Source organism: Phasianus colchicus, chromosome 1 (genome assembly GCF_987193195.1).
Source record: "Phasianus colchicus chromosome 1, bPhaCol1.hap1.1, whole genome shotgun sequence".
In the NCBI taxonomy this organism is placed as follows: Eukaryota; Metazoa; Chordata; class Aves; order Galliformes; family Phasianidae; genus Phasianus; species Phasianus colchicus.
In genome coordinates, this window is record NC_143436.1 from 143,235,026 (window position 1) to 143,379,204 (window position 144,179).

Consider the following 144,179-nt stretch of genomic DNA (forward strand, 5'->3'; position numbering starts at 1 on the left):
GCACATTTATGCAAACATTTTTGTTAAATAATCTTATACTTACAGTATAATCTTATACCCTAAAGTAAGAAGAAAAAAGCACTGATCTTATTCTTCATCTTCTTATACTATAAGCCATTAACTATTATATAGTTCAACATATGAAGAAATGTTACTATCAACAAGACTATTTAGATGTTTAATTGCATTGTAATCTTTTTTGATAACTTGCAAAGATAGCAGCTTTCAAAAGAAAATCTAGCAAAAAGTAATCAGTATTAATATTATTTATAAATTATTTGCAAAGATTATAGGAAAATCTTGCTTATACTGTTTTTTTTTGTTTTTTTTTTTTCTAAATTGCAAGTGTAAGTATAGTTTGCTTGTGAATTTACACCCACAGATCAACTGAGATTGCTTGTTATATTACCCAATATAACATTATGATATTAGCTCACTTATAACAATGACCATCTGTGCAGCAGTGATATGTAGAACGGCACAAGGAAGCCACTAAACTTGTTACTGCTCCTAGCTGTTTTACAGAGCAAACTTCCGTTACTATTATCATGAGTTTTTCTTATAAATCCTCTTCATCATTTGGAAAGCAGAACAAAAAGCCTGTGTTATTCAAAACAGAAATAATCTAAATAATGCATAGGGATGGGGTGGTAGGTATCTTCCAAAGAACTGTAGAATTGTTTGAATTGGAAGGGACCAATAAAGTGTCACTTTGGATGCTTTGTGGGTCTAAGGCCCCTGCAATTAACAAAAATCCGTCTCAGTAAGTTTGGTAGAGCCTGGGCCAGCATGACCTTCAGTATCTCCATGGACAAGACATCAACAACAATGCAATTAATTGTAATGTCTATGTCCCTAAAAATTAAGTTGAATACTAATTTGGTGGCAAAATCTGGAAATAGGCCAGTAGATAGAGTATGTTTTTTTCTACCAAAATTCTAAAGCTACAAGAGTGGGGAAAAAAAAAAAAAAAAGAAAAAAAAAAGAAAAGAAAAATTTTCTGCTGCTTATGGCTGTCATTTGCATAGAATAAGATCCTAGATACATACATAGATCTGGGAATTACAGAAGATCCTAGAAATATGCATGCATATTTAAGTTAAAGAAGAGTAATTTTTGTCTTTATAATTACATGTAATATGTAAACCAGGATTGTATGCAGTTTTAAAAATATAACGGTTCATGAGGAAATGCTTCATATACACAGAATATCTATGACTGTTAGGACTTTCCTTGGAATGAAAAGAGCAAAAGTCTGTATTGCTAATTAATTGATTTATTGAAGACATAATTATTGAGAGCTCAGCTGTCATATGACCAGTGATTGTCACAACGTTGATGTAAATGTTGTGATGACAATCTGATGTCATTAATATGCATCAATGTGAATTATCACTTATTTTTAGTTGATAGTAAGGCTTATGTGACAATGTGAGAACAATGCTAAAATAACCTAACAACCTATTGTATTTAATCTCCGATCACATTAGGAGAAAATGTCAATGACTAACTGAAATATGTATTCCACATAGGTGGTAAGGTGCTCAGGTACTTTTGGACACAGTTTACTTTGTATGTGGGTGCCTAGTATATTTGTAAGTAAACTAACAAACTGAAGATTTTCAGAGCAGGAAAAAAAAATCAAAACGCTAAACCAGTCAACCTGCCTTTCCTCGGAGATCTGTACAAAGACAATAGTTGTTAAGGGAATTGAATAAATTAAAAAAATCAAAATAAAAACCTACCAAACAAAGAAATAAAAGGAAAAAAAAGGAAAAAAAAAAAAAAAAAGTATTCTTGTAGAAACAGCAGTCTGCATACCCATCAACCCACTTGTGCATGCCATGCCAGTTCCATTTGCTATAGGTCTCCTGTATGGAAATGATTTCAGGCCAAACTTAACAGAGGGTTTGGATGATGTGCTACTACAAATACCCCAGTCAAAACCCTCTTCTCAGGCCTACCTAGGATCACTGAGTATTCCTTCTGCATGACAGATTTGTCTGTATCATTTACCTGTCGTGTCTACTGCTGGAAGGTGAAAAATGCAAAATTTACTCTACTCCACTCATTTCATAAAGTAAAACAGGGGGATGGCTGTTTTCTCAGCTTAGTATGAGAAATCCCAAAATCTCCTTCATTCCCGTGAAAATCTCTTAGATGTTTGTTTGTCACCAGAGGACCAAAAGAACCCAATATGAAATAAAAACAAACAAAACCTTTCATAAAATGGTGTACTGAAAACAGAGTTGTGAGTTTTCTTTTTTGTTGTTTTTTTTGTTGTTGTTTTTCTGAAACTTGCTCTTTGCCATGTTCTTTAGAAAAAGTGTAGTAGAAGAAGAAAGGGGACTGTTTTGCATAGGTGCAAGGCTGTGGGACAATAGAGGAGGAGAATATTATAATGGCCAAATTTGTCCTACATATATTCCCTAGGATTAAACTCACATAGGATGAAAAAAAAATGCACAACAAAGTAATCACTCTCCTCTTCAGTAACATATCACAGATGTGGCTTTCTACAAGAAGTCATACATAAAATACATAAAATGAAAGCTATTGCTGGTAAATGGACTGTTTGTTCAATAGAAAGTACTTTCCCTCTTCCCTTTGGCTCTCCATTCACACTATAAAGTGGTACTGTCAAGTTCTGTTGTGCTTCTTTCTGAAAATGTCAAGCTTAATGTGCCACACATGGTTACCACAAAAGCTACTTGAATGAAATTAAACAGGAAATAACAGGAAATATATATATATATATATATATTTATATTTCCACATTATATCAGAGATTTAAGTTTGGGTATGCAGCAACATACTGTTCACTGTTTCTCTTAGAATATTACTGCAGGAATTGCTTAAAACAATCAGGTGGGAAATATTTTTAAGGAACTGATAACATCGTTTGAAGGTCTCTAGCAGATAATATGCTTATTTTGGTTGTGGTTTAACCTGACAGATTGCTAAGTACCACACAGTCATTCACCAGCTCCCGCCCCCACTTCCCAATGGGATGGAGGAGAGAATCAAAAGGGAAAAAAAAAAAAGAAGAAAAAAAAAAAAAGAAAAAAAAAAAGAACAATGTGGAACTCATGGATTGAGATAAAACTATTTACTAATATTGTGAAAAGGATAATTATTACTATATATATATATATATATACACTATATATTTATATATATATATGAAAATGCATGCACAAATGTGATATACAAGCATTTGCTTACCATCCACAAACTGATGCCCAGCTAGTCCCCTGAGCAGCAAAAGAGAGAGAGAAACTCCCGCTCCCGTCATCTTGATGTCATATAGTGTGGAATATACCATTGACCAGTTTAAGTCAACTGTCCTAATTCTGTTACCTCCCAGCTTCTTAGGCCCTTCTCTTTGAGAGGCCTTGGCTCTGTACAACACTGCTTAACAGGCAACAATAAACATTGGTGTATTATTAACATTGTTTTTCTCTTAAAATAAAAATACAGCATCATTCCAGACACGTTGAAGAAAAAAATTCCATCTGAGCTGAAGGTATGATAATTTTTAATATGTAATTACAAATATTGCTCTCTTTTCCAGCCAAAAGCCTGTCCTGCCCCCTTTCTTTTTGTCCGGCACTTACTGCTAATATACTTTTTGTTCTCTGGCCTTTTCTGCTACAATTACTGGTAATTCAAGGAATGCCTGCATGTAGCAACTGCTTGTTTTAAGACTCTGCTTACTTTGAGAATAGAAAGACTATTCACTTATAAGTCACTTTTGCACCTTCTACAAAAGACACTCCTTTGAATGTGCAGTGTATAGAAGTCAGTTGATAAAAAGACAGCTATTTGAATGGGTCAGGTCTTCAAATCCCTCTTGACTTAACAGTACAGTAGCCTGCGTGTACTCACAAACACAACAGACTTATACTGAGAATAACTTTCCATGATAGATCTGGTTTGTGCTGAATTTTCAGCATCTAAGATATTTTAAACTTATTCAAGTTGTCCTTCTGAAAGAACTAACTCTATTTATCTCCTGCGATGAATATACTCTCATTCTACATGCTGCACTTTGAGATCTGATTTTCTACAGAACAGGGAGACTTATGCATTTCTTTTTTTTTTTTTTTTTTTTTTCCCTTTGTTTATTTACTACCTAAACATAGGTAACTATGAAAACCTTTGGAATCACAACACATACAGCAAAAATATTAAACAGAAACACAAGTTCAGATTTTAAAGTTCTAGCTTTCAAATTTACTCTACTACAGAAGTGATAGGAGCTTCTAAATTTATCTGTGTATTTGTTGACTTATTTAAAAGAAGGACCTCTAGATAAAATTATCTCACCTCCATGAGTCTATTGTAAAAGAGAACATTTTTTTGAAACCCCCCACAAGTCCTCTTCAAGGAAACGAAAAGTAGCCTCAGGCCCTTCACTGTACTTGGCATCATTCTTCAGACTCCTGAACTGAGCTGGGACTCCAGTACTGTATCCTCTTTATCTCCAGGTATGAAATCCAAGATTTAGGAGCTTTAAATAGTATAAAAACTTGACATACGTTGTTCGTCAGAAAATTATGTAAATCAGTATTTCTAGCTATTACTTCCTAAAACCCTTTGATCAAGAATTAGATAATTACATCACTGCTAATCTTGTATATTGTTGAACAAATATTTATCTTTTTTATTGCCCAATTAAAGCAATGTTCCTTTTGCATTAGAAAAAAATATTTCTTACTCATTAAAATTCAGTACTTTCAAAAATTTTTGCTACAAAATTCATATTCTAAAAGTTAATTTCAAACAAGCTGGGTTTTTTTTGTTTTTTTTTGTTTTTTTCAATTTAATGAAGTTTTATCATACACATTTGTTCTATAATTGGGTTTTGAACCTCCATGTAGCAGCAGTGACTCTGAAAGTCCAATCTGGATATAACTGAGAATACTGATTTTCCTAGGTGATTAGATATAAAGGATTATTAGATTTCTTTTAATTAAAAAAAAAAAAAAAATCAATAAGCTACTAATTTTTTCGTTATACACATATTCTTTTCATGATAATTAAAAATACTACTTACACACAATGACACACGTTGCATACACACTGTTGCATATTTTGACAGTCAGGCATACTATGGTTTGATTATGAATGAAAATTACAATGAATAATGCATTTACTTTTATCTTCTAAATACAGTCTTACTTCATTTTACCATTTGAGAGACCAGAGTTATTTTAAAATGTCTACTAAAAATGGTAAGGGTTGACAGCTGACTGAACATGAACCAACAATGTTCCAGGTGGCTGGGAATGCTAATGCCATCCTGGCTTGCAACAGAAACTGTGTGGCCAGCAGGACTAAGGAAGTGGTAGTCTCTCTGTACTTAGCAAACTTGGGTATTATGTTCACTTTTGGGGCATATACCTTCACCATTTGAAAGAATTACTTGAGTGTGTCCAGGCAAGATAAACGAAGATGGTGAACGGACAAGAAAAGAAGACATATATAGCATGGCTGAAGGAACTGGAGTTGATTAAAAAAAAAAAAAAAAAAAAAAAAAGGAGGTTAGTAGAAGGGTTTATTCTCTGTAATTGCCCAAAAGGAGGTTTCAACCAGCACAACAGTGATCTCTTTTCACAGGTGACAAGTGACAGAATGTGAAGAAATGTCTCCAAGTTGTGAAAGTGAAGGTTTAGATTGGATATCAGAAAGAATTTCTTACTGAAGAAGGTGGATAGGCTTTGGAACAGGCTGCCTGGTGGAATGGACAATCCTTGAGATATTAAAGAAACATGCAGATATGACAGTTCAGAATATGGTTTAACAGTGGATTTCTGATGTTGATAGTTGGATTCAATGACCATAAGGATCCTTTCCAAACTCAAACTATTCCACAATTCTATGATTCTACATTCTTTTTTTTGGAGGTATAGTTACATGAATACATGACCACAAATTAAATCAAAGCTTTGACACGTTTGTTGTGGTTGCTGTTTTCTTTGCAGTGAAAGAAAGAGTTGAGCAAAAGGAAAGTTGGTATTATGCAGATGAGTTATTTTTGGATTTTTAACAAATGCACCATGGAGCAAGCTAATCAATCTTTATTGACAGTAAAAAAAAACACCAAAAGACCCATCTCCTTCAATACAAAATATGAATACTTGTTACTGTACTGGAATTCAGTGGCTCCAGGAGCTAGAATATCAATGAAAAACAAAAGCAGTTTACACAGTGATACATGATACTGAAATACATAGCATTTTGTGTAATTACAAAATAGTTTCAAACTTTAGACTTTAAGTAATAGAGAGCTCATCTTCTGTAGTCAGATGAAAGGCCTTAATTTGGCAGTCCACATATAGTGCCTATTGGTGTTAATTGCCCCAAATCCTTAAACTGAATAAACTTTGAAAAAGGAGAGGAGAGGAAGGGAGAGGAGAGGAAGGGAGAGGGGGGGAGGGGGAAGCGAGGTGAGGGGAGGGGAAGGGAGGGGAGGGGAGGGGAGGGGAGGGGAGGGGAGGGGAGGGGAGGGGAGGGGAAGGGTAGTATCAGACTGCTACTGCTGGTTCATATTGTTCTTGCTGTTTCTTACTTTCTTTCTTTCCCAGAAGAACCAAATATTATTTGGCAAATGTAGTTACATGATTAACTGATTTTTTTCTTAATTATTTCAAATCTTTTTATTTTAGCATTGTGCTTGTAAATTGGACAAGGGGATGACTGTAAGAGAATGAGAAAAATTTCAGTCTCAGTTTATGAGGCAATAAAACAATACTGTTCATGGGAAGAAGGTCTGAAATTGCCTTTTAATAGTCAGTTCTTCCACTTTTTTACTCCTTCATATTCATAGAGTAAATAAACTAATGGAAGTGTTTTACAGAGTGCATGACAAATGAACATTCTTCAAATTCACAAGTCGAAATGCATGTCTAGGTTTCAGACATTCTGAAAATAGACATTTATTTGGCAAAAAAGAATATTATAAATCTGCAGCAGAACAGATAAGGTCAGTTACCAATCTAAAAAAAAAGTAACGTGAATAAATATGAGTCCACAAACTGTAGGAAGAGATTCTATAACAATTCTACGAAAGCAATAAAATATTGATAAAATCCTTGCTTGCAAATTTATTTGTAAGTCTTTAGTGATTGAGAACATTTGTAAAATTGTCTCTGCCTTCTGGACCTCCCACTTTGACATAATTAACTTGAATTAGCTTCTCTTCATCATGAAGACAAAGGTGGGAAGAATGATGTAAATGCTATCCATCTTATGCAGTTTGTACAACTTCTTTGTGACTGGCTTCACACACTGACTAATAGACACTTTCCACTTCAGACTTTAATTAAAAGCTATAAAAGCAGTCAGCTGTAGGCCATGAATTTGTTGGCAACAACAAAAAAAGTGACATTATATAGTGGGAAGATCAAGAACTGTACAAATTTAATGTGAAACCATGTTAAGTAGATCCATATGCCTTGTGTTTAATGTAATTCTAAGATCTAAGTGGTAGCAGTGGGAATACTAAAATAAAGTAACAATTAAAACATGGACAGAGTTTAAGTATAATCTATATGTTAATTCAGAGAAGTAGGAAACATACTTATTTCCATATGTGTAAAAAAAAATACATTTTTTTTTTCTCCTTAGTGCAACTATAAGTGTTCATGTTGTTCCATAAAATGAAACATTAAATCTATCCTGAAGAAAATAAAATATGCCAATATAGCATAGATCAGAACTGTAGAACTAATAGAGAGCAAAAAATATATTTGGTCATATATTATCAATAAATCATAGAATCATAGAATGATTTGGGTTGGAAGGGAACTTTTAGATCATCTAGTTCCAACCACTGTGCCATAGGCAGGGACACCTCCCACTAGACCAGGTTTCTCAAAGCCCCATCCAGCCTGGCCTTGAACACCTCCAAGGAGGGGGCATTCACAACCTCACTGGGCAGCCTGTTCCAGTGTCTCACCATGTTCACTTTAAGAAATTTATTTCTAATATCTAGTCTAAATCTACCCTCTTCAAATTTAAAGCCATTTTCTCTCATCCTGGTGTTACCTGCCCTTCTATAAATTTCCTCCCCATCTTTCTTATAGGTCCCTTCAGGTACTGGAAGGCCACTATAAGGTTCCCCCAAGCCTTCTCTTCTCTAGGCTGAATAGCCCCAACTCTCTCAGCTTGTCCTCATAGTGGAGGTCAGGTCTGATTATCTTCGAGGCCCTCCTCTCGACCCACTTCAACAGCTCGATTTCTTTCTTGTGCTGGGATCCCCAGAACTGCATGCAGTACTCCAGGTGGGGTATCACAAGCACAGAGTAGAGAGGCAGAATCACCCTTACGGCCACGCTTTTTTTGTTGCAGCCCAGGATACAGTTGGCCTGGGCTGCAAGTGCACATGTCCGATTCATGTTGAATCCTTCATCAACTGGCACCAAATCCTTCTCCTCAGGGCTGTTCTCAAGCCATTCTCCACCTGATAGAATTTTTTGTTCCTTTACTTTTTCTATTACTATCAAATTTAATAAAACAATTATATTATAATAATTATGTAGCTTCTGTGATTTCATAATAAACATTTTAAATTTGTAATTCACTCTATTTTGATTAGAGAAATAAATCACCCTGTATAATTTGGCTATTGGTTAAAATCTAGGCGACTTCCCAGAACAATATATATATATTCATACCACATTTAATTTAACAAGTTATTCCAGTCATCAGAAATATTTTTCTTATTATTATAAAGGAATAATAGACAACCACAAACACAATGAAAACAATTTCAATTAATAAGTATCACAAATACTTGAAAATATTCATTTTTATTCTCTTCTGTAAGTAAAAAGAGAACATTTAGTCATTACAAATCATAACAAAAATTCTTAAGAAATGTTTAAACTGCATCGATTATGGAAAACAATTATGTTTAGCTTATTAATTATCTATTTCATTCCATGAATAATCCAATTTGTTGTTCATCATGCTACAAGTAATATTCAGAATACATTTTTTAGTATCACAATGGAGTATGACATCAGTGGCACATGCTTGCATAATGAAAAATTATTTCTTGTATTTCCAAATGTACTAATTATTTATTGAATACTGCAGTAGTTTCAAAAGATGTAAAATTCGCATAGAATTACAAGTTCAAATCTATGAACACAAGCTTTAAATGACACCTGGATCTCCAGCACAACTGCTATTGACTGATAAGAAGAGCATCTCATTATTAAAACAAGGACTCAGTAGATTAGGCCATACACTGCTGTTCCATTGCAGATTACTCGCAACTTCATTATTGAATGATTACTGAAGTCTTTTCCGTCTACTTGATACCTCTGTTCAAAAACACAGTCATTTTGGACTGCGTGTATATTGTACATAAAAGCAAACTTAATGAAATACTGTATTTCTTCATCCTTTCATTTCCGTCCAAAAAGGAAACAACACACTGACCTCTCAGAAGCCAAGACAAATATCTCTGATCTTTCAAGTTTGATTTCTATACAGCAGAAAACATTTTAACATGCTGAAATTGAAATGCAGAGTAGAAACAGGTTTGACTTTGACAAATAAGGTAAGATAAAATCTATGTACAGGCTTAACCCCTATGTTTCAGAACCCCAGTAAATACTTAGAAGTTTTTCTGAGGATATCAATGAAGAACTGCACTGGTGGTACAAACAGCTTTAGAGATGAGCATATTCGTCCACAAGCAAATTGTAAGTGTAATTCTGTACTGTTCAACTTAGACTAAAGGATCATTTTATACTAGACAGTCTTTCTACTTCAAAAAATTAACCCCAAAATGAAATTGATGCAAAAATCCAATGTCATTTTACCTGGGTGTCCTGGTGGATGACAGGTTGGCCATGAGACAGCAGTGTGCCCTTGTGGCCAAAAAGGCCAATGGCATTAAAAAGAGCGTGGCCAGGAGGCTGAGGGAGGTGAACCTCCCCTTTTACTCTGCCCAGGTGAGGCCTAATCTGGAGTACTGTGTCCAGTTCTGGGCTCCCCAGTACAAAAAAGACAGGCATCTCTTGGAAAGAGTCCAGCGTAGGGCCACAAAGATGGTGAAGGGCCTGGAGCATCTCCCCTATGAAGAAAGGCTAAGTGAACTGCCTTGAGAAAAGAAGACTGAGAGGGGACCTGATCCAGGTCTATAAATATCTAAGGTGTGTGGGGCAGAGTGGTGAGGCCAAACTCTTTTCAGCAGTGTGTGGAGACAGGACAAGGGGAAACGGACATAAACTGGAGCATAGGAAGTTCCGCACAAATGTGTGCAAGAACTTTTTTGCAGTGAGGGTGACGGAGCACTGGAACAGGCTGCCCAGGGAGGTTGTGGAGTCTCCTTCTCTGGAGATATTCAAGACCCGCCTGGACGCCTACCTGTGCAACCTGGTGTAGGGAACCTGCTTTGGCAGGGGGGTTGGTCTCAGTAATCTCTGGTCCCTTCCAACCCCTACGATTCTGTGATTCTGTGATAAAAGTCCCTTACTGAAACTGCGAAAACTGTTGAAGTGCTACTAGGTGCAGCTCGTGATTTTCAAGAAATGCATACTATTTAGGTGTATTTCTATTACTGATTAAAAATTAGCCAATAGAAAAAGCATAGAGATTAGTTCATGGTCAAGGAAACACTACAGTAGATCATACAATAACAAATTATTCAATTGTTTTCAGAAAATGTTTTGCTAAAATCCTTCTCACTGGTTACTTAGGTAGTGTGCCCCTCGTGTAAGGTCAGAAAAATTCACCTTATTGAAATAGAATTTTCATAAGATTCATAAATTTAAGTTTTTACAATAAACTAGGTTAGAGCCCAAACCACAAATTTGGGTCAATAATATGCATAAAAATATTACATTATATGTAAATCTGAAGACATAAGGTATGGTCTGGAGACATAGAATGTGGATAACCTCACTTCAGATTTTGAATGTCATGTGTTACATTCTATGTTTTTGTAGTAATAACTACTTTTATTAGCTGATTTAGGGATCAAGGTAAAGTATTTATTTACTGGTTGTTCTTTCATGGTAATCTCTGAAGGGCCATAGCTTCTGACCTTATTGAAATACAAAGCTTAAATGAACAGAAAATCTATATGACTAAGGTGCAAACATGTGGTTGCCTCTGGGTAATAATTTAAGACACGGATGTCCAATCTTTTGACTTGCCTGGGCCACACTGACTGAAGAGCAATTGTCCTGGGTCATACATACTTAGGCTGCACCAAATCTAATGCTTCCCATTTACATCCCTGGAAACTACAACAGATACAAAGAGCACAATAATACTATTTGGTAGATCAAATTCTCAGCTACAAAGCACTCCTTTTCCATATAGTCACTCCCATTAGCTAAGACCTTTTGCTAGCAGTTAACAAGAGCTTGCATGCCGCACTCATGAAAATCTGCACCAGCAGAACTGACCCATTGTTGTTGTCAACATTGCTGAAATGTACCAGCTACTGCCTTACTGTACTCACATCCACTATTTGGGCTCTATAAATGTTCATCAATTGCAGATAAGTGTCAGTGGGTGTCATTTTTTCCACATGGAGGAATTCAATTATACATCTTTGCTTCATACGCACTCCCATGTAAGAAACCATTTAATCAGACTGCCTCTCTGCTACTACCTGTTGCATAGCAACATAATATAATGAAATACTGGTGGGAAGGTTCAGTCTCTTCTGCCATACTACCAATATCTGTGTCTGACAATATAGGCCAAGATAATAAAAGAGGAGGCATTATTTTTTGAGCAGTTATCATAAAGTATATATTATAGCATATATATGTAAGTATCAAAATTTATTTTATTCTTTAATATTTTTTATTAAAAAAAAATGAAAAACAAACAAACACGAGAGAGAGAGAGAGCAACCAAAAAAAAAAAAAAAAAACAACAATATAAAACTAGTGGGATATTTGATCTTGTTTTTGTGAAAATCCATCTGGTTCACTGGAATTGATTGCAATTCTTCTTGAGTTCTTAAGGTATTCATCAGATATTTTTTTATGAAATTTTACTCTTTTGGTACTTCATCATTGAAAATAGTTTTTCACAAATGTTCATACTGCCAAAATCGATGACAAGAATAAGGTGTGATTGAGAGACATTTTTCTGTGGTACGACCAGTATTATAAAAGTCTAGTAATGATCAGATTTTACTTTGAGTTGAATATCCAATCACAACACTATACATTCTATTTGAAAATGTCCTGGTGATTTTTTTAATGTAAACTGAAATTTTGCAAATATACCTAAAAATTGGTGGTTTTGTTTTGTTTTGTTTTGTTTTGTTTTGTTTTGTTTTGTTTTTTTAATAGAATCATAGAATCCTTAGAGTTGGAACAGATCTTTAAAGATCATCTCGTTCAATTCCCCTGCAGTGAATATGGACATCCGCAGCTAGATCAGGTTGCTCAGAGCCTGGTCCATCCTGGCCTTAAATGCCTCCAGGGCAACCTGTTACAGTGCCTCACCACCCTAACCATAAAAGACTTTTTCCTTATATCCAGCCTAATTCTCTTTAAGTTTGAAACCATTTCTCCTTGTCCTGACACAACAGAGCCTGCTAAAGAGTCTGTCCCTTCTTTCTTGTAGCTCCTCTTTACATACTGAAAGGATTGTTTTCAACAATCTTAAAATGCATTTTCAAATACCTTTATCAAAATGAAAAGCATGGCTGCCTACCTTTTGTTATTCACAGAACTGTGTTTAACCAAAATGTATAAAATATATGCCTCAATACCTCAATATATTGAGGTAGCACTGCACTCTGCCATCCCCATGTCCTAATTTTGATCTAGATAGTACCAGTCACATACTGATGTTTCAGTTGTTGCTTAGCAATGAGTGCATGCCTAGGACTAGGCTGGGCCGCTTGGCTGTGCAGATGACATGAAGCAGGAAGCAGGCCACAGTATGAGCTATGTCAGGCTGCTTGTGGCCCATGAGCCACAGCTTGAAATTGACTATACTGTGGGATAGACAAATGAGATGAATGTCGCTATGGGTGTACTGTAGTTCACTCAGTCAGAATGGCGGCGCTAATGAAACATTCTTTAAGGAACTGAGTGAAATCTCTAGATCAACTGCCCTTGTCCTTGTGGAGAATCTCAACTTGCCAGACCTTAACTGAGAACACCATATAATTAATACAAACAGGTTCATGAGATTCTTAATATCTCTTGATGGCAACTTTCTAGTGCAAGTACTAAGGGAGTTGATGAGGAAAGGTGCACTCCTAGGCTTGTGACTTGTTACTTGTGAGTGAAGCAGCACTAGATGGCTGTCTTGGACATAGTGATCATGAAATAGTTGAATTTAAAATGTTTGGTGACAGAAGGAAAACTGACACCAAAGCCTTAACGCCAAGTACAGAGAGAGCAGATTTCAGGCTGCTCAGGAAACTAGTTATGTTCATTTATTATACAGTCAGGGGGAGTTATCTTAATAAGCTGTAAGATTAATAGTGATAGATGCAGTAAAGACAAAGAACAATGTCTTTTGTCTATCTACAGTGTGCTAGGATGTTAAATATTTATATTACATTTTTCCCTATGAATGCAAACATTTCTTCTATGAATGGGCACAGATACATTCCTATCAAGACAGTAAGAACTGTCATAATCACGTATAAAAATGTATGCTTTCTGTTTTACTACAGAGTGTCTGATAAAGAAATACAAAAATATTTCTTAAAATATAAATCTGCATGACTTCAAATTCATTTCCTTCAGCTGATGTAGTATTGGAAAAATTATTAGGGAAAAAAATATATATATATATTTGAAAACTGTTGTCATGGTAACTACCAATTGCTACTCTTCTAGTTACATTGCTACTCTTCTAATTCCATCAGTGATATAGTTTCATAAAGAATATGTAACAGCTAAAATGCAACAAAGGAAAATAATTCTTTGATTACACTGTGCTAGATATTTTTGTAGTCTTTCAAAATTTCTTACCTTTTAGAAACACAATATAGTAAATATAATATGCTTTAAAATAATCTGTCTTTAAAAAGATAAAAATCATAGAATCATAGAATCACCAAGGTTGGAAAAGACCCACAGGATCATCCAGTGCAACCATTCACATATCACCAATAGTTCTCACTAAACCATGTCCCTCAACACAAAATCCAAACCTTGAACACATCCAGGGTTGGTGACTCCACCACCTCCCTGGGCAGCCCATTCCAGAGCCTGACTACTCTTTCCGAGAAGTAGTATTTCCTAACGTCCAGCCTGAATCTCCCCCCTGGTGCAGCTTGAAGCCATTCCCTCTAGTCCTGTCACTATTTACACAAGAGAAGAGGCCAACCCCCAGCTCACTAGAACCGCCCTTCAGGTAGTTGTAGAGAGCAGTAAGGTCTCCCTGAGCCTCTTCTTCTCCAGAATGAACATTCCCAGCTCCTTCAGCCACTCCTCATAAGGCCTGTGCTCCAGACCCCTCACCAGCTTTGTTGCCCTTCTTTGAACCCGCTCCAGGGCATCAATGTCTTTCTTGCAATGAGGGACCCAAAACTGGACACAGCACTCAAGGTGCGGCCTTATCAGTGCTTAATACAGGGGGGACAATCACTTCCCTGTTCCTGCTGGCAACACTGTTTCTGATGCAAGCCAGGATGCCTTTGGCCTTCTTGGCCACCTGGGCACACTGCTGGCTCATTTTCAGTCTAGCATCAATCAATACCCCCAGGTCCATTTCCTCTACACAGTCTTCCAGTCACTCTGCCCCAGATCTGTAGTGTTGCCTGGGGTTGTTGTGGCCAAAGTGCAGGACCTAGCATTTGGCTTGCTGAACCTCATCTTTTTGGCTTCAGCCCATCTGTCCAGCCTGTCCAGATCCCTCTGTAGGGCCTCGCTACCCCCAGGCAGATCGACACTTTCAGACAACTGGATGCCATCCACCAACTTACTGAGGGTGCACTCACTGCCCTCATCCAGGTCATCAATAAAGATATTGAAGAGGACAGGCCCCAGCACCAACCCCTGGGGAACACCATTTGTAACCAGTCACTAGCTGGATTTAACTCCATTCACCGCTGCTCTATGGGACCCGTCCTTCAGCTAGTTCCTTACCCAGCCAAGAGTGTACTTGTCCAAGCCACAGGCTGCCATTTCTGCAGGAGAATACTGTGAGAGACAGTGTCAAAGGCTTTGCTCAATTTATTTTTATTTTATTTTATTTTATTTTAATCTATTTATTATTTATTAATAATAACATAAAAATGAAGATCACAATATTTTAGCATCATTGGCTTTAATAAAGGATTTTAACATAACAAGAAAGGCAACAGTGTGCAATCTGGTTGAAAAATATGCACCAAATGACAAATTAATATGTGCTGGGCCTCACCTGTAATGATGAAAAATGTTCTAATGTTTTGAACATTAGTTTTCTCTGTCTGGAGAAAGTTTGATTTAAATGGTGAATAGGTCATCTATGTGAAGACAGTGTGCGCTATACACATTTAAGTTTGTTTAAAAAAAAAAAAAAAAAAAAAAGAGGCTCTTGCACATGGATTTTGTTAAGCTGCCAAAGCCATTAAACTGTTTAAGTATAGGAAGGAGTGTGTTATTGGAATCCCACTTGGACTTCTGTTTAGATGGACTGAGAATTATTTCTTCAGTGGATAGTGTGCACTTCCATATGTTAAGTTTCCTTATTGCTTTCCTTCTTGTTTTAGAGAGGAAATTGAAGATCCATAAGATTTTTTTATCATGAAATATTGGTTTTGTAAATCTATAATGTTAACAATGTATATGATGACAGTGATGACAAAACCTAAAATATGGTCTGGCATTTTATTATGTTAAGTTCTTAAGTTGAGCAAGTAATTAAACAAGCAATGAAGCTGTCTTAACATAAAACATACTAAAAGAATTGTATTTAGCTAAATGGAAATTTTTTGCACACTTTAATCTGATAACTGTTTTTTGCTGTTGTTTTTAGTGTAAAGATCCGTACATGTTAAGCTGTGAACATGTCATTGTAGCATCTCTATTTTTTTTTACAAAATCAGGAAAAAAAGTTCAGTGTGAAAACAACTAATGCTTTATACGAGCTGTCAGCAAATTTTGAAGTTTTCAGTTGTCTTCTGGTTCTGGTATTTTTCTATTAAGTCTAATAATTTCTTACTTGGTCAAATTATGAACCAGATTTCCTGTGCTTCAAAATAACCTGCCCTTTGTTGAATTGTTACTGCATACAATGATAAATATATTCTGATAACTATAGTGTAGAAAGGATCTCCAGCTTGACTTTTCAGAAGTTGTATTAAGAGCAGCTTTGATTTATGTCTTTCAGTCAACTGTTAATTAGTTATAATATAGTTAGTTCAATGGTAAAGGCAAAGTTTTTGCTTATGAAAGTGAATTTGTATTAAATTGTAAAAAACTAACAAAACATGCACAGCAGAAAAGTCAAGACCAGAAATGTTATAGAAATTATCTGAAATCTAAACTGTTATTGCATATATTACTATTTGAAATAGCATATAAAGTGATTGTTACAATAAGGAAGCAGAAAAAAAAAATATTAAAAAGAGGAAAAAGAAATGCAGTAGTGTAAAAACCATGCATTTTTTCACCAGGCTGTTAGAAACACATTTGATTCAAGAAATCAATGGTAAATTAAAATATATATATATATGGTAAATAATTTTGCAGGAAGCCTTTCCTGTCTAACTGAGATGCAGAGGCCTTATAACACCAATGATTTCTTCACATCTAATTAATTTTGTGGTTGCTGTAGGTTTATATCATTGGCTGATTGGTGGTGTTTGTTGTTGTTGTTGCTGTTCTATTTCAGTTTTAGGGTTGTTTCTTTTTTCTTAATTCTAGATATTTACAGTATTCTGCACAGTCAGCTTTTCCAAGCAGTAAACTTATGGACTGCGTGTATTTTAAAGAAAAAAAAGGACTCCAAGATTAAAAATATAAAAGACAGTATAAATGAATTTTAACCTCCTTTCTACTCAGTTATTTTACAGTATTTTCTTCTGAAACTTATGGACTTTGATATACATTGCCTGCATAGTAAAATGTAGAGTAAAATCCCCATAGTGCGGTTATCTACTTATCTGCTGGAAGAAATTTCTATCCTTTACATTAGTCAAAAGATTAATAAAATACAATGAAAATATTAAAAATTTAGAAAATAATCTAAAAATGGATCAGAATTTCTTGATTGTCCTGCTTCTCTTTTAATAGATGTTCAGATGCAGTCTTACAACATGGAGAATCCTGCTTGTAAGTTATATCAGCTTTTAAGGATTTACTGAGATGCTTGTGGAAGAACACTCCGAAAGACAGCTAAGAACCTTTATTTTAAACCACGTGTATTTATCTGTTTTAGTTGGTGAATGACAGATTTACATCCCACACACTATTTGTAGCATTTCCTATAGCCTCTGTTGTAGATTCTAAATCTACAGGAAGGTGGATTTCACTAGCCTGAGTGCCAAAGCAAATTTAGAGAGTAAGTTAAATGCTGCTTTTACTGCCAATAGCAATTCAGCCAAGAAGTCCCTTCAGCTGAATGGTGAGAATGGAAAATAAACACTTTGATTCTTCATCATATTTGTCCACTCCTTACAGAAATATAAGCCCTTGAAATCATGACAGACTCATTCTAATCAGCATAGCTGATCTCATCACTAGTGGACATCTCATTTGTAACTTCAGCCTAGGAGTAGAATGATATTGCTATAGATGGACAATTATTAATAGATAAACAGTTGAAGGATAGGGAGCATATTCAAATACTGGATGGCCTCTGGCTGTTAGATTGATTCATCTCCCTCACTTTCTCTTAGAAAAATATACATTCTGAATACAGAACATTCTACGACACTGATCCAGAATTAGTTCTTGAACATCTTATTTAACACTATGAACTCATGTAGTCAAAAGGTCCTAATGGATGTTTTGGAAATGGATGTTTAAGGAAAGAATATAAAGTCTGAGACCATACTCATGTATGGTTATCCTGTATTTCTGAAATTAAAGAGAGAGGTCTGACTGACCTCTATTCCTCTATGGAGATACTGTTCACAATTTTGCTTTAATAAATATCAACAAATTATTTTTTTTTTTTCCAGATATTTGAAGAATAAGTTCTGAGCTGAAATACAATCATGTTGTTCTATGCTTCATGTAAAAAGTATGTGAAATTTGTAGCTGACATTTCTTATGTTAAAATAGTTAATGAATAATTTACCTTTTCTGATTCATATGTAATTTTTATGTCATAACCACCTTTCAGTCCTTCTACGCTATTAAATCTGCCCTTCTCTAAAAGACATTATACACCTCTGATAATTGAAAATGCACTTTTCCATGTATTTTCTAGGCCCAAGTAACATATTAGAGATGAAGGGACCAAATCTGTATGCAGTGTTATTTTAGATTTATTTATTGAGTTTTACAGTTTTGTTTTCTACTGCAGCCAAAGTAAATTCTAAAGTGTTATTTTGTTTCTTGAATATATTTCTTTCCTAAGCAGTAATGATTAATTTAGAAAACATCATTCTGTGTGAAAGATGCAGGTGTTCACTTGCATAGTTTACTTAGATTTTATCAACTTGAAATTTCATCCAGAATTTTTACTTGTTCATTTAGTGTGGTGAGACATTTCTGTGACTAGTCTTGCTATGTCAACTTTATTAGAACCATCTTTAGTAATTTGTAACAACGCCAACCTTCTTCTCACATTATTATTCACATCACTTCTATGAACATTCAAATAAGAAAGCTCAGGAGCATAATTTTATTAATTATAGAAAAACTTATTTTTAAATGAAGTATTTTTATAGAGATTTTAGCAGATCATAATGTCATATACCGCTTGTCTACACCTGCTTTAAGTTCTAACATATAATTAATGAGAAAGTACAGCAAAACAAGGCTTAATTTGAGTGAGATTTCTCAAATATTTTATTTTAAAACAGGACTTAAACAGATTGCTGAGCAAGGATGTTACCTGAGAATAATAAATAAATAAATAAATAAATCTCTCAATAAAACAATTTCTTAACTATTTTGAATCTTTGATGGTTTTGTGTATTATATTAAACTACACTACTGTTGTTTTTAATATTAAATTAAAAATATTTATCAACACTAAAATTCAAATATCTCAGATTTGAACATTCCAGAAGTTGTCTGTTTTTTTCTTTTTTTTTTTCTTTTCTAGTTGTTATTAATTCTGCGACTCAAGGAAAAAGCTTCAGAAGCCAGTAAGAATAGACATCAGAGCATAGATAAGAGTAATAGCACAGGGTGGTCAGGAATGTTTCATTTTCGGCACTCAAGGCAATGTATTTTGTATTAATTGTACAATGTCGCTTTTGTGATTTAAAGTGCTTAATAATGAAGGAAGTTCTCTCTTTGTAGGGATTTTAAATGTCCTGTACTATATGATGCCAAGATTGTCACTGACAGTTAATAATTCTAGTCTCTTTGAGCAGCACTGACAATGTAAGATCATTCTTTCATAAAAACATCATAGATTAAGAAAAAAAGGGTAAAATATACTGTGAAAGTTTTTCTCCAGAGCTATTATCCTCCCTTCATAAGCAGGATTAGGTAAATGCAACTAATAGAAACTGAACTAACTATACATTAAAATTAGAAATGATATGTATAACCTTTCTTTTTCTAAATTGCCATTAGTTTATGCATAATTCAAAAAGAAAATAAAGGCAAAATTATAAAGCACCAGATAAACCAACATGATAATTCAGTGTTCCTTGCTTATGTGTATGCAAATTCTTCACAATTTACATGGACAAAATAAATAGTTAATTCTTTAGACTTCTGTAGTCATGACTATGCTTGATCCTCGAAATGTTTAAACTGCAAATTAGGCCATTGTATAGATTTTTATTTTTGAATTGTCTGACTGTGTTCCAAAAAGGCAAACATTTACTCTTTATTTTGAGGAAATATGGAAATGGGGGTTCAGCGTTAAACTGTTCATCATGAGATACCCTTCAATTCAATGTTAAATATGGAATGGAATAGAATTTGTGTAATACATCTGGGGAAGAAAAAAATTGCTATGTTTTTCCTTTTTCAGGTGTATAGATACCTGCACTGTATGCATCATAATCAATCTTAGGAGACTTTTTCTTTTACAAATATATATATATAATGAACTGTATATGGCCTAGCTTTAAATTTAATGAACACTCAAGACATTAACTATCTGTCTGCCTTCATGGGAAGTTCAGCAGTGCATGAGATGTAGAAAAACAGAATAACAGGCATTAGAAGAGCTGCCTGAAATGTTAACATAAATTCTTCCTTCACTCTGAATTTGCATTAGATCAATTTTCACTAAGATAGCTCAGCATTTCATTGATAGCTTTTGTTAAATTTATGCATTTTATTTAAAGCTTTAATAATCCAAATGGATTGTTTCACTGGAGACTCTACAGTTTCTGTACTGGATAGGAGCACATAAAATGTGTTTATCAGGCTTCTCATCACCAGTAAATTTTACTTTTTTCAGTAGGCATTCAAAGAAAATTGTTCTTGATTTTGCAGAACTAAACTAGGATTTCAAAGAAACAATTTTTAAGGGACAGAAACCACTAGATATTTTGAAAACTTACTGATTAATTGGTATCTTGGTTTTGTTTGTTGCATTAAGATTTAAAAACAAACTGAAGCTTCAACACTATAAATATTGCAAAGAAGCTCTTAAGTCAGTATTAATCATGATTGGCTTCAGTTCTGAAGACTGTGTTTTGGTAACCAAAATAGCAGCAGCAAAAGAGGCCAAAAACCCTGATGTTTTCATTTACAACGTACAGCTTGGATCTCTTCAACTTTGTAAATTATCCCATTATAAATCAAAAACTTCGCTCAAAGACTTATCTTTCCAGAACTCATTCCCAATTTTGAAGGTTCAGTCAACATTTCCTTCTTTCTCTCTATATATATCATTAAATTACATTTCTGTTTTCATCCAAATTACTGTAGATGTAGTACAGTATTCCACCATGACCATGAATCTGAAATTGACAGAAATAAGCAGATTATGGTGACTAGTAATTTCTCCTGTTCCCTTTTGGTAAAGGACAAAGGCATGAGGAGGAGCAGAATGATTCTCAGGTCAAAGAATGTTCCACATCAGACAGACAGATTGAGAAAAACACATTAGTAATGTCAGTTGTGGCATACTAGTTGGCTGCCTTTGACTCCTCTTGATATTGAAGATCTAGCATGTCCAGTACAGTAACACTTAGTGGTGCTGTGCATTCATTCTACTATTAGCCTTCACTCTCCATTAGATTTTCACACTGGTCAAACAAGACCATGAAATTGTGAGTGAGTCTTGCTGGTTACTGCTTGTCTCTACAATTGATGGATCAGCTTATGAATGGGAATCAGTTATTCTCAGTTGGTGTGATATTGCTTCTGGTGTGCTATTGTGGTAGCAAATGGCACCTGCTATTCTTCTACTCTTAGCAACCTTACAACAGACGAGTGATCTGAGAGGCTGACAAGGTAGATAGCTGCTTTATGTCATCTGTCTCCAGGGCAGCTATGTTGAAAGCCCACCAGTATCCTTTTGGATCCTTGAAGTTCTCTTTCTTGAAGTAGTTTATACCAGTTATGCACTGAGCCTCTAGGCAATCACAATGATGTGCTTTGCCCACTCATATCTGATTAGGCTTTTTTGAGTCTCCAATGCAATTAGTGCTTGAGATCCTTGACACTCCAGAAACACAGATGGCTTCTGCCCCTTTATAACTTGACGCATTAGAGTACACTGTGCACCAGAGAGCACTATAGCCTTGTTCTCCTGTCGTTGTAATATGCCAAGTCATCAAATCCACAAAGTCCCACAAACCTAGTTATCCCTGTCCTCCAGCTAGCTGGAGGCAACGCCCCTTTAATTCTGGTTATTGTATTCATCACTCACTTCCCTTGAATACAAACCAAAAGGCTCTTTATCAACCTCAGGAGTAGAGTCAGACCATCTTGTCTGTCTGGGAACCTGCCCACTGCAGATGTTCAGGGGTAAAGTTTGAAAACACTGATGATACCCACTGTACCAGGCATCTATCCCTACCGAACAATCACTCTGAACTACTCAGCTCAGAGGCAGATCTCTGGTGGTATTCTTTCAACAGTTGTTTAACCTAAAACAAAATCTGAAACACATTCAGTAGACGTAATAATAGGAAGATGATGGTGTGAACATTCTTCCTTGTCTCCTCCATACCATGGCTTTCTGAGGAAACAAAATACAGAATGCAGTTATTAATAGTTTTCCAAATATAGTTCCCAAAGTACAAAGATGACTGCAGTATCAAATACAAATACCAGATTAGTTTTCTGGTGTTACATTGTACAGAAAAACGATAACTTCAACCCTCAGAAATAGCAAACAGCACATAAAGGATCATAGATAGCAAGTAAGGTATTAAATACTATTGTTCCATGAAAAAAAAATCTGAAAGATCTCTGAAAATATAATAACAATAATAATAATAATAGTAGTAATAATAATGATAATAAAATTGGGTCCAGCAACTATTAAACTACTATAATACTTTTAATTTTTTTTTCAAAACCACTCTGAACAGATAGCTATTTTCTCAACCCTCTGAGCCCCACATTAGGCTCCAAGAAAACTATTGTGGTTTAACTTGGCAAGTAGCTATGCACCATACAACCATTCACTCATGTCTCCTCAACAAAGGGATGAAGGAGACAATTTGAAACAAAATAGAACTTGTGGATTCAGATAAAATCTATTTTACCAAGAAAGAAAAGTAAAAAAGAAAAAAAATAAAAAAATAAAGAAAAGAAAAGAAAAAAAAAAAAAAAGAGGAAGTAATAGTAAGTATATATATATATATCTACAACACAACTGCTTGCCACTGATCACTATCTATCTACTGACTGATGTGCAGCTAATGTCCAAGCAGCAGCTCCCCATGGCCAACTCCCCACAGCTTTAAAGCCTTCTACGTGATGTCACATGGTATGGAATAACTCCTTGCCTAATTCAGGCCATCTGTCTATCTGTCCTGGCTTTGTCCCACTCCCTGCCACTGCTCCCCAGTGACAGTGGCTCTTCCCCATCACATGAACCAGACCAGCTCTGTGCATGCACCCATCAATCACTGAAATATCAGTGTGCTATCAAGCAGGACAGACATATTTAAACAATACTGAAAAACCAATCCAGGAAGATTACCTACATTTGTACAAAGCATTTGACTCTGATTTATATGAGACCTTTGTCTCTAAGTTAGAAAAATATGAATTTGACAGATGAACCACTCAGTAGACAAAGAATTGTCTGCATCTTCGCACTCAAAGAGTTGTGGTCAACAGCTCCATGTCCAGGGGGAGGAAATTAGTGATGAGTAGCATTCCTCAGGAGTCATTACTAGGACCAGAATTTTTAACAGCTTTGTCAGTGACATGGACAATGGTCTTGAGTGTATACTCTGCAAATTTGCTGTCAGCACCAAGATGTGTTATGTAGTTAACACACTGGAAGGTAGGCATGGATATTGTCCAGTATGTGAAGAAGAAGATTGTCTGTATGAAGCTCTTCTACAGAATAGATGACATTCTCATCATAAGCCTATAAATTACTATCACAGAGTCCAGTTCAAATGATATAATAACTAACATGAGTCTTACAGAACATCTACGAAGAATAAAAAAGCAGGTTAAATTTTCTTTAATGTGCTGGATAAATATGTAGATCACAGACTTCTCTTGAGAGACTGCAGCATCTCTGGCATCTGTTGACAGATAAATGAAGAGGAATGCAAGCAGTTCAAGTGGTACCAGGACACTGTCAATAATAAGTACCCTGCTTTAACCAGGGGTCATACACAGCTGAGTCTGTTTGTTTGTGGTTTTTTTTTTAATAAACAAGAACGAAATATCTGGGAATGTGATAATCAGTGTCAGTCTTGTCAATAGAAGGGTATGCTTCTTTGTCTTTTTTTCAGGATACTGTTAGGTGGGTTCCAATGAAAGGCAACTCTGAAGCAAAGAAGCTCAAGAAAGCTTATGAGTACTTGTGCATGTATTGGATTAGCATCATAAGGTTTCAGTAGTTGCAGGAGTACTGCAAGGGTGGTCTCTGTGAACAACAGCTGAGAAGCTGACATATATTAAATAAAAGTCAGCTGTAGCTACCTCTAGAAGGGATCCACCACTGTCAGAGCTGAGCCATAAATGACAATAGTTGTGTGTCTGAGAGAGCGGATTTAAGAAATGGAAAACTACTGTGCAACAACAACGGAGAGAGAGAAGTAAGAAATGTGAGAGCAGCAGCCCTTCGGGTACAAAACTCAGCACAGAAGGAGAGAAAGAGGTGCTCCACACATGAAGCAGAAGCTCCTTGCAGCCCAGAAAAAAGGCCCTTAGTGGAGCATGCTGTCTTCCTGCAGCTCATGGGACTACATCTCCATATGTACTCAAGGAGGAGCCCGAAAGAGAGCAGTCATTGAGGCCTGAAGGCCCATAGAGGTAGCCCTGAAATGTGGGCTCCATGGTATGCAGACACATTGGAGCAGTGCTTGGAGGGCTGCAGCCTGTGGGAAGTCCACACATAATCAGTTTAAGAAGGATAGCATCCATGAGAGGGACCTCACATGAAGGGGCAAGAGTAACCAAGAAGAAGCAGCAGAGACAGAGTGTTAAGGGCTGACTCCTTTGAAACAAAGGAGTCCAATCCCCATTCCTATTCCTCTCTGTCACTTAGGGTAGGAGGTAGAGGAGGATGGATCATGGGAAGTTGTTTTTAGTTTGCTTTTAGCTTCTTACTGCTCTCATCTATTAACAGAAGGCAATAAATTACATGAAGCTCCCTTATGTTCAGTCTGTTTAGGCTGACGTAAGGACTATAAGCATGAACAAGGAAAACATGGACCCATTATTCTATTGGGCAGCTAATTGTAGTGGCAGCCAACACGGATAAAGATAAGATATTCAATACCTTCTTTACCTTTGGCTTCACACAGATCTCTGCAATGAGTGGATAAGTCCAAGGAACAAAATGATAAAGAATGGCTTGAGAATGTGAGAGTGGTATCCATAAAAATTCATGGCATCTGAATAGCTGATGCACTTAAAATGCTGCTTTCTTTAGATATGGATAGAAAGGTATGGGACAGAACAGTTTGGACAGCATAACAAGAAGTTTTGTCACCATGATATCAGAGATGATGCTGTTTGTATATAAAGTTGGAATTAAGTCTTTCCAAAGGTACTCTCCCATCAGAATGATCCTTTGATTCCATTCTCATGTCGAATGCCAAATTTCACTATTTGATTACTAGTGGTTTCCCATCCAATACATGTTCCTACTCAACAACAATTAATTTTTGTAACCACAAAATATATTTGAGATATTAAATGTAGGTTCACCTACTAATTCTAGGTCATGAGATGAAACTTTATTAATTTATGGTTTAAAAAATATCAGGTATTTTCATACAATTTGACCAAAGTGATAATCATATATTTTAGATTTGTTCCCATCTTGTGAACAAGAACTGCACTGAAAAGTCATAGAAGATGCAGACAGTTATCAGGACTTGGAAAAAAAAAAAACAAAAGAAAAGAAAACAACAACAACAAAATACATTATCTCTGCTTGTTTCAGAAAATGTATATCGTTTCATTCTTCCCATTTTCACGGATCAAGTACATTTTACATTAATTTGGAATTCTAAAATATATTACATTGAATCAGAAAGACATGAATTCAGGAATATAAAAGCATTCTAATGCAAATGTAATTCAATACACAAAGGAAAACAAAGATGTTCATAAATAATATTGTCCGAATGAGATACTGATTCATTGTTATTGGAAACAATTAGTTCAAATTATATACACACTTTAGCAAGAGTTTAGCTTTATCATTTATTTCCATTTTCAGTGCATCCCTAATCACAGCTGTGGCCCTAATTACTCTCTATATTTAAAATAAATAAATAAATGATTAAAAAATTAAAAGCAGAAAACAAATTTCCTCTCATTTCTCTGTCCTTTCCTCTAAAATTTACAAAAATTATGACTTTTAAAATAATGAAAATGTTGAGATGAAACATCAATTAGACCACAGGTTGTCCTTGTTTGTACAGACATTAATGGAGTTTTTTCTTAATCATAAGATGGTTTGTTTCAAACTTACAGCAAAATAAACATCTACTTCTTTTTGCATTTCTACATTTTAATAAAAAATGAAGTTACATTTGAAGAAAATTAACTCCAAGCGTAAAGTTTACTAATTTGGGGTTAATAAATAACATTCTTCATGTTATCATTGCTCACTCATGGAGTCTGTTTAGGAACAGAAGCATCATTTTTGTAACTAGTTTTTCAGACATCTGTTCTAGTTAGAATAATAGTATTCAGATAGAAGACCCTTATGGTCATTAAGTCCAACTATCATCTAACACTACCAAGTTCTTCACTAAATGATAACCCTAAGTACACATCTATATCTCTCTTAAATACTTTCAGGGCTGATGACTCCATGACATCCACACACAGGATGTTCCAGTGTCTAACTAAGAATCAGCAATTCTTCCTGACATGCTATCTAATTCTTCAACTTGTGGCTGTTTTGTCATGTTCTGACCTTGATAACAATTAATTTTAAATTTTCCAAGGATTGCTTTGCTTAGCTTATTCTTAACACAATTGATCAGAATCTCAGAATCACAGAATAATAGGGGTTGGAAAAGACCTCTAAACACCATCAAGTCCAACCCCACTGCTAAAGCAGATTCCCTATAGTAGGTTGCACAGGAACATGTCCAGACTGGTCTTGAATATCATCAGAGAAGGAGAATTCCACAATTCCCATGGGTAGCCTGTTCCAGTACACCATCATTCTGACAGTTAATTTCTTCTTTGTGTTATTATGGAATCTCCTGTGTTCCAGTTTCTGCCAGTTATCCCTAAGTCCATTGCTGCACTCCAGCCCCATCAACTTGAATCCTGCACTTTAGATATTTATAAATGGTGATGAAATCTCCTCTCAGTCTTCTCTTCTTCAGGCTGAAGTGTCCCAGGTATCTCAGCTTTTTCTTGTACAAGAGATGAGCAGGACTTCTAATCACCTTTGTGGCCCCCTCCTAGTCCCTTTTTAGGAGATCCCTGTCTTTTTTTGAACCGAGAAGCCCAGAAAAGGATAAAGTACTTCATTGGTCTTCATGACCACAAGGGTATACTTGTCCTCTGTACTGGCACATTTGATTATTCCTTTCTAGGTGAAAACTCTACACTTGCTCTTGCTGAACCTCATCAGGTTCCTCCCTACACAACTCTCCAGTCTGTCCAGGTTTTGCTGAATGGCAGCACAGCCTTCTGGTGTGTCATCCAGTCCTCCCAGCATTTTATCTTCTGCAAAGTTGCTGAGGGTGGACTTTATCCCTTCGTTCAGGTCTTGGGGGAGATGCTGAACCAGATGACCAGACCCAGTACTGACACCTGGGAAATGCCACTAGTTACAAGCCTCCAACTAAACTCTGCACTGATGATGACAACTGTCTGAGCTCTGGCAGTAGTCAGTTCTGAAGCCACCTCATTGTCCACTCATCTATCCCACAATTTCTAAGTCTGTTATAAGGACTTTGTGGGACAAGGTGTCAAAAGCCTCACTGAAGTTGAGATACACAACATCCACTGCACTCCTCCTGTTCTTAAAATTTGAGCAATGCTTTGTTTCCAAATTCATTTGCATTAGGCAACAATAAACATAAATTAATGGATATTTGATGAAGAAATGATCTCCCTTAGGAATGGTGTAACCCGAAGTAGAAAAAAGTACCCTTGTTCTTGTGTTTTTAGAAAATTAAGCACCTCTATTTCAATAGGAGAAACTTTGTTACTGTAGAATTAGAGTACATACAACAAAATTCAGTATGCAGTGTTATCAATATGGAACTCAAAAAAAAAAAAAAAAAAAAAAAGAAAGAAAAAAAAAGAAAAAAATCCCTTCCAAAAGCCCTAAGAATCTCAGAAACTACTTGGCCATAGTGATGCTGTAGCAGCTGTAAACTCTGATCTAACTGTTCTACTTTAGATATTAATGGTACCATATCTGTGTTCTGCACATTACAGTAATTTCTTTACTGGAAGAGTAATGTCAGAATGACTTTGTAGAAGTTTGAATCCATGTGGGATTCTGAGCTAGGCTATTGCTGAAATATTCCGTGATTGAATATATATAAAAAAAAATAAAGTAAAACATGTCACATTTAATCATTCAACAATGAAAAGACTCAAACTGACATCCCACATAACAGAAAAACATGAGTCTTTTCCCTTTACTGTATTTTTTTTTTTTTAATTATCATACTTTGAAGTATACTGTAGAAAACTATAAATCCAAGGTCAGATGTGAGCTACTACTGAATGGAGTGTGGCTGTATGTGTTTTTATGATGAGGCATTCTTGAAGGCTAAGAAAGAATAATATAAATCCTTGGAAACAAAACTGTGAAATGAAATTATTGTATAAACATCCTCCAAGAAAATCAAAAAGGACTTGAAGATTGGTATTTCAGTGAAATCTTCATTAATAGAAAAGGTCTGAGTGGCATATGTGTTCTTACTTAAAATAATTCCTCAGACAAACATTGTTTTATGAAACATAAAGTAAACCGTAAATGAAGTAGTTAACTTCATTTTCATATGAAGATATATTGGTGAGACAGCTGACCAAATTTCTAGCAGTGTTCAGTATGAACTACACCCCCACAGCAACACAGGTTTATCAGGATACATTAGCTACACTATTTGTTCTTCTTGGCACTGAAGTAGTTACTGAATAGGAGAGTCTGTCATGGTTAATTGCTATAAATGCCATTATTACAACAACTGAATCACTGTTAAACACTGTGTTGCTAAGCTTCTTGGTATTCATTCTTTCATTATCTTCAGTAGGCTCACTGTACTTTATAAAACATGATTTTTTCAAACTTAAATATGAAAAAATGATTTGGCTAAAATTATTTAATATGATTTATGTTAAGAACTTGAAATATACCTTAAAGAAGCCTCTGTTCTGTGACAATCTGATGAGAAATGACTGCAAGGATTTTTTTTTTTTTTAAATACTTCTTTAAATTAGTAAAAACAAAGAAACCATATAATTTAATTTTTTCAAACCTAAGAAGAAATTCAAATATTTGATACAACTTAGGGTCTAATATTTAAAAAAAAAAAAAAGAAAAGAAAAAAAAAGAAAAAAAAAGAAAAAGAAAAAATATATTTTTTCTACATTATATGAAATATTGCAAATAATTTACTACTAACACATTCCATCATTTAATGATGATAATTGGAATTACTTCAAATAATTAAAAAAGATAGAAACAAAGAGAAAAAAAAAAAAGTACAAATAAAGGAGAGAGAGAAATAGGGAATGAGATTGCAGTGAGATATACCTTATTTGACATATTCTCCCTATGGAACAATTAATTTGGGGAATTTAATGGAGTTTTTTACAAACTGATAGAGCTGTGCAATGTTTCTCTATTCTTCTATTAAAATATTCTAATTAAATCAGTCATCCTAGTCCCATCTGTTATATACTGCTCTCATGTGGGGTGCCTGCTGGATTCTCTCCCGGGTAGCCACTGTATTTAGCACCCTTCATGGCTGGTTGGATGTCAGACACAGTATAATCTTTTTCTCAGTTAGAGTTTACTCCTAAAATCCATTTTGCTGTTACAAAATCCAGGACAATCTGCGATCATGTAGAATGCAAAGGTGAATTGAATCATATATTTCTGTTTTTTTTTTGTTTTTTTTTTTGTTTGTTTGTTTTAATTTTTGTTTTGGTTTTGTTTTGTTTGTTTGTTTGTTTGTTTTCCTGTGGTGCTGAATTGCTTTTTAATTTTTCTGAGACAGTGAAAGAGAGATACATGCTAGTGGGAAAACAAACAAACAAACAAACAAAAACAAACAAAAAAAAACAAAAAAAAAACATTGCTAATTAGCTATTTGTTGCCGCTCTCTCTGCAACATTCGTTTTCCACCCCATAAGATGCTGCTTTGCCAGCGAAACCGACCCCTAACCAGGTCGGGGCCAAATGCTCACACAGACCCCAAGTATAGGTGAAGCAAAATGGCGTTTATTAAAATGTAGCAGGCACTTAAATATTCTCGTCCCGCTTTGTCTACACCCCTTACATACACGCTGTCCTATCGTGGGACAGCACCTGGCAAGCCCTGAGCATAGGGAACCTGACCCCGTCACACACCGTCTCCTCGCCACGCCTACTACAGCTATTGGAGTATATGTTGAATATGGTTCTTCTGTAGACATTGTTCAACAAAGGAGCATTAACACAATGAAGGTTATTTCTGGTGTTACAGAGGTAACTCAAATGAAATATACTTTTGTTTTCACATAAATTCATCAGAAAACTGGTTCTCACCATCTCACCATCACCATGATTCATATGATTTGGACAAAAACTTGGTTCCGCTATAGTCACTGAATTTTACACTGACTTAAGCACACACAGGATTTCTTTCTACTAAGATAATCAGCAATGGCTGCTCCAAAAGTAACACGTCCTTTGTATTATGTTGACCCACAATGTCAGAGGCAGACGTTGGCAGTATGGCAGGAGAGGCTCAATCTTCCTGCCAATATTCCATTCAACTTTGTTGCTGTGCAACAGATGGCAGCAGAGAGGCAGTCTGACGTAGTGGCTTCTGACATGAAAATGCATATAAAGCAAAGGTGTGTCACTGAGTTCCTCCATTCCTCTGAAGTTATTTATTACAAACATAGAATTGTGTAATTTAGATAGTTTGACAAATAATTATAATAACTAAATAAAAAGATCTTAAAAAAAAAAAAAAAACAGCAAAGCAGCACAAATATATGTAAATAAAATAGAAAGTAAGGAAAATGCATATGCATAAGTTTTCTGTTTACAAACTCATTTTACCAGAATATATTTATATGCAATTATTTATTTATATTTATAAATATTTACATTATTTATTATAAATTCCTCATTTTTAATCCCAAGGGAAACGAGAGAACTGGTGTAATTCTAAAATGATTCTCCATTAAATTTGGGAAAATTTAGAAAGAAGGAAATGTGGAATTTAAAATCTGAATTCAAATCATGTTACCTAAGCAAGTTTACAAAAAAGGTAGAATCTGAAACATCTTGAATGAATTATATGAGTGACTCCATAACATATATGGTGTTACTCTGGGAAGTAACAGGAATCCTGTTCAATATGTATATACATTTCAATTGCAGAAACACCAATACTACAGAAATATAACTGCAACATTTTTCTGATAAGGAGAAAAACAACATTGTTTAACAGACAGATCAAACAAAATCAGTAGGTGTTTGTTTTTGTTTTTGTTTTTTTTTTCTCCAATTTTCTTATTCATTGTATGGGAAAAATTTGGCTGTGGATTTTGTAGAAATATTGCATAGACATTTGTAGATGCAACCAATCATTGGGGCCTGATGGATACCAGAATTCATGGAAATTTAACGTAGTAAAAGGTATTATCTTCCCTGGCACAAGAAGCAAAAGATGAGAAAGTCTAGTAAAAGATGAAAGTGAAGTAAAATATTTCTGTTGTCCACAAACTCCTTCATGGCTACTTTGCTTGTATCGTTCATTCTCTCTTTTCAGAAGTGACATGAGATTTAAAGAATGGTTTTAAGATTAAGATTCCTTCTGTGGTAATCCTTTAAGCTTTTCCCTTTAGATTACGAGCTTCAAAGAGAGACTGTTCATTCAGTGACCAAACTCTTTCAAGAACAAGGAATAAACACAAGGTTGCTAAACTCTCATTTCACTGCATAAGCATTGGTTTACTTTTCTAAGGAACAGATCCATCTGCAAGATAAAACCATAAGCGTTACTTAATAGAAAGATGAGGGAGAGAGAGAGAAAAAAAAAAAAAAAAAAAAAAAAGAGAGATGACCCTTAGCAGTTACATGACTGTGACAAGCTATTCAGAATGTTCTCACTATGTCTAATGATCTGTAGTAGACCACATGGTAAAACTAACAAATACATCCAGGATTTTCTACTACTTTGTGAAACACTTTAAAGCTAACCTGCTTTTACCCAGTGTGCTAGATGATGTTTGACGTCCCTTCTGACAAGACAGTTAATTGTTCATGTGTGTTTCTGCTCCCTGATATCAATAAAAGCTACCTCTTACCCCCTTGTGATTCCAAGTAGGATTCCTTTAGGGACTGTTGGGTTTGGTCAGCCTCTCGCCTTTTCTGTCCAGCTTACTGCAACCTTCTTCTGCAAGGTGAGACTTTATAAGTACAGATTTTCTAAATACAGTGTGTTCAGTGACATGATGTAGAATGCAAGGCACACAGAAAATAAGCAGTGCCAACTGTTTGTTGATCATTCATTTACCAGGAAGGTCTTATGGGCTTTCTTTTTATTCACACATACTTTGAAAGGAAGAGGAAATTAAATTTTTGAAGAACAAGACAACATCATACAAATTATAACACACTTGTAACTACTTTTCATGAGTAGCTTTTTTACAATGTTATTTCAATAAATTATTATGATTAATTCCACAAGATGTTTTAAATTATAAGTTATGGACAAGATTTTGCAAATTTCTGTGGAAAAAGAAATTCACATGGCGTATTCAGTTCTTTGTTTTTCCATTAAATTTATTTTTCATGGAAATGAAAAAACAAAAATCCTCAAATCATCTAAAATCTTGAAAGAAATTGAGTGCTACTGAGTACTATTTCAACATTTTCTATCTGTGGATCTTGTATTATTTTGAAATGTATAAAGTTAGAATAGTATGGTTATATTACAACTATGAAGCAGTATTTCCTTTCCAGATGATATTGAATCCAAAATGATTGCAGAACAAATCCGAAATAAGATTTGTAAGTAAACTTCACATAATAGTAGTATTCCATATACTACTGTGAATACTATGAAATAATACTGTGCATATACTATATTCACACATAGTAGTGAATTTACATTAAGATTTGTTTTCTTTTTTCTTTCTAAGAATTTCTGGTACCAATATATCAGCTTTATCATTTTAAAAATAGCTAGAGTGCATGTATGAAGTTTAACTGTTAGATTAGAACTCTACAGATGGTGAAAAAATCTCTGTTACATGAGTTTTCAAAATTAATTTAAATTTTATTCTAGGTCAAGGTGTATCCTGACAATTTTGGAATTGTAAAACAAATTCTCTTTCTTTCTCCTCTCCCTGCAGGTACACATGCAAAAGGAAGGAAAAAAATGCCTGATCTGCTTTTTGCAATGCCTCATTGCAAATTGTGTTCTTCAAAACCTTATTTCTTGGTGTTCTTTTCCATTTCTTTGAAAAAATAATACTGATTTTGTTCTCCCTTTTCTCTTGTACAAGATATTAAAAAGTTATAAAGATGCCACATCCTAAGGTTATATAACCTCATATATTATATAACCAAAAGGTTATATACTTTAATGCCATGAATAAGTATACATTTATAAATGCACACAATAGTTGTTATTTGAAGTACCTGGATTTCAGTAACTGGTTTAAATCAACTTTTCATGATGCATAAAGTTTTGAGTTTCTTGCTTTTACTTTTTATTATTGCACACATGAAAAACAAGAGATCAAAGACAACATATCCAGTTTTATATGGAAGACTTTTTACTTATAATTCTTATTAAACGTATAATACTCTTTCTGTGATCTGTTAATAATGTGTGGAAATTGAAAGATATCATCATCTGGGAAAAAATATATATATATATTTCCCTTTTGTCATCCTAGATTAATTTCACTGAACTAATGAAAATTTTGGAATAATCCCTATTAAGTAAAGCTGATCTTCTGAGCACTGTTCATAAATATTTAGGAACCAAAACCACCATAATAAACCTTGGAAAGTGACTCTACACAAATATTCCCTGACAGTGACCTAATTAGAGTCATTTGCATACTAATTAGACTTTGAAAAAGATAAGCTATAGCATGCTTGTATTAGATAATTAATTTATGTTTCAAAATAATAAGCTGTGCTCATTTGTCCACAATTCATATGACACAATGAATTAGAAGAGTCGAGTAAGTTATTTTATAACAATAAACCACTGTTGCTGTTATTTTAGCTTTTTATTTTTATTTAAACTTTTGTTCAATAACTGTCCTTTATGTTGAAAAGGTAAGCCCATTCATTAAGCTTTTGATTTTTTTTTTTTTTTTTTTTTTGGGGGGGGGGGAGGAGGAGAGATTGCTAAGTATTTCTGCAGATCATAAAAATAGCAAAACCTTTGCCATATGTTGTCCCTCATTTAATATGTATATATCAATACATCAGCTACTACAGCTGGTGCATGGCTTCTTTTCCTCCTAATCATTTTCCTTCAGTCACATATTGTTTTATTTATGAAATACTTGACCATGATTCACAACATGCCTACTATTGTCCAATTGCCTTCTGAACTTTTACCATAAGAAAAGAAAAACTTAGCGATTAAGGTTCTGTTATAAGTTTAGAAAAGACATTGAGTTGTGACTTGTAATATCCTTAACAATGTCTTACCATCTTCAAAATACTAAATTTTCTTTAAATTTTCTTAAAAATGTTCTAAATTTTCTAGTACTAAATTTTCTTAAAAAATAGTGGTGGAGCTCTACAATTTATATGATTGCAATACAAAACTTTAGACCAGAAAAACTGTATTTAACTCAAAGTGAATAAGAACTGTTTCAGGTTTCAAAATGACATTTCTCAAAGTTATGATATATAATGATGAAAATGCATCCTTATGAATGCTATTAAAATGTTTTTACTGATATATAAACCACATGTTTAAGACTTAGGTTTCCCTCTTTGTATATTACCCTTCTGTCAATAAGTGACTGTCTATCTGTACAGAATATATGGATGGAGATGAAGAGAAAAAGGGAAAAATACATAATCTGTAGAATATTTTTTAAAAATTGCCATATGGATATGGGTATGTGCTGTTGTATATATTACAACTAATAGTGGAATTTACATTTCCTTCAGTGCTATTCATAACAGATATATTTGCTTCCTGTGGATAAATCTTGCCTTTTTTTATTTTTTTTTTTATTTTTTTAAAGAAAAAGCTTAGAAAGGAACACAATTATTAGCTGTAACCATAGTTCTTAACTTAGATTTCATGTTATGGCTTTTCTTCATTCATCAGTGAGTGATATATTATGTTTATTTTGGTGGCAAAGCTAGTTTAACATACTCCAGTCCTCCCCACACAGATAACTCTTTCTGACCTTGAGATATAAGATAAGTGAAATGCCCCTGAACTTTTCTGTTTTAGTGTGAGGAATGTTTAAGAAGCTACATTTGGCATGGGTTGTAAGAGACTCCAAGGATCACCAAAAGATTCATGAAAATGTTGTTTAAAATAATCTTAACATTCAGTAATCTGTGTATCAGGCATAATATAAAAAAAAAAAAAAAAAAAAAAAAATGTTGTTTACAGTGCCCCATTACAGAATTTTGTCAGAGAAACTGAGAGGATGCCAAATCATACTCCAGAAATGAGTGTCATCATAAGCCATCTTTACACACAAAGACAGTGTATAGGGTAAATGTGTTCACATTTCCCCACTTAAAGAAACTGCACAGCATTTCCCTTAATTCCTACCTAGATATGTCAATGTTCTCACTATATTTAACAATACTACCCTGATACTTACAAAGCATATTTTTATAGGCAAGTTCTTTTCTTCATCTTCCAGGATAAGGAAAATCTTTTAAAATATAAAAATGAAAAATTGTGGAATTGAGTTTAATATTCACCATCTTACGTGCTCTATTAGTTTAGAAAAAAAATCAACAATTAATATTAAAAACATAGACATGACAGAAAGCAGCTCACTACTATGAGAGGCAGGAGGCAGAGTAAGTCATTTCTGGAAGTATTCTACTACAAGCTGAAAGTGAAACCTTGGTTGGTAAGGAATAAGATCCTTGGCTTGAAGGAACTTCTGAAGTAGATGTGTTATCTCTTACAGTGCATATGATCTTTCTTATAAACAAAAGGAAAAAGAAGCATTCTTTGTCTACGGCTATGAGTAAGTCAAATAAAAAGTTCTCTGCAAAAAGAAATTAGAAAAAGAAGCAAAGATGCAAAGAAAAAGCAGATTAGATAGGAAAGAGAACTGTTACGTTCCACTGTTTATAAGGCTAGTGTGGCCTGTTCCTTGGATAGGAACAGTAGACAAGAATGTTCTAAATAGTAAGGAATATTTTACAACATGACATTTACCTAATTGCATATCTTACTGACTCTTAACTGAAAAGTAATTGTCTTCCTCACCTGTAATATACGTGTAACTTGATCTTGGTAAAAAATTTAATCCTCACATTACTCTTGTGAAGTACAGAATGGGAGATTTTTCTTTAGCTTGAGAAACTAAAATAGTGTCAGTGATCTGATGAGGACTGCATCACTGAAGAGCTACTCCATTTAACTTCTCACTCACATGCTGTAGCAATAAGTCACAACCTTTAATAACTGATACATCTATTAATAGGTATTACAAGACATTGGCATATAATTACAAAAGAAACAAACAAACAAACAAACAAAAAGAGCTACATTAAGAAAAGCTTTTCTCCTTAAACCTCTTATCTTGTTACTCACCTGTCATTTCTTTCAAGTATTTGTACTGTGGGAAGCATTATTTGTAATATAAAAGTTAAGTGCTATTTCTTTTCTTAGGCTATGTGTTCCAAATAAGTTTTCAAAGTGAATATCAAAAAATTATCGACACTTCTAAGTACAAAAATTGGAAAAACTGCAGACATCTGGATAATAAAGACAATACCAGTCAGGTAGATATGAAAGCAGGCACAGTAGGAAATAGCAGATGCCTGAGGACAGCAAAACAGACATAGCACTTACAATTTTTAAATGTTGTTTTTTTTTTTTTAATTTTGTATCAGAGGTCTGTAAGGCCACTTGCCATCAAAAAAAGAAGTTTTGGCCAAGGATATATTAACAAACAGCAGTTTCCTTTTATCTCCAGCTCAACAAAATTGTTTATCCACTCTCTTTCACATTCAGTCTCTCACATTCTGAGGTAAAGGCAAAGACTAATTTCAGTTCTCATATGAAAAACATAACAGACAGTAGTAGCTGGGGACCTTCTGTTTTCATGGCTAATATGCTACACATACTCACACTACATAGCTTATATTAATCTTGGATAACTTGTCCTTTTTTAAATATATTTTTTCTTCTTCCACTTATTCTGAAGGATGACAGTCATGCATGTACAGTGGGACAGCTTTGCACACACAAATATCTACTTGAAGGAACTGACAAAATGTCTGGGCACTGGCATGGCTTGTCCAGAAGAGATAGACAGACAGTAGCTTTAGAATAAGGACTATAAAATTTTAGACTATATCATAGAAGAAAAATTAATACTTTTTGTATCTTCTCCTGAAGGAAAAAAAAATATAACATTGCAAAATATTTGATCTATTCCAGAAGGAAATATTTTTTGTTTGATATTTTATTATTATTATTTATTATTATTATTGCATGCTAAAAATCTTTTAAGAATAACCTAAGAGCAGTGTTTATGCTGGTTTTCTAATTCACAAGAGAAGTTAAACTAAATGAAGGACCTTTCAATGTTGCTATATATTAGAGGATTTCTTTGTCCTTGGTATAGTTGCAAAACTTTAGTACTTTACAGACATTGATGAGAAAACAATCAATTGGTATTCTTTGTAGATAATTGTGCCACAATATTTTGCCCTCTATACTAACTTCTGCTTGCTTGATAATGATAAAGCTTTTAAGTAATGATTCAAGTAGTAGTCAAACATAAATTTTGTAGAATTAAAAAAAATTATATACAAGATTAAATTTAATGCATGCTACAAAGAAAATAAGATAAATCATATTAACATACTGTCTCTTTTATGGTAAATGATGCTTTTCACATTCCAGATACATCCTCTCACTTTTTCTTCTATAAGATTCTAATAGTTCATTATTATTGTCATAATCATTATAAATACACTTCTACTTTCTCTCCATGTAATGTAAATTTTACTTCTCTGCTTACTTTCCTGAAACCTGCTATCTCTGCATGGGAAATATAGTTACAGTACTAAGCTAGATCACTGCTACACAATTTATGAGAGTTCACTACAAACATCTGAGCTCATAGTTTTCTCTCAGTAATGTGTCAATAAATAATTTCCTAGTGGTACCTCTTCATACATCCACATTTTCTCTTGATAACTCCAAAAAATCGGAGTCTAAGGTTGTAGAGAAGTGTGAAATGGTAGCAGTGGAAAAAATGATTAAGGATTCTAGTTAAATGAGAAATTTGTTTACTTAAGATCACAGAATCTATGCTTCCCATTTACTTGCTCTATCAAAATCTTCTCTTCCTACTAACTGTTTAACTGCATCTTCTCAGCTCACATGACGTGATGATAGAATCATAGAATCATTTAAGCAAGAAAATACTGTTAGTGTCAAGTCCAACCACTCATCTAAAACTATAAAGTCCATTATTAATCCATATTCCTATGTGCCCCAACCACATGCCTATTAAACACTGCTATGGATGGTGACTCCACCACTACTATGGGCAGCCTGTTCCAATACCTAATTGCCCCTTCCATGAAGAAATTTATTCTGATATCTGAAATTCTCCTAGTGCTGCCTGAGGCCATTGTGTCACGTTCTACTCCTAGTAACCAGAGAGAAGAGATCAGCACCCTTCTTGTTTCAGCCTTCTTCCAGGTAGCTGTGGAAAGTGTTGAATTCTCCCCTCAGTCTACTTTTCTCCAAACAAAACAAAATCTCACCCACTTCTGAAAGGATTAATTTCCTAGTCTGTTCACCAGTTTCCTTGCTCTTCTCTGCAAACATGATAAATTCAATACTCTTCTTGTAGCAGGGAGTCCAAAATAGTACCTGATATGGATTCTTATCAGTGCCACATACAATGGGACAATCAGTTCCCTAGTTCTGCTATTTCTGATGCAGGCTAAGATGCCACTGACCTTCTTGCCTGGACACACAGCCACACTGCTGGCCCTCAGCAAGTTTGCAGAGGACACCAAGCTGAGTGGTGCAGTCAATACTTTGGAGGAAAGGGAAGCCATTCAGATGAACCTGGATAGACTGGAGGAGTGGGCCCATGAGAACCTAATGAAGTTCAACGAGGCCAAGTGCGTAGTGCTGCACTTGGGCTGGAGCAATCCTGTCTGTTTATACAGACTGGTAGAAGAACCCCTTGAGAGCAGCTCTGTGAAGAAGGACTTGGGGGTCTTGGTAGATGAGAAGCTGGACATGAGTCAGGAGTGTGTGCTTTCAGCCCAGAAGACCAGCTATGTTCCAGGCTGTATTAAAAGAGGAGTGGCCAGCAAGGAGAGGGAGGTGATTGTTCCTCTCTACTTGGCTCTTGTGAGACCCCATCTGGAGTACTGTGTCCAAACCTGGCACCCCCAGCACAAGAAGGATGTGGAGCTCTTGAAATGGGTCCAGAGGAGGGCCACTAAGATGATCAGATAGATGGAGCACGACTGCTATGAAGAAAGGTTGAGGGAACTGGGCTTGTTTAGCTTGGAGAAGAAAAGGCTTCAGAGATACCTCATCGTGGTCTTCCAATATTTGAAAGGAACATATAAACAGGAGAGAGAGATGACTGTTTATGAGGGTGGATAGTGATAGGACAAGGGGGAATGGTTTTAAACTAAGACAGGAGGAGTTTACATTAGATGTTAGGAGAAAGTTTTTTCACTCAGCGGGTGGATATGAACTGGAACAGGTTGCCCAAGGAGGTTGTGGATGCCCCATTACAAGAGGCATTCAATGCCAGGCTGGATGTGGCTCTCAGCAGCCTGGTCTAGTGGTTGGTGACCCTGCACATAGCAGAGGGGTTGAATCTGGATGATTATTGTGGTCCTTTTCAACCCAGGCCATTCTGTGATTCTATGATTCTATGAACTTTTGATCAGCACCTCCAAGTCCTTTTCTGCTATAGTCCTTCTAGCCACTCTTCTCAAAGCCTATACAACTACACGGCATTATTATGATCCAAGTGTATTATACACTGCTTGTGAAATGCCCTACATTTAGATGTGATCCATTGATTTACCCTTTCAAGTTCTCTCTGCAAAGCCTTCCGGCCTCTAAGCAGATCAACACTCCCACACAATGTGGTGTCATCTGCAGTTACTGAGTGTACACTCAATTCCTTCATCAATATATCATTTATGATATTAAACAAAACTGGCCAAATACTGAGCCCTGAGGAAGATCACTTGTGATCTACTGCCAATTGGATTTAATAGAACTCATATTGGCATACTACTATGAAAATGCTTCACAGGATTAGAAAATAAATACAAAACGCTTAATACTAGCAGAAAATAAGGGAATAGGAAAACATAAGTGATCCAACTTAAATAGCACATTATTATTTACTGTACAATTTTTTTTTCTTTTTCTTTTTTTAGTGAAATGCATACATTTTGGGTGTATAATTTATTTTTCTAGTCTTATACACAACCGCAACATAACAAAAAGTAGAAACACAGATATTACCTAGGGGCATTTGCTATTATTATTATTATCAAATCAAGACATAAACCTGGCTACAATCATATCTGAATCAAAAGTTCAGAATTTGCTGAACTGTGTAACTTTGAGGTGATGAACTCTTATTCCTGACCTCAATCAGATCTCAGAATTCTCAGTTCAGCTACCACAAATTTTTATTAGCTTGCATTTCACTTTTTATCCTGAGTGTAAAAATAAGAGAGAAAAGTGTTTCTGCTAAAGGGATTCAAATGTGCCATGAGTTCTGTTGCAGAAGATCTCTCATTTTATGGCTGAAGGTTAAAAATGATGGTATATATCAACTCTTGCCCCACCTCCCATCCCCCCCGGGCAAATACTGCCCTGATCATTAAGCATCTTGTTACTCCTTCAAGCTCGTAACCATAACCTGTGAGGTATCACATTAAAAATCACCTTGAAGATGTGTGATAGCAGGTAGCAGCACATCACAGAACAGACATTCTCTTAAAAGCAAAGGTCATATGTTCTATTCACTGCAGGTAAAAATAGATGAAGCATCCAGCACTGTTCTTCTGCAGTATTTTCATGACTGCATGGTGCAGAGAAGCCAACTGTAGAATTGAAGAGATCCCATTCCCCTGAAATGGTTCCGTTTTATTTTCCAATAGGCCTTTGGTTACTTTGAAATCTGTGGTTATCCCTGTTAATATTTCCCCTGTGTAATACACAGCAGTAGATTTTCCAGGCTGCTGAACAACTGTTCCATGTGACCTCTAATGGAAGAACAAGGATTGAAAACACGAGTCTTGGTTATCTATCATAAATGTAAGTAAACAATGTCTACAAAGGAAAAAAAAAATCCTTTCTGCTGCATAAAACAACACTTCAAAGGAAATTTGATGTGTTTCAAAGGAAACACATCTCTACTTTATACCCTGCACACTGGACAAAAAAAAAAAAAAAAACAAACACAAAAAAAACTATATATTTTTTTCTGGGAGGCTCTAAGAAGTGGCATAATTAACCACCATTACATTCACTTAGGCTTCATCAGCTGAAAACTCTCCTTGACATCCTTACCAACATATGAATATAGTTGATACTATATAGATCATGTACACAATAGTATTTAGGAAAGAAGTACAATTTAAATAAGTCACTTTTCCATTCAAACATTAACACCGACTTTTAATTATTTTAATGGTTTTGCTTCTCTTTTCTGACTTCTCAGCTTATAAATTACACTGCTTCAGACTTGTAGAGGCAATTTTATGATTACTGATAAGAGTGTAAACAGATTTTAAAGAGGTGTGAGTCTAACAGCCAATTCTAGTCCATCAATTGGATTGATGTCAGTGGAAATGGAATTGTAGTGGATTAAGTGAAAGAAGAATTTCATCTGAAGTACTTGTAAGACACACTGTCAATACAATCTTTCTATAAATCTATTATGTTTAAACAACAATTGTCCTTTTACTTTGATCCAGAATTAATTTTTGCATTACGTGTGAAGATCTTGGAACTGCTGATGAATTTCTAAACTGCCAAGGGTGAATTAAGCTAGTGGGTTATCATTTAGAAACACTGATTTCCAGCACAAAGAAAGAATATGCTTACAGTGATTTGCATGCCTGTGTAAAATAATAAACTCTCTATTCTTGCATGCAGGTGCTTCAGATGGCACTTATAAAATTGTAGCTATAATTTAGCACATACTATTTACTGGAAATCTTGAAGAGTATTGCACTGTAATGTATGATTCTGTTTCTGTAGAGTCAATTCTTATTGGAACTGGTTTAACAATGGGATTTTGTTATTTTTTATTTTTTAATAAGCTTGGATTTGATTAAGAAATCATTTTTTTTTTTCCTATTTTGCTTGAGATTTTTGTTTCTGGATTATTAAAACTGTTTTTTTTTTTTTTGTTTGTTTGTTTGTTTGTTTGTTTGTTCTGTAACTACTCTTCTGTTAGTCTTTTTGAGAATGCAGTCATTAAATAATGAGGCATCCTGTTCAAGTACTTAAATAGAGGTTTTCATTTGTCATTTGGGTAAAACCATGTGGCGTGTTCTTTTCCCAAATGGGAATCAGGTGACAGACAATCCCTTTGAAGTCATTAATTGACACTAGATGATTTTACTAGATGATTTCTATCTCATAATCCAAGATAGGTGATCATATACCCACAAAGAAGGCTTGAGAGAACTAAGTTTAACTTGCCATTTGTCTATTGGATTACAAGCTGATCTCAAGCAAATTACATTCTCTGTTCTGAATCGAATTATCATATGTAAAATGGAAATCCTTTTTTTTTTTTTAATTGCTTGAAACGTATGTCTTCTAAAAGCAAAGCTAATAATGTTCACTCCTATTTACTCATTCCTCTGTTCCTAAAAAAAAATATGAAACAAATGAACACTTCCGTATATAGTTTTTTTAAGCACATTGATTTTTCTGATTTGTTAATATTGCACGTTTTGTTATTTGTTTGTTTGCTTTTGTTTTTAGTATTACCTGTAATTTTATTTTCTAGGAAAAAGTGTCCACTAAAATAGTTTGATTCAGTTTCTGTTTTGATTATTATAGCTGTTTCTTTGTAAAACAGAAACTTGGTAATAAATGTCAGTAATTAATCAATCTGTATTAAATAAAAAATAAAGGGAAAGTTGTTTCCTTGAAGGGGCAGAGCCATACTGTAACTACTGAAACCAGATGTTTAGACCATGTGATCATAGTAAGAATGTTATAGACAGTACAAAGAGTTCAGAGCACTATATTAATCATTATCGCACCTTTATCTACAGGTGGTCAAAGTTTTTGAACAGATTTCAAAGAAATGTTAAATAAAGAATTGCTTTTTCTCATATGAAAGAAAATGTAATGTAACAGTCTGAAAAAAATCAACAACCAGGTAATCAAACAGAGTAACTAATTGGAGACTGTCAAGTACAAATGTGCTAGCGCAAAAGTCAGTAGGACTGCCATATGTTTCCCCTTCCTCCCTTCCTCTCTTCCTCCCTTCCTCCCTTCCTCCCTTCCTTCCTTCCTCCCTCCCTCCCTCCGTCCATTCACCTCTCCCTCCCTCCCTCCTTCCTTTCCTTCCTCTCTCTCTCTTTCTTTCTTTACTGTGAGGACGGGGCATGGTGGTCAGGGGTTGGAGTAATTTACATCTGTCTCCTCATAACCCTTTTTTTTGTTTGTTTGTTTGTTCTAGTCATCAACTCAGCCCCTGGACATTAGCAGTACTGGTGTAGTATGACTTTCCCAGAGACCCAGGCTTCTGCTTCAGTTAGGTCTTTTACTTTAATCTCCAAGTTATTTTGTCTGAGCCCAACCAGATTCTAGAATCCTTCAGGCAGGAACTGTGTAAAAACACAGTGCTGAGGCTCAATAAATACTAACACCCAATGTGAAATAACTCATACAGCCTGAATTTATGATATTAAATGCAAACTGTTATCTCAATAAACATGTGAGTGGAGGGGAAGGAATGTGACAATTCAGGATAATGCTGTTAGGAGAACAAAAAAGACAGTCAAAAAGAAGCAAAAGTAAAGTAACCACACAAGTTGAAAAGTAAGGTTTCAAAAAATATTTTGAGGAGAAAGAGATGCATATGTTTTATGCAACATTATTAATGGTCGGATGAATTATTGGCTCACGTCCCAGAATCTTTTCTTTCCTGTTTCCCCTTCCAAAATGTCATCTTCTCTCCTGTTTCCTATTTCTAACATTCCCTTTTCCATCTCCATTGGGTTCTGAGCACCTTTACTCCCATTTGAAATATCTTGTAGACTTAAATCAGCTGCAGAACTTCAATTACAAGGACTCCTCTGAAAGTAATGCCTCCTACTTAATTGTGCTGGCCCACAACATCAGAGGCAGATGGTGGTGGTATGTCAGTAGAGGCTGAACCTTCCTGCCAATATTCTGTTACATTTTGTTCATGTATGACAGATGATAACAGAGGCACAGTCTGACAAAACAATGTCTGACATGGAAATCCTTATGAAGCAAATGTATATTATTGAATTCCTCCATGCAGAAAAAATGACACCCACTGAAATTCAATGATGCTATGCAAGTAAAAAAAAAAAAAAATATTTCTACAACATAACGTTTCTTTTTCACATTATATGGATAGCTATATCTAAGAAATATAGATTTACTTTACCATTATAATGAAAGTATAATAAATATTCTGTCTGATCTTTAACCATCATTTTTGTTCTCATGATGTGGAAATATTTCTCCGGAATCAGAAATGTATTGTCAAGCTGAGATAGATATTGTATTTAGAATACAAAATATTTTCAATAATTTATGAGAAAATATCAAATATATCTTACTATTTTTGTTGTTTATTATATTACAGTAATAACATTTTGAAGGTGTTTTAATACTGTTGTGGAAACAAACCAAGCAATATAACATTAACGGAGTTCTTTCAAAGCCCTGGAGTTCAACCCTGATCTGTTTCAAGCACATTTTAGATGATGCAAAAGCCATTGTTGTAGATCGCATGAGAACATCAGGAAAAATAAACAAACACAATAACAACAACAAAAAAAAACAACAACAAAAAACATCTTTATGCATTGGTAGTATCAAAACCAAAAAGGTAGGTTCAATATGTTTATTCCACTTTCTTAGCTGTATGATCAATTGAAAACTGATATTTAACAAAAGTATATTTAGCAAAGTAGCATAACAAATATATCAATATTCTGTCAAAAAAGAAAATAGTCAAAGTTAGCATTGCTCAGTCTCCTTTAGAAAGAACATTTTTATACACTCTTGAAGTCAGGTGTAGAAATAATATATAAAATAGACAACAACTTCAACTGTAACACACACTTATATCTTGCTTAATTGTCTCCGGATGTCAGACAATCCTTAATTTCCTGTGGTGTAGTAATAGAAGGGCAGGAGATATGTTTGCATTGTCATGCTTAATTTCTCTTAATACTAACTACAATAACAGTTAGCAATCCTAACTTATGTAGTGACATAAAGCTGAATGGCACCTTCACTCAGTATTTAAGTAGCAAGTGGCCACAGAGCCAATTATCTAGTTCTTTCTTGACCCAAGGTCAAAGTTGTTAAAAAGATCAAAGGAGATTTAGCAGTCACCTGAAATTTGAGTACTACAGAATGCTACAGGTCTCACACTTAGTTATATCCCTACTTATTGCTGTGATCAGATCCTACAAGCATAGGAATTGCTTTCTCAACCTGAGTACAAATTAGTTCTGTTGCTTTGTTTTATTTATTTATTTATTTATTTTGTGATGTTAATTTATCAGAATTATTAGCATACTTCTAATCTGTACATATATTCCATTCATTTGTGTCACTTGAGCTGAATGTCACAGAATCATAGAATCACCAACTCGCAGGGGTTAGAAGGGACCTCTATGGGTCATTGAGTTCATCCCCCCTGCTAAAGCAAGTTCCCTGCAGCGGCAGGTGATGCAGGTGGGTGTTCAGGCAGGTCTTGAATAACTCCAAAGGAGACTCCAAAACCTCTCTGGGCAGCCTGTTCCAGTGCTCTGTTGTCCTTACTGTAAAGTTCTTCCTCGTACATGTGTGGAACTTTCATGTTCCAGTTTTTGGCCAACATTTATTGCTTAATATCTAACTTCTATTGTAAAATTCAGAGTACAAAATTTGCTGAAAGCATTTTGTATCACCTGTAAATTAGATGTGTTTTATATCTCAGCAAATGCAGTGCAATAGTAATGATTTCACCATTTACTAAAAATCTGCAGAAGGATGGGCTATCTTGTCCTGTTATTGTGTTAACCATTTCTTAGTGCTTTAATCACACAAGTGAAATAATTAATTTGCAGATGAGAACAGCTTCAAATATAAAGTACAATGCTCTAAAGTTTCAGAGGCTTTACTGGCAATTTCCAATAAATTTTTATTTGTTTTAAGAGTGCAATTTGGCAATTTTTTAAGCACATAATCTAACAAAAATTCATTTCAATACTATAAATATATGGAATGTGCTTTCATCTTAAGATGAAGATGCCTATCAAGAGTTCTAAAAAATAGAACTATGTAGTTTCATTATAAATACCTGTGAACAAAAAGATAATTCAGTATTGAAAATTAAGCACTCAAATGTTCTACTCAATAACAAATTTCATAATCATGGATATTATTGTCCCAAGTTAGTGCCGATACAAACTTAACAACCAGGTTAATATTTTTCATTTCTATTCTACTTCAATACTGTGTGAGCTTCTTTGAGAAATAATTTTCTTTCTTTCTTTTTTTTTTTTTTTTTTAATTTCTGAACACAAGATAGTCTGAATGTCCTATGCATTTATTTGCTATATAAATACACACAAATAGCTGAACAAAAACGAAAACCCAACAAAACAAAACCAAAGCAGAGAAACAACCATGTGTTAAACAATAATTAATCTCTACATTTGAATGGGTAACAATTTCAAAAATGATCCTCTTTTATCTCCTAAGTTTCTTATTATCTGTCTTTGCTAGAAGCCCAGCAATCATTTCAAAGATGAATTTAACTGTGGGGAAAACTGCTTCTGGCACAAACCTGCTCCTTTTTCTATATCTCATTTAGAATGCATTTGACCTATCACCTTTTCTCTAGCAAATCAGACATGAAGAGAACCACTTCTTGCATTTTCTTTAGCAGAACTAGGAAAACAAGGCTAGAAAACACAACTTTTTCTTTATTTATATATTTTTAAAATCAAATATCCCCAAATTGTTAGCTTTAAGATGTATGTGACAATCCTACCCGTTTACCTTCTAACAACCTCAGGGAGGGTCAGTCATTAGGATTCACCTTGGCTCTTTGGATGTCCAAGCAATAAATGCTTTGGGTCTTCGCTTTTCATTGATTCAAAATATTTGTCTTTTTCTCCCTGCGCTAAGTAACATATTTTCCATTTATTTTTCTTTTGTAATGGTATGACATTTAGTACTCCTAGTTAATTTTTGCTGATGAATTCCTAGTTAAAGTGAATCTATTTTTCAGAGAAATATATAAGCATATGCAATGAAAACTTTCATTAAGTCAGTGACTTTTTAAAAACAAATTCCTGTTGATAAAATAAAAGTGGATACCACCTAAAGGCAGAAATAAGGAAATAGAATTTACATGCGTATTGGTTTTCAGAATTGATATCCAGGAAGAAAACTAGATGAACAACTAACCTGAAAAGCACAGGAAAGCATCAGTAATATTTCTTATAGCTCAGAGCACTATAAAATGGACATTTTTATTTGATTTTAAATTACAGTAAAAACAAATTCCCAGTGTCTGGTTCACTTTAATTTCATATCCAGTAATGCTAGAGTTTAACAGTGTAATCTCACTGAGTTTTGCAGCTACACAGGTATGAAACTAATGAACTAATGAATCCCTTTCTTTCAATGGAAGGAAAAATGTATACTTGAGTAAAACACAAACATTTTAACTATTTCCTGCCTATCTTCCAGAATCCAAGAATTTAAGTCTGAGAATCTGCTGAGACTAAGCAGACTGCTAGCAATGGTCTTTCAGATAATCATCAGTCTCCGGGGAAAATAATCATTGCACTAATGACAACTTTTAAGGTAAACAGTATTTCTATAAAATCAAGACACCAACATTTGCTAGAATCCCAGTTATTTATGTCAATAAAATATGCACTTTAGGACACGTTAGGTCACAGCTGAGTAATGTATTACATTTTCCAATGTTTTTAGAAGGAATGAATAATGACAGTGAAAAGGTTTAAGTTCATTAAAGAAAAACAAATTTGGAGTACTAGGGCCCTTTATTTAGAAGGAGCTAGTGATATGAGCGGACAGTTTCTTTGTTTAGACAAGTGTCATAACTTTATTTCACTGACAAAGTTTTCTGAAGTCAAGCATGGCAATGTTTTTGCATTCACACTAGGTAAATGATAACATCAACAGGATAACAATGATTTTGAACTGAACTTTTGGAGAGAAACTTAAAAATAAATAATCTTCATTTGAGAAGAATGACATCACTTGACTTAACCCGAACTTATGACAAAGATTAGAAATTTGATCTCCAAATTTTTGTTTTGATTCATTAATTATAGTTTCATGTATTTTTTTTTTTTTTCCAATGCCAGCACTGTTTACTACTTAATACCATTCTTTTCCTTTTGGATTGTTTAAGTAGAGCAGTACGATAGAGAGAAACTGTTTCCAGTCACAGACACCATTGGGCTTTGCTAGCCAAACTACTGTTTCTTATGGCCTATCTACTCTCTACGTTATAGTACATAGCAGAGATCCAAAAATCAGCACCAAAAGTTTAATTTGGAATACAGAATACTATAGCTGCATAGTGTGGTGTTGTATTCAAGCCTGCTGATGAATTAGAAAGCTCTTACTTGCTGTAATACCATTATATGTATCCTGCTTCTAGGATATGTGGATTTTCCAGGAAGGTCTATGATTCTGGTCTAGGCCATCTGAGATCATAGCTTCTCTACTTCTGTTCCACTTTGAAGAACAATTTGTGATTAAATTGTGCATGGGACATAGTTTTTTTCTATTTTTGTTTATTAATATTACATTTTCACTACTGGATGTACTATATCTGCACACTTTGGATCAGCACAGCTGGTTCACAATCTTTCTAAAGTTAACTACTCATGCTGTCTTTATTTTTTCCTTCTTAGCTGATCAGAGCGCAGTTTCTGGCAGACATAATTGCTGTAATTCAGTTAGCTGTATTACTTTGCCTTTAGAGCATTTCTTGTCAACCATTTTTGTCTGTAAAACACTTCTCAGGTCAGCTAAATCTTGATTTATTTAAAAAAACAAAACCAGATAATTAATAGACCACAATATTCATGCAGCACGCCCCAGGTCAAAAAATCGTATTCATAAATTATTATTGAACATGACTGAATGTGCACTATATAAAAATAAAAAATAATAAAAAAATCCAGCCCTACACATTCCATACAGTTCCCTGCTGCTTATTGTTTAGTTTAACATGTACATCACTGATTATTTTCTTTTTATACTTAGTACTTTAGTTTACAAAGCCATGAAGTCATGTTTACCACACAGTAAGTTGTAAGTAATTTCATTCTGTATGAAAACTGTATTTATCATAAGAAATTCTTATTGTTTCATTCTCTTCATAGGCAGATATGCAGATATTAGTCAAATCCATCTGCTTTACCTCCAAAAGATTGAAAAATAACTAAATAAAATAAAAGCTAGAGACACTAACAGTGGGTTTATCATATCCTTACCACATACTGTCTTTACTTCCTTTTGTTCATTCATATACAGTTTTCATTTCAAAGATAATTTTTATTTTGTTAGTTCAAAAAATATTCCTCCTCTCTCCTGAGGGCATTTCACCCCTGCGAACAGCAACAGTGCAAGAATTTGATTGCTTGTTCCCTCTTTAAAAGGGCTGATATTTTGCTGATCGTGTTTGTTATCCTGATTTTGTAATTTTTGCAGTTGGTATTCCACATCATAACATCACACAAAGAACAGGTAATTAAAGAGTTAATACTCCACCTCATGGCTAGAGAGGAAGATACCCCACAGAAGTTACAGGATCTGGCCCTGCTTTTTGCTTGCACACTGTCTGACAGTGAGTGTGGGGGTGCTTTCAAGCTGTTGCTTTCAGGTTTCCTCAGTTTTGGAAAGTTCTCTCTCTCTCTCCTATTTTACTTGATTTATTAATCTCAATTTCAATAGACTGTTTTATATTGTGTTATCTTGATTCCGATATCATCGTTAATAAATTAGTTTTCCTCCTTAGATCGTTGCCACTGTTCTGTTTTCCTTGAGCCCAGCTCACATCTCCCTACCCCTTTTCCCTTTACCTTCCCATTTTTGGGGGCCCAGGGGCCTAGGGGCCTACTGACTTCCTGTCATGGGCATAGATTGATCTAGTTAACTCTGTGGCATTTGTCTTTATTGCCTAGTCAGCTTTCATGTCCTTGCATCCTTTGACTTAGAAACACTGCCTATTTTTTCTCCTTCTACAGTTTTCTTTTCCAGCTTTTATATTTTTTTCTGTTAATGCCTTTTTTCACATACACTTTCCTAAAATCTTTCTTCATAATCATCCTAAATATACTCATATGTACTTTCATCTCTACAAAACAAAAAGAAAGGCAGATTATTACCTTTTAATTAATAAGAAATCAAGCCATGAAAATGTTATGTCTTTTTTAATGTTAGAAGCTAACCATTGGAATGACAACCTCTTGGAACAAGTTTATTGAGAAATCACTCTCATTTTGTTTGCTTTTATTTTAATCTGATTTTAGAGATGAAAGAAAGAAAGAAAGAAAAAGAAAAGAAAGAAAGAAAGAAAGAAAGAAAGAAAGAAAGAAAGAAAGAAAGAAAGAAAGAAAGAAAGAAAGAAAGAAAGAAAGGAAGGAAGGAAGGAAGGAAGGAAGGAAGGAAGGAAGGAAGGAAGGAAGGAAGGAAGGAAGGAAGGAAGGAAGGAAGGAAGGAAGGAAGGAAGGAAGGAAGGAAGGAAGGAAGGAAGGAAGGAAGGAAGGAAGGAAAAGGAAGAAAGAGAGGGAGGGAGAGAGGGAGGGAGAGAGGGAGGAAGGGAGGAAAGGAGGAAGGACAGAAGGGAGGAAGGGAGGAAGGGAGGAAGGACAGAAGGGAGGAAGGGAGGAAGGGAGGAAGGGAGGGAGGGAGGGAGGGAGGAAGGGAGGAAAGGAGGAAGGGAGGAAGGGAGGAAGGGAGGAAGGGAGGAAGGGAGGGAGGAAGGGAGGAAGGGAGGAAGGGAGGATGAAAATCTGCACTGCCTCATAGTTAAGTTGGACAAAATATTATTCCAAGATATCTTCCCTAAAGTTATCATAAGATAAAGAAAACAATATGATTTCATGTGTCTTGCGGCACAGACCACCTTAGCATACTATCCATCAGATCACTTTGGTCTGTAAATTAGGTGCTCATTTTGAAAGCCTCTTTTTTCAAAAAATGAAACAATAATGAATAACTGCCATTAGTTCAGTGGTTCGATATGCTTCCTCCTGTCTCTGTGAGTTGAAAATCCTGGTTAATCTATGCTTCATGCTCTATCACAATCATCGGAGTCAATCCTCCCTTGAAAAGACACCATATTGCATCACGAAAGGAAAAAAGCATGAAGCAAGAGTACTTCAGGTATTCTGTAACACTAAGATTCAAGATTTTAACATCCAATCTTTCAAATGAATTTTTGCATTTTTTTACCTCTGAAATGGAAAAACAAGTGTATCTATACTTCATTTTCTTGTTTTGTAGATTAATAATAATAATAATAATGTGTTCTGGATTCTTAGTCCTAAACAGACAAGCTGTGTTTATACAGATCCTTATATCTTCCTACATAGAGTCCATCTGAGTCTTGTGCCAAGACTGCCTACAGAGATTCATCTACATTCTTCATCTAAATCAAAGTCTTGACCTGACAAGAAAACCATAAAATACAGTTCTTGAACTTGAACTTTAAAATCAAATTTGGTTACATCAGTCCAGAAGAAGCTGTGAAGTGAACTGACTTGAATAAATCTGCTGTTATAAATGTTAAATTCCTACATCACATTCTCATTTTGCAACATAAATTCACTCTCCCACTCTCACTGTAAAAATCTTTATTTCTCCCTGTAATTATGTCCTTTAATGCTGAGTCAGCACAACCTTTGAATATTTGCTCCATTAAATAGCATTGTAGATATTTTAGAACATTATAATTTTGATAAAATTCCAGTTGCCTTTCCTTATCGAGCTTGACATTAGAACACTGTGTTTGTTGTGAAAACCTTAGTGTGGGCAATTATTTACAAATAATACAAAAACTACACATTGATGAAAATTGAAAGTTAAATAAAAATAAGAAAATGTAGGGTGAGTAATTTGTCAGTTTTAAACACAGCTTTAAACACTTTTTTTTTTTCCCTACAAATCTGTAATACAAAATTATTTCCTTAACCCATTGAATTTGAACAAAAATTCCTACATATATTTCTACTTAATTTTCATTTTATTTATAAATATCTTCACAACTAATCAAACATGTAATTTAAAAAACAATTAAGAATGATGGAGTGGTAGAAATTGACGAGTAAGACCAAAGTCTGCTCTTCTGAAGTCTACCTCCAAATTAATTTTTTTAGTTTTTACAGCTTCTTAGATTCACCAGAGATTAGAGCTAGATTTCAGGTACTTATCAAAATAGAATTATGAAATTATACCCTTTTATTTATTGTAACATAAGGGTCTTTATTTCATAAGCATTGACATAGTGCTGATTACTTGATGAAGTTTCTAAGGTTCTTTCACATAAAACTGATGTTCTATTTTGGTGCAACTATTTAGGAAAAAATAACAAGTGATATAAATAAAAAATAAAACAAGTAAAATGATTTATGTTCTAAGTATACATATGGATATATGTGTGTGTAGAGAAATATATAGAGAGATACGTAAAAATAATTTTAAGAAAGAAAAATCAGTGTAATCAATCTGATGCCCATAGGTCCACTTATTTTGCACAGTTAACCCATCATCACCTGTTGATCTAAATCAGTACACCTCAGCTTAGCTCTTGAGTCATTCATAATCAGATCTTTTCACTTCATCATATTTTTTGAACTGAGAGCAGGAGACTGCTTTGCCCTTCATTATCTTTCTCTTCAATATGTTATTTCAGCACATTCAGAACCATGCTATGAGGTTTAAAATTGTCTTCCAGCATAGGATCAGGTATAAGGCTGCATGTTTGGCACTTACAGATGTTCCTTGTAATCCAAAATAATACAATGAACTCCAGCAATATTGAATACTAGCTTAAACGTGTCACTTTTCAAAACACCATGAGTTGTAAATACTTCTTTAAAGAAAGTAAAATTGCTTTAATGAATATATTACTAGAATGTGATCAGAATTTTCATTTACATTAATTTTTGTAATTACAAAATTGTACACAAGTAAAATTAAAAAAAATGTAGAAGTATTTTTGGTATTCAAACATTATATATACATATACAATGATATATATACATATACAATGATATATATATATATATATATATATATATAGTATGTGCATATATGCATATATATGAATACATAATATATGTATATATACACATAAAATAATTGTATATACAGATTTATCTGTATCTCATCTGTATATAAACCTCAGATTTGTCCTAGACGTTTGTGGAAGGACTTCCACTTGACGAAGAGTTGGAAACAGCGGTTCATGCCATTTGCAAGAAAAGGAGGAGGAAGGACCTGGGGAACTACAGGCCCATGAGCCTCATTTCTGTACCTGGGAAGATCAAGGAATAGATCCTCCTCAAGGACTTGTTAAGGCTCCTGAGGGGTAAGCAGGTGGTCCAAAACAGCCTGTATGGTTTTGACAAGGGAAGACTGTTCCTGATCATCCCAGTGATCTTCCTAATATGATGGAGTGACAACATTGGTGGACAAAGGGAAGGTAACTGATGTCATCTACATGGACTTCTGCAAGTCCTTTGACTTGGTGCCCCACCAAATCCTCATCTCTAAAGTGGAGCAATAAGAATTTGAAGGGTGGAATATTTGGTGGATAAGAAATTGATTGGAAGATTGCAGCCAGAAGTTTCCAGGTGGAAACCAGTAATGATCAGTGCCCCCCAGGGTTCTGTCTTGAGTTCAGTACTCTTTAACATCTTTATCAGTGACATAGATGAGGGGCTTGAGTGTACTCTCACCAAGTTTGCTCATGACACCAAGCTGAGCAATGCAGTTGATACAGAAGGAAGGGGTGCCGTTCAGAGGGACTTCGATAAACTCTAAAGGTGGACCCCTGTGAACCTAAGGAGGTTCAACAGAGCAAAGTACATTGTTTTGCATATGGGTTCAGGTAATCCCGTATATGTATAAAACCTGGGTGAAGAACTCCTTGAGAGTAGCCCTGCAGAGAAGGACGTGGGGGTCCTGGTGGATGAAAATCTTAACATGAGCCAGCAGTGTGCTCTTGCAGCTCGGAAAGCAAATGGTATCCTGGGCTCCATCAGAAAAGGGGTGGCTAGCAGGGGGAGGGAGGTGATTTTCCCCTCTCTATTCTGCCCGTGTGAGGCCCCATCTGGACTACTGCATTCAGGTTTGTGGCCCTTAACACAAGAAATATGTGGAGCTTTTAGAGAGGGTCCAGAGAAGGGTTACAAGGATGATCAGAGGGTTGGAGCACCTTTCCTATGAAGACAGGCTGAAGGAACTTGTCTTATTCAGACTGGAAAAGAGAAGACTGCAGGGAAATCTCATTGAGGCCCTTCCAGTTTTTAAAGGAAGCTTATAAACATGAGGGAAATCATCTTTGTACATGGGTAGATAGTGATAGGAATCACTAGTGATTAGATAGTGATAAGGGAATCATTTTAAACTAAAAGAAGGGAGATTTAGATTGAATGTCAGGGGGAATTGGACTAGATGATCTTCTGAGGTCCCTTCATATCCCTGACATTCTGTGATGCTGTGATTCTGTGAAAAGAGGAAGAGATGGAGAAGGAGAAGGAGGAAAGGAGAAAGGGGAAAGGGGAAGAGGAAGGGGAAGGGGAAGGGGAAGGGGAAGGGGAAGGGGAAGGGGAAGGGGAAGGAGAAGGGGAAGAAGAGGAGGAGGAGGGGGAGGAGGAGGAGGAGGAGAGAGAGAAGGAGAGAGAGAAAAAGAAAGAGAGAGAGAGAAAGAGAGAGAAAGAGAGAAAGAGAGAGAGAAAGAGAGAGAGAGAAAGAAAGAGAGAGAGAGAGAGAGAGAGAGAGAGAAAGAGAAAGAGAAAGAGAAAGAGAAAGAGAAAGAGAAAGAGAAAGAGAAAGAGAAAGAGAAAGAGAAAGAGAAAGAGAAAGAGAAAAAAAGCCTAAATCCCATGGCTGATATCATATTATATACTTAATATGTAACATAATATTATTAAATATTATTGATATAATTAATAAGTCATTATATATTTATATATACTATGTGGATATACTACAGTGGATGTAGTCTGCCTTTATTTCAGCAAGGCATTTGATACTGTCTCCCACAGTATCCTTATTATGAAGCTGAGGAAGTGTGGGATAGATGGATGGACTGGGTTGAGAACTGGCTGACTAGCTGAGCTCTGAGAGTTGTGATCAGTGATGCAGAGCCCAGTTGGAGGTCTCTATTTAGCAGCATTCCCCAAGAGTAGGTGCTGGGTCTGGTCTTGTTTAACACCTTCAGCAATGACCTTAATGAGGGGATAGTGTCCACCCTCAGCAACTTTGCTGATGATACGATGCTGGGAGGAATGGCTGACACATCAGAAGGCTGTGCTGCCATTCAGCAAGTGGACAGCTGGAGAACTCAGCAGAGAGGAACCAGGTGAGGTATAACAGAAGCAAGAGTGGAGTCTTGCACCTAGGTGTCAATGGTTTATGGGCTGATTTGGCCAGTTCTGTGACTACCAGAAAAGAGGGATTTGCAAATCTGCACTTCCAGAAAGGAGAAGCAAGGGACCACAGAATAATTTAAAACAGCAGCAACAATATGAAGAGAAACAAACTAATTTACTAAATATGGTATCGGAATGCAAGATAACACACTATAATACAATATAATTAGAACTGAAGCTAATAAATCAGATGTAATGAGAGAAAGAGTGTCTGAGAACTAAAGGCCTCATGATAATGCTGATGTGAGACACACAGTCAGATCGAGCAGCAGGGAAGAGAGCCAAAAAAAGGAAGGTCTCGTGACCTTTCCAGGGGTTATATCTGCTCTCTGAACACAAAGTGTTATGCGGTATGTAGTTCTTCTTTTCTTCTGGACAAGTGCCCAGAACTGGAGCATTAACCAGTGCACTGCATGATGTTATGATGTGGAATACTGATAACCAAAAATTATAAAACCATGACACTGGGGAGGAATAACTACATGCACCAGTACAGGTTGGGGGATGACCTCCTACAGAGGAACTCTGCAGAGAGGGACATGGGGGTCCTGATGAACAACAGGTTGGTAATAAGCCAGCAGTGTGCCCTGGTGGCCAAGAAGACCAATGGCATCCAGGAATGCTTTATAAAGAGCATGACCAGGAAGTCAAGGGAGGTGATCCTCCCCCTATATTCTGCCCTGTGAGGACTCACCTGGACTACTGTGTCCAGTTCTGGGCTCCCCAGTATAAAAAACAGGGATCTCCTGGAAAGAATCCAGAAGAGGACCACAAAGATGATAAATGGCCTGTAGCACCTCTCTTATGAGGAAAGCCTGAGCAACCTGGGTCTGTTCACCTTGAAAAAAGAAGACTGATTAATGTCTATAAATATCAAAGATGTGGGAGGCAAAGGGATGGGGCCATGCTCTTTCCAGCAGTGTGTGGCAATAGGGCAGGGGGAAATGGCCACCAACTGAAGCATAGGAAGTTCTGCAAAAATGTGCTTAAGAACTTCTTCACAGTGAGGTGATGGAGCACTGGAACAGGCTGCCCAGGGAGGTTGTGAAGTCTCCTTTGGAGACATTCAAGACCCACCTGGATGCTTACCTGCACAAGCTGGTTTAGGGAGCCCACTGTGGCAGGGAGGTCGAACTAGATCTCTAGAGGTCCCTTCCAGACCCTACAGTTCTGTGATTTATTCTGGACTCAGTTCCACAGACTTATCTATTGTCATAGGAAATGTTTTTGCTTGAAAGATCTATTGTAATTTACATATAAGACAATTTTTTTATACATCAAAAGAAGGAGCAAGCCCAGAACATGCCTTTTTAACTAACTGATGTGCCTGACAGAAGGGTGGGAAGTAGGGGGGGGACAGCAGCAATTGCTAACATTTCGTTTGTCACCTGCAGCACCCACAGAGATACTGGCATGAGTGACTGCAGCAGCTATACCTTGGCCCACTCCATTTTGCTACCTCACCTTCCTACTTACCAGCATCTCAGGCATTGTGGGAGAGCTGCCTGGTGGAAAAATAGAAAGAAACAGCTGGTCTGAAGAGTGCTTGAAAAGTTACATCTGCTTCTACAAGAGCTGCAGGTTTCCTGGAAAAGGGAGGTTTTCAGCTGCTTGTGCATATACCCTGTGATGACTGCAAAAGCAGGAACATCTGCTTGTGCTGAAAGGGCTGTTTTTTACTGGGCAAGGGAACATAAACCTCAGTCCAAATTCTATATCTTGACAAATTGTCACAAGAAAAGAAAATAGAAATACTGTCACCTTTCAGGCATATTCATGATCTATGACAAACTGAACAAAGAATGACATTTTGTTTAGGAAGATGAAGAAACATATCTCACAAGAGTAAAATAGCCAACCAAATTTTCAGAAGCACAAAACCACAGATTTGGTAGTCCTGAGCTGAGAGAGTTACACTGCTACCCTCTCATTTAATGCATGATCAATATGGAAGCAAGACAGCATTGTCTTCCTGCACTTCCCCTTTGGTCTCCCAGTTTCAGAGGGGAACTATGTCTCTGATCCCACCCACCTACTTACAGTGGCTGTGGGTTACATTTTTCACTAAAACCTTCTGTCTTGTCAAATTCAATAAAGTAGATTAAACTTGTATGCAACAGTTTCAGAATATAAAGACGTAATCTATTTCATATACCTTTTTTCTCCATACTGGCCTGATAGATTACTGTCAATCTCATTTTTCAAACACATAAACCACAAATAAAAAATATATCCTTATCATCAATAAACAGAGCTAATGGTGAGAAATCAGCTGGCATGGCAAGAACAATGCTCTTTCAAAGAACTGTTCGCTTTTGTGGCTCCTTCTAGCCAAAAGCTATGTTCCGTAGCAAGAAAATATGTGAACTATTATTTTCAGGATTTTTCTCTCAAATAGCCTTGTTTCTGTGGTGCTTAAATGTTTTAGTTTCAGGCTATATGGAATATGTCACTGACAATCAAGTTTTACTGATTCCTTGTGACAAGTAAAGTAGGGTGGCACACTTAAGGGAGAAAAAGCCGATAGGAAAAAAATCTTATGTTGTAACTGAAGAACAGAAATTCAGGTTGGATGCAGATCATAGTATAAATGCGATAGCCTTAATAGATTACATAATAATTTGATGTACATAACAAAACTCAGAAAATTAGAATTCAAATACTTCCAAGACCATTTCCTTGCATTCACTTTAATGATAACTTATACCTGCTTAGCCATTTGTAATCAAATTTGTCCTAAACTGAAAGCTAATATACCAAAAGAATAAGAGCAGTGAGGATATTGTTTTTAAAGATTTAAAATAGTTACTGCTATAATTAATGTAAAATCACATATGAATCTCTAAGCATATTATAGTGCTTTATTTATGTTTGTTCTCCATGCCTTCCAGATTTATTAATATGAAAAATTGACTTTTATTGTCATCTTTACTTATTTTAGTGACTTCTTTCTGCTGTAAAGTTACAACATAATATTACTGTTTCATGTAGTTTAATGTTTAATGTTGTAGCGATACTATCCTTCTTCAGTTCTTAATTGTGCTCCAAATGAACAATATTCCAGGTTGTATTAGTTACCAAACTTGTTCACGAAGTCCATCATCCACGTTTCCCCCACACAAACATTAGAGACATTATTTCTTTATGTACATCAGTTGTATATTAAAATATTTACTTTAAGACTTCAGTATAAAAGCTTAAAGAAATCCTAATGATATATAGTGAACTTTTGCCTACAGAATGTTAGTTGGACTGTCATTTGACAGATCCCTAACTATACAATTTATTCACTTTATAATTTCGTAAATGCTTTTGAAAATAACATCTCAGTCATTTCTGATCTCCTGGTGAGTACTTGCAGAGAGAGAGTGATTTTTTATCACAGTAACAGCCATTGTGAATCTGCTAACACAATTCAGATACACCATGGCCTGAAACTAATAAATGCAGCAAAGTTTTGAAGGTATTTTGTATTAATTCTTCTAACATTATAAAGCAGTGACGATGTAATGATAATTGAAACATTTTTAACATTGAAAGCTGGATGTTAATATGTACTATTTTAATTTTGCCCAACTGTAATTCAATAAATTATGATACAAGTTTTTATTTTCAACTTCTTTTTAACTGTTCCTAAAGATCCAATATAAGAAAGTGTGCTTGTCAATATTTAATCAAGTTAACCACTTTCACTGTATGCACCAAGAGCACAAATGCAATTACTGTACACATATTTACCTACATGTAGAAGGAAGAGTTATTGTATACTCCACCTTTTTACATTAGGAAAAAAAAAAAAAAAAAAACCTAGAGACAAATCTTAAGGATTTGATCCTACAAATACTAATGTACTTAATTAGAATAAGGGAGAATGAAGTTAAAAAATCTTTATTAGCTGTACTAATTTGATAATCACAGTTCTTATTTTGAAGACATGGGATTTAATTCTCCGTATACCATCTATAACCTTTTGGAAATATTGTTCTCACTAATCTAAATCTGTGCCACACTAAAGAAGGGACTGTAGCTCGCTTCAAAATAGCTAGCTCAGGTATTTTCTTTCTAGTAAAAGAAGCACAGAGTTCGTTGTAGTTCAGGTGTTTATGAATTCATCCAGCTGTTCTGGAAAGCTGTGTAGTCCTTCATATTTGAATTGGAAATATAGCTTGTTTGTTTCATTGAGATCATTCAAGTTCTGGGATTTTTTCTCCTCTTAGTTTTTATTTAGTTTTATTTTATTATCTTGATAATGTTTTAAAATTCCAAGAACCATCATATCTTTCTGATGGTAGATTTTGATTTGTTGGGTAGAATCCAAAATTACAACAACTTGAACACTCTTTTGTCAATAAATTTTAAAGGTGACTGCCATGTTGCAGGGAGAGAAAAATAAGGAAATTCTATTGTTTCAGCTGGTACATTTCCACAAAACAATGTGATATGTCTTATGAATGACTAGCATATTATAAACCTATGTAAAGCCAAGAATAAGGATTAGAAAAATAGTACTGTAAAAGTTCAAAAGACTAAAATTATACTAAAAGCCAAATGAATTCTTAAAATGAGTCTTTTTTTTTTTTTTTTTTTTTAAATATATATAGTGACTAATTCAGCTATGCAGAGAAGACCTCCTCTCTTCTGGAGCAGATGAAAAGAGTGAGGAGAAAAGATTTATTACAGGGTCTAGTGTACAAAGTAATTACAAGTAATCACAAATTTAGTAATTCTCTGCTATCTGTATCTCCTTCAAAACAGCAGTATACTGGGATATAGAAAAGAGATCTGAAAATCTGTGAAACTACATCAGTATTTCACCCTGAACTTCAGGCTTGAAGCTGTTGTATGTTGTTTGAGGTAAGGATAACTTTTCAATCTATACTGTGGGACCTGGAAACACTTTCAGTCACTTAGATCTATGTGTATGTTATATCTCCATTCTCACTCCATTCAAGAATTAAACTTATTTCCATGAATGCACAGTCTTCGTATGAATACACAGGTTTCATAAGTTCCAAAGAAAAAAAATATACATTCCAGTGGCTTCCCAGACTGGACTGCACAACTCTTCCCCACACAAACAGAGCTTCTCTGACCCAGCTGGGAACTGGCTAGATGCAGTGAAACTCCTCTACTCCTGGATTCTCCATCTGAACATTTATAAGAATCTATTTCATTTTGCTTTCTCTTATAATTGGTAGTAAAGAAAACAAAAGGAGAAAGAAAGGCAAAACAGAATGTAGATCCATGTTGAAAGTCTGCAGTAATCAGCCTGAATTTGCTATAGGAGGAAATAAGCGCTAGTAGTCCTAGCTTTTCTTGATTCTGAATACATTCTAAAAGTTGGTTTTGATTGCTTGTTTGTTTTACTGCAGATAATCTATTTCACTTTAGCAAGACTGAAACTTTTACATTGAATTCCCTTTTGGAATACCAGATTTTACTACTTTTAGTTGGGAAAATGTAACACAAAAAAAAATGTAACACAAAAAAAATGGTCTGGTGTATACTCTTGAACATAGATTTAGGCTGCCCAGGGTCCTGTCTAACCGGGCCTTGAACATCTCCTTGAACTATAAATTCATCAGGTACATAAACTTGTGCACTCTCAGAATCCTTAGATGGTCTCAAATCTGATCTTCTGCTATAGTGGGCAAACTTTCATTTACATAGTCACTGACTCCATCTAGGACACTTACCAGTGAAGACTGAGGCAAAAGTCACTGAGTCCCTCAATCTTTTCCTTATCTCAGGTAACTAGGACTCCCATTTTCTTATAGAGAGGATTCATATTTTTTTTTCTATTTCTTCTTTTATCTCTGACATACCTACAGTAGCTTTTCTTTTTGATCTTGATATCCCTGACCGGATTTCATTTTATTAGGGATTTATCTTTCCTAACCTGATCCCTGGCTGCTCAGATAATTTCTGTATTCCTCTCAGGCTACTTGTCCTTGCTTCCACCCTCTGTAGGTTTCCTTTTTGTGTTTTAATTTGTCTAGGATCTACTTGCTCTTCCATTGAGGCTTCCTGGTATTTTTGCCCAACATCTTCTTTGTTGGAATACATTGCCTCTTAGTTTGGAGGAGGTGATCCTTGAATATTAATCAGCTTTCTTGGGCTCTTCATCCCCTAAGGCTTTATCCAATAATACTCTACCAAGTAGGTCCCTGAATTGTTTAAAGTTTGATTTTCTGAAATTTTGGATTGTGAGTTTGCTTTGAATGCTCCTCACACACCTAAGGATCTTGAATTGCATTATGGTCACTTCATCCAAGGATGCCTCTGAGCTTCACAGTCCCCACCAGCCCCTCCATACTGATGAGAATGAAATTCACATAGTTTCTCTCATTTTCGGCTTTTCTATCACTTGGAGAAGGAAGTTATCATCAAAGCATTACAGGAATCTCCTGGATTGCCTACACCCTGCTGTATTTTTCCTCCACAGATCAGAGTCTTTGAAGTCTATCATGCGAATCAGAGACTGTGAACATGAAGCTGCTCCTACCTGCCTATAGACAACCTCATCTTCTTGGGCTTCCTGGTAGAATGGCCTGTAGCAGACCATCCCTATAATATTACTTTATCCGTCCTCAGATGCAGTTCTATGCACTCAACTTGAAATAGAGGGCCTGTGTTCCTAAAGAGCTTTTATTCTGTTCCAATAATCCAATCATAGGAGCCATGACAACCCGTCACTATAACGCCAATAAGATGTTAGTCCTGCAGCTTACATACACTAATCTCTATCTGTAAAGACTGAACTTAGTGGCTGATGCTACCATTCAATTTTGAAAATGGAATGGCCTATGTGGCAGTGAGCTTGCAGGCACCTGATGAATTTCACCTCTCTAGAAGTGGAAAGAGGGTCCTTGGGGAAAAGCTATCAGGGCTCATTGTCAGGGTTTTAAACTAGGTTCAAAGAAGGAAAAGTATAATATTGAACTTGCCCATTATAAGGTGTGGGATGGCATAGCTTGGTTAGAGGGATGGGGGGACCCTCAATCTTATTCCTCGAGATCTGCTAGGATCACTGCAGCACACTTGAAATCTTACAACAAGTCAGAGATCAGTGAGGCAATAGGAAAAAGTAACATGGAAACTCAGGGGAAATGTTATTAAGGAATTAAGAAGTTATCTTCCAGGAAGGTAGAAAAGCTGGCTGTGCAGCTGAATTGCCTCTACACCAGTGCATGCAGTTTGGGAAACAAACAGGAGGATTTGGAAGCTACCATGATACTAAAAAAAAAAAATAAAGGAGTTGTACTAGATGACTTTAAAAGGTCCCTTCCAACCCAAACGACTATGATTCTATGAATTCCTTTCTGTTGCTCTTCCAGGGCACTTTTGCTGACTCATGATCCTTCTCCAGGCTCTGATCATCTATTGCTAGCACCAATCTGGCATGCGTGAGATGGAATTAATTTTCCTTCTTCTGAAAATCTTCATTTAAAGCCCTTTTCATCAGCTTGTCAAGCCCTTTTAGCAATGATGTTCTCCCCCTTTTCTGATGTATGGACCATACCATCCCATGGTAGACCAGGTTTCTCAGTGCAGATAGCCAAACCCCGGGCTGTAACTGTTAGGTGATGTTAGGTGATGCAACACATTTGATTCTCTCAAACTCATTCCTTTGACTGGGAGGACGGATGAAGAAACTATCTACACTCCAAAGTCCCTTACTGACACTCTGATACATCTGTAATCCTTGATATAATTCTGACTGCTCCTAGCTTTATCACCAGCCGTATGAAAAAGAGTGGACAATATTATGATGATATGAAAGAAAATCTACTTGTTTTTAACTCTCAACCATGATTTTCTAAATTACCAATTTTTGTTTTCACACATAACAGCAAAATCTGAATCTAGTCATAAGAATCCTTCTGTGGGAGTCACAATTTATGAGAATGCTTGTTCTCTGAGAATTGAAAAAAAAAAAAAAACATATTTCCAAAATATAGATGCAAATTATTACCTAAAATTAAGATAGAAAGCAAGAAAACACTTATTTGCACCTGTGATAGGTAGGTAAGATAAATCATATTATAGTGGAAATGCCATTTTACAAGCTTTCAAAATATCTCCTCGACTGTTTGTTTGTTTGTTTGTTTTTGAAAGTTATGTTGTCTTTTGTTTGATTTTGTGTCAATTATGAAACAAAATCTATAGTTTGAAAAGATAGTGTTTTGGGGCTTTTTTTTTTTTTTTTTTTTTTTAATTTAAAATACATTTGTAAACAGTACTATGATGGAAAATTACTTTTTATTATCCTTCCTTACCCTTTTAACTTTATGCTGACAGAAGATTTTTGCATAAAATTTCCTTTATATTAAAATTATTTTTATCTTCATTTCATCTATAAATTTCAGTGAAACCCTAAGATATCTAGAAGAATATGTTATATGTTCTTTTTTTTTTTTTTTTTTTTTTTAATTATTATTTTAACATGTGCCATACCATTTCTGTGTGCAAATGGTCATAACAGAAACAATGATCCAATTTCTGGACTTTTTTTCTCTTGAGCCACAGAATTTTTGTGAAGATTAATTTAACCCATTTTATTTATGATAACAAATTGTATTTGGAGATTATACAGTGGATTTGTCAGTAACATGTCACTGCTTTGTGTCTCTCTGGCACACCACAAAACAGCTGTAAGTTCTCTGCATTGGTTGGCTTTGCTTTCTGCTTTCTGCTGCCAGCTTGACACAAAGCAGCAAGAGCACCCTGATGAATCTGGTTTGTACATATTATTCCTTAGATTAGATAAACACTTTTCACATCACTGCTTAGGATTTTGGAAATTTCATTTACAAACCAGACAACTTAATGAGAAGAACAGAACAGACAGACCAACAAGCTGACTGGCTAGCTTTTTTCTTTTTCTTTTTTTTTTTTTTCTTTTTTTTTTTTTTTTGTTGTTGTTTGTTTTTAAGGAGTTAGATACAGATGCAGTTCGAAGTCTTTAAATCAGGAATCCCTCACAAGTTTCTCACAAATTTATATGCTGTATACACAGTGTGCTACAGAGAAATCATAATTTCTCATTTCTTGTGCTAATCCTTGCCTTCCAGAGGTTTTCATTAGAAACTGACTAAAATTCAGCACACATCTTTCTATGAGAAATGTCTTTTTTTATATTCTTTTTTTCTCTTTTGCAGCCATAACAGTTCTTCTACTGTTTCAATCAGTTTACATCCTAGTTGTTTTTCTTCATATATATGTATTTTAAAGATGCTAAAGATTATAGCTTTCCTTGAGTAAATCTGAGTTCTCATATTTTCATCTATGTTACTATATTCTTATTGAATCCAGAATTATCAACTAAGCTCAGGAAAGGAGAGTGACCTGTTTCTGGCACTCACAGAATGATTCAAAAACCATCAATCCACCCTGATTACTTTCAGCTGTATCTTGAGTCCTACTTGAGGCATTTCTTGGCTGTATCAGGAAGAAGACATGTCTGTAAGGCTCTAAAAAGAGTTAGTTATCCTATCCTCTCTTAAGTAAAAGTACCAAATGGTTTCCACAGTAAGTGGATCAAACTTTTTCCTCTCCTATTTTTTTTTTCCTTTTTTTTTTTTTTTCCCCTTTTCTTCCTTTTCTTTTTTTTTTCTTTTTTCTTTTTCTTTTTTTTCTTTTTCTTCTTTTTTTTTTTCTTTTTTCTCATTTTTTCTTTTTTCCTTTCAGCTTTTTTCTTTTTTTCCCTTTTTATCATAAGAGATGTTTGATGTTTATGTTTTGTTGATGTTTTTTTTTCATGCTGTTTTTATTTTTCTGTCTGTTTTTGGACTGGAGAGTGCATTTGGTTGTTAATATGTAAAAACAAAAAAAGTTGAGACATCTCTGTCAAAAGAGGATTTGGTATTTTAGCTCATCTCCTTTACATTGCTGGGTAAGAATATTTTTGCCAGAAATATTTCTCAAGTATTCCGTACATTTTTGTTTCCAAAGTCAGTATCAACAATGATTCTGCAGCACAAGAAGGAAATATCAACATACCATATCAATAGAATGTTAATCCTTCTAAATAACATCAGAAAAGTCTACATCAGAGCCAGCCAACCAAGGCTTCTCCTATTTTCAATGAAAAAAAAAATACATTTTTAGAGCATGACTCATCTGAACTAGTTTTGAGAATAATTGCATCGTTTGATTTATTTCTTTTTTTCCCTCTATATTAAACTACTAAGATATCTGAATATATTTAATCTGAATATAGACATAAATCCTTCCCTTGGTCTTTATCCATTGATAAGCTTAAATGGTTTGTTTTATTCATAACATTCACCAGTTCTGCCTAGTAAGACACATTCTGTGAAAAAATAGGCAAATAAAAGTCCTGTGCTCTGAAACTATGATCTAATGGTACAATCAAGAGCTAGTGAAGGACTGTAACAAAGTTACAAACAGGAGGAGCAAAGAAATTACACAGAATTACCTGTCCAAAACACATATGGTATATACTTCCTGGTTTGGAGAACGCTATTTAAAGGTACACATATTCCATAAAAGCCTAATATATTTATAACCTAACCCTCTTCAGCTGACAGTTCTAACTTACCCATTTAAACATATGGTAACTCAGTTGGTACTTAGAAATACAGTCCTTTTACAGAATATGCAGAATTGCACACTGTCGGGGTTATTTGAAATTAAGAAAAATAATGAGTTATCTCTCAGAAGAAGGCTATGGCAGAGAAAAGTCAAGGCAAAAACACAATCCTACTCCTCAATCAACATATTTGGTGAAATATTATAGCTGGTTTATCCTTATAGCTGGATTCTTGATAAGAAATCAGCACTCTGGAACAGCACTACCATGGCTAGACTCATTAGCAGGAATCCTGATGTTACGTTGTTGAATGAGACTTATATGCAGCAATTCAAGATCATAAGGGATTCAAAAATAAAATCTCTGCACAATTAGCTCTGTATTAATCTATATTCTGACCAAGTCTCTAAAAGACTGAGATTTTGTCATTATTAATAACCACATAAGTTTACCAAAAAAGAAGAAAAAAAAAAAATTATTTTCTACTCAGTAATTACAAGCTCAGGCTTTTAACTTAACTACTTCATTTATCAAACCTCTATGAAATAGCCCAGCCTGCAATTTGTAAAGAGTCAAACTAATTCTGCTTTCTGTAAGAATGTAATAGTTAGTATGCAGTTACATAAAACTAAAGACTGTGTTTTAAAATTATTTAATAGAGAGTATTATTACTGACTAAACAGAATAAACTCACTAAGAGATGACCATCATTCTAACATGCTACGTGTAGGAGAAACAATACATGAGAGGTGAGAGAAAGGTAACATGGTTTTCTTGCTTTTCCCCCCTCTTTCCCTCCCATGCTCCTTCCCCCCCTCCCCCTCACTCCCCCCTCCCCCCCCGAAGACTTTTTCTTTTTAGGAGATTACTTAATATCAGAAATATACTGCCTTTGCTTATTAAAAGGTGAAAAAGTTTACAAAATAAGACAGAGTCTTCTACCTAACTGGCGATGTTACATCTGAAGCTAAATATAGATTGTCGTTGAACTAAATGGCCAGCACATATGAACTTTTGAGCAGCATGCAGCTCTTAAGCAGTTTCAGCGCTTCCCCACGCTGAGTGAGCACCATGTGTATGGCAGGAAGACTGCTGGAAAACTCTCAGCCCTCCAGCTGTGGGAAGAAGTGAGGTAGCCAGCACTGTGGAAACCAGCGTTGTCCTATTATCAAAGGCTACAAATGCATACTTGTGCAACCCCTTACTACATTTCACTGAATGCACTTGGGGTACTAAAAACAGACCTCATCACCTGAGTTTTCTCTCAGCAACTGTCTCTAGGCTGGGTGCCAAAAATCTTGTCAGCCTGATGAGTCCAAGGAAATCCAAAAAGCTCTAGTGTAGGTGGCCACTAGAATTACAAAATAAAATTTGCACTTGTATGATTTTACATCACATTGACAAAAATAATTTGCTTTTCCAATTAAAGCTGTAAATAGTGGCAATGTTAACACCACAGCACAGAGCTTTTTCAACATTATTGAGAGCTTTCCTTGAAAAGAAATTAAAAGTCTTGTTTTTTCTGTATGTCTCATGTTAATCAGAAAGTAGCTGTTCCTGTTTACAGTGCAAACAACTTGGAGAACATTTCACAGAGAATTTCATCTACTGTTTTATATGTGAGCTTAACCACCCTAATTCCTAAAAACTGGTTTTGTGAACCAAGACTGTTTGCCAAAAACTTCTAAAAGGTAAAAATACATAAAATGTTTTATGAGGCTTTTAAAGACTTAATGGAAATTCAGCACAGTCTATTCTCATGCTAGATGGACAAGAACACGAGGTCTCTTATTATTCCCTGTAAAACCAATGACATTGAATCAACTGAAATATTGCACACAGAGTTGCAGGCACAGTATAATAGTACTTTCTGAATGCTAAGAACACAACAAAATGCATCTCAAGAGCTTTGTTTGTATAGAGCAGACCTCTCCTCAGAATGGACTGTCTGAAGAGGGTTTGCTTAATGCACTATTTAATGGCATGGCTCTTCAAGTCTCCCCACTCCATTATGATGTGCACCACTGCTCCTTGGCTATGAGAGCAGAAGCAAAACAGCAGAAAAAAAAAAAGAAAGAAAGAAAGAAAGAAAAAAAAAAAAAAGACAGGGGCTTACTTAACCGAAATGTCTTTTATTCATTTTTTCAAAATGTGTGAATATTTAACAATGGACATGATCAGACAAAATCAACATTAATCACATATGAACTTATAATAATGGAGAAAGAGCAGATGATACCTCTATACATTACAGACTATGCCATTAAAGACTTGTTTTTATGGTGGAAATGATAGGATTTTCAATGGAAATTGAAATCACATAAACCTTGTGAATGTGATGCCGTGCATGAGGAACAAATTGAAAAACAATGACATAACTTCTAATATATCTCTGCATTCAGAGCAATAAGATAAAAATTTTATACAATATAATTTTTCTAGAGAACTTTATATTCCTTTGTTTTTGATTGCTTTAGCAAAACGTGAGAATGTATATACCTCTAATAGTTATATATAACCACTATTTATGTAAGCACATACTTTAGCCAGCACTACAAATTGTATGGTATAGCAAGTGGTGATCCCCACTAATTACATGAAAATGTTTACCATCTATGAAGTATTGTTTTTATTTTCAATAAAGAATAAGCAGGGCATGAGGTGAAGGAGATGTAGAGAAATATTGCTGTAAGAGGGAGTTATGTTTTGTTTCAAGTTGGCTACCCCTTTTCACAAAGAAATCAAACTGTGTTAGAGTATGTATATATGAACTCTTTGTGAAGTCTATATGTAATACGTTGAATACTGAAAGCTTAATTGCACTTTCTAGCAAGTACTGAGATCCCAATCCAATCCGAATAGGAATATTGTTGCAACCAGGAAATCACTTTCTTTTTCTAGCAGAAAGATAAGAAAAAATATAAAATACAAAAGATGAAAGACAAAAGAATATACTGTACTAGTTCAATCTGATTAAATGTAATTGAATCCTCAACCTAACTGATCAGAAAGTCAGAATCATGGAATAGACAGGCTAATACACTGCTTTTCAAAATACTCAAGACCATTAGACTAGAAGTGCACTTTTATCTTCCACTGCAAAAGATTAGTACTATTCTTAATTAAATAATTATCCCTTAAAATCTACACTCAGAGTTAATTCAAGAAAAAGCTTAGATGAACATATTTGATCTAAAAATCTTTCAAATAGTCATGTGTGATGGCCTACATCTTTTGTAAAAGGATTTTTATCATGAATTTTTATTATCTGGATAATGAATAAGTATTTTTTTCAAAATCATTTTCTATTTTTTCCTTCAAAATTATGGCACTCATACTATATTAGAGTGTTTTCTGTGTGACCAAGACTACTGAAGCTGAGTGGCAAATTGGATTTCATAACATTCATTGGCCATAATTAACAGGCTACACATTGCTTTTCTGTACTCCAAGGAACACACTCTTCACGACCTCCCAACAGTCAAAAAAGAAGACTAGCTGCCATCTCACATTAAGCATCACTAATCTTGGAAAGCAGTCTGCCTAACACATACAATGATATCCATTCTGCTGGTGGTGAAGGGAGCTGAGGATTGCAAGTTCTGGGTCAATTATTTTTTTCTTTCCAGTTGATTTTTCTCACCTTACTGTCCCATAAACAGACTTCCTGTCTTCAAAATTATCACTGCACATCTCCCTTGTTTCTTGAATTTTCTCAGTTTGCATCCTTTCTCTCAAAGGCTATTTCTTACAAAGCTGTAAGTTCAGTTCTATCCTACTCCTCTACAACTAATTCTTGATACAATATCTCTGCAAAAATAGAGATTCATTTCAGGTTGAAATGTTTTAACTTGTTTGATTTCAGACTGCTGGTAGCTCAATTACTTGCAAGTGAAGACAGTAGAACTTAAAATGCAATGTAAATATATATTTAAAAATAAAAATATCCCACAAGAGATTCACATTATCCATAATGTAGTACAATATAGCATAGAAAATTGAGAGCTACATGTGCAAAATCAGAAATGAAAGAATGAAAACTTATTAGACTTTTTTTTATTTTTCATCCCATAAGAGAGACCTATTTCTTCTGCCAGATGTTTTTATTTATTAATTAAAGAGCTTTGTAAAGTTATGTACAGAACCTTGTGAATTTAAATACACAAATGTGTATTATTGTTATCTTAAAGAATATATTCAATTACAACCAAATGTATTCTGCTTTTATTGTACTTGCATGCACACACACAGGCACATAAAGATTTTTAGAGTGCATAGTTATTTTGTATATAATTAATATCTATTATTTGCTCACAAAATAAAGTGTGCATTAAGTGGCATGCAGAAGATACATCTTTAGCTTAAAATGCCAAAGGTGTTGAAGCTGGTATGTAACCATATAAAACAATTCTGAAACCTAAAAGAAGTATATATTTACATTCATATCTATTGTGAAATTTATTACTCAAATAAATTCACTACTCACCTTTTGTTAACAGGCTAGAAAATAAGGATTTTTCATAGGTCGGGAAAATTCTTTCCAATATTTTAACTGAAAAAGAAGTAACTTTTCTTCTGCATATAATCAGAGTTTTATTTAAGTATGGTTTTTGTTGTTGTTGTTGCTAGTTTTTTTTTTTTTAGTTTATTTGTGACTGGCCTTAAATATGGGCTTAAAAAGAACATATTTAGGAATTCTTCTTAAAACTTTGCTGTCATTCTTGCTGTTGTTCTCTATCTCTCAGTCCTTCATCTATGTTTTACAGTTCCTAGGATATTTTGGATAATTCTCCTCTTTTCATTCTCCTCTTTTCATTCTTTCTGGCCAGAGCTGCTAACTTCAATAGAAAATCATAACAAACTGATTTTCACTTTTTTTTCTTTTTCTCTTTTTTTTTTTTTTTTTTTTTTTTTTTTTTTTTTTTAATCCAGGATTAGTGGGCTGCACTGACAATTAAGAACTGTTTGTATTCTTTCTCTTCTAATCTGCAGATACTGTCCTAGAAGGTCTATTATCTTCTCAAGCTTTGTTTTACTACTTAATACTGTTAGCAAATGTCAATGTTCATCAGTTTCACAATTTGTTTTACTGCAGGAAGTGTTTACCACTGAACAGAAATGTTAGGTAAAATGTCATTAGAAAAAGCAGTGTTAAGCACTGGGACCCAGATCTTCAGGATGATATTTTTATGATTACTTAATAGTTCACAAAGGATTATCCTTTTCTGATGGTAAAGAAAAGTGAATCCTTCCAGTACTTCATTCACAGTATCTACCAAAGGAGAGAGAGACATGACAAAATAAATAAATGAATCCCAGAAACGCATTTAACCATTCACAGACAAATTTTCAACTGCTCTTGAATTTTGTAGAGATTTCACAACAAATGACACCTGTAGGAATAGCACATTGCCAATTGTGCATGATGTATATCCTGCCATTATTCCTAATCTCCTCTAATAGTATTATAGGAAGTGAAGCTAAATCAAGGAAAAGAAAGAGGAAGAAAGATGAAGAGGAAAGGGGTAGGAGGAAAGAGAAAAGGAAAGATGAAGAAAAGGAAAAAGACAGGAGAAGGAAAGAGAAATACATGAATTTTTTCTCTGTTGTTCAGTTGATAAGATTGAATTTAGATACAAAACAAAACTATTAATGACCAACCTGTACAAAAGTAAGTAAATAAAGAATATTTATGTATAAATATATTCATTGTGATGGGACTAGCTGGGATGGATATTTTTTCTTCATAGGCACTCACATGCTGATGCGTTCCGCATTTGTGACTGAGATAATGTTGATAATGAACTATTGTGAGCATTGCTGGTACAACAGTGAGATTTTCTTCATTTTTTTCCCACTCTACCCCATTCCAGGAAGCAGGCTAGTGGTGAATTAGAAATAACCTGAGCAGCTGACCTCATCAGACCAAAGTGATATTCCAAGCAGACTAGCATCATGCTCAATACTAAAAGCTACAGAAAGATAGCAGTTGGAGACTGGTTGGACATCAGTCTACTTGTGGAAAGTGGAGAGTTATTTCCTTTGCATAACTTCTTTCATTGTTTTGTTTTGTTTTGTTTTGTTTTGTTTTCTTCCTATTTCATTCATTTATTAAACTATGCTCATCTTAACCATTAGTTTTTTCTCTTCTGCTCTTGCTATTCTTTGCCTTTTAAAGTCAGAGTTCAGTGAGTGATTGTGTGATTTTCAGTTGTTCACTAGGGTCAATCCACAACAGCATAAAAATATTTTACTGTGCTTTCTTTTCTTAATTGTATGTTTCATATAGATGATTACAAACATTTTATATATATATATGAGTCTTTATGAGGCTTTATGAGTCTGGTTTCTAACATGGTGTGACAGGAAATAAATTTGATTGAAAAACAATTCAAGGGCACACATACTGGGCACGTATAACTGTATATCGTATCAAACAGAGGGAATAAGTGAAACTAGCTAATACATTTCAGTTGCAGTACATTTTTTTATTAATTTTTGAAAAGAACTTGTAAAGTCAAAGTCACTTGCATTGAATAGTTTATGTGGATGAGAATTACCTTATTGACTCAAAATCTCCTTTCAGCCTGGGAGTTGTACCTGGTACATGGTATGGACTTATCCTTTCAAAGTTAAAGTGATGTACTGACTGCCTATAAAAGTTCTGTGAATAAACAAATTTTAAAAATGCCAATGATAGATCTGCACAAGCATTTTTGCATTTTCTTCTCTTAATCTCTTCTATATAGTATTACAATATGGGGTAACACCAAACAACACAGAGTTATACAGTTTCCCAGAAAAAAAAATAGGTGTAGATGCTGACAAATTCTCATTTAAAAAAAAAAAAAAATCCTTTCTAAATTCTGCACACTGAGAAAGAGAATTCATGGCTCCAATAATAAGAATAAATAAATAAATATGTTAATGAGAAAAAAAGATAACACAGGAATAAAGTTTAACAGGAATGGTCACAGTTAAATAAATGAAGAGAATTGGACTAAAAAAAAAAAAAAAAAAAAAGGAGTAGCTTATTAATATTTTAACTGTTTATTCTTTTCAGTCAGCCTTCCCGTAAACCAGTGCATACTGATCATACTATGGCATAGATTCTTCCAAACATGCTCCATAAAAATCTGTACAATGTTGTTATATTCTTCATGAACTAAGTGATTACTAACTCAGGTGAAATGATACTTGAGAACAAGTATGCCAATTTCCAATATGTGTTACTTAGTGCAAATTGGTCTTTTTAGGAGGTTTTCTCTTACTCTCTACACTTGCAGAAAATTTTCATCCTATTTAGGAAAATAATTTTGTCTTTTTTTCTGCTGACATACTCTTACTTTATTATTTTTAAAATTATGATGAACCACAAATTTAATTAAAAGTTACAAGCCTCTAAACTGTCCTACTATATTCCAATTTAAGGTATAATTGAAGAGCAAGGATCCTAAACTAGGCATCATTTTTGACTCAGTCTTCTCTCCAGAGCCTCATAGCCAAGTTACATCTAATTTTTGTTGATTCATTCTGCATAACAGCTATAAATACCATACTCTTCTCTGTCTATGCAGCTAAATTTCTCCCAAGATCCTCATCATCTCATGTCTTGCTTATTGGAATGTCTTACTTTTCAGCCTTGAGAGAGATGATCTTGCTCACGCAAATCTATTCTGAATGCTGTTTGCAAGGAGTATTTTTATAGTTCCCTTTATGTCTTTCTACTGATATTTTTTTTTTCTATCTCATCAAATATACACTATTTTTCTTTATTAACAGGTACCCTAATGGCCAATACTCACACTATCTACCTAGCACTGTTGTTTTCTACGAGTCCCAGTCTACTCACCTTCATCACTCGTGTTACAATTTACAGCAAGCAATTTCAGGTTTACTCTCATACTGCCTTTCATGGTTGGAAGGATCTCCTTTAAAAGCCCCTTAGAGCTATTTTGTAATCCACTATCAATTCTCTTCCTAAAACTGTTACTGGCTACATAAAGGAAACCAAAGCCTCTAGGCAACTGAAACACTAAAACACTGCCTATAATACTAAGCAGTGTTTGTCTCATGATTTCTTTGCAGTTCTCAGCATTCTCCATTCATTGCTTAGACCATAAACTACACTAGGGCAAGAAACTTCTTTTGTTTTATTTTAAAACTCATTGGAGAGAAGGGACAGAACTTATTATTTGAATTTCTAGGTATTACCTGGTTACAAGCAGTAATAGATGATGCTATCCTAGTGTTTCTGATATTCTAGTATTCTCTTGTATTAGGTGTCTATTTCTCACAGTAAATTTAATTCCTATTTTTAGTGTCTTTTTGAGGTACAAATAAAAATCTACATTGAAAAAAAAAAGTATTTAGATTGAAAACGTATGCACAAAATCTATGTTGAAACATTTAATAAGATTGTAATGAATTGACTTATAGAAAAGCTACATTTTAAAATATAGAATAGTTTTAAATTATTATATAGGTATGACTCCTTTACCAATGTTATAAATATATCTAACCTAAATCTACTCTCTTTAAGCTTGAAACTCTTGTCCTGTCACCACAGATCCTGACAAAGAGTCTGTCCCCTTACTTCCTATAGCTCTCGTCTAGATACTGAAAGGCCACTATTAGGTCACTTCAGAATCTTCTCTTCTCCAGGCTGAACAAACCCAGCTCTCTCAGCCTTGTATCATTTTTGTGGCCCTTCTCTGAACACCTCCAACAAGTCTATGTCACTCTGTGCTGAGGACTCCACATCTGGATGCAGTACTCCAGCTGAGACCTGACTAGTGCACAGTAGAATGGCAGGATCACCTCCTTTGACCTGCTGGCCACACTTTTTTGATGCAGCCCAGGATACAGTTGGCTTTCTAAGTTGTAAGGGCAAATTGCTAGCTCATATCCAGCTTGTCATCCACCAGTACCCCAAGGTCTTTTTTGATAGGACTGCGTTCATTTCTTTCGTCACCCAGCTTACACTGGTAGTGGATGTTGCCCTGATTCAGGTGCAAGAACCTGCAGTTGAATTTCTTGAACCACATGAGGTTCACCTGCACCCACTGCTGAAGCCTGTCTAGGTCCCTGTGGATGGCATCACATTCATCTGGTGTGTTGACCATACCTCACAGCTTGGTGACATCAGCAAACTTGCTGAGGGTGCATTTGACCCCAATGTCAATGTCATTGATGAAGATATTAAAGAGTATCAATCCCAGCACTGACTTCTGAGGGACACCACTTGTCACCAATCTCCATTCAGACATTGAGCTGCTGACCACCACACTCTGGATCAATCCTGTAGCCAATTCTTTGTGCACTGAGAAGTACAAAACCATATCTTCCCAAATTGGAGAGAAGCATTCTGTGGGGGACTGTGTGAAAAGCCTTAATGAAATTGAGATAGATGACATCAGTGGCTCCTTCTTTGTCCACTGATTCAGTGACACCATCATTAAAAGGCCACTAAATCGGTCAAACAGGATTTGCCGTTGGTGCAGCCATGCTGGTTCACCTGTATTGCCTCCCTGCATTCCTGGAGGATCTGCTCCATGATCTCTCCTAGCACAGAAGTGAGATTGATAGGTTGGTAGTTCCTGGAGTCATTCTTTTTGCCCTTCTTGAAATAGGGTGTGGTGTTGCCTTTTTTCCAGTCACTACAGACTGCACCTGATTGCCATGACTTTTCAAATATCACTGAGAGTGGTTTGGCAACTACATCAATCCTCTTGGACTTTCATTTTCTGGTTAAGGTAACAGTAGGTTTTCCTGACCTCATTCCTATATAGCCTAGCAGCTTCTTTATTCTCTTCCCACAATGCCTGTCCGTTTCCACTGCCTGTGCATTTTCTTCTTGCTCTTCATTTTGACCAGTAGATCCTGGTTCAGTCATGCTGATATCCTGCCTTCCTTTCCTGACTTGCTACACCTGGGGATGAAGAACTCTTGCACCTGAGAAAAGCTTCCTTTGGGACTTGTCAGCTGTGCTCTGCACCCTTGCCCATGAGGACAGTTTCCTGGAATGTTTTGTTGACTAACTTCCTGAAGAGCTGGAAGATAGCTTTCCTAAAATTTAGCATCTTAACTTTAATATTTGCCTGTCTCATATACCTCCAGAGCATGAACTCAACCATAGCAGTCACTACTGCCAGGTCACTACATCCCAGGCAGCCTCCAATCCTGATGTCATCAATCAGTTCATTTGCACTGGTGAACAACAAATCCAGTACTGCATCCGCCTCTTGGTGGAGTCAGCTGTTACTTAACTCAGGAAGTTATCCTCAATGTATATCCTCAGTACCCACAGCTTTCCATGCTGCTTTTCCAGCACATGTCTGGGTGATTGAAGTTCCCTAGCAGGATGAGCACTTGCACTCTCAATGCCTCCTGTAGATGGAAGTAGAGGGCCCCATCAACAAGCACTGCTTGATCAGGTGTCCTGTAGAAGACTCCAATCACAGGGTTCCCTTCGTTGCTTCAGTCTCTAACTGTCACCCTTCAGATGTTTTTTTGGGCCATTTTAGCTTAGTTCCTTGACTAACTGGGGCAGTGGAACCCACAGACCCATAAGCCAGAAGAGGGAGGAGGAGGGTATGGAAAAAGATAGGGAGATGGGCCTAAAAACAAAACAGCGGCAACGAGCTAAGGGAGAAAACTGATTTACTAAATATGATATCAGAATGCAAGTTACACAACATAACAATGTAATTGGAAATGAAGCTAATAAATCAATTAAAATGAGAGAGAAAGAGTGTCCAAAACCTAAGGCCTTACTCTGATGCTGAAGGTGAGATGGCTAGAGAGCACACCCATAAAGACAAGTAGTAAAAGAAGGGGACATCTCATGACTTGTGAGCAGTTTTATCTTTCCCTCTATATGGAAAACATAAATGGAACAGTGAAAGTCTTCTGGGATATGTAGTTCTTCTCTTCTGAGAACCAGGTACCTGGAAATATCAACAATCCACATAATTGGAGCATTAGCTCTTTGACTTCCAATGCACTATATGATGTTATGATGTGGAATACCTATAACAAAATAATAAAATAATAAAATCATGACATGCCTTTTGATCTGCTCATGCCTATTATTTAGGGATAATTCTTCACATTCTATTCCTTCCCTGATGTAGATAGCAACAGCCCTCCTCCTTCCTCTCCTGTCCCTTCTAAACAACTTGTAGTCATTGGTAGCCACATTCCAGTCATGGGAATAATCTCACCAGATTTTGGTGACGGCAACTATACTGCGGTTTTCTAGTAGCACAATAGCTTTCAACTCTTCCTGCTTGTTTCCCAAACTGCATGCATTGATGCAGAGGCGCTTCAGCTGGTCAGATGGTCTTGTCCCTTCCTTAAAGTCCTTAAAGTCCTTTCAAGTATTTTCCTAGATCTTCCCTATTGCCTTCTCCAGTTGTCTCAGCAGTCTGAGCCTCATCGTCGTACTATTTTGTATGTACTGCAGTTGCCAGCACCTCTCAAGGCAGCAGGTTCTTCCAGGCCACTGCTGGCACCTGTCCCTCTACTCTAGCTATGCCATCCACACATCCTTTGATTTATTTCCATGTCCTTACCCAATACAGGATGAACTGGGTAAAAAGATGATTTGTGCATTATATAGAGATGATGGAGGACTTATACTCTAAAAGCTCTTGTCAGTGTCCCCATCTATAAATAGTCCCTGTGTGATTGTGATTGGCTTTAATTTCAAGATATTTAAAGTAGATTCTACTCAGTATTTGTCTTCTCACTGTGTACCAAACTTAGAAACAAGGACAATAACAGATAACAGTCAATTTTAAAGTAAATATTTTAATGTACTTGTGTTAAAACTAAAAGAAAAGACTAAAATTATTGAATTAGAATATCCTATCAAAACAAGAATTTTTTAGTGAGATATGTTTTAAGGTATCAGAGGGTTTATTGGAACATGCAGTGGTTACTTTCTGGATCCCTTTCCTGGTTTTCCTTTCAGTGCAAAGAAGAGGTTATTAGATATTAAGAATTTTTTCCTTTATGGAATCAGGAAGCAGTAGGAAGAATATTATACAAAGAAGAAAGACATTTTAGTTGTCTAGACCAACTTCCTCAATCTATAAAATCTTTAAAATATTTAAAAAACAGAAAACACAGGCCACATTACTGTCCAAGGTGATCTAGAAAATAATTTTGAAAAACAGATAATTTCACAATAACTGATGAAAATAATGACAAATATTTGATCAACTTCTTATTTAAAACATAGATTGTCTTCTGCTACTAAGTGCAGTTAGTTAGCTGTATTGTCTGAAATTTGTGAGTTTATATTTCTATAAAATAAAATAACTTTGAAAGAATAAATAAGTTCAAAAACACTGTAAACGTAAAAGCAGAATGTTCTAAAGAAATTTCTAGAGGGACTTCAGTATGATCCCACATATTTAATATGCATAACTTGATTTAAAAAAAATGAAAAAATGAATGACCTTAATATTACCATAAAAAGAAAGAAGGGTGATATTCACTCTTCTTGTTATACCCATTACTATTATTATTATTATTATTATTTGTTTGTTTGTTTTGTTTGTTTGGTTTTTAAGCAGACAGTATATAAGCACTTTTAGCCCCTAAGTAAGAGACCAAAGTATCAGGTTTCTTGCATAAGAACAGGCAAGGTTTTCACTTAAATTACCACAAAGACATACTCAGGACATTATTTCATCTGTCACAGCTGAGAAAAAATACAGTTATGTATAATTTAACCATTCAGTGATTTACAGTTTAGGCTATTGCATACAACACAATTGTTGGATGCTCTGAAAATAATGCCTCATTTATTTGCATGGAAACTGCAACAGATACAAATTGAACAATGAAACAATTTGATCGAGTAAGTTCTCAGCTACAAAACACAACTTTTCATCATAGTCACCACCGTTAGGTATACATTTTCTTCCATAATGAACAAGAGCTTGCATTCTCCACTCATAAAAATCGGCACTAGTGGAGGTGACCCACTGTTTCACAGCTGCTATGATGCCACTGTTGCTAGGAAAATGTTGACTACGCAGTCCATCTTTCACTGGCATGAGCAGATGGAGGTCAGAAGACACTTGTAATGGTGTGCATTATTAGACTGGTTTAAGGCTTTGTTAACTTCAGTTCAAAAACCAGAAATGAAATCTGGGACTAGGGGTGAATCCAGCCACACTTTGGCTCCTTATTATTCATGATTCAAGGAGTTTAGAAATCTGGGGATTCCACTCTGAACCTGGTGACTTGACAGGAGGGCCTACTATTAAACTGTGTTAACCTACCCTCTATTCTGTAAATAACTAACTGTATCCAGCCATCTCTAATCTTATTAAATCGCTGTGCTATTTAAAATTGAGTTTTGTTAAATCACTATACTGTATCCATTATACTACTCTCCATGCAGCGTATCCAATCAAGTGTATCCAGCTATTTCAAATCTTATTAAGTTTCTGTTAAATTCCTACATTATATGTGTATTATGTCAATAAAAATATTCTAACTTCTCTCTTGAAGTTCAGTACAGTGTTATTTGTTTCCATCCATGACAGTGCCAAATCCAGACTATATAGTAGATGTGGGAGAACAGATCATGTGCTCCACAGTTTTCAGTCTGATATGGGGTGAGGTGTTATCATGTTGCAAGAGGAAAGTTGTCTTCTCTGGTCTCACTCTGGAAAATCATCCTCTCATTTGATGTAGCAGTCAGAGTTGATGGTTTTTGCAGGTTCCAGGAAATCCAGAAGGATTGCTCCTTTCCTATCCCAAAAGATAGTGTACATCAGTTCAACTGCAAAGGGTAAACTTTTTACTTCATAGGTAATTCACATGTCAACAAACCATGGACTTCCATTCTGACTCCAGGACAAAACAGTGACAACACATACCACATGGATAATGATGCATTCCAAGAAACTGTCACCTTCAGTCTCATATTTGTACAGTAGATCCTGAAAAACTTGTGTATAATGTTCTTTCTGTTCTTTCGTGAGCATTCATGGGATGCACGTGGAGCTAACTTGTGATGATCCTAGGTTGTCATCATCATTTTCAATGCACTGAAGCTGATATTCAACTCTGTACACAGTTTCCTGGCATGTTCCCATCCACCAATTCACGAGGATGAGTTTATTAAGACAGTCATTTCATGGTGTGACATCTGTGCCTGGCAGTCCAGAACATGACTTATCTTTCATGTTGCTCTCACTACCAATGAAACACACCACCCATCTCCTCAATGTGCTGACATCCACTGTTTGTCCTCTATCAGCGTTCAGCAAACATCAGTGAATGTCAACTAGTGCCATTTTTTTCTGCTTGGATGAATTCAGTACACACCTGCTTCATACACATTTACATTTCAGATGCCATTTTGTCAGGCTGCACCTCTGCTGCCATCTGTTGTAATGCAACAAAATGTAATGGAATACTGGCAAGAAGGTTCAACCTCTACTGCTATATCACCATTATCTGCTTCTGCTGCTGTGCAACATAATAAAATAGGAGGCATTATTTTTGAAGTATCATAGATTCTTTGCTTGGTGCTCTGATTGAATGTGCATAAAATGTGTAGTATCACTGTAGTCAGACAGCTGGTTATATGTCAGTGCTAGCTTAAGGGTGCAGCTAATGCTGCTTTTGTTAATTTGAAAACTACGCTGCCTAAAATTATTTAAGATTGGGCTTTCCCATACAAAAGCATATCTGTTTCAAAGATATAAGAAGAAAACAGCAGATATCTGAATGGTTGGGGGATTCAACCACCTGGATGTCTGTTGGGATAGCAGCAGAGTGGTTGCAGACAATCCAGGAGATTCCTGTTATCTGTCAAGGATAACTTCCTGGTAATCATTCCTGCAGTAATCATGCCCTGGTGGAGTTTGTGATCTGAAGAATCCAGGCCTGGCAAAAAACAGAGTCAGGACCCTGAATTTCTGGAGAGAAAAAATCCAGCTAATCAAGGAACTGCTGATTGGGATCCCTTGGGAAATGGTCCTGAAGGGCATATAAAGAGAACAGAGCTTACAGCTCTTTAAGGACACCAATCTGCGAGCGCAAGAGCTCTTCATCCCCCAGCAGAAGAAGGTGAGCAGGGGAGGAGGGCGACCAGCATGGCTGGGCAAGGACTGCAGCTTAAACTAAGGGAAAAGAGAGAAAGGTACAGGAAGTGGAAGCAGGATTGTGTAGCTGGGAAGAATATAGGGACACTTCCTGCATGTGCATAGATAAGATCAGGAAAGCCAAGGCACAAATGGAGCTGAACTTGGCAGGAGAAAAATACCTTGCAAAGCCTGTGACATAGTGCCTTATCACATCCTTTTCTCTGTATTGGAGAGGTATGGATTTGAAAGATGGACTGTATGATAGATTAAGAACTGGTTGGCTGCTCACAGCCAAAGTTGTTATCAGTGGCTCTACGTCAGGGTGGAAGCTGGTCATATGTGGTGTCCCTCAGGGGTCAATGTTGGGACTGGTGCTCTCAACATCTTCATCAATGACATAGATGATGGAATCAAATGTACCCTCAGCAAGTTTGCAGATGACACCAAGCTGAGCAGTGCAGTCTATACTTTTGTGGGAAGTGAAGCCATCCAGAGGGATCTGAACAGGCTGGAGAAGTGGGCCCACGTGAACCTAGTGAGGTTCATCAAGGTCAAGTGCAGGGTGTTGCACTTGGGCCAGGACAATTCCAGGTATTTATGCAAACTGGGAGAAGAATTACTTGAGAGCAGCCCTGTGGAGAAGCATTTGGGTGGACAAGAATTTGGGCATGAGCCAGCAGTGTGTTCTTGTAGCCCAGAAGGCCAACTGTGTTCTGGGCTGCACTAAAAGAGGAGTAGCCAGCAGGGAGAGGGAGGTGATTGTCTCCTTCTTCTCAGCTTCTTTGAGACCCTGTCTGGAGTACTGCATCTGGACCTTGGGGCCCCAGAAAAGAAAGATGCAGAGATCTTGAAATGGGTCCAGAGGAGGGCCACTAAGTTGATATCAGGTTAGATATTAGGAGTTTTTCACTCAGAGAGTGGTGACTCCCTGGAATGGGTTGCCCAGAGAGACTGTGGAAGCCTCATCTCCAGAGACATTCAGTGCAAGGCTGGATGTGGCTCTGGGCAGTCTGGTCTAGTTGTTGGCAACCCTGCTCATGGCAAGGGTGTTGAAACTAGATGATCTTTGAGATCCTTTTCAACCCAGGTCATTATATGACTATGATTCTATGAAAACTTGCCCACTTTACTAGGTGTAAATGACTGGAATTTAGGGAATTGAGATGAGAATTATTTCTGCTCTTAGTTACACTTGACATACATTATAGGAAGAAGATAATTAAAAATTCTGTTAAGTAAATGACCCTAAATATTCTTGATGTAGTATAACTGGACAAAGTTTATGACTATTGTAGTGACCTGAGTAATTTGAGACTTGCTAGCTTGAGAAAGGAGTTTTCTTTATCCAATACATCATTTGTAGAAAGAAATTTCCTTTAGGGCCCATAAATGGAATTTTCTCAATGACAAGGTTAAAATATTAAAACATCGCTCAAAGGCTGCCCAATTTAAACTCACCTGAGACCACCTACTTTGCTGTAATAGCAACTGAACTCATTTATAAGAAAATATGAACACAAAAAGCATTTTCTATCCAACATAAAGGAAACTCTTTGTCCATGTAGCAATACTTACAAGAATTCCCAGCTGCAACATTTCTTTTTTCTATCAGCTGATGTGTGCTGATTGTTGTTCTTTTAAGCAAATAATCAGCTGCCAGTTCTCAAGTGTATGTTGTCCGCCAAAACAAATGAATAAATAAAAGTAATTTACTGTATTTAATATTGCTTTAGTTGGCTAACTTTTGATTCCTTCTATAATGACCACATCAATGCCCACTTGTTCAAACCTTCCTGAATGTGTTTAAACATATTTTGACATTAAATGTAAACCTCACCAAACTCTACAATTAATTTTCTTTGGCCCAAGTCTTAATTTTAAGTTCTAACGTATTGTTTCACCTTTTAACAAATGGGAAAATGGCACAGTGACCCAGCTATATTAAATAGAAATGCTTGGTTTAGCCTTCTACATAATACTGTCAATTAAAAAATAAGTGAATAAATAAAACACTAAAGAATCTTATACAATCCATATAAAAAGAATAAATTATGTTATCCCATACTTGATAATGAGAAGAATATGGAACTGAATCCATACTGAACTCAAACTCTGGTAGGCTCAAAACTGCATTTAATTGATGAACAGGAAAACAAAGGAAACACAAAATATCCAAGGTCGTATACAAAAGCTAACAGCAAATTAAATTACAATTAAATGATTTATAGTATGCTGCTGTTTGCTTTAGGAATTTGTTTCTATGTTGTATGAAGTACCGCTGGTTATATACATATGACAAATCAAATAAGTGACTCACTTGCTATCATACACAGAGTGCGCTAGATTATGGATAATATATTGCAAGTCTTATTATTGCAAACCTAAAAGTAACAAATTCAGATTATTTATTAATAGTCCAGAGATATCTTTGAACTTCAGACCATGCATCCATCTTTCATTTGGTTGCACATTTAATTTGATGATATGGTATCCCACAAGGATTTTTACCAGGTTGACTGGATTTTTTTAATTTTTTAATTTTTATTTTTTTCTAAATACGTCAAAATAGACCTGAAAATTTCACAAAGAATCCAAATTGTCATCAGTTTATATTCATTCCTGCACACTAGAATCACTCTGCTCACAATAAATTGCTCATTTGTATCAATTGGACAGATGCGTTCTGTTGTGTATATCATCAGCATCAATTTAAAGTGTCCTATTTTTTTGCTGTACTCCACCATGACGTAATAAAATTATAAGTCACCAGAGACAGACTTGGCTCTGAGAGGAAATCACACAAGCACATAACTAGATGCAGGTGGAGAAGAAGGCTTAGTGTTATTGTTCTGTTTGATCATCTAGGGGCAACTGCAAATCTAATCAGATCCTTGTGTTGAGAACTTTATGAACAAAAACCAGACATACACACTCAAAGCAGAGGAGATGATATAACCTCATCCAAAGCGTCCTGTTGCTTTCAACATCCCATAAAAATTGTTTAAATCTGAATTGTGTGAGACTCTGTTAGCTTGCTCAGATCTGTCTCTGAGACTCACTCAGACACAGGAAAACTATATGGCAGCTTTCTAGTTGGGGTGAGACAGAAATATGAAGGTATGTGTCATAATCACAATGAAAACATCATAACTATAGTTCAATTTTCTGCAGTAAGGCAATAGAGTTCTGTGTCAAATCTGATTACATTTTACAGAATTTCTGTAAAAGTTACTACAACCATCTTTATTATTAAAAAAAAGAGACAGATGTTGCCCGTGCTACCAATGTAAATCTACTGTAATACTTTGTGCAGCGAGATACTTAAAATATGAGTTCATAGATGTTTCACAATGTTGAAGATAAAAAGATTCAAAAGATTGTAGTTTGAAAGCATTATTACTGCTAGTTTATTTCCATAGAACTCCAACTGTGATGACAGCATTCAGGAGTTACTGTTTTGTGCACATCAATGACAATTGCCCTAGATCGCTTACCCCTCTTGAAGATCAAGGGGAAAAAGTGGGAATGAGAAGGTGATGACATCACAGATCATTGCTGCAAAATTGGAACTGGTAATATAACAGAACAGTGACAGAAAAAGTCTTTTGGTACACAGTCCTAATTTGTTAGTTTTTATAAAACTTTGCAACTCAGTAAGTGGATTTGTGAGGCATTATTTTTTTTCCATTAGCACAGTAGAAAAATAGTGATAAAGAACACTACCTATCCATTAGGCCATTCACCTCTAGATAATCAACAGTAGGCTTTGGACTGATAGTTAAATAGCAAAAATAATTATAATGCTCCACATAAGATAAAGGTCATTCACCAAACTCATCTTTTTCGAAAAAGAGAAGCAAAATTTTTTAGGCTGTTTCTCAATAACCTATGAGGGAGACCAAATGAATGAGGATGTTACTTTTCTGAGACACTTGTTTTTGTTTTTTTCATTCCACTAAGAGTGAAAATGGGTATTTACTGATCAAAAACAGCCCAGCTACACTTGCCAGGAAGAAGTTCCACCCACATTCCTGCCTCGCTTCCCCGGTTAAGTAAGCAACAGGCAAGTATCCACTATTACGTGTGAATATAACTAGTAGAGAGTTAAAAGGAATTCATAAGTCTTCTTAATCTGAACATGTAGTTCAAGTTTCTCTCTACTACCTATGAACTGTTGCCGTATGAGAAAACAAATTAGAGTACTTTGGAAGCAAATAGGAGTAGCAATAATTGGTACCATTTATTGAGAGTTTTAAATTTGCCAGTCTTTCTGAAAACAGTAATTACTTCACTGAATAAAGTAATTCCGTCATTTACATTTCCCCAAGATATACACACTATCATATGCAAACAGACTAAAAACACATTGAAGTTATATATTCCATCAGCTTTTAAGCCTTATTTTTAAACAAAGGACAATCCTTCACAGAAAGCCAAATAAACAACTTTGATATTAGCTGATCAAAAGAGTAAAGAAAAAGGCAAACTGGAAATCTTGAGTGAGTTTTCACAACTCTCATCAGTAAACATTAGGGAAAGGAAATTATGACTTTTATGCATTGTTGTTTTTTTTAAAAAAAAAATATAACAGATTTTCACAGCAATCAGAATATCCTATTTTAATGTTTCATCACAGCTACTTCAAGCACCAAAAGTTAAACATGAAAATAAAAACAACAGAATCGGTTCAAGTTACTGAAGTGTTCCTATAACTAGTTTCTAAAAGAGTTTCACATACATGGTGTTTGTGATGATGTGATGATAATGTAAAAAAAAACTTGACAGTTCATATACCTTTTAGAAAATTTGTACTTCAGGTCTCCAGTTCTGAAACTCAGTCCTAGATGTAATAATTAACAATTGAAATAAATACTAGTTTTATCTTTTTATCTAATTAGTGACAAGACAAATTCCAAGATCTTCTTTTTATTTTCTCTTTATTATTTTTCCAGTTTTACATGTACAGCATCAAAGTGATGTGCTGAATGGTGGGTGTCAGCTTCTTCCAGCTCAACTATTGAATATAGATCCTATGAGACAAGCTATCTGATTGAAATCTGATAGTGCACCTCCTCTACTCCCCCCAACTTCCTTTTCTCAACTCCGTCCTTCAGCTTGACCTTGCAGACAAGACGTTGTACAAGAGATCAGTGAGGAACAATACTGAAAACAGTCTTGCTAAGATTAACAACCACAAATCTGTCAAACCAGGAGGATGAACTGATAGCAGACATCTGGTTCAACAATTGAAGTCCAATGGATCATGAGTATTAAAAGCAACACATATGATTATCTTACCCCAGAAATAGTGAGCAGCCTAAGAGCTCCTCTGAGTTCTCTTTCATGGTAGTGGATTGCATGACAAGATTTCCTCAAGTAGGGACATCTATAAAGGTTACATCTACCCAAAGATCAAGACACCTTGCTGATACAGATCCTCAGTAAGTGACTAATAGTTTGTTTATGTTTTTAGGTTTTAGGTTTTTTTAGCCATGCTACAATCACGTCTCAGATTGACTGTAAGTTCTGTTGACTTTGCTAAGATTATATCTTTGATTTATTGTGCACATATAATCTCATAAACTGTTAGCCAGGTCTGAGACTAGTAGTGGATCCAGATGCACCTGGGGTCCTTACCACCAAGATTCGAGGAGTTTAGAAAGCAAGGAAGTTACTCTGACCCTTGTGATCGATAAGATGGCCTCCTGTAAGTCTGTATTTAAGACTACGCTCTATGTAGTAAATAATCAAGTGTATCCAACCATCTTGAATCTTGTTAAGTAGCTGTTAAATCACTGCATTATATCTATATCATATCACTAAATATATTCTAGCTTCTGATACATCTGAAGGCTGTGCTGCCATTCAGCAAGACCTGGACAGGCTGGAGAGCTGGGGAGTAAGGAACCAGATGAGGTTTAACAAAAGCAAGTGTAGTGTCTTGCATCTAGGAAGGAATAATTGCATGCACTGGTACAAGTTGGGGGATGACCTGCTGGAGAGGAGCTCTGCAGAGGGGGACCTGGGTGTCCTGGTGGATGACAGGTTGGCTCTCAGACAGCAGTGTGCCCTTGTGGCCAAAAAGGCCAATGGCATTAAAAACAGTGTGGCCAGGAGGCTGAGGGATGTGAACCTCCCCCTTTACTCTGCCCAGGTAAGGCCTAATCTGGAGTACTGTGTCCAGTTCTGGGCTCCCCAGTACAAAAAAGACAGGCATCTCTCGGAAAGAGTCCAGCAGAGGGCCACAAAGATGGTGAAGGGCCTGGAGCATCTCCCCTATGAAGAAAGGCTAAGTGAACTGCCTTGAGAAAAGAAGACTGAGAGGGGACCTGATCCAGGTCTATAAATATCTAAGGTGTGGGGGGCAGAGTGGTGAGGCCAGACTCTTTTCAGCAGTGTGTGGAGACAGGACAAGGGGAAACGGACATAAACTGGAGCATAGGAAGTTCCGCACAAATGTGCGCAAGAACTTCTTTACAGTGAGGGTGATGGAGCACTGGAACAGGCTGCCCAGGGAGGTTGTGGAGTCTCCTTCTCTGGAGATGTTCAAGACCTGCCTGGTCATCTACTTGTGTGACCTGGTGTAGGAAACCTGCTTTGGCAGGGGGGTTGGACACGATGATCTCTGGAGGTCCCTTCCAACCCCTACGATTCTGTGATTCTGTGATTCTCTCTTATGAGTGCCATAAAATGTAGTTTGTTTCCACTCATCACAAAATCTATCTGAGGTGAAGTATTTGTTGAGATCCCTGCACTCAGTCTCTTACAGAGAAAAATTATAGCTTCATTCTGTTTACGGATTAGGTTTGTTTAACATCATGACAGCATTAAATTGGACTTTGCCAGTGATGATCAGACTTCTCCCCAGTGTGATTCTCAGTGATCACAAAGTTTATGTATGGACTAATGAATGAAATGGACCAGTGTCTTTTCTCTGATCCTGAAGGTAAATGTCAAATTTTATCTTGCAGTCCTTATGTTTCTTCTGATATGGTCTTGCCTACCCTACCTAGCCTAGTCAACAATCTGGTCATTTTCTCCACTACACTGTGTTCAGATGAAGACAAGTTGACATAGATCGAAAAACAAGGAAGAGCTAAGTAATAGATAAGCTCATGCTCCAGCTCCCAGGTCAATTCTCTTACCCTAATACACATGTGACAAAGGCACAACCTATGAGACTAATTTCAATGAGTGATGTTGCTTTTACTTACTGTAAGTAAAAATTAAACACTGTAGGTAGAGTGAAAGTGCTGTGTATGTGTAAAAGTTATTTTCTTGGGTTCCTTCGTTTATTATTCCTTTATGCCTTTCAAAATACTTTTTGGATTAAAACAGCACTATAGATACACTTAAGCTTCTTTCATTAACTGAAATTAATGAATATGCCTTGGGAATTAATTAGATCCAATGTTTTTAGCTATGTCTTAAAATAGATTGGAGGAAATAATGTTTTAGTAAGTAGCAGTGCTGGAATAATAATAAAAAAATTAAACCTAAATGAGTGGAATAAAAAAAGAGAAAAGATCTATCTTTACAAATGTGTGGCTGTCCAGATCTCTAGCTGCAAGGAGAGCAAGAGTTTTGCTGAACCTCATTATGTTCTCCTGGACCCAATGCTCAAGCCTCTCTAGGTCTCTCTGAGTGGTGCCTCATCACTCAGGCATATTGACTGAACCACACAGCTTGATGTCTATTGCAAATTTGCTGGGTGTGCTCTCAATCTCATTGTCAATGTCACTGATTAAGATATTAAAGATCATTGATCCCCATTCTGACTTCATACTGCATGCAGGTGGTATATCTACTACCCTCCAGTATTTGTAATCGTGGTCATGCTCTCCTTGCAGCTAGGGATCTGGACAGCCACACATTTGTATGGGTGCTTGGTATGGATAGGCATCATTTTCTCAGCAGCACTTTTCAGCTGTGTGGAGACCATGCCTTGTCTAGTTCCACTGAGAAGGTGATGGTTGTTAGGTGAGCTGGCCTCTTCACTGGGGAGGACGATTGCACCCTACCTGCTCACACTGCCACGCAAACTGCCACATACCCATTGCTCTGCCACACTCTTCCAACCATGTCATGTTTTCCTTTCTTGTTCGCCACACTCCCTGAGAGCTGCCTTTGTATGTGTGGTTCATTTAGCTGCTGTTACTCCTGGCTCCTCTCACGCTGTGTCAGAGCAGCTCCTCATCACAGGCTCCATTCTTCCCACTTAGGGCAGGGCCTGGAAGTTCCACTCTCTTTCCCTGCTGCATTGCTTGCAAGTCAATGAATGAGAAGCATTATAATAACTATTGCTTCTTTATAAAGAAATAAAACTACAGTAACAAACAACACAACACAATATAAATAAACCAACACTTAGACTTCTGAACAGAGGTGATTGTTTAATATATTTTTGATATGAAATGAAAGAATAATATTACGTGTACCTGCTGTTTATAGTAATAGCCTAGTCCTATATGTTGGTATTTGTAATATTATATAATATCTTAAAATCCCTCAAAACAAAAACAATCAAACAATTTCTCTAGTAAAATCTTCAATCACATACCTCAACTACAAATGTATTTTCAAAGATTGTTGTTTTCAGTTTTTTGTTTTTTTTTTTTTTACTACATCTGAAAGCAGTGAAAAGGGTATACTTACGAAATAAAACAAAATGAGAAAATAACATTCATATTTTCTTCCACAAAGAAGGAATTAGAAAAATAAACTATTCAGATATTCAGGTTGTTTTTTGTTATTGTTATTATTGTTTTTGTTTGTTTATTTTTTTTCCTAAATAAGACTATTTTAATAAAATATTTCTGTAAATGAAATTGCATTTTAATTTAGTGATTAGTGATTATATATGTGGGAAAAAAAACACTCTAGAAATTAAAAAAAAAAAAAAAAAAAAGGCACATTAGATAAGTCTTAGTATTATTTCCCCTTGAACTATTTCAGATGCGGAAAGAAATCCAAAATGGTGCTGCAACAGTTGTCTATCCAGTTATCTTTCACTCTATACAAACTTATCAACAAAGGAAATGATTGAGCTCAATAATTAGTGGCCTCTGTGCACTCTAAATATTCAAAGACACAGTATTTCATGAAAGTATGATTTTTAAAGTGCAATGTGCCTCTGAACCCAAGTTGTTTAATCCTTCCCTTTGAGAGCATTGCCAATGATAACAGTGTTCTGTGGTGTAATTGACTGATGGAGAAGGTCCAACATGTTAAAAAACAAAGAAAGGAAAGAAGGGGTAGGAAGAAGGGAGGTCTGTTCTTTTTCAATGTTATTTGGCAAACTGATGAGCTCTGAGAATTTGTCAAATTTAAACAAAATTTTGTCCAAACATAATTGTTCTTTTTCTGTTTCTTGGAGCAGCTTCAATGGCAAATGGAATATTATTTCTAACTTTTTGTCAGACAGTTATAATGTACTGTGTTTATTAGTTCTCAACCAGCCTGATTTTTGTTAAACTGTCTTTAAAAATCTCCTTACTTTCTTGAATAAGCAGTACTGACTAAAATGTCATGAGGTGCCAATATATATTAAGCCAAAAATTCCCTTTATATTTTACTTTTTTTCAGAACCACCAGCTACTCTACAATATTCCTGAGGCTTATAAATCCTTCAGGATTCAGGCTTATAAATACTGAGAGTAGCATGCATAATTGTATAGAGGAAGTCACAAAATTTGTGGTTTTCTTTTGGAACTACTTCAAATGTACCTGTAATTCTGTTTGGGGGGAAAAAAATAGTGTAGTATTTTGCTAATTAAGGAAACGTTATCTCTGTAACTGGTGGTTGTTGTTGTAACCTCCAATCTACTACAGGAAAATAATATAGGAGTTCCAGAGATATCACTTTGAAAGAAAAACAGATCTTGAAAATATAAGATACTAGTGCATTGGTAATTTGAAAATTGAAGCAGAAGATCATTACTGAGAATCTGAGAACAGATACTGAAGGGGATGATACTCCTGGGATACTAAAAGTCCAGAGGTAAACACCTCTGTGTAGTATGGATGTTTCTCAATCACTGAATTCTGAAATATTAACAGCAAGTATTAGAGCCAAATTGTGCTTCATATCTCAGAGCGGAAAAAGTGAAGGACTACAGTGACCATATCCCTTAAATCTCACAGACTTTCTGCATCTTTAACCGAAGAGTTTTCTGAACTAAGGATTGTTTTGTGTGTATTTTTAATGATATGTTTTTAATTAAATAAATGTTTATTACAAACCATTAAAAAGCCTATCTTGAAAAAGAAATAAAATTAATTGTAGACTTTTCTGTTTGTTTGTTTTAATATTCACAAGGTGACCCCAGAAGTACTTTCCAAACTTAAACATTTTGTGATTTTGTGAAGTACAGTGTTATGGCTCAGTTTTATTCCTAATCATAACTATACGTCTAATTTTCCTATTCCAGATATTTTCCTATTTCCTTGAAAATTCCGGTGGATGTGTTGAAAATCAGACATAAAAATTCACAGAATTTGTGATATATTTAATCTATAAAGCAGCAATGACACTGATCAGTTAATTACAGATATATGGAGGCAAAACTGCACAGTAATTAGAAGTCAGATTATGGGAATTTTCTTAATGTATTGTACACTGAGTACTTGTTCACTACCTGAAAAACATAAGCATGTTTTATGATACACTTGAAAATAGTACTAAGAAATTTCTGATTTCTTCAAGTGCCTTATATCATCATCCTAAATGAATGTTTTCCTTCAGAAAAGTTGATTTCATTTTGATAAACAGTGATATTAACATTCCTTTTCTCCACATCTTTAAATTAAACAGATATTTCACTTATGAAAAAATCAAGTCTATTTTACTTACATACATTCCTACATTACATAAGCATTCATACCTACTCATAAAGATACATATATAAATCGTACTTCAGTATAAGGTGATTATAAAACCAGTCTGAGCAGAAATGTTTTAACAAAACAAACAAACAAACAGACAGACAGACAGAAAGCCTGGATACAGAGAGTTACTCTAAACGTGTTTTGTAAGAACAGAAATATATGCAGTTATGAATGAATTGCGAAGTGACTTGGAGAGATTATGAAGGCTGCTCCGAAAGTAATGCCTCCTATTTTATTACATGTACCTGTTCCAGAAGTGAAGAACTACGTCCCCCAGAGGACGTTTGATGTTCTGTTACTGTTTCCATTCAGAGGGAAAGATAAACTTCATTCATAGATCACTTAACCCCAACTTTTTCAATTGTCTAACTCATTTCTGTTGCATCAGCTTACTTAGAGTTGAAGCCTTCAGTTTTTCAAACACTCTCTTTCACTTTATTTGATTTATTAGCTCAAATTCTATTTATATTGTATTATCTTGGAACATACAATATAATTAGTGTGTTATCTTGTATTCTGATATCTTATTTAGTAAATTAGTTTGTTTCTTCTCATTGCCGCTGTTTTGTTCCTATCCTTTCCTCTTTTCCCCTTTTCCCTTTCCTGAGCCTGAACCAGCCCATAAACCATTCATAACTTTGACATGAACCTTGTACACTTTCTTGACAATTATGGTTCAGCTCAGCTCTTTATTGCTGTGCTCTGATCCAGTCTACTGAATAAATATCTTGTAAGAAAGTCTATTAAAGAACAAACCAAAACACCAGTTCATAAGCGTTTGTTACATTTAACATTTTGCCAAAGTGCCTGTTGAAATTTGAATTTTAAATTCTTCTGAGAATGGCAAGGGAAATAAGAATTCTAATTTTCATCCCTTTAAAGTGAAGTGCATGCTATGGTGTAATATAAAAATCATAGGTATATAAATGTATAGTTCTAATCAGTTTTTCATGAGCATATTACCAGAAGGAGGCATCACCTCACTTTGATGTTACCACAATCTGATCTGTAATTGATGAACAAAATCAGCAAAACATCCACTGCAATGAGAAAACCTTACAAATTTGCAACTGGTAACAGATCTGTTGCTTCAGAGAATATGCAAGGTGACAAAGATTAGAGTCACAGAATTATTAAGGTTGGAAAGGACTACTGAGATCATCTAATCCAACCATCAGCCTATCACCACCATTCCCACTAAGCTGTATACCTCAGTGCCATATCTCCACTTTTGTGAACGTCTCCAGGGTTGATAACTCCACCACCAACCTGGGCAGCCCATTCCAATACCTCACCACTCTTTCTGAGAAGACATTCTTCCCAATACCCAACTTGAATCTTCCCTGGCACAACTTAAGGCTATTACCTCTTCTTCTATCACTAGTTAACTCATAGAAGAAACCTACTCTCACCTTGATACAAACTCCCTTCAGATAGATGTAGAGAGCAATAATTACAGAATCACAGAATGACCGGGGTTGGAAGGGACCTCAAGGATCATGAATCTCCAATCCCCATGCCACACGCAGGGCCACCAACCTCCCCATTTAATACTAGACCAGGCTGCCGAGGGCTTGTCTCACTCCAATTTATAGGAGGGAGAGGAGGTTCTTTTAATATCTGTATACCCGGCGTGAGATTAAGAAACAACAGTTCAAATGTTGGTCTGACCAGTTTATTACAGATCTTAATCAGGGAGATGGAGAAGGGGAGGACAGACACTATTATGAATTAGGGTAATGGGGAAAGGAAGGAGGGTGATAGAAAAGGTAGGAAAGAAGAAGCAAGGAGTCTTTATAGGAAGCAAGAGGGAGATAGTCACCACCATGGATCCAGCGTGGTTTGTAGTTCAGTCATTGATCTTCAGTAGTGGTGGGTCGTCAGGCATTGTTCTGTTGACGACGACTTTTCAATGTTAGTACCAACTTACTTATTTTTAAGTCCAAATTGGTCGAGTCAGCTCTCTTTGGAGTGACAGCTCAAATCCAAAGTGGTTGAGTCAGCTGTCCTTGGAGTGGCAGCTTCTGGCTTTGAGATCTCAGCAGAAACTCCTTTGTTCCTATCTTCCTGGCTTTGCCAGCAGATAAAAGGGAACAGAGAGGCGTCAACTTGTATTTTGCCTTCACAGGATACAATGGTATCATCCCCTAGTCTCTCATAGCAAGCTGGAATTATTTGGTCACAGGCTAGATCTTCTGCCAGTAAACAGCTAAAATTGTCCACATGGTGATGTTGATTGCCACATGACAACATCCATCACTCAACTGCTAGACAAGTCAGTATTATCACAAGAAATATCTCAGGAAATATCTCAGCTCAAGCTTTGAGCCAAAAAAACAAACAGACAAACAAACAAAAAAAAAACGAAGAAGGATTCATACATGGCCCCCACCCAATCTGGCCTTGAACACCTCTACAGATGGAACATTCACAATCTCTCTGGGCATCCTGTTCCAGCACCTCACCACTCTCTCTGTAAAGAACTTGCCCCTGACATCCAACCTCAATCTTCCCTCCTTCAACTTAAAACCATTTTTCCTTGTCCTGATATTATCTACCCTTTCAAAGAGTTGATTCACCTCTTGTTTATATGTTCCCTTTAGGTAATGAAAGGCTGCAATGAGGTCACTACACAGTCTTCTTTTCTCCAGGCTGAACAAGCCTAGCTCCCTCAGCCTGTCTTTGTAAGAGAAGATGCTCCAGCCCTCTGATCACCTTTGTGGCCCTCCTCTGGACCCTCTCCAACAGCTCTCTGTCTCTTTTGTACTGGGGCCTCCAGTCCTGAACACAGTACTCCAGATGGGGCCTCACGAGGGCAGAGTAGAGAGGGACAATCACCTCCCTGCCCCTGCTGGCCACCCCTCTTCTGATGGAGCCCAGGATACCATTTGCCTTCTGAGTTGCAAGAGCACACTGCTGGCTCATGTTAAATGTTTCATTCACCAGGATCCCTAGGTCCTTCTCTGGAGGGTTGCTCTCAAGGACTGCTCCTTCCAGTTGTATAGATGCCTGGGATTCCTCTGGCCCAAGTGCAAAACCTTGCACTTTGCTGTGTTGAACCTCATTAGGTTCACTTATGCCCACCTTTCAAGCCTGTTGAGGTAGTATCCCTTCCTTCCACTGTGTCAACCGCACCACTCAGCCTGGTGTCATCAGCAAGCTTACTGAGGGTGCACTCAATTTCGTCATTGATGTCATTGATAAAAGATATTAAAGAGCACTGGTCCCAAGACAGACCCTTGGGAGGCATTGCTTATTACTTCTTCAACTTGGATGTAGAATCATTAATCACCACCCTTTGTCTGCAGCCTTTCAATGAATACCTTATCCACCACCTGGTCCACACATCACATCCACATCCCTCCAATCTGGAGATAAGGATGTGGTGGCATACCATGTCAAAGGCCTTGCTCAAGTCCAGGTAAATGACATTGGTCACCTTCCCTTTGTCCATCAGTGTTGTCATATCTCCCCTGAGCCTCCTCTTCTCCAGATTAAACAATCCCAGATCTCTCAGCCATGCCTCCTTGGACTTGTGCTCCAGAATCTTCATGAGCTTCATTGCCTTTCTCTGGACATGCTCCAGGGCCTCAATGTCTTTCTCGTAATGAGGGACCCAAAACTGAACACTGTACTTAAGATGTGGCCTCACCAGAGCTGAGTACAGGGGGCATATGGTCCAGCTGGCTACACTGTTATATATATATATACACTGACATAAAACAGGATATTGTTGACCTTCTTGATTACCTTGGCATACTGCTGGCTCATCTTCAGATGACTGCTGATTAACATTCCTTTTCTGTGCAGATTTCTAGTCCCTCTGCTCCAAACCTGTAGCATTTCATGGGGTTGTGGTAACAAAAGTGCAAGACCCAGGATCTGACCTTTTGATCTTTCTAAAGCTCATGCAATTGGCCTCAGACAATCAATCCTGCCTATCTAGATCCCTCTGTAGAGCCCTCCTAACCTAAAGAGATAAACTTTTCCTCCCAGTTTGATGACCTACCACAAGCAACCCTTTCTTCTCAGTTACAATCATAAGGTATTGTGTCTTCTCTAGAGCTCATACTGCCTCACAGGCAGGTTATCCAAATCAAGGAGAAGAGAATTGCTCCTGATACAGACCTGAGAGGGAGGCAGTCATGTTGACCCTAAACTTTCAGGACTCTTCAAGTCAAATGCACAGCCACATCAGTGTTTGTTGATATATTTTCTATTGCCCACTGACGCCACTGAAACCAGCTGCTTCTCTGAGGAGAGAGAAATGTGAAATCATGCTAGAAATTAGAGCAATGCTTTAGCATGGAACCAGGAAATGGCAGATTATGTTCCCAAAATCATCTTCATGTCTTGTAAAAAAATTAGATGCTAAAATATCTGTACCTTTACATGCAGAGCACATCTGTAGAAGTTTATGGCATGAACATGAAAAGGCATGTTGTGGTTTTCTTGTTTTTTGTGTATACCCCAAGAAAAACATATGGTTCCATTCAGCCATCATAGTTGTGTTCAACTTTGCAGTTAAAAAGAAGCAGTTTCCATTTCACAGAATTCAAATACTTATGTTGACCAGATGAAACACCTGGATAAAATAAATCCATAGGTGAAGAAGAGGGGTTAAGGTGAGAGCAATAGTAGTATATCTTTGAAATGATGCATGGAATAAGCTGTTACTTTGACCTTTTGTTGCTGATTGATTGCAATTTATATGCAGTCTCATAAAGATGGTAATTCCACATCTCCATTTTACGCCCTTGCTAAATCGATAACCTACATTTTGTTGCCATAGATAGTTCAAGTAAAAATTACAGACATTTTATGTTTGAATAGTGGTTAGTTATCATATTACTGAATCTGATTCAGACAAAAGTTTTTAATCTTTTCTTGAATTTTGTAGAAATCATTACTTTTAACGTGTAGCAAAGTAACATTTGGCTTACTTTTCACAATTGAATTAATTCCTCAACCAGTAGAAAAACATAATAAGTTAGAAATCCTTGTAGTACAAAATCATTTATGAATTATCCTTTGGATCTGAAGGCCTGGAAATACAATCATCAAAAAGGAATTCGGTCAAAACTCTCAGAGGAAATACTCAGATCAAGATTTCTTGAGGAAAGTCATTACAATCTTAGCTGCATCAGCTTTCCTTAAGCAATGTATTCTACTTTTAATCCCAAATCTTTGTCACCCTTGACCGGCTTTATCTAATATCCATGAATCACAAAATATTCAAGGTAATCTACCATTTAGAAATGTGAAATCAGTAATTTTGTAAAGCTGCGAACTTACCAATCTAAGAGAGGAGCAGAGACTAATGTGAGATAACAATATCATAGTAGATACCTAAAACAGTCATTTTATTAGTTTGATGGAACCTCCAAAGATCAATTCAGAACCAAATACATCCAGGAAAGCCCAATTGATTATACAAAGAATATAGTTTCCCTAATTCAGAAACTCCTATTAGGATTAAGTATTGTTATTCTTTCCCTCACTAGATCATTTTTGTCCTTTTTTTTTTTTTTTTTTTTTTCTTTTTCTTTCTTCTAGATGTGAGTTTATATAATATAAAAAAAAAAAAAAATAATCCCTGTAATATCATCTTTACAAAGAGGAAACTAGTGCATCCAACTTTGCAGGTTGTAAATAGAAAACACAATATTCACAAGTCTACAGATTCAACAAGCTTTATTTTCACTGAATCTTTACTTTACCTACCTGAAATTGAGTGATTTACCTTGTTTGTTCAAGTAATAGTCATATATAATTAACAGATACAAAAAATAAAAACAAATACCTACATATCTGTATGCCCATTTTCTAATGTTAATATTGGAGTTTCATCCAGAAAGCAGCTAAGTACCACACAACCATTCATGTACTTAGCATTACTAGTGGAATGAGCAAGAGACCCGAAAAAGGTAAAAGTGGAAGAACACATTGGTTGACGTAAGAACAGTTTAATAAGAAAGAGGAAAAGAGAAACGAAAATAATAAATAAATAAATAAATAAAAGAACCGAAAACAGCAAATGATGCTGTTGCAATAACAGTGCAATTGATCACACTCAGATGACTGCTGCTCACCCAGCCCCTGAGCAACAGCAGCCCCACCTGGCCAAGTATCTCCAGTTTTACTGTTGATCATGATGTCATGTGGAATACCTCCATGGTCAATTTGAGTCAGATGTCCTTATTCTGTTTCCTACCAGCTTCTTGCATGTGTCAGTCTTTTCAATGCCAGAACAGTATGAGAAAATGAAAACTCCTTGGCTCTGTGTAAGTATTGCACTGCAACAACTAAACATCAGTATGTTATCAATACTTCTAGTCACACATTCAAAACACAAATCCATATTAATTGTTATGGAGAAAATTAACTCCCAGATGAAAGCAAGACAGATAATTTTTTAAAATGCTACTCTTTTTCAGACATGCTGTCATGGACTTTGCTTGTTTGACAAAGGACATCTAAACAACTGAAAACAACAGACATCCTAAGGTACATAAGAAGTGAGTTTCTACTCAAATAACTCAGATAAAATAACTCAAATAACTCAGTTCTCCCATCCCTATCCTGGATTGCAGTCATCTGATAATGTATACCAGCTAAATAAATTCATTTCCTGGACTCTGGAATAAACCAGACACTTGGTAAAGTAAACGTTACAAAGCACAAGCTATCATTTCTTAAGTGTGTGGCCTAATTTCAGATTTAATATACAAGCTTGGAAGCCTGGTTCATCTTTTCTTTTTATCACTTTACTGGAAGTATAACAAAAAGGAAAAAATAAGCATCGTCCTTTTTCCAGCATGAACTTCTCAATTTCTTCCATATTATTTTTACATTATAGCAAAATCTTAACAATTTGTATATATATAACATACATCAAATTTACTAAGAGAAAGCTTTAATTGGGAAAGTAAATAGGTATTGCAGGAAGTCTCATTACACCATTACCTATTTTCCTATTAAAAATAGGAAAAAATATCTCTGTGTGGATAAAATTAACAAAACTTTTACATTTTTTGTTCTAAGATATTCCTTGTATAGTAGGCTTTTGATTTTTAGTGCTGATAATTACTAGAGATCAAATTGTCCAATATAAAGTGTGTGCACCCCTGGTGCAAGATAATCCATTGAGGTTTAGGAAGAATTGGTAATTTTTATATCAGTAGTAAATAAAATACAATAAAAAGTATAGAAATAATCTCACTCGTCTTTAATTTCTACTCTTGTCTATATTTTATTATATAAACAATATTCTAGTACAATATTCAATGTATGTAAATTATAAATAAATGAATCACAACGTAAGTATGCACATTTTGGGAGCACATGCTAGAAAAGCATTTCCAGATAGGGTTATGCAATAAAAACTTGTAGACCGTTACAATAAAGAATATACAACATTTACAAAATCATCATCAGTTGTTTTAAAAGTACGAAAGTTTTCATGTACAGAAATCTCTTTTCATAGGATCATAGAATTGTCTAAGTTTTATGAACCACATTAAAAATTGCAGTAAACAACACTAATCAGAGTCAGGAGAATGCATTTAAAATCTGTGAACAGTTCCATAAATAAACACTCTATAATCAAAATAGCTTGCAAAAATCATCTTCCTGTCTGATATCAATGGCATTTAAATTCTTCCTGATTCCTTATTAATTTCCCTATTAAGAAAAAGGTTAGAGATAAAAAAAGCTTAGCAACAAATACTTTAATACAGCATGGAAAAGAAAAGCCTGTTTTGTAATGAAGACTCATCTATTGCTAAATCTAGCTAAAATAAGAAACAAATGATTTCCTGCTCAACCATAAAATATAAGCAGCTACATACATGTAATGGTTATATTTTACTATTTTTTTGCCAGCTCTTGACAGAAAAATGATGCTTGGGAATTTCAAACTCTTATACACCATTCACATATACCTAATAAATAATGACAGAGAACTGGGTAAGCCTAGTGACTTACATGTCTGAATAATGTTTACTTAACCAGAACATCTATGCATCACTTTTTTTTTTTTTTTTTTTTTCTTCTTCTTCTCTTAGCTGAATGGTTCATATAATACAATTGCTAGTCATTCTCTCAGCAGCTCTGAAATAGCCATTTGAGTGCCATCTGTGAGGCAGCTGAAAACTGGTTGATTCTATTCCTTTGTTGTCCTGTGTGGTGTTATGCCTTAGTTAATAACTGAGAATTCAAGCACAGAAAAAGATGAATCTCTCTGATGTCATTCCCTTCATTGTATTTGAAGATCTGTGCCTCACCACCTACTAAGCTTTCCCTGACTGACCCGTGTTTACCTTCTGTTGGTGCCACTTCCCACTGTGTTATTGATGTGCTTTTCTGCCCAGGAAGCCGTCTTTCTCAATGCACTTTGTTAAACTCAGGCCATGGGCACACACTGTTCTTTGTTGTACTGTATATGAGGAATGTTTTTGGAGAAGAACACTGATGATATCAACCGTTAGGAGCTAAAGCATCTTCAGAGCCAAAGAAGAAACATTCTACCTTGCCAACACACTGTACTGCAGGGATTAGGCTTAAAAGTAATTCTAGTACAGGATCAAGTACAGAAAGTCATTTTTTTCTTATACCTAATTGAATCTTATTTACATAACAGAAAACTGCTTACTTCTAAAAGCACAGATTGTATGTATTTCTCTTTTTTGTTTTCTTCTCTTACCCCTTTCACTTTCTTTCACTTGGTTATGATCAAATCTGTTCATGGGGAATGCAGTGATTAACATCAGCTACAACTTTTTAATGGAATAAACTATCTGCCTAGGACCAGGAAAGAAAACAGATGTAGAGGCAAAGGATTTCCATCTCTGATTTGATGGAGTTTGTTTATTTGTTATTTTTTTCCTTTTGATTTGAAACCCTTTCTGAAAGTGCAGTAGATGTCCTTGGTCATGAGTTGGAAAAGAGAGGAAAAGAAAGAAAAAAAAGAATAAGAAAAGAAGTCTGGCTTTAACCAGGGGAAAAAAAAAAAAAGAAAAAAAAGAAATTACTGTTTGGGGAACAAATACCAGATCTGAGCAAGAACAATTTGGCCTCTCACTCTCGACATTTTTGTTGTTGTTGTTGTTGTTTGTTTGTTTTTAAACTTTCTTTTTTGGAAATACTTGCAATGTTTATGTTAAAATTCTAATACCTGTTTGCATTTCCTGGATAAGAACAATACTCATGAACTAACTTACATTCTTTTTTATTCTTTCATTATTCAGATAGAAATCCATGAAAAGGTTTTTGTTCAAACTTATGAATAACAGATCTAGTAATTTTGCACCCTACTGAAGTCTCTCCTTTTTTTTCTTCCTATGCAGTTTGTTTTCTTAGCTTGATCGATTCTGACTTTGTCACTACAAGAAGTATCAGTTGTGCATTGTGATCTCAGTTAACCTATCTAGGTTAAAAAAAAAAAAAAAGATTTCAAAACCCAAGTGGCACTAGGAGCTTGATGAAACAAAATGATGAATAGATGATTAAGTCTAATGAACACTGTGATTTAATGCCTCTAGACTTTGAAAAACTAAAATAAAATACCTAGAGGATTGCCTTTCCCAACTGCCACCTCACATGTGATTTATATTAGGGTAGTGACAACACTGCTAATTTTCTTCTCTCTGCTGGAAGTGCAGTATGTTTGTGTTATCTTATTGGTTATATTCTTTCTTAAATAAATGTTCTATCATCATAGAAGAAAGAAGATATTAATAAACATGTAGTGACATCAAGAGGACCAACTGCTGTTGATCAATGTACAATGGATATGCTACATTGGAAGAAACCAAATATATTATATCAATATATCAGAGCTTATTTAAGGTAAATGAAAACATCCATGATCTAAAACATGAGGCAGATTTGACTAATTTAACTGTTTTCTCTCTTTACTTACAATATTAATAGGAGCAGTAATTAAATTCTTATATGTGCAGGAAAAAAAAAAAAAAAAAAGTCTTCATATTGATCTGTGATTTAAAAACAACAAAATAAAACAAATACCAATGAGCTTGACATGATTTAAATACCTATATCACTTTAGCTTTACTCTGAAACAATAAAGATGACTAAAACAGTAAATGATTATGTTATAATAACTTCAAGCATTAAAATCACGCTTATTCTTGTAATTATAGAAAGGTTTTTCCTTTGATATCTTTTTAACATATATATATTTTTTTCTCTGAATATCATGTACAAATAGACAAGTTGATCTCTTTTGCTTAGAATTTGGATTTTTTTTTTCCTGATTATGAACAGATCAGGGGAATAACAACATTTACTAGCAGAGATTTTAAGTAAGCATCTCACGTATACCATATGCATTTCTAAGAATGACAATAATTTAAAGGAGAAGGGTAATGGACGTAAATTTTCTGGTATTTATTACAACCTCATTAATCATTAAAATTTTATTTTGCTTGTCAATCAGTGGTTATACAATTTCATAGAAACTTTGTTGTAATTAAGTATGTACCATTGTCATTTTTCACATCTAATCAATGGTTTGAATTCAAATTCAACAGCTTTAAGAAGCACAAATGAAAGGTTTGATATTTCCCTAACTGAAAGTTCTAAAGAAAAGCAATACTTCATATCTGACACTGTCTTTTTCTTTATTGATCACCAGGTAGAGCTGAAAAATATCACTGTTGTCACTATTTTTCTTTGCTTCCTATTTTAACTCTGATGATACATTGCTCTGTTTAGAAATATTCTGGAACCATAAACTGAAAGTAGTAAAAGGTGCCATATCAATGTTAGTCATTTGTTTACTGTCTTTACAGTCTAGTTATAGGAGATACATTGTAAAGTCTATTTTTCACAGAATCACAGAACAATAGGGGATAGAAGAAACCTCTGAAGATCACCTAGTCCAAATCCCCGCTAAAGCTGATTCCCTACGCTACATTGCAGAGGAAAGTGGGAAAGTGTTTAGGAAGGTCCCAAATACCTCCAGTGAAGGAGACTCCACAACCTCTCCGGCAAACTTTGTCATGCTCAAAATAACAAGACTTTTCTCACATTCAAATGGAACATCCTGTGCTCTAGTTTGTACCTGATGCTCCTTGTCCTGTCACCAGGAGCAGCCAAAAAGAGCCTGGCCCCATTTACTTGACACCTGCTCTTTAGATATTCATTAATTAATTTTCTGTTTGCACATTAAAATACGTTACTAATTTAGAGCAAAACTCTTTGCTTTCAAATAGAATTGGTCCTTACATTCTCAAAATAAAATTGTGTTTTCTTTTCTTTTCGCCTAATTATTCAATAATGTTGAACGATCTGTTCAAAAGGCAAGAGCTGTTAAAGTTTTCTCCAAGTAAGCAGTATTTTTTAAAAATAAATTAGTAAGAATGGATTTGTTCCATTTGAAAAGAAGCTAAAGAAGATAGCTCAGAAAACTACAGGAGTTATGGCTACCTATAAATAATGACTTAATTTTTAATACCTGTAAAGTTTATTTTTTAGCAATTTCAGTAATCACCTGTAAAGCGGAATGACATGGAATTTGCAAATACAATGATTCAGTAAATCAAGCACACTTAATGTGTCATGACCTCTTAAGACAGGTCATAAAATCTCATGGTCTGTGTTCATCAATACCCTTAACAAATATACAACTGCCTTCAATAATTTTGAAGAACAAAAATCTCCATAAATATTTCTCTTCGTCTATGCCTCAGCTACAATATGCCATAGACAGATTTTTTAAATAGGAGCAATGCATTGTAGAAGATATGACTAATCTAGAGAATTTCCATTTGAAAGAGAAATGAGTAATAATTGATTGGCCTAGATCCAAAGTCACAGTGGGGTTCAAAAAGCTTGTAAGTGCCCTCATAAAAATAGAAGCTGTATCAACCAATTGAATTTAATTATATGTGAAGGTGATGAGGGAGCTAAACAGCCTGTAATTGGAGTCCAATTACTCAGCTGGTCTTCCATAAAATTAATTCATCTGAAAGTTTGCCATTGTCCCATGCTCCAGGCCTGCTGCTGGTTTAATTAGTTAACACTGAGGAATCTTGAAACATTACATTATTTTGTCTTTATTGCCAATTATGGGTTAAGGAAAATTATATATAAAATATTAACATCTGCTTCCAGCACAACTTGGAGAGGGCAAAGGCAAAATACCTTTTTCTTAATCATGTTAAGAGAGAGAAAATGTGTTTAAATACAAGGAAAAATCTTCCTGCTAGTTGTGGCTTATCAAATAAGAAACAAGAAACAAAATATAATTTGAATGAGATGCAAAAATATGTATGACCTATAAGGCTGACAATGTATAATATTCTTGTAAAAACATTTTAACTGTGCTGTGTTCAAAAATACAAAGATAAAAATTACGAAGATAATGGCCAGAGAGGAAAAAAATTTGGATCAGTTATGCTTTTACTCATTGGTAGTAATTTTATTGTCCTTAGTAACTATGGGGATGAGTGACTGCAATAGCATTCCCTGTCTTTCTCTGTTACTAAATCAGAACAATATAACATTTATTTCTAAATATAAACATTAAATAACAGCATTTAATTCTGAGGAATTTTTTTTTTTTTTTGAAAGGCATATGAATGACACTGAAATTTGTTCCTTAATATTTGCCTCTATTTTTCATATAAAAACTTCATAGTTCAGTTGAAATTAAATAGAAATGAGGCAGGAAGTACTTACTTATCATTTGATGATTAAACTCTTTTAGACAAAAACATTCCAGTTCTAATTTGCTCCAAAACTATCTGCGGATATGCAAGCTTTTCTACTGTTTTAATAGGCTTCAGATCAGGCTACTGGCTGAGTTGATTCCTTTTATTCTTACAGCAATTTCAGAAATAACAACTATAGGAAAACAAAACAAAACAAAACAAAATTAAACAAAACAAAACAAAACAAAACAACAAAAAAAAAAAACCTCCTATGATTCAGTTTGAATTGCACTTTGTGTGATATATGCCTCTACAACCTTTTTTGAATGTAAGATGGCCAAGGAGAAAAAAAAAAACAAACTTGATAAGTCTTAAAAATTGTATGCATTTATTTCCCCAATTGCTCATGAATATCTACAGAGAGTTAATTACAGTAAGAGAACTACTGAAAGATCCAATTTAGAGAGCTCTGGAAAGTATGTATCAACAACAGGGGGATTTTATTTTCTTATTTTTAAGAGTTGAATTTTAAGAGAATCCATTCTGCGAATAGTGCATTTGGATTAAATAGCTCTTGTAAAGACCTACACACTACCTTTATTGTATATTTCTAAAGCTTTCTCAACCACACAATAAATAACTTTACCATAGCACCACTGAACATACGTAACAAAACCTGTCATTATAGATTTCTGTATCTCTTCCAGAAATATAATTACTGCAGCCAATTGCCTTTTAAACTCCTTTTATTCACTCAAGTATGTCAAGATAAATCCATAGTTATGAGAGAAGCTAAAAAAAAAAAAAAAAGTCAAACTTTTTAAATAAACGGCGTATTTCAGAAACTATGAGAAAAGGGGTAATCTCATGAAGGCTAGATTTCACTACATCTCAGAAAGAAAAAAAGTAAAATAACATCCCTGTGCAAAGCCGCATTAAAAAATGAATAACTTCATCTAACTTTTAAAGAAAAATAAATACAAGGCTTAATTTTGTAAACTTAAGAAGGAAATTGTTGGAGTCTCAAACATTCTTTTAAGCCATAGAGATACATTAACTTTCTTTGATTAAACCAAACTATTTTTAAAGCTCAGCCAGTTCTTTACAACGTAAAGAAGAAAAACAAAAGAAAGATGTTGAACTCCATGGTCAGGAAAGCAAGCAAATTACAATGGTAATGCCTACTGGCTTCCTGACTAAAGAGGGTACTCAGTACTATTGAACATTATTAGAAATGATCTAAAGAGATTAGGTAAACATGTTTTAAATAGACTTTACTCCATAAAATTATCATATAGAATTACAGCATCATGGGCGATAACAGGCTAAACAGTGAATGATTTGTATGGCTCAGTTCCTGTGTTTTCCTTCCTGCCCTTGGAAAGAGAACTGAGTCTAGCACTGAACAGAAGAAGGGGCAGTTGCTGAGGGCTATTAGCACTCCCCATTGAGCTGACATGGCAGGACATGACCATTAAGGATGCCAGCATTCACTAATGGAAGACAGCACAAAAGCCCATGCCTGCCCTTTGATACTAGTTTAGGTGCTTCCCATTAAGACCAGTAAACTTGCCATCGACACGCAGACACACAGACACACGCAGGCGCACACACGCACACACGCACACAAAGGCGTTTCTTGGTAAGAGCAAGAAGCATATTTTTTGCTGAGTCAAAATTTTATATCCTTTAGAGAGATGGCATGTATCTTACTTCTCTTCCTCTGTATAACACACTGACTATAGTTTCATCTTGTAAGAAAAAACCCAGAACTATTTGTCTCCAAATTACAAAGAGCATAAAACACTAAATCATTTCCTTTCCTTGATTTTAGTAAAAAAAAAAAAAATAATAATAATAATAAAAAAGCTCATTTTTAATGAATATTGGCAGTGAACTTTATCCTCTATTATATTTATTGATTATTCTCTTTGTCCTCGTTAGCTGGGTAAATACATAAACTGAAGATTTATTATGATGCTACAAGCTATTACTGGTAGCTGACACTGGGGAGGCAAATTTCAAACCTCTGTTTTTACCAGTGCTTCAAAAATCATATATTACTTTGGGTTCTGGAGCTAATGAAATCAGAGAGTGGGAGAGTGTTGTGAATGCTTTCTGTACATGACTGCTTCCCAAGTTTAATAATATTTTGATTCAAAATTTTCAGTGAAATTGGGACATTTTTGAGGAATTTTCCCTCTACAGGTTTTTTGTTTGTTTGTTTTTGTTTTTTTAAGTTTGGTTATGTAGAAATCCATGATTTTTTAGCATTTCTTCTTTTTCTGATCTGCTCACCTTCTTTAAACATCTCTGAACTTGCTTACTCCCTTTCAACATTTTGAAATCAAACTTTAAAAAAATGCTTTAAAAGCTTTGGTTTAGATGCTAAACAAAAATTTCATGAATTTAATAATTTAGTATAATGGATTAAGTCTTGTAAATAAGGGAAAAAAAAAAAAAAGGAAAATAAAATTAAAAGCAAAGCTAAATCCTCTCAATTATAAGTTTAGACAAGTCCTAAAAAAACCCTTAGGCATGAAAAGAAGCCTCATTTGATATGGTGTTTGCAATAGCGTAGGCCCTTCATCTTTACCTTTCCTGAAACGTGGAAGACAAGAATGTATGAAAAGGTTCTGCATATATCAGTGATCAGATTTAGTCTAACTCAGTATCCATTTAATTATCACTAAAAGAATATAAACTTGTTTTTAAAATTTCACACTGAAAATCTCATCTGCTGTAGTCACTCCCCTCAAAACAGACACTGATTTAAACAACTGTGATGTGGCTTTTCATATCTGCAGTCATTCTATATTTAGTTAATTTGTTGTCTGAATATCTAACTACAGGTAGTTGTTCAAATATCAGACTGAAAAAGTAGAAAAAGAATTGCTATAGCATGGCTTTAAAGCTAATTCTTCCAGTGTTCTGAAGTTAAAATTATTCATTCATACAGTCCAGTTGCATACCACAAATTGACTGTCTCCACTCTACATTCCATGTCTACTTTATGTCATTTTTCTTTTCCTTATTTAAATGTACATATAAAGGTATTAAGCTGCAATTTCCATATACTTCAGAATTTCAGTCACATTTCCTTTCTCCCATACTCCAGTCCCTTTTTCAACATTGTCACTCTCTTTTCTGTTATACATATCATATTTTACAATCTTTCATTTATACATTTTCCTTTATTGTATTAAGAATCAAAATGTTTATTAGAGGATTTAATACTATGAATAGTGCAGATTTTCAGTACTGCAAGAAGAAAACAAATTCAAGAAATAATAATAATAATAAAATAATAATAATAAAAACCATTTCAGTTAGTAGAGCATTCTCATGCATTCATTCACTTTAAAAAGAGCAAAGTTTCTTGATGAGCTTCTGTTTATTGTTTTAAGCCCACAGCGCTAAAATTTCATCAGTTTCTAAATATCAAAGAGAACAATTTATTACCACAGAAAATATATTATCATACACAGTGCATTCTCTGAATATGTTAACTCAGTAATTTTTTCTGGAAACCTCAGTTTTCAGATGGACAAAAGTGTCAAACAAGCTCCTCCATTGTCAGCTGGATAGTTACTCGGGCCTTGAGCTCAGCATCAGTGCCTGCAGGGGTGGGAATGAAGTAGGAGAGTACAAGGCAGTGGAAAAGAGATGGGGACAGAGAAGGGGAGCAGTAGGTAAATATGTCTGAGAGTCACTGTGAATGAATTCCAGTTCAGTTTAGCACTAATCTAGGGCAATCCTATAATTTAGATTATGTAGAAAGTCAACCTACATAATTAGAATTACTCCTTTTGAAGTATTGTCAATAAATCTGTCAAATATATGTTTTTTTTTTTCCTGAAGTACACATAAAAATTTCACTTATTTATGAATATTTCATTAAGATCCTTCTGTAAAGTCTCACAATGAGCAATAGCATATAAGGATATGGATCACTTAGTCAAATTTCAGAAAAGGCATAGATGAAGGCTTGCAGTAAAATACGGAACAACATTTTCTTGGAAGCCACTTGAAAGTCAGTACTGCCGTTAGAGCCCTATGGAGACTTCAGAGCCTTAAAACAGTGAAATGAAGTTCTGTGTGTTAGCACAGCTCACTTCTGTTATATCCAAGAGCAAAGCTGCAAAAATTGAAATTTGTTTTCCAATTAGGTGTTTTTCCTAAAGCAATGCCAGGTTTGTATTGGCACAAAATACCATTTTCAACATTTGACAATTTCACTTCTTGACAAAGAGTTTAATCCAACTTAGCTAATGGACATCAGATAAATGTATGTACATAATTTTAAAGCCATACATTATTAAAAAAAAAAAAAAAAAAAAGTGTTGTAAAATATATTTTTTTTCAGCTGCCTTCCGTGAATAAACTATCTATTGAAGGTAAAAAGACAATTGTGAAATGTGTCTGATATTATATTTGTGTTTTTCACTGAAAACAGCAACTGCAACTACAATACTCATTGGAAAGAAATGATTCTTTTGTCGTAAGGAGTACTTTCTCTTCAAAGTTTCATCCAAGTAAAGACCATAGCTTTGACAACTTCACTTATGAGCCCAAGAGTCAAAGTGTGGCATTTCTGTTAAAGAAAACAAATAATTGCTTTTACTGTAAAAACAAGCAAAACAAAACCAAATCAATAAAAAACAAAAACAACAACAAAAACCCCCCCCCACATTTCTAAGGCATAATAAAATTTGCATTTTTACATTTTCACATTGCTGAAATTCAGCAAACAATTGCAAGAATTCAGCAAACAAGCTGCAGATGTACAGAATTGCCCGCACACATGTAAGTCTTTAGAAGACTTGGACCAAAGGGAACAGCAATGCATAAAAACACACTTATCTTCCACTTCATTGTAATGAGATTTAATATCTGTAGATTGCTCTAGAAATGAAAACCTGGTCAAATTTCTATGTCAGGTGCTTGTGACCTAATCTCATTAATACTCCAGTTACATGCATTGTGCAGGAAAAGATGTTCACTGACTCCAAAAAACAAGCACTGTTGATCTCACCAGGATATGCTGGGAAAGAAATGCTGTCTGGGTACTCTGAAATTATCCACTAAAGCCCAAAGATGGCTCTAAATAGATCACTGAATCATAGAATCATAGAATTATTAAGGTTGGAAAACACCTGTAAGATCATCTAGCCCACCTGCAACCAATATTGCCCATTAAATCACATCCCTATGTAATACATCTACCCTTTCATTAAACACATCCGGATACAGTGACTCCACAAATTCCCTGGGCAGTTCATTCCAATGCCTTTCCATTCCTAAGAAGAAATTCTTCCAGATATCCAATCTAAACATCTTCTGGTGCATTTTGAGGCCAATCCCTCTTGTCCTATCACTAACTACCTGGAAGAAGAGACCAATTCCCACCTCTCCACAGCCTCTTTCCAGATTGTTGCAGAGAGCAATTGGGTCTCTTGTGAGCCTCCTCTCCTCCAGACTTAACAATCTCAGCTCCCTCAGCTGATCCCCATAAGACTTGTGCTACAGACCCTTCTCCAGCATTGTTGCCCTTAAATCACCTTATATCACCTAATTGGATGTGTGTATGTGTCTGTATTACAAATCATGGGATTGCAAACCTTGCCAAACAAGCCAAGACCTAAGAAAAAAATGAAGATCAAGACTTCTTACCTCTCCCTTAACAAATCTACACTCTGTTTAACCCTTGTGCCACTCTTGGCATTCTCACACGTGATGGTACATTGTTCAGTACAAGAAAAGCTGTTTTCAAAAATAGGAAAAATTTCCTTGATATTATGTTCATATGAATCTTTGTTGGGTAAAAATGTTGGGAAAGGGAAATAGTGCCATTTTCTGTACTTTTTGGGTAGAGAGTGTCTCTGACCAGATTTGAAAACATCACTTTTTATAGTTTATACTGCTGCCATATTTATCTTGAAAAAAAAAAACCAAAACAATCTGTCACTCAGTACAGAGAGAATAGTTTTTAGAATTGGGTTTCTATGAAGGAAGGGAGGTTTGCACTGAAATACCTTTATATATGTATACTTGTATCTGTATGTATGCATGTAATAACAGGTGCTTTGTACCTCACCTAACACATTTTCACAAGAATCACAGATGTAACAAACTCATGTTTGTTTGCTTTTGAAGAAACTGTTAGTGAAGGTGAGGTTTTTTCCTATTTTTAAAACACAAGTTTTAACTGTTTTTGTTGTTGTTTTGGTTCAATTTGGTTTTCTTTCTTTTACATAGATTCAGTCACATACTCTAATTTCATCACACTTTCAAAATGTCTTAAAGTGACACTGATATCAGCTTTGGTCTTATTCTGAAAATTTCATAAACACAACCCTTCATTTACTACCTAATATTAAACTATTTAGAATCTGAAACGTTTCTACCTGCACTCTATTTGTACTGGATAAAAGTCTTCTTTATATATATATATATATACTCTAATATAACTGAAACTTTGTAGTTATAAGAAATATTTTTAAGTAAAGCAATGACTTGAAAGTATTGTTTGAAAGAAAAAAAAAAAATCCATAAAACTAGGTAACTATGTTATCATACATGAGAGAGTTTAATATTCTCTTACAGACTAACGCAGGAAGAAAGACAACTATAGACACTGTGCAAGTTTTGGGATAAAATATGTAAATAGAATAAAATTATTTTCTATATAATACTGTGAAAATTGTAGTTAATATTTGTAATGACAATTGTGTATGACATTAAAAGTGAAAAGTTATTCTCCTCAAGTAAGCTTTACAGAAGGAAAAAAAATAATTATTTAGCTTTATTTCCTATTCTATGGTCTTCTTTCCCACAAACATTTTAAAGATATAGCAATTTTCAGTATGCAGAACAATGGCTTTTTTAAAGGGCATATATTTTCCTATCTATATTATATATTATATGACTGAAAATGAAATATAATTAAAATATTAAGAAATTCCTAAAAGTGGGGGGTTGGGGGGGGGGGGGGGGGGAGGAAATAAAAAGCAAAAATAAGAAAAATTCTTAAAGAAAAAATGTATTCTGTCATTATATAGTCCTCTGTAGTAAAATTTCTTTGTTTTATTTTTTACTTTTTGATATGCGTGGATAAGGAATCTTTCATGTCCTAAAACTCTGAAACACTTCAGGCTGACCTGAGCTTTGCAACTCCCATGTTCACCTCTTTGATGAGGTTGTGTATTTGCTACTGGGCACCAGAGAGCACAGCTCTGACTCCCTGCCACCTTTCTCACAGCTCCAACACATCTGATGAAGAACTGCTTCCAACCAGGATTTTTTGTAAATGAATGTTTTGGTCACCAGCTGTTCCTTCTTGCAAATCCTGCTTTATCCACTGCATGTATGTATTCTCCCACTATCTCTCACTTGGATATATATACACAAAAGTTATGGCCTTTTAAGCTAAATGGAAGAATCTTTTATTTGCATAGAGTTTGTAAAAATAAGAAATAATACATTTGAAATTAAAAGATTTTGGTGGTGACAAGGAAAAAAAAAATCCCAAATGATAACTAAAGCAGTGAAGACAACTGAGAATCTCAAATGATATAAAAACAACTTTACCTGTGCAGACAGCAGTTATCAGTACGAGCAAGTTTCCATCTCTCATTACCCTTAGCACTTACCAAATCTGTTCAGTGTTATCTTCCACATCTTTCTTCACATTAAGATCCTTAGGGAAATCCAATTATCTATAGGGTATATGAATTAAACATATTTTTTATGATCTTAGAGCAAATCCGTGGAGTCTAATAATTACAAGGTTTAATCAAAGACAGAACCTTTCTTTCACATTATCACCATTTGGTACTATATGCAAAAAAGTAGTCCTGCCAACAATTATATTGTTCATTTAGGTGTTCTCTGGAAATATTGCCATTATTCCAGCCTTTTCCCCATAACTATTTCTTACAGAAGAAAACTTGCAAATAAATAATTTTAAAATGATATAGGAACAAGTTCTATATAAAGAAATTCATTACAATAACATAAATTTGATCTAGGAAAAACGCATGTGGCTGTATTCAAGTAGATAATCTCATTGGCTGTACATTTATACAGAAAATACTGTAATGTAAATATTGTGGTATGAGCTCAAAGTTTCTCACTTATCTACTTCTTAGCACACAACTCCATGCTCCCATTAAGATATTTAATTTCAGGAACATTTCATAAAAGCAGATGGTGAATCAAGAAGTATTTTATGATGATGATACGTAAGTGATGGTCTCCAGTCTTCCAGGTGGCCCACACAACTACTGCCACAACAGAGAAGAATCTGTCATGCAGGAAAAAGTTACTGAGACTAGTTTAAAGTTTTTGACAGATTTTCTAACCCTTTTCTGTAAAACAAATATAAAACAAAATAAAATTAAAAATATATATATTAATAAAAACAAAAGAGAAAATTTCTTGCAAAACTGTCTCATTTATTTTTTGAGTAAATCTAGTAAAAAAACAAACTAAATAAGAAAGTTGAAATAAAAGGAATAGTAAATAGCTGCACCATGAATGAAAGAGACAAGGCATGGAAAAATTGTAACTGTTATTCTTAATAGCTAATTAGAGAAAACAAGTCTTGGTCTCAAAAAAATGTAGTTCTTAGAGTTATAAAAGATCTCACCTCCTGGAAAGCAAATATAAATGTAAAAAAAAGTATTTGGAAAGAAACACAACACCCACATAAATTAGAAAATAATTGCTGCCCTTGTTTTACTAAAGAATGTCTATGTTCATCATCTTTTCTTCAGAGAAAATGCCTCACTTTTATATAGTCAGACATGATAGGAAAAGTATGAAATTGGCATTTAAAAGAATGAAAAAAAAAAACCCACCTAATTTTATGAAGAAAGTGTATTCACTGTCTTATATAAGAATGTTTAAAAGGAATGTATAAATTAAAAAATAGTTTCGTTTGAGAGCATGTTTTCATTTAAAGCCAAATATTAAACATATTCAGCTTCCCATTACAAAGCTCTACATATGTAATTTAATTGGTCTTTCATGATTGCTTGCAAAAGATTAGACAAAAGCTTTGAAATCATTAAGCTGCTCCACCTTTTTTTCTTCTTCTCCTTCTTTGCTTTTCCTTTATCTGCTAAAACAAGAAAATGGAGAGTACAATTTAATTAAAAAAAAAAAAATCCATTTTTAAACAACATAAAATTTACTGTAAAATGAAATACAGAGTCATACATCTGTTGTTTTTTTATGCATCTCACTTCCTTTCACTCTTTTTTATTTTTTTTCAATAGAGCCCTACACTTTTCCCAGAAATGCAAACATTCTATTTATAGTCAGAGAAGCTTTTAGTATCATCTCATTAAGTATAAGAGTGCATTTTAAAATCATGCCTCTGTTTATGATCTAATTATATTCCTTATTACTTTAAACGGACGCTGCTAATGTATAATATTCAACTTTGTTCCCCACGGCTTCTGACAAACAAAATCACTACAGTACTCACATTAAAAATAAATCAACAGATTGTATTCAGTTGTGTAAAATTATGAATTGCCATATTCCCCTGATGATCTTCAAACAGCCATGCTAACAATGCAGAACTCAAGAAAGAAAGTGGGAAGAAATGCAAAGGGTATTTCACAGCCCAGGATATACTTCACTCATCTTCTTTACATATATTATTCATCGTTGTTATCAAATAGTAAGCTCATGAAAACAGCTACATAAGCACTCAAAAATGATAATGAGATATAATATCTTATTTATACTATTTATGTTCATCAACCATATTATAACAATTATAATTAATGTTATAATTGATCAGCTTATATACTTAAAATTGCATATAATTTATATTTTTTATTTATATATATAATGTAAAATATATAATTTAATTCCAGGCATTTTAATTCCAGATGGATTGATATCTATTTCCTTTGCTTTGTATTCTTAAATCTGTATAAACTCATGTTGACATTCTATTTCTTTTAATACAAGTGAAACTAGAATTTTGTGTTGTAATGAAAATTATTTTCCTAAAAAATGGTCAGAATATGAAACTGAATATCCAAATACGAAGCTAAATATTTATTCAGTAGAATGTTTTCAGATTAACTGAAGTCTCAAAACCAATAAAATCTATGCAAGCTATGTAGACTTCATCAAAGACAAGTCTAGATGCTATTTTACTACAAGAATGTTGAAGGCATAAATATTTTGTAGTTAAGTTGATTTCCATTTTCATTCAATTATTTAAAAATCTTTTTTTTTTTTCTATGATGCATTTAGCATTATTTCCTGTAAGAACAACCAGACCTCTTCCACAAGAGCATGGTATAGAATATAAGCAAGACTTGCTTTAGTGTCAGTAACAGTTTTATTTATCTTTCAATTGTAAAGACCTTAAGCTTTTGAAAGTAAAGTACTTATCTACTTATACCCACAAAACTGGTAGAAGAGATAGGGTTTATGAATCTGAAAGACGATTTGGGCATGCAATTATTTCTGCTCTGGCTTTGTTATCTTGTTCTCCCTCTTGTGGCCTTGGAAAGTAAGAGCATACAAATAGTGCTTCAAGAGACAGCCTAGCCTGGCTATTGCTCTGGTAATAAATGCATTAAAAAGACTTTGTGGAATGTGACTGAGGATTAGCCAACACCATGGTGCTGAGAGGGACATCCCATGACAGGACCTGGAACAAAGCTGCCCTTAACAAATCCCATGGCACATCAACGAGCTGTACAGCTTTTCTGCAAAACTAACTTAGAGCATTAAAAATTTCTAGACTAAGAGCTTCATCTCAACTTTGCTATATTCAAAAAGGCCTTAAGATGATTGCCTCCAAGTCAAAGTTGCCCAATTATTTTTTGCACAAATTCTCTGTGCTCTGAATAACAAAAATAAACAACATGAAAGTGCATCTATTCAACCTTATGAAATGAGTATTTTATTATTCAGACTTCAAGGCCACAAATTGGTAGCTATAAATATTGTGTTGCAAAGTTCTGTATATGCCATCTGGTGACCATGTGATTGGTGTATCTATGGGGCAAAAGAGGAAGGGGGAGTCTTGTCATGCCCTTATTTATTTTCTGTGTTCAAGTATGCACTCACTTAAAACCTAGCCATATGCTACAGCATCTGTTATAGGTGGATATTTTTGAGGTTGCAATTTTTTTTTTTTAATTATGTCAATTTTGCCCTTTAGAAGCTTTTACTCCAACAGTACTTCAGAATGACATTTATTGCAGACCAAATTATTATTTTATTGGGCACTACAGTGTCTAGCTTGACCAAACAGCAAAAATCTGATTTGGAAATAAATTAGTACTTTAAGATTTACAGAAAAAAAAAAAAAAAAAAAAAAAAAAATCCATTTTTATTTACATCAACTAAAAGAAGATATGAATTAATTTAATTTATTAATTTATACTTTGTTTGCATGTTAGCAGGAAAAGAAACCTTCTTCACCTTAATAGAAAAAAATATCGTGCAGCAGTTATAAATGTGAATAGCAAATTCTGTGCTTTATTGGCTCAGTATTCATATACACATAATCATCATTTAGTTTACAGAATACTGCTCAAGGCAGTCTTGTGCAAGCTGTATGCCAGTTTGCCTTTGGCAATGAAACCAAAATACAACAGTTTTTATGGCTTTTCGTCGTGACTTGAAAAGCGATGGTTAAGCTAAAATTGACTTTGCAAGAATAATAAAAATATACTAAAAATATGTCCATTTTAGTCATTCTTTCTGTTGAAAAATAAGAGTCACTTTTTCCGTTTTTGCTTGCTTAAAATATCCAGTGAAGTTAATAGGAACTTTGCTTTACTAATATTGCAGGATCAGTTCCATTGCTCCAGCATTTTCAGTAGCATTTCTATTCTTTTGCTAGCTGAACTAAAGGTAAATTGTGGAATCAGACTGTAAAGTAGCCTGTATGAAATTCTGAAAATGTTCTATTTCAGAGAATATCAATCACTTCTATGTTAATATTCTATTCCTGCTTCTACTCTGTACCAATACATAGCTTATATGGGAACACATTTTATTCCTTTGCACTTATTCAGTAAGGCAGTGCTGTCTTACTGAACTTTTCCCCTCTTTCAAGAGACACAGAATTATCCAGATCGACACATCCAAGTCACTGTCACTGCATTATCCTACTTTCCAGCATTAATTTCATGCACCAGATCCCATGATGAACCTGCGCTGTGCCATTTCTCAATATTTATGCTAGGTCAAGGTGGCAGAATTTAATCTTGCAAAGCTAGCTCAAAAAGGGCATACCAGCTGCCTTGTCTTAGTAAATCAGATAACAGCAATAGATCTAAAGAGGGAATTAGATAGAAGTAAGTGAGATTATTGCATCTGTATAAATCCTGCATGCCTTACAACCATTTTGAAAGCACTTATTTGTTATTGACTGCACAAAAATAATGTTAAAACTTAATTAAAAACAGTCTATAGTGTCACTTCATGGTTGTTTTTTGTGGTTGGTTGGTTGTGGGTTTTTTTTTTTTTTTTTCCTAATTGTTGTTTTAAAGAAAGAATTGTTGTCCAAGACCTAGGAGCAGCTGGTAAGAAGTTCAAATGCAGGTCATCATGCAGCCTAACTGAGCTAAGATTTCTGCATCTTTAACCTAAATTAAAAGAACATTAAAAATCAATTTACTGTGATATGAAATGGCAGTTCTGAGTCTGGTACACAAACAATGTGTAGAAATGAGGACAGGGTGTTGTCTTACAGTGCTGATGTATTTTGAAAGCACTGACAAAAGCTTGGGAAAATGAAAACAAGAAAGAGTTCTCCTTTTTTTCTATTTAAAGAAATAGAATAGAGATATTCTATCAGGATGTAGCCCTTTACATAAATTATGAAAGTTTGCTTATTTTCAAAGAGGAATCCAGACTGGTAGCTACTGGGCTCTATAAAAATATAGATAAGATGATCATTTTTAAGAATGACAAATCCTGGATGTGAATTACAATTTTTTTCTGGCTGGTCCTCGTACATGGGACCATAAGTTGTATCACTGTCATTCTGTCTCAAAAGGTACACTGTACTAGACAAAGCTGAGAAGAGCTACTGACTGACTTTACATCTACCATATTTACAAAAAATCTGTCAGCATCCATAAATGCACCAACTTTGACACCATTTTCAAAATGTTTCTAGTGAAGTAATCAAAGAGGAATAATTTTATAAGAAGACAAAATTCATACTCTCAAAAACCCAGAAACATCAATGTCATGAATTGGCAAGACTGTATTTCATAACATAAAGGAGAAACTGAGGATTTGAGATATGCATTTGCATGTTAAAGCTGATCCAGAGCTGGTAAAAATGAAGTGGGCAATCTAATATACTTCAGAAACCAATTCGTAGGAGGAATTAAATGATAGCAATTTTCCTTTGACTTTATTATCTGAGAGAAAAATTGATTTCAACCTTTTTTGTTCTTCTTTGAAAATCATCCACTTTTTTCTGGAACAGAAAATTACCACTAGAGACATAAAATATTTATGTTGCAAATGATACTGCTATAGCTTGATTAATGTGTTTCTCTTCTCAGAGGATCCATCAGCTATAAGTTACCGCTGAATCCAGGAAATTTTCCATTTTGCACCAAGTGTTCCCTTGCTGGAGAAGTGAGATGGCATCCCATGTGATGGCTTCCAAGTAAATTCCAAACAACCAGGCCTCTGTCTTTTAATTTGTTTGTTTATATGTTTTCCCAAAGAGGCCAAATAACACAGTTTCAATGTAGCTTTCTTCAGTTTACAAAAAACAAATAAAACAAAAAGAAAAATAAAACAAAAATTTCATTTGTGAAAACAAAATTTTTAATAAACATGAAAAAAAAGACCCATTTTGCTGATATTTCCAAAGGGCTGAGAGGATACAGGCTACTTTACAGTCTGATACCACAATTTACCTTTAGTTCAGCTAGCAAAAGAATAGAAATGCTACTGAAAATGCTGGAGCAATGGAACTGATCCTGCAATATCAGTAAAGCAAAGTTCCTATTAACTTCACTAGATATTTTAAGCAAGCAGAGATGGAAAAAGTGACTCTTATTTTTCAACAGAAAGAATGACTAAAACAGACATATTTTTAGTATCTTTTTATCATGGGACCAGATGACCTACACCCTCGGGTGCTGAGGGAGCTGGCGGGGGTGATTGCCAAGCCGCTCTCGGCCATCTATCAGCACTCCTAATTAACTGGAGAGGTCCCAGAGGATTGGAGGCTTGCTGATGTGCCTCCCATCTTATGGCCCCATCAGAAGGGCTGTAAGGAGGAACCAGGGAACTATAGGTCTGTTAGCCTGACCTCAGTACCGGGGAAATTAATGGAGCAAATCATCTTGGGTGAGATCGCACGGCATTTGCATGGTGTCCAGGGAATCAGGCCCAGCCAGCATGGGTTCATGAAAGGCAGGTCGTGCTTGACCAACCTCATCTCCTTCTATGACTGGTTGACCAGACTGGTAGATGAGGGAAAGGCTGTTGATGTAGTCTACCTAGACTTCAGCAAAGCCTTTGACACAGTCTCTCACAGGCTTCTTCTGGGGAAACTGGCTGCCTGTGGCCTGGACAGGTACACACTCCTCTGGGTAAGAAACTGGCTAGAGGGCTGTGCCCAACAAGTAGTGGTTAATGGAGTTAAGTCCAGCTGGCGACCTGTTTCAAGTGGGTTACCACTACCTACCCACTACCCCCCAGGGGTCGGTACTGGGGCCTATCTTGTTTAATATCTTTATTGATGAATATTTTTTCTGCTTGGAAAAGGACACTTCAGAATAGTTTCTCCATTGTACCAGACCCACATACTGTCAATCAATGTCTGGATCATGATCATTCTGGAGGATGATCTGCAAGGTTTGAAGGTGGGATACAGACAGCTCCTAACAAGACAAAAATTAAGCTTTTCTCGCAATAATTGTTTATTAGGTTGTCTGTATGCAAAATGTTTCTGTTTCACCATATAATTGTACACATAGTCCAACAAATATCTGCAATATATATATATGAGCAATATGTGTGCAAGAAATATCTGAGACTTCTGGGCCTAAAAATGCCAAGAATTATAACTAATTTTGTAAGATGGTTATGACATTAGTCATATATATAAATTTTATTATCATTTCTTTTTTACTGTGAGTGAAATGATGTAGCTTAGAAATAAAAGTCTTAGCTAGAAAGATAATCAGAAGCTGTTCCCAACTCTTCCTTTGCTTGTCAGGTATGAGATCTAGCCTAGTCAATCTTATATACTTAAGATAATACAATTAAAAAATACTTCTATTTGAGAAAGTACATATTTATGTGAGTTTTAATATCTTTCTTCTGCCATTCAAATGACAAAATGAATTGTTTGGCATATGTCCTGATTTTAATTAAGAATTAATTCATTAATTTTTTTCCAGCCTTAAATATTTGAGTTGAAATTGGACAGGCAAATGTACAAAGCAAAAATACTGTTTACAGAGCCAAGTAAAAAATGAAGAAAGAAATAGAAAAAAATGTGTCGGGGAAAAGAGCCATCTGTTTGATGGGCAAAATGTCTCCAGCCGGCCACCACATGCAATTCAGACAACTGCTCATTTAAAAGGCCCACCAGAATGCTCTGTACAGACCACAGCAAGTATGTAAGATATCATGGAGATAAAATGGATTCCCAACCACTTCTTGCAGGTAAGTGTGGAACTATCACTGTTGCTCAAGGTACAGTGGGGCAGGACAGTGCAGCAACCATGATGCATTTCACTTCATCCTCACAGAAACAGATTCATCCTACTGTAGAAATGGTAGTCCTCAAAGGTGGAGAGCAGTAACATACTGCTGTGGAGATCAGAAATCAAGGAACATTGCATCAAAGCCCCACTCAGAAAGAAACACTTCTGCTGGTAAAAGGGGCTCAGCTCAGCCTCTTTTCTGTAAGGCAGCTGAAGCTGATTCTTTATGATATTTCATACTGTGCTGTTCTTTATTCCAACACAGAGCTGGCATATGCATCAAAAATGCTTTGTCCTCACCTTGGAGAAATGTGTATTGCCTCCACCTCCACCTCATATCAGGGCAAGAGCGTATGAGGGCAACCTCATATCAGTGGCAGTGAGAGGAGCAGGCCCCGCTGTTGAACAGCAAGATCTCTCCAATGCATTACAGAAGGAATGACTACATTCAGACACCTCCTGAATGTAGTCAACCTTGCTCACCTCCTGAGAGCTGACAGGCTTCCAACACATGGTAGCAAAAGATTCTTAAGTTTACAGAAGTGAAAGTGAAGTACCCCTAACAGGTTCTAGGTATTATATTATAACCCAGGAATTTTTTAACCAAAAAACTCTATTAGGAACAGCAGCAGGACAGATTTGAGAAAGGTGTAATCATCAGCTAGTCAGTTGTAGTTACTGGTTTAAGCTGAACTGTCATGAAGATACCATGAACACCTGAGATTAATACAGTAAGATAGAAAAATGTATTATTCCATATTTTAGATAAAAATTGCCTCCAGGTTTCTTGCTATTCCCATGGTATTTTCAACCAGGGAACCTTGCTTCTGCATCTCTCCAATTTTTGAGTGGAGCAGTTGAGAGACTAACAAGTAACAGGGAGCATATTCATATTCTGTGAAACTAATTCCCAGCTCAGCTCTATTTTTTCCTTAACATTGTATATATTTCCAGTCTGTTTTTTAACATCATTTGTATTTGCACAATATCAATCTCAAAATTTCATGTCAAGACTTACTTAACATGCCTATGTAAAAATGACATGATTTTTGCAATAACATAATACTCCATGTATTCTGGGGGACTGGACACCTCACCACACCTTTACCACGTTAAGGGGACTGGAGCACCTCCCCTATGAGGACAGGCTGAGGGAGCTGGGCTTGTTCAGCCCGGAGAAAAGAAGGCTGCAGGGTGACCTCATTGCAGCCGTTCAGTACCTAAAGGGAGCCTACAAAGAGGAGGGGAATCAACTCTTTGAAAGGGTGAGTGACAGCAGGACAAGGGGAAATGGTTTTAAGCTGAGGGAAGGGAGATATAGGTTGGACGTCAGGGGGAAACGGAGAGAGTGGTGAGGTACTGGAACAGGCTGCCCAGGGAGGTTGTGGATGCCCCGTCCCTGGAGGTGTTCAAAGCCAGATTGGATGGGGCCCTGGGCAGTCTGGTCTAGCATTAGGTGGAATGGTTGGTGGCCCTGCATGTGGCAGGGGGGTTGGAGATTCATGATCCTTGAGGTCCCTTCCAACCCTGGCAATTCTGTGATTCTGTGATTCTGTATTCAGCTTCATATTCAGAGAAAAAAGAAAAATATATATATATGTATGCATAAGCCAAAACATTTCTGTGAAGCTGCTGATTAGGCCATGCTTTAAAAAAAATGGAGAGTAAGAAAAAACATGCTGATTCTCCTTCATGCTTGTGCAATGAAGCACTGACTGTGGAAGGCCTTAAGTCTGGTTTCAGTGCACCCAGATTAATCCAGTGGCTACACTTGTCTGTGCCTCCTTCTCCTGGAGCTAGGAAAGGAAGATGTCTTTTAACGCAGTTGTTCCCCAGTGTAAAAGAGAAAAATAATATTTGGTATTTGATCATAGTTTGCGTTGGCTATGTGCCAGCAAGAGAAAAGTTTTCACTGGTGTTGCAGTCCCAGATACACTAAGAGTGAGTGAGCCATAGTGAACAATCCAGAGATGTCTTTATGGAACTACGAGAGAACACAGGTTTCATAAAACACACACTATTTCAACTTCAGACACGGATAATTCAAAAAGAAAACCTTTTAGTTGATTCATTCTATACACAAGAGGACAAACAAGGTTAAACTGTGATAGATGCAGAATTAACAAGTTATTTGCTTGCAACTTTTTTTGAACTCTGGGAAAAAAAAAAATACACAAAACAAAACAAAAAAAAAAAACACAACAAAAAACAAAGTTTATTCTCCAGCTCCATATGGGGAACCTTTCTTCCTCGTTTGCACTGTTGCACCTTCCTATTGATTTTATTATGATTAAAATACATAGCAAAATGCTCCTGAGCACAAAAGCATAGGGCTAAGCCTCACTCTCTTTTATTACACTAGAGAGCTTCTAAGTAGGAAAGGATTTTGATTTAGATTCCTACATTAAAATTAAATCACACATCCTAAGGAAAAATGATATATAATAATGTAAGTCACACACTTGGGGATTGAAAGTGCTATTGAATAATGAAGAAAACCATAGTAGCAATGAATGTGAGGGACCACTAGGATTTAATGAACAGATATTTCAGAAACAAATGTCTCCCTTCAGTGTTTTCTATTGATGATTTGAATATTATCAAACAAATTATGTAAAATATGAATTATGAATAGCACAAAGTGCAAATAAATTACTTACTGCCTTTTGTTTTGGATTGCAAGATTTTATATCCCCGCTGTAGGAAAGAGTTAGATGTCACTGGTTGCTTTTAGTGCATCACATGGGTCAAGATGAATATACTGAGCCTTCATTGCCAAAGACTGAAAATGTACATCAGTGTTTTAACTATTACACAGTGACACTGCCCATTGGATGGTGAGATTTTATGTAGTTCCAACATTGAAACTTTTATTTTACTTTCAGGCCTCCTTCACTGATTTTACAGATTAAAATGTTTTTCCTGGAAGCAAATTGCCAATCTTTCTCTGTTTTGATTATGCTTGATTTTACATTTCAGCGTTTTTAATTTTATTTTGATCGAATACAATGAAAAGTTAATCTTGGCACAAATTCATTTTCAGCAAAAAACCTGCAGTCTTGCAGAGTGGAAAGCTGATTTCTTGGAGAAAAATCATCAGTCCTGGCAGCATTGAAAGTTCCTGTTTGACTGGCCACCAACAGTGAGCAAACACTAACTGGGTGGAACAGAATCATGCCAATTTTTCCAAAGGTGTGATTTGAGCACAGCTTTCTTAACTCACATTGCTATGTGACCTTTCAGCATTTCTAGCACAATGATAAACATCATAGAATCGATCCAGCTCTATTATTTCTTCTGAAAGAAGCCTCGTATCTCTGTACACTTCCAAAATCCACAAACAACTCTTTCACTTTGTCAAGTGAAAGCAATTCACATAGAAAATAGTTCAGTAGAAGCACAAATATAGCATAAACCATGTAGAGCACATTTGAAATTGCATTTCACCTGCTAGAGATTTTGTTTTACACTTGACACAAGTTTTACTTGTGAAAGGTCAAGATTCTGTGGGGGTGGTTATAAGACTGAAACAGAGAGGAAGAAAGCACTTCTCTGTAATATAGTGACTAATGCAATCCAGTCTTCAAAATTGCTCTAGAATTCAATATTTCATAGTTTTATTTTGGCTTTGTGCACAGCAGTGAACAAGAGTTGCTTTTCCTAAGTAAAACTACATTTAAGAAAGATTACATGTATGCAAGTACTTCAAGAGGTGGTTTGGACACTCAACTGAGATACTAAAAGCTTGTCTACTATTTCTGCTTCAAAATGGGGAGGATACTTATTATTTATATTCTTAATACTATTTATTCAGTGACTGATTAATATTAAATAAAAGTGGAAACAAAAAAAGGGAAATTAAGGACTCTTCATTCTCCACAGTAACATAGTTTCTGCATGCAAAAACATGATATTCTTACATTTTACTGTCCATTATTTGCAGTTCTCTAGGACAGTTTTTAAACAACAAAAGGAGGAGGTGATACAGCCTGTCTTGAAAATCGGTATAGCCTATTGCTTTTTCACAGCTGAAACCTCCTCTTCTGTGAGGGAGGAATTCCAGTTGTACCAAAGTAGTAAATTACTGTAGTTATCACAGTTCTTGGTGAGGTGCTGTGATCATTTTCATCCCAGTTTAAAGAAGGATCTATGACTACAATTTAGACAAGAACCGTGCATGTGTTCAGATTTAGAGTCAGAAATGTAGCAAGCTGAGGGAGCGGCTGCATTGGTCCTCAGCTTCTTTTTCTTTTTTTCTTTTTTTCTTTTTTTCTTTTTTTCTTTCTTTCTTTCTTTTTTTTTTTTTGAAGCACACAAGTCTTTTTTGTAATTTTTAAATTATTATCTGCGAATTTACTCAACTTCCTTTATAAATGAGTTTTTAGAATGCAAAATCAAATAGGTTCATTTATTTATTTATTTATTTATTTACTTATTTATTTATTTATTTTAGTCCAGGATATATAACAATCCCCAAATAATTAAGTTAGAAAGAAGATAAGAAGATTCCATCTTGTGCATGTTATCAGGCATCGTTGTTCAATTTCCATGTCACCATTCATAACATACAAAAGAGTACTACTGCTCTGCCCTGCAAAGATAACATGAATTGTATATGAATAGACAGGAAATGACATGTCAGAAATATAAGTGAGAAAAAAAAGCGTAACTCATTCTTAAGCCCTGAATATTTACTTTCCTACAACTAAGTTTACCTATGTCAGTAGCAGGGAATGTACCTTGTTACCTCTCTTATGTCACTCTACAGAAATGTTAATTTCCCAAACGTATGAGATTTAGATTTAGATTTTATTTATTTCAACAGAACAGATGGGTACGTTTTCTATTCAATGAACATACTAAGAACTCTTTTCACACCTCTAACAGTCACAGCTTTGCACACCCATGTGCTATACATCTGTGAATTATTGGCAGTGCATTTGGCTGCACCGTAGGAGTATCTCAGGTTTAAAAATTTCCCTATATCTGTTCCTTTCATGTGATTCTTTTATAAAATTTCTGCCTTCCTTTGTGCATCTGTTCACAGCTTTGACTACAAAAAGAGATTTGCAGTCTTTGCAAAATTCTGAGTCTGACAGCCTCCATGTGAGGGAATGAGTTGCTATAAATAGGAGAGGAGGCAGGGAAAAAATAAATAAATAAATAAATAAATAAAATAATAATAACAATAATAATAATAATAATGTCTGTCTGTGCAGCACCATTATGGTCTTCCTTCCTTTGGCAGTGGCTATATTTCCCTCTCTTCTAAGTATACCACAATCTTTCAGTTTACTTCTTATTTAGGAGGACTTAACAAAAATTTCCTCCCGTATTGAGATATCAGTAAGCCAGTAAGTTTCTGCCTGTCTCTTTCTAATTTTCCATCCTCCATTCTCCTGTTCAACTTTCTTAAATAGGTGGTACAAATTAACTTCTTTGCTATTTATACAAGTGTAAAATGTTCAAGACTTTTGTCACAAAGCAAGAAACTTGCTCTTTGCTTTCCCTGGAAAGAAGGAGGTATTTTTATTATTTTCACATTATTCAGCTCTATTCATTGTTACTACCTCAGAAGTACTAATATTGGCAGAGCACATGAGTATGTCTTCCATGTGTCACTAGATAGGAATGCAAGATCAGACCAGCTGCAATCTGAAGCTGTTTCAGCATTTTGTTAACTGATATCTGTCCATCAAAAGGGGAACAGGGGAACACAGTAAATGACTGCAGTTATTTTTTTAGATCTCTCCTTACAACTTTCTCTCTCAAGACATATATAAATGTGAACAAATTACTGAGCAAACAGCTAGACAAAGACAGGGAGTTAAAGAATAAGGATAATAATGAATGACAGAGATCAAAAATATTAAATAAAAAGAAACACTCATAGATCTCCATAAAGTACAGTATGTCATATGTATGCTAAATACATGCAATGCATGCATATAAATATATATATGTATACTGTTGTAATTTTCTCTGGAAGGACCCTATTTCTATCTCCAGTTGCAACAGCAAAAGTTTTGAAGATAGTATTAGGAGAGTCAATTCAAGCTAATATTGCTAGTGAGACTTTATCTTCTCAAAAATTCCTCAAAAGAGTATTGATGAAAAATAATTCTGATTTTTTTATTATTATTATTATTTTGCTTGTCATCAAAATTGCAATAAGGAGAATATTATCAGAGAAGTTATCTACCAGAGATGAATAAGACATCTTTACGAAAGTAATTTACCTGTGGTACTTATTTTATATATAAAAAAAGATCCAACTACTTTCGGAATTTTTATAGAAATATATAAGAGGAGGCAGAATAAAGCAAGTAGATGAGGGGGAAAAAGGATTAACAAAAGATCTAAAATTCTTCTCCCACTTTTTTTCTCTGCTAATTGCACATCTTTCTTTCTGACATTGCTTCAGGTTATTTTGTACATCTCATACCAAATTGACAAAAGAAATAGAATAGAGCTAGAGTCAGTCGTCAAATTAATACAATTTCCTATGGTGATCCATGCAGTCATTAAGTGTACACTGATGAAACTGCTTAGCTACAGTTAAATGTTGCTTATAGAGCAAGTAAATTAAATTAACATCAGAATATATCATATTAGTCTTTGAAAAAGAGTAATTATTTCTGGCCTTTGAATTAGGATAAGGAATTAACAGAAGGATGAGTACTTGCCAAATCATAGTACCTAAAGTTTAAATCTATCGAAGTTATAATCCTGGATTTCATTTAAAAAAAAAATAGAAGTCATTTATCAAAAATTCAGTGTAAGTATCTTTTTAAAATGTTATTTATGCAGTTCATGTCAGAATTTGACTCTTTTAAGCATTTCTAACATCTACTATTTACTGAACTAAGTGAGTTTATATGAGAAAGGGAGAATAATAAAATGTGTTTACGTTTGAAATTCCAAAGAAATTATTTGTACAAAACCTTTTTCAGTGACATGATTGAGTCACTTGGAAATTCCAAGAAGAAAAATAACTCTTACAATTTTACTGTGAACAGCATTCATTCAGGTAGTTACATTAATTCAGTAATACTTATTCAGAGTTAAGTACCACCATGTATTGCAGATTCAAGCCTTAATTGAATATCTAGAATGAGTTCTCATTCGTTCATTCATTTGAAATGCAACACGCTCTATATTGTGTAGTTAAATGGGGTTTGGTCTTGATCAACAACAGTTCTGATGTCTACCTTTTGTGTTTTTTGAGTGTTGTGTACGGTAACTGTGTGGATGAGATAATAAAAGAAATAGAAAATAACTCAGCCGTTTCAACGTGAACTTTTCTACTTACTGCTTCCTTTTAAAACTCTCTGTCTCTGGTGTTAAAATGTAGACTCACACTCAAGAGTATTGACAGCTTTAATGTATTGTACTCAAGTAGAAGGAAATTATTATCCCTACTGCAAGAGCATGCAATGTTGAATATACAGGTCAGACACAGGTCACAGAGTTAGGCATATTTAGTAAGCTGACTTTTTTAACAACCCTTTAGATGTGCCCTTTAATACCTGGAGAAAAAAAAAAAAAAAAGTGAACAAAATTGCTATTTACTGACAGTAATAAAATCAACAGACTTTTTTTTTTTTTTTTTTTTTTTTTTTTTTTTTTTGGTATATGTATTATTTCTGTGTGCACATATGTAAGCATGATCCTGTTATGCTCTATCGTTTTCCCTACCCTGTTTACCAGGTGCAAGGCATATGTGAATCAGCATTTACATGCAGGACTGCTTAAATCTACCAACTACTGGAGCTATGAGTATTAAAAGGAAACAACCCTTCCACTTCAAAAGCTATGAGTTTGCTTGTATTCTGTTGTATCTCCACTTTTCATGCATAGTCAGCTTCTACTTCTTCCCAGATGTTAAAGTAAATGCGAGGAAAAGGTAATAAACCTCCAAAGCCTGAGGAAGCAACAGTAGATATAAAAGGCACACAGGAAAAAAAAAATCATAGCATTGTTTGTCCAGACATTAGCAAGGGAAAATGACTGGAAAATTCAAATGAAAATAAATTTAATATAATAAATATAGAGAAAACACTTCAGATTTCAGCATTATAGGCAATGACCTAAAGTAGTGTTCATACTGATTGTATCTTTCTTCAAGGTTTACATGGATTTCACAGCTTGATCAGTTTGTTTGTTCTTTCCATATACATGATGAAAATTCCTCACTTAGTAAGCAATCTCATTGAAAACACTATTGTTTTGTCAGTAGAGCAAAACTACAAGTATAATTTTGAGACTTCAATATATTTATTTCTATTTATATGCAAAAAAAATTGTTATAATTTTAAAATATACTAATTTTGCATCTAGTCAGAATACTGATTTTCATTCCATGGACAATAAAAAGACCTGAAATTCTGGTTGGAAATCACAATGACAATGAATTGAGTCCTTTTGTTTGAACTGTGAAATAGCTAACAGATCAGCAGTAATTTCATTTGATAGGATGTCCTATTCCTTCAATTAACTTATACTTTATTTATTTGAATAAAGAAGTCACCTAATCATCTAACCCATAGCTGACTGAAATGTAACCAGTTGATGCTGTTATTTGCCAGAATGCTCCAAGTATTGGTTTCTATATTTTTTGTCTAGCTGCTCAAACGTACGTGAACAATAATGTCTCTCCTGAGCCTTCTCTTCTCCAGACTAAACAATTCCACTCCCCTTAGCCACTCCTCATGACTTGTATTCCAGATCCTTCACCAGCTTCATTGTCCTTCTCTGAACAGACTTCAGGTCTTCAATGTCTTTATTTTATTGAGGGGCCCAAAACTGAACAAAGTACTTAAGATGTGGCTGAGTACAGAGAGACAACCACCTCACTGGTCCTGCTGGCAACACTATTTCTGATAGAAGCCACAATATCAGTAGTCTTCCTGGCCACCTGAGCACAACGATGGGTCACGTACATCCTAGCGCCAACCAATATTCACATGTCCTTTTCTGCCATGCATTTTTCCATCCCCTCTGCCTCAAACATGTAGCACTGCACAGGGTTGTTGTGACTGAAGTGCAGAACCCAACACTTGGTCATAATGAACTTCATCCCATTCATCTCAACTCATAGAGCTAGCCTGTCCAGCCCTCTGTAGGGCCTTGCTACCCTCAGACAGATTTTCACTTTCACCCAGCTTGGTGTCATCTTCAAACTTACCAAGGGCAAACTCAATTCCCTCATCCAAATCATCAAGAAAGATATCAATCAGAATGGATCTCAAAACTGATCCCTGAATGCCACTCATGACTGATTTCCAGCTGTATTTAATTCCATTCACCACCATTCTCTGGGTCTGGAACTCCAGCCACATCTTTACCCAGCGAAGAGTGTACCTGTCCTAGCCATGGGCTGCCAGCTTTTCCAGCTGAACACAACATCAAAGGCTTTGCTAAAGTCTAGGTAGGCTATCTCAACAGCTTGTGTGTGAAGCTCCTCAATGAGATTTGGAAGCCTGAAAACATATAAATACATTTATTTAGATTTATAATAGCTATGTATCATGTATATGTACACTTCTTTACAAGGAATGTTCTTCAGTGATATATATATATATATGTATATTGTTGTACGCGACCAGACATTTCCTTATATCTTTTATTCTCTGATTTTGATTGCTTACATTTATTTCATGTCTTCACCCATCAGATCTGAAGCCACTGAAGTCGATTAATGTTAAACAAGTAAATCAACACAGCAGTTGCATTTACGCAATCCACTAGCTTTTCCCTTCATCCAAAATCTCATATAACTGTCCCTCAGTAGTAGACATTTGAAGTTGATGATTTATTTAGAAGCTGTTGATTTAGACATCTAATTTTGTGTGTGCTCAAATAGTCACAGATCTGTGAAAGTATAGACCACAGTGTCTGCTATTCTATTATGTTGGCCCACAATGTCAGAGGTGGCTGTTGGTCTGGCAGTAGAGGTTGAACCTTCCCACCAATAATCCATTAAATGTTTTTGCCATGCAACAGATGGCAGCAGATAGGCAGTCTGAAAAATGACATCTGACATGGAAGTGTATATGAAGCAAAAGTGTGTCTTTGAATTCCTCCATACAGAAGAAATCAGAGTCATAGAATGGTTTGTGTTGGAAGGGACAAATAAGATCATCTAGTTCCAATCCTCTGCTATAGGGAGGGATTCCTCCACCTAGACCAAATTGCTCAAAGCCCTATCCATTCTGACCTTGAATGTTTACAAGGAGGGGGCATGCAAAACCTCACTGGGCAACCTGTTCCAGTGTCACCCTCCACAAACACAGTAAAGAATTGTTTCTTGGTATCTAGTCTAATCTACCTTGTTTCAATTTAAAACCATATCCCCTCATTTTGTCACTATGCCCTTCTAAAAACTTTCTCCCAAGCTTTCCTGTAGGATTTCATTTCAGCTAGTAGAAGGCCACTATAAGGTCTCCTCAGAGCCTTCCCTTCTCTAGACTGAATAGCCCCAGATCCTTATAGGGAAGATGCTCCAGCCCTCTGACTATCACTGCAGCCCTCCTCGGGTGCTTCAGAGTTGGATGCAGTACTTCAGGTGGGTCACATGAGAGTAGAGTAAAGGGGCAGAATCACCTCCCTCAACCCGCTGGTCACACTTCTCTTGATGCAACCCAGGATACAGTTGGACTTCTGGGCTGCAAGCACACATTGCCAGCTTATGCTGAATCTCTCATCGATCAATACTTGCAAATCTTTCTTCTCAGGACTGCTTTCAAGCCATTCTCCACTTAACCTGTATCTGTGCTTGAGATTGCTCTGGCCCAGATGCAGAACCTTGCACTTGTTGAAGCTCACGAAGTTGGAAAGGGCCCACCTCTCAAGCGTGACTAGATCCCTCTGGATAATCCCTCTAGCATGTCAACCGCACCACTCATCTTGTTATTGTCTGCAAACTTGCTGAGGCTACACTCGATCTTACTGTCCATGTCACCTGCAGAGATGTTAAATAACACTGGTCCCGACACCAATCTCTGGGGAATGCCATGGCTGACACTGGTCTCCACTTGGACCCTGAGCCATTGACCACAATTCTCTGAGTGTGACCATCCAGCCAATTCCTGATCCAGAGAGTAGTCCATTCATCAAATCCATTTTTCTCCAACTTGGTGACCAGGATATAATGCTGGACAGTGTCAAAGCACAAGCCCAGGTAGATGATATAAGTTGCTCTTCTTGCTCTTCCTTTTACTGAAGTCGTTACTCCATCATAAAAGGTCACCATGTTTGTCAGGCATGGCTTGCTCTTGGTGAATCCATGTTGGTTACCCCCAGTCACCATGTCTTTATTTTCCATGTGCCTTAAGTAAGGCACCCACTGCCCCCCCCCCCCCACCCGTTGACATTCACTGATGCTTGCTGAACGTTTATGGAGACCAAACAGTGGATGTGCACATAGTGAAGTAGTGGATGCTATATTTCAGCTATAATGCCATCGTAACATCTGTGGAACAGTAGGTCACCTTCACTGGTGCAGATTTTTATCTTTTTATTTTTATTTTTAGTGTGGTATACAGGCTCTTTCTCATCACTAGTGAAAATGTATTGCTAACATTGTTAACTGTGTTGAACAAGAGTGTTCTGCAGCTGAGGATTTGCTCTATCAAATAATGTCATTGTGCTGTATTGTGTTGTATTTTCTATGGAAATAAATGAGAAGCATTACTTTAGGAGTGACCTGCATATAATGTTACAGAACTTTAACTCATGATTTACTCCTATAAGTCTATCAAGAGTTATAAAAACGTCAGAGAGTGGGAATGCTATAATGCAATGCTAATAATTGATATTTGAAGCTAAATGCTAAAAATGATGTGTCTTGTTTTGCAAATGAAGTCAGTATTATTTATATCCAAATCTCACATTTTAGTGTAATAAATTCTTTGTCTGCTATAAGCATTTATTTTAAATTTTCAATTTTATAAAATACTGAAGAAAAGTGAGTTATTGTGACATAAATTCATTTGCTTTAAATACTCAAAATAATCATATACTACTCTATCTAATTGCTGTTGCTTCATTGTTTTTTTTTGTTTAATGCATTAAATGTATTGGTTCTGTAGTTTTAGCAATAGACTAGCACTGGGTTGGAACTAGAGTTTTAAGCTTCAGAAAACTTTTCTTCGTTCCAAAATTATTAAAAGATGTTGCTCATGTTACTCTTTGGCAGTGTGTTCTAAAGTTGAGTGTGATGAGATGTGGATGGGGGCGCAGAGAGTTGAAGGGCTGCACAGCTTCCTCCAGATCCTATGGGACATGTTATATCTGTCAGGACTGTTGGAAAATTAAGGGAGCTGTCAGGATATCCTCGTACAGAAAGCCATGAACTCTCAGCTGTGTGTCTTACATGTAAGACTTCTGACTTCTACTACTTCTGCAGATCAGACTCCACTCCTTCTCTGGCAATCTGAAAATGTTTTTTTCTCCCTTTAGTTTGTTTATGCTTTGAGGTTCTGACATCTTTGGAAAAAAAAATAAATAACAAAACAAAACACACAAAGAGAAGTTGATTTAGGCAAGAGCAGAAGTGCCAGGCAGGACGTAAATGTTTAACTTCCCAACCCCAGAATGTGAAGTAAAAAGATGGACAAGAAGGCCTATAGCCAAAACGACTAGTTAAAAAACTGTCCATGAATTCAGTGCTGCACCTATAACACTATAGAAAGTGCTCTCTCCAGTAAGTTACTCTCCTTTATTGCCAATCCTGAGAAATGTTCCTTTCTCTAGGGAGAAAAGACAAATACAGGTGAATCTTATACTCAAATCACCATTTAGATTGCAAGTACCATCAGGATTAGAAAGGTCAGAAAGAGTCTATAAAGTGAATTATCCTGAGATTAATTTAGGATGACGAGCAAAGTAAGGAACTAATGAAGCAGTGTTGTAAGACTAAGACTGATTTATGAAGCAACTGAGAGATGTGCCAGATTTCTCACATTGAGAGTGCAATGCTAGTCTGCCAAAATGTACATGGAAACTAGCGCATTCCTGCTGACTTCAAAGGCTTTCGATCAAGCTCTGGACTCCATGCAAAGCTACTTTGCTTTTGTCTCATACCTCCTTCTGAACATTAATTATAACATCACATTTTCTCATTAATGATTATTTAGTCAATTCCTTTTTCTCATTGTTTATTATAAATTCATTTATGCCAGTGTGTAGAAAGCTTTTGCTCATTTATTTTCATAGAGATTAGCATACATCAATCATCGTCACTTGAAAATTCTGCATTCCATTTTCTTTCTTATTTTTAGTCACACTGCTGACATATTTACACATTCATAACTCCATTCTACTGTCCATGATCAGATACTTTTATTAAACTAACTACAAACTAGTACATATTTAGATTCAGTGAAAGTACCATTGTCACTAACAATGAATAATTCTTAAAAAAAAAAAAAGACAAAAAACAGAGATCTTTTTAATTTGCCTATAAATTCAAAGTGTGTATTGATATCAAATAAAGTTCTCTCTCTTTCTAGCATTGTTTTACTTGTTTTGTTCTACACATTTTGTTTTTACTTATTGTAACTCAAAACAAATTTTATCTTCTATGGTTACATGTGCATCATCACATTTGCCTGTATCAGGAGTGCCTAACAGAAGTAAGTCCTCCAAACATCTCAATTGAAGAAGTAGTTTATGAGAATATGAGCAGCTCTGTGAACAGAAACAGTGGATGCTAAAAACCCATCACTCCCATGGTAAAAGATAACACTGAAATGGCTCCAGTTCAGTCACCAGTCAGTGCCTGTCACACTGTTCAATTTAGTCTCATCTGAAAGGATCCACTTGCTTTTTCAAGACTTCCTTGTGATAAGCAAAGTGTAGTGAGGGTATATAGCTGAGAAATACATTTCCAAGCTGCACACTTCAGCCAAACGGAAATGTTAACATAGATTATTAGAGGGTAAGGCTTATAAGGTGCCTCAGTGTGTTCAGCCCAGAGCAGAGGAGGCTAAGGGGAGGCCTCATAGCAGCCTACAGCTCCTCATGAGGATAATGGAGACGCGGCACTGAGCTCTGCTCTCTGGTAACAGCGATAGAGTCCGAGGGAACAGCATGGAGTTGTGTCAGGGCAGGGCCAGGCTGGGGTTTAGGGAAAGGTTCTGTACTAGAGGCTGGTCAGGCACTGCAGCCAGCTCCCTTGCACAGTGGAGTTGGCACCAAGCCTATTCAAGAAGTGTTTGAACAATGTACTCAGACTTAAGGTTTGCATTTTGGGTGGTCCTTGTTACTTGTTAATACAGGCCTAACCTATCCCACTACAGTATGTTCTGCCCCTGATTTATGTTTCCTTACATGTAAAGGTTCTGATGTGTATTCACTACTATTTATTTACTTCACTGAATGTTATCCAACCATTAAATATGCTTTAAATAAACAGAGGAGCATAATCATTCATTAGATGAATTAAACAATATCATAAATGAATTTGAAAGCACTCAATTCTTATGGTATATATCAGTATACCTGCAATCCTTTATTAAATCTCAACTTGAAGAATTATTCCAGAACAATTGCTGCCAATGAATGTAATTTATTGATTAACTCTAAACAACATGTATGGTACTGCAATTCTGTACTTTGTAGTGCAAATTCAGTATTGATTTATTTATTTGATTTGAAGATTTTTTTTATTTTTATTTTTAAGTGTTAAAACAGTATCTTTCCACTTCTGAGAAACAATTTGAAAAAAATGTTACAAGGTTATATATAAAACTGAAGATTTGGATGTAACAGTTATTATTCTTTCTGTGTAAAATGTCAGGTTATAGATAAAAACAGGTAATATAAACAGGCTAGTCAATAGTCTTCATTTATTTTTTGACATTTCTTTACCATTGTGAAACTTATTTACAAAAACCCTCAAATTCTCTTTGACATCTGAGTTCTGATAGCATATGTTATCATGGTCTCATTAACAAACAATACATTTGTATTTGACATTGCAAGAGACTACATTAAAACCCTTATTTCAGTGGACGTTTATAATTTGACATCTTCTGAAATAGAAAAATAAAAATATATATGTTTTTGAAAAAAAAAAAAACCATATAATAAAAGAAAGGTTTATGTACCTTTCTTTATATATGTATATATATATTTTCTGTACTTGCATAATGTGACTGAGATGGATTTTCATTAATGTCCAATAAAAGCATTAAGTGCAGATAAGTAGAAGAACAAAGCACTAGATTCTTCTGAGCTCTTATCCATATGTATATATTCTTTATAGCAATCTTGAGACTAGAACAAGGAAAAAAAGTCACATGCCAGCAAGATCCAATCCTTCATATCTCATCTGCAACTTCAGTGTAGGCTTCATAGAATCTTAGAACTGAGCAAGGAAGAATCCATGTTCATCTCTCCAACACAAAATGGAGAGAGTAAAATGACTTCAGTGCATATTATTAAGATTTTTCATTGTAAGCATCCTTTCTGTTCCAGCATCCTTTCATCCTCACATTAGGTCTGCTAGAAGATTAAATTAGATACATTATTAAAGCTTTCAAAGTAATGAAAAATTTATTGAATCAGTAAAGGTGGGTGGTTCACAGGTGATCTGTGCATGAACTGAAAAAGTCTTTACATTGTTTATTGTTATCACTTTGTGTGCAAGCATTTCACAATGTACAGAAGTGATAACTATACATAATATGTGCAGTTCAATTACATGGTGAGAATACTTAGCAAACTATAATTTCTTGCCTTAAGCAGTTTAAATAAAAATAGTTTTAATGTGTTCAGTTCTTATTATTTGACAACATAACCCACATATTCAAATAATAATAAAAAAAAATATGTTTAGGACAGTCACGGCCACAGAAAGTTGTCTGAATCCTGCTGTACTGAGATCCAGAAAAAAATTGAGAATTCTAATAGCACACTGTGAATATGTCATCCTGCATAAAATGAGGCTACATTCTGCATAAAAAGGAAGCAACATTCTACTTGTTACCTGCTTCTGACAATGCTCTTGCAAATTATCTGGGATTATACCTATTTTATCACATTTAGTAATTAGGATTTTTTGGTGTTCAATTTTATTTGAATTTTTTTTGATCAGTATTTCCATTAAATTCTTGTTACTCTGGTCTGAAGAAAGATGGGAAATTTTCTCACACTTCTTTCACACAATATAAAACATTAGCTTCTGCAATCTGGTTACATGAAAACTTTAGTCTCTATTTAGATTTTATTAGACTGTGAGGGTTTTGTTTTTCAGTAAATGCAGAAAGCATTTCTACATTAACTTCATATTTTCTTTTAAAAATAACAACAGTTTTATCACTTACATGACAATCAGCCTGAGCACACAGTTGGTTTACTCTAAGCTCTTGCTGCAAAATGAAAATTAGTAAATAAATGCACAGTAATTTCAAATATGATTGCCAGTACTTTGCTCTGCATTTAGCACGTATGACCAGTTATGCAAAATCTACTTTATTTTATGTAAATCTCAAAGCAGGGAAACTAATTATAGGGGTAGATCTTATTTCAGGAAGCATACCTGCATTTGGCTCATCTGTTTCTTTATTCATCATGTTTTGGGAAATAGCTTTAACTTTCCAAGTATTGGAAAGTAATTTTCTTTTATTTTTATAATCCTTTTTAATGAGATTTGGCCAAATGTTATGTTTCAGCTGATACAAAATGCCTCATACAGATGCTCAGAATCTTCAAAGCAGGAGAAATAATACAATATGAAAAATAATCACACTTGTAAAAAAGAGGTGCTGTCCAATTTTTTTTCTTTACACTATACCTTTCTATAGAAAATATGGAGTTTTCAATAGCACTTGGCAAATTTGTTATTTCATAGTAATTAATAAAAGATATCTTTATTCCTGAAATTAACAAAGGGTGCGGTCTGAAACCACCATATCAACTGCGTTCTTCATTACATACTCACATGACCACAGTCCCCTAATTCCAAGCTACATAATTCACCTAAGGGCTGTCCAGTAAGTTCTTCTAATAAATGAATACTGTATCAGTAAGTAAACATTGTGAAATGCTTAACTGAGATCTTGAGAACCATATGTGCAAGGCCAAGATGGATGGGACTTTGGACAATCTGATCCAGTGGAAAGTGTTCCTGTCCATGATGGATCATTAGAACTAGATGGTCTTTGAGGTTCTTTCTAACCCAAATAATTTTGTGATTCTATGTTACTTGTGGAATAATTGATCTTTACACTGGACTACAGTACATATCTCTGATTAGCACATGACTCACACTGGAATATCCACATGGAATTCCAGTGTAGGAAGCACACTATTATTTGGTCTTAATCTCAAATTGGGTAGTAGTCCAAGCAAAATTGCTGCAAGAAGTTTCTAGTCATCTCTGACTCCCTGTCCGCGAATTTTTCTTTCTGCTCATTCCTTCCCCAGAGCAGTATGAGATACACTAGCTAAAGTGGCTTTTCATTACAGTGTCCTTTAGATTATCTAAAACAAGCATGTCTAACCCATGGTTTGTAGGACATATGCAGCCCAGAGCAGAGAGTAATGTGAGCCATCCTGATCCACACCATCATGGAAGCAGCTCTTCCCTCCCAAGAAGTCCAGGCTCATCCCAGGCATATATCTATTGCTCAGCAACAACCAAAACATTGATGTTCTATTAAGACTATCTCAGCTGAAACCAGGACATGCACAGGTCACAGTGCAGTGCTAACAGAAATTATATCATTTATGCATTTTGCTAAATTTGCAAAACATAGTCTTGTGAACATGGAGATATGCAGCTGTACATTCCATTTTGATAAAGGAATTTGAGAACAGATTTCAATATCACCAAAAAATTGCTATTTTTTTTGTAAATTTGAAACTTCATTTTCAATTGACATAATTACCTATGAATTTTCAAATAAATTGCATAGCATTACATTTAACTCAAAAATTTTATCATTTCTCTTTACCAGAAATGCATAAGACCTATCTTAGCAGAGAAAAATTTCAGTCATGCCTTATTCACTGTCATGGCTTTTTGGTAGTACGTTAATTTGTAAACAACCATTTTATATATATAAAACAAGCTTTGTTGCTTATTTATGTTAATTATATTATATATTTTATATGCAGTCCAGACAACCAAAAGTTTGGAAACACATGGACTAAAACTTTTAACATGAGTTTTCTAAGCATCCACTTTGTAAGCATGCCTTGAATGTCTTGTCCTGACAGCTAGAGAAGGGAAACAAACAAACAAACAAACAAACAGTTGCTAGCTAAAATTCTGAAACGCTGAAATGCACTGATCCTTCCAAAATCACATTTTTTTGTTTGGGCCTATTTGACACCAAAAGGCTCTGTAAAATATGAACACATAAAATGAACCCATTTTTTAAAGGGAAGTTACTCACTAGTGCTTTATAAGCAGTGAAGTATGGAGGAGGAGCAGGAGTTGTATGTGTTTTTGTGAACCAGAAACACTAAAGCATTAATTTTAATTTACAGTCTATCACCTTATCTCTGCTTTCCAGGTGTGTATAAATGAATATTTATCAATGCTGACCTCTTACATGCTTCTCATCGATCTCCACAATACTCTAATGGGCTATGCAAGGCTCTCTGTAGTACTGGTTTCTCATACCAGATAAGGTAGCTTTTCACTGAATCTGAGCTAGCTATGTCATTAAAAAGCTTTTGATAGTACAAAACACAGTGATGTGCTAGTTATTTACTTCATTTGGTATCATCTTTTTCTTTGCATTAATTCTTCATGATTTTTTTTTCACATATTAATTTTGCTAGTAACATAATAACTGAAGATTTGCTAGTAACATTTACTCTCTTGTTTATTCTCTTTTAGTATCTTAGTATTAACTATTTGTAAACAATGTGTTTATTATGTCCTCTAATGATATTTATAATTATAATTATAAATAAATGGTATATTATATATATAATATTATATATTATAATAAATTCTAAATGGTAATTATAAACCATCATCTTTTCTTCATTTTCTTTCCTCTGACTCGTAAATTGCATTGTTTTGAAAGTAAGTTCTCTATTATTTCAGATGGTATAACTAGGAAGAACAAGTAATCAAAACTGAACCTCCCCCACCCCCCCCCAAAAAAAAACAACAACAAAAATCTGTGAAGTTAACAGCCCAAAAATCCTATAAAAAATTGCAAACACATGGTTTCCGTGGAAGTTATTAGGGTACATATCCTTTTATTTTGAAAGGTAAATATCACTTGTGATGTTGTTTCACAGTTCTCTTGCATTTTAGTGATTTCCAAAAGTAGAAGGTAAGAATTTTTCTTTTCTTAATCACAGCCAAAAATAAGGTGGAACAGTCATCTCTTGGAAGTTGAAACTTGCCTTCTGAACATAATTGGAGAAAGGCATTCTCTACCATGTTGATGTAGGACTAGTTATTTTCTAAAAGCAAATCCAAGTTTCCAGTGGCAAGCATGGGCCTTATTTTTTGAAGAATTAACACATTTTCTCTTTCTACTCCCTTTTCCAATTTCTACAGTATACTGGCTTATACACTGAGCATGTATCCTCTGTGAGCCCTTTTCCCTGGTGCCTGTGGGTCTCTATCAGTGCTAACCTCCTACCAGTGCTCAGGAAGGGACACAATGCTGCCTGCACCTGCATCATGCAAGACTCAACCCAGAGCCTTCCCCACTTTGAGGTCTCTCATGTGCTGAGTGGCATTTGTGGAACAAAGTGTATAAAGCCCTTATTGTTGCCATCGACATATCTCATTGTTGTACAACTGATTATAATGCAAAAGAGTATTATTCTTGATGTTTCAAACCCAGTAATCTTTAGGAAACCTCTCAAAATGGTTTTCCAAATTTTGCTATTTCAATACGGTATTCCATACATTTGCTTTTAATTGTACATGTATATTTAATGAGAATGGAATGAATGGAAAAAATGTGACTCATTCTGCAGTGCTTTCAGGATTTATAATATGGAGACAGAAGTCTAACTTTTCAACAGCTTTGAGTCTTACCCAAGATACTTCCAAACAGGATTAGCTTTCAGATTCTAAATAGCCTCTGATTTCATTCAGCATGAGGCTCATTGCATTTACTGAGTCACTAAAGTTATAATAAAAAGGAATATATTTTCTTGGTAAGCTGTCTTGAAGTCTTATGTGTTATGCTGCATTCAAAAGCCAAGTACTATTGTTTTGCTACCTAACAACAGTCAGCTTTGAATCTGCTATTTACCCTTCTAAAAGAATGACTGATTTTATTTCCAGTTAAGTAAATATTTTGCTGTACTAGAACTTGGCAATGTTTCTTTGCTTACGGGATACTTCTGTACATATCCTTTCCATTCTTCTTAGCATGCAATGATGCTTGTAGCACCAGCTTTAACTTTTAATACAATTTACCAACATTAAAATGTAGGAACAAACAAAGGAACAAACAAACAAACAAACAAAAAGGAATTTACATAAAATAAAATTTTCTCATTCTGCTCTGTTACAAAAAGAAAATATTTTTTATTATAGAAATGCTCTTTAATGCCTCATGCAATATTCCATAAACAGTTTTATCTGTCAAAATTTAATCTGAGAAAACACCTGGGATTTTTGTCAGGATATGTATTAAGTAGTTTCATGATACCATAATGAAACCATGTTATAAAATCTGAAAAATGTTGTCAACCAGATGTATCTTACAATTTATTTACCTTTCTACTTAAATTACTTCATTGTAATTTTTAGTTTTCTTTGCTTCATAAAATATGAAAATAATAAATAATTTTTGGTCAATTTTTCTATTAAGCCATTGTAAATTCTTCAATCTAAGTAGTGATAACTCTATATTTGTCTCCATAGAAATGATGAAAAAACAGCAATAATATATTTAGGGATGAATTAATCTATTGGCCGTGCCTTAATTATATCTAGTATAACTGAGGAAGGTGGGAATATATTTATATTGAAAGATTTCAAATTTTTCTACTGATAAAACCATAGGTGTTTCTCTCAGTAAAGCTCCATTAAATTCCGTGAAATGTTGCTGATTTGTATCTTTCAAGACTTATTAGAAAATAAATGCTGTTGTTCTTTGCTACTCATTGATACAGACATATACATGCATGTATGATCACGGGGAAAACCAAATTGTTATTCCATAAAAATATTTATGATAATGATGTCATACTAATAAGGGAGACAATGCTAAAGATAACCTGAGATGTAATATAGTATAAAATCTGCTTATCACTGATTCTTTCAATTTTTACACAGAGATGCACCTGATTGATATATTCATACTAAATAAAGAGATCTCAAATTAAGTGAAGTATGCCATGTGAACAGGAAAGTTTTTTTATTCTAACAAGTGGCTTATCAGCTATGAAAGAAAATTACTGCTAAATGCAGAATAAATCTATAACTTATTCAGGAATATTTCTTCAAATGTACTAAATATCTCAGATTTGATGCCTACATTTCCCTTAGGCAACAGTGTGTTACATGCCAGGAATAACTAATGATCTCCTTAATTCATTGAGCCATTCTATTGAGTCCCTTAGAACTTCCTACCACAAAAAGAAGTGAATCCTTTATGAGGCAAAGCAATAATAATATTACAAACAACAACTGCATGAACAGCAAAACAAAAACAAACAAAAAAACCCAAACCAAACCAAAACAAAAAAACAGAAAACATGCTCTTTTACTAGATTAAAGAATTCACTGCCAGTAACAACTAGCTACACACACAAATTCATGCTAGTGTGTTCTGTTCTAGTGAATCTAATTTTTTTCTTTAATTCAGAATTCTAACAACAGCTTCTGCCTTCTGAATCTAGGATGTTAATAGATGTATCTTGTCAACTGTTGTAATAAATTAAGTAGTTCCATTTTTGCACTGCTCTTGGGGTTGCACATTTTCTCACTACTGAATAAGTTTTATCATACCTTTTTTTTGTACTACTGACAGACTTATCAGAAGCAGCAAAACAGGTAGATGGCAGAGCTTACATCGTCAAACCAAAATAAAATTCTATTTCTATATATTTTATTTCTCTATGTATGTAAATATTAGCAGCAATGGCTTCCCAGTCTGCACCAATAGAATGATAGGCGCTAGGTAAAAATACCAACATTTCCTTCAATGTGCATAAGATAAAGTTATAACTAACAAAAAATAATAGAATAAAAGCTGTTGTGGCCCAGAACAGGACCAAAACAAAAGTTAAGCTCAGCATGTTGTATGGATTTCTAATACAATATTTTCTAGATTTTCTTTAAATTCCCTTCAGTTAAGAGTATACAAGTCAAAATACTGATGAAAGTGGCATTTCAAAGCCTACTGCTGACTTAATTTTAGAGAAAATAATGGCTCCTTTGGGGCCATTCAAAGGTATATTTAGGTGCCATTATTTCCCATGGAAGGAACCTAGCAGATAAACCCATGTATGGTAATGTTAGACATTATTCCAATGAAAACTTAGACTTTTAACTAAAAACAAGCAAGTAAAAAAGAAACATCAATTTAATAAGGATTTGTATTAACTTTTACTATTTTTATCACAGTAGTTGAATATGAAAACCAGTTTAGTTAAGTGTCTCATATATCTCTTAAGATTACATCTGTAGTCTGCTTTCCCTATAGTTTTTGCCAACACAGAACATTACAGTGCATTATGGCTGCGATAAAATTAAATGTAATAGGGAAGCTATTGATTAGCTTTATGCTTCTCTTAGGAAAAATAATTTTTAAAAATGCAATTCAAAACTACTATACTTATTACCTAATGTTCTTAATAACTATCAAGAAAATGTGATCAAATTTTGACCACGTAAATTTAGATGAGAAAGTAACTGAGAAAGTTTAGAATTTATAGTGGCTAGCAGTTGATGCCTTGATGCTTTACTTTAGATATTACAGTTTTAGCCTTCAAATTTCTACAACTGCACTAAACTTGAGACATGTCTATTTTCCTGTCTCCAAATCCAGATGCTTTTCTTCAGAAATCAATCACTATATCCTCAAAATGTTGTTATGATAAAGCTATTTTATCATTTAAATGCTCTTCTGGAAGCACTGATACTACATATAAAATTGGTACATGTTGACACTACACAAGATAAAATGGAGATACCATTGTAAATATGAAATGT